Genomic DNA, 144,179 nt, shown 5'->3' on the forward strand with positions numbered 1-144,179 from the left:
TTCGATTCATATTGACATAATAGGGGTACGACAAGAATTAAAAGTCTGAAATTTTTTCTGCACCACATGGAAAAAAACTTGTTCTGGATCATTCTGGGGCGAGCTGATGGTTAACGGGCAGAGAAGCTAGAGAGAATGAATTTGAAGGGACCTCTCAACTTTGTATGGACCAAGAAGCCTCAAAGTGTATTGGTACTGCACGCGATTAATATTCCAGTAAGGGGCGAATTTTTGCTTGGAAGGAGATGCAAAGTGAATTGTTCTCTTGTATCGGACCGACGTCTGTTTTTTAAGCGATATTTCTATCGTGTTCATTCCAAAGCTGATGGTAACTTCCGGCCAAGAAAATGACATAAAATGGAATGGCAACATTTCCGTAGTATTTTTAAAATCTTCCACTAGTGTTCTCCCAATCTCCTGGAGATAAACCATATCAATGCTATCGGCTATTAAAAGGTGTCTTTTCCATTTTTTGGATAGAACGGGCTGATCCACGGTATATGGTATTGGCTAAACGATTATAATAAAACCAATCAGACCCTTAAGTTGTAAAACCCTAGAATGCCCATTATAAATGTAAGAGTACCGGATTTATAAATATTCATGCATATATAAAGCCCAATGAAGAATAAATTCAAAATACTGGAAATACAAGGAAATGACCTTCCCATCCCAATAATATCAAAGCAGTTAATTTTGTCTCTCAGAGAGGGATTATGGATGGTTACGGCTCACACTCTATATTATTTCAGTCTTTGTATTTCACTTGTGTTACCGCATGCAATAATTTGAAAACATTCATACAGCAAGCGCCAAACTTGATGGTGAGCCCGACTCCATGCGCACAAAATAATTTTCAATATAACTTCCACTACAGTTCTTGTGAGACATACAAATGCTCTGTACAGAGGCGTATCATTACTTGTCCTCCAATGCTGTTGGAGTTTGGCATTATCTGGATAATTTGTGTTGTTTCTGACAGAAAGTTATCGCCTTACAAAAAACCAGTAATACAGAGTCTATCATTATATAACATTTCAATGAACCGTACTACTACATATAATACTATATAAAACATAAAAAGAAATCACAAATATAGCATGTTCCATTTGCCACCCTATTTGAAGTTAATTACAGGTACGACACTGGCCGGCAAGGGGCTTATCGTAATCCAATGGGAATTTACTTGAGAGAGTCTATACCTGCGCGATCGCTCGCCATCACGTTTGGCGCGTACTGTATGTTATTTCCGACATTTATAGCAAATTTTCCATACCCCAACGTACGGAATAGGCAGAATGTGGCGTTCGTGGATAAAAAGTAATAGCGCTTCTTCTAGTGGTGCGTTAAGGAAAAATTACTTATCTTGTGACGCAAAAATTATTCTGAAGAATGTCTATAGTTCCTTACTTCATCAAGGATATAACGTGGGTGCTGCAGTAAGTATAACCAGTAATTTGACGAAGGTGCCCCTTACTTCAGTTAGACGAATTGTTGAAAATCCCATCGAATCAAGGAAAAAGCGTAATGAATCTGGTGTCACAAAAAGTCTAGACGACTGGGAAAAATATTCGGTAAGGCGAAAGGCTACACTATGAGCACGATGAGCACCGGCTCATCAATGATGAAACTCATATTAATTGTAGCCTCATTACTCTTTGGCAAGCTCTGCCTGCTTTAAATATCGCAAAATAGACAAGAAACGAGTAATAATGCAATCCACACATTTGTAAAACTGGCATTCTAAATATAACGCTGTGTGGGGAACGAGAAGTGCCGAATTTATTGGAACTATTCGTTCCCCACCTTCAGGCTCATACAAGCTAATAAGCCTGATGTAGTCCTTCTCGACCACCAGAGCAAAACGATATTTGTCGTGGAGTTTTCAGCTCCTGGCGAGACGAATATCGTCAGAAAAGAGGAGGAAAAACGGATGAAATATCGAAATTTTCTCTTCGAACTCCGCAGACTCTATCCAGATCACTCTGTCAAGATTCTGATTATTGGAGTCCTTGGTGGAATGATGTCCTCTCTACTCTTGAATCTTAAAATCATACCGGCTTGCCGCAATAAGGCAGAAATCTTAGCCGCACAGATGCAGAAGGCTGTCATTCTTGGCTCACTGCGCTTGCTTAGGGCACATGATTCTCGGACCCAATGATCACTTACCCTAACCGAATGTATCGGGGCTTCGGGGGATAGGGCCTAACCAGCGCACACTACGGTGAAAAAAAAAATTATAATAATAAAGAGAACCTGCTCATCGATAGATGTGTAACGCAGGACTCGATACAATATAAGCGTAACCTCTCTATGACCTGGATCGATTACCGTAAGGCATTTGATACAATTTCGCATGAGCTCATCTTGCATTTGCTCAGATGCCTTGCGGTACCCGACGAAATAGTGAGATGCATTGAACAACTGATACCACTTTGGCGAACTCGCTTTACCATAACATCTGGTCAAGCAAGAGTCCAAACACGGTGGGTCACTTTCAGAAGGGGTGTATTTCAGGGTGATTCCCTCAGGCCCCTTCTCTTTTGCATCTCACTATTGACATTATCCGTTGCGCTCAGAAACACTCGAGGGTATAACTGCGGAACCCCCGGAAACCGGAGGCACAAGGTCACCCATTTGTTTTATATGGATGATCTTAAACTTTATGCCTCTGGAGAGAAGGATCTCCATCAGTCCTTGAGGGTGGTGGAAGAGTACACGCATGCTATCGGGATGAAATACGGGATAGACAAATGTGCAATGGTCCATCTCAAAAGGGGATGATGCGGGGACTACGGAGAGGATGTGCAGCTCGTAGATGGAAGCATCTTACACCATCTGGATGCCGGAGATACGTATACTTACCTCGGGGTGAAACAACGCCACTCACAAGAGGTAACAGCAGTAAAAAAACTCTTTCCGCGGCAAATATCAGCACAAACTTCGACAGATCTGGTGCTGGTTACAGCCTGTAAAGTCGTCAGGAGTTCGAATCCTCTTATTTGCATGGTCCGTGACCATGAGAGAGCAGGACTTGGAGCATTTCTCTTCAGAGCAGCTGCTCGAGCAGCTGATGAACTCGGTATAGTTTTCGACACTGAACGAGGTGACCACAACTCTGTCACCGAGTTGGAACCTGTTCAGCAAAAAGTTCAGATAAAAGCCGCAGAGATCACCTTACTTCTGCGGAAACACAAGGATGAGCCAATGCATGGGGTCTTCTTCAATAACATTGGAGACCTTGGCTTATTAAAGCGCCTGACCTTCGCTTTTCTCAGGTCGAGTGGGCTGAAGTCGGAAACTGAGGGGTTCATCATGGCTTGCCAGGATGGTGTCTTCAACACCTCAGTCTACCGCAGTCGCGTGATGGGTATAGAGGTTCCTGACACAAGGTGCAGGGCATGCCGTGAGGCGCCCGAGACCCTAATGCACTTGCTATCAGCATGTCCAGCATATGCGGTCTCGATCTATATCCATCGACATTACGCGGCCTTGAGAGTGCTATATTACCATCTACGGCACTCTTACGGTATTGACATTGGTGTTGCCCTACGCTCCGGGGAATATTGAATCCATTGTGGGGAACGAGAAGTGCCTAATTTATTGGAACTATTCGTTCTCCACCCTCAGGCTCATACAAGCTAATAAGCCTGATGTAGTCCTTCTCGATCACCAGAGCAAAACGATATTTGTTGTGGAGTTTTCAGTTCCTGGCGAGACGAATATCGTCGGAAAAGAGAAGGAAAAACGAATAAACTATCGAGATTTTCTCTTCGAACTCCGCAGACTCTATCCAGATCACTCTGTCAAGATGGTTGTTCTGATTATTGGAGTCCTTGGTGGAATGATGTCCTCTCTACTCTCGAATCTCAATATCATACCGGCTTGCCGCACTAAGGCAGAAATCTTAGCCGCACAGATGCAGAAGGTTGTCATTCTTGGCTCACTGCGTTTGCTCAGGGCACATGATCCTCGGTTGGTTGATAATGCTGGCGCGCCCTCCCGAATGTATCGGGGCTTCGGGGGATAGGGCCTGACCAGCGGACACTACGGTGAAAAAAAATTAATAATAATGATAATAATGTTCATTCAGATTCAAATCACAAAAAAAAAGTAAAGTAATACATATAGTTGAATAAACATTGTAGAAACCACAGAACATGTTTGGATCCATCAACATAACAGCGAGTGGTCCCTAGCTGAGATCATACACAGGAAGGAACATTGGTTTTGAAGGAAATTCAAAGAAGCGGCATACATGTTGTCCAACAATGTATTCAGTCAAGCTAGCGTAAAGATACGCAATATATGGACACCCATAATCAAGCGCCAAACGGTCATTCCCCTCTAAACCGGTGAAGCAGAAAAAGGAAAGCGAAGATAAGTGGAAGTAATGAAGAAATGAGAAATGAAACAATACTATACAATAAACTATAAGTTTGAAAATGTCCGTATAGGCGGACGAAACTGCAGTAACGTAAGTTACAAATAAAAGTGGTGAAAACATAGAAAGTTTCTTTTTTTTTTTCTTCATTATGATTGCCTACCACATAGTAACGGCTACATCCATCAATTTATTATAAGTGGAAGTACTCGAATGACCCATAAATAGTCATCTCTCATAGGAATTAGTCCAGTCATTACCCAAAGACGAATGTGGATACTAACAATCGAAACGTCGTGAAATAACTTGGCTTGGAATCTCTTAACTTTTTATTTTCATTTTATTGTTCAATTGTTCTATTTTTACTTGTATTTCATTTCACGTTTTTTTGCTTGATACAATTATTATTTTCATCTATTCATTTTTATTTATTTTTTGTTAGTTCTTCTTCAGGGATTTCAAATCATTTAATATAATATCAGACAATGGAAGTCCAAACTAATGATATTCATAGAGTTTATGTGGCCCCAACTTGAATCAAGCGTGTGCGGAAAAAATAATTCTCCGACTTTGAGTGGTACTGTGGTAGAATTAATTAGGAACTGTGTGAATGACATTCCTACCAAGAGTTCGAAAAGTTCTGTTCTAAATGTTGAAAACTCGTACCTTTCTGTGAAATCAATTGCGCCAATTATAATTAATTTAGATGAGGATAGCAATATCGACACTCAACTAAATATAGAATAGAATTGCAATATTTAAATAAATTACTTGTATATCTCCTATATTATGCAAAATATAATTTAAATTTCTGTAGCACATTTGAATCTTTTACTTGATAATTTTCTTTACAATGGGGTTGAGAACCAGGCAGTTTATTGCAGTTGATAAGCCAATACCATTCAGATAAATTGATGGATGTAGCCGTTAACTACGTGGTAGGAAATGATAATGAAGAAAAGAGAATTTAAACTTTCTAAGTTTTTACCACTTTTATTCGTCACTAACGTTACTGCAGTTTCATCCTATAAGGACATTTTCAAACTTATACATTAAAACTGTATAACTGTTTTAATGTATAAGTTTGAAAATATCCTAATAGGAGATATCTGCAGTAACGTTAGTTACAAATAAAAGTGGTAAAAAACATAGAAAGTCTCAATTCTTTTTTCTTCAATGCCATTTAGAGTGGATCATACTGTAACACCAATTCATATAATTTACTGACAAGCGTTCCGCTATACAATATCTTCCTCAAGTGAGATTGATGAAGTACTTATATTCACAACAATTTTATACTTTATAATATTACAGGTAAATAATCAATGCTGGACTGAAAGACTAGACATAATTCTTCGCCGAGTTCTAATAGATCAGGTGATTAAAATGATAATGAAAATAATGTCTTCATTATTTTCAAACAAAAAAACAGAGAAGTACATTGTTTATAACTTACTCAGAAGATGACACAGTGTGTCGAAACAGCTGTTAGCATTAAATCTTGGTGTTGTGTAAATTGTGAAGTAGTATTTGAACACAATGGTTATCCAGTTCTGAACTCCAGACATTATCAGATGGCAAATGAAACTTTGTTGAAACGTTGTGAGGATCAAAAACACAGAACCCGAATCCCGAAAAAATAGCTCATCATCCTATATTCATGGTTTATCAGGGGTTCCAGTTGTACATTTCATCTACGACTTAACTTAGAAACCTAGAATACCAGATTAGGGAAATACTAAATTCCTCTGAATAAAAATTCAACAAAAGTAATGGAAGTAGAGAAAGAGCAAGAAAATATCGTATCAGTATTGAAAACATCAGTATGAACACTGATGGCGTACACACAGAACAAGTAACCATTTTTTTTTATTTGTAGTAGACATAGACAGTAAAATTTAGAAGTGAATCATGGCAAACTGGGTATTTTTCTCTTTGTATGTAATCAGCCATGGCAATTCATTTATACAAAGGAGGGAAAATCGACCAACTATCAAATTATCGCCCAATATTATTGCTAACGACTCTATTGAAAATAATCGAAAAACTTATAAAGATTCGCCTCATAACCTTTATGGAACGCCATAACCTATTTAATCAAAATTAATTTGGTTTTTGAGGCAATAAAAATACCAATGATGCAATGTTCAAACTTTTGGAACACCAATACGGTTACATAAACGATGGAAGTATAGTCGTAGCAGCATTCTATGACTTAACAAAAACCTTTGACTGCGTGAATCACAGAATATTGCTGCGAAAACTTGAAGATTTCGGATTCAGAGAATGTGTCCTCAATTGGTTCCGGTCCTACTCAGAGAACCGCACATAAAAAGTGTTCATAGGACAAGAATCATAGGAATGCAGGTATATTAATGGCGGCGTTTCACAGGGGTCAGTTTTGAGACCAGTACTCCAACAATTTGGAGTTGGCGCTTCTTAATATTCAAGGCAAATTCACCCTTTTTGCTGATGATACCACCATCTTGTGGCACGGAAAAGATTCTTAAACATTAAAGGAAAAAATCCAGAACGAATTAGTAAAGATAACGAATGGTTCGACTCTAATTCACTCGCCTTGAATATCAATAAGACCAAATTACTCACGTTCAAGTATGACATGACAGGTATAACTATTGATCATGACCCACAAGAACGTGAACACCACACAAAATTCCAGGCTTAATTATTGACAACGAGCTGAAATTTGATGATCACATCTTGGTTCTTAGTAAAAAACTGGCGTCGGGGTTATACCGTAAAATGGCTACAAGCGAGATTAGTTCAGAAACAGCTTAAACAGTGTATGGCTCTCTCACAAAGTCCCACTTCAGATACGGTATTGCTTTCTGGGGCATGTGTAGCCAACAAAGGTTCAATAGTATTTTCATTTCACAGGAGAGGGCATTACGATATATGTAAAGTATCTCCCAAACATTCATGCAGGTCAGTTTTCATCTCTCAGAGAATACTCACTCTATTTTCGTTACTAATACTAGAAAGCGTGACCAGGACAGATATATCTACCTGCCTAAGAACTTATGCGACTGTATTTCAAGCGAAAATTTACGCCATTGAATTGTGTGAGGAGAGATTGGATAAATCCAGCCTCAGACACAAGTCAATAAAAATATTCTCGGACAGTCAAGCAGCGTTGGTAGCTCTTGGCTCCCTTGCGAAGGAGGGTGCTGCAAGCAGCTTCATTGGACCAGAACCTGTTATTAGCATCGCCTTAGGCTTTGCCAAGGCGATGGATGACAAGAAGATTTATGGACTTCTGGCAGAATCTTCCAGGATTGGCTCACTCCAAGGCATTCACCCTTCGAAGCTTGATACCAAACAGTTGTTGGACTATAGTAGGGATGAACTACGATGTCTAAAAGGCCTTCTTACAGGTCACTGTCATGTGAATCATCATATGCAGAGACTTGGACTGTCGGAAGACAGTGTGTGTCGCCTCTGTTTGGAAAATGAAGAAACAGCAGAGCATATATTTTGTGCCTGCCCCGCTGGGGACCGAATCAGTTTCTTAGAGTTTGGTAGAGCCGTACTTTTACCATCTGACCATACAAACTAATCGGCTTCGTTTATTTGTCTGGGTTTATTTGGCAGTCTGGATAGGTGTGAGCCACAATAAACCCTTGCGGGTTGCGGTGGAGGGTCGAATAGATCCACTCACTTTAGACCTAACCTAGCCTAACAAGAAAGCGTGTGCCTAGTCTTTAAAAATCGCGAAAACTCTGATAATCCCCAGTAATATCAAAGAACACGTAGGACATATAGTCTCAATCTGCCTCTACCTATACCTTCCTGGAACCTGATCAGAAAATCAGTTATATACGAAGGCATAAAAATATATAACCTCCTACCCTTACGCCTGAAGACTAATAACTCTTTCAAAAAATTTAGAAAATCTATTAAAGAAGCACTACTTAATGGAGCTTACGATAGTTTGGATGAGGACTATTTCGAGACGTGGTAGAGTATATCTGTACTATTTATATTCCGTTTATTTATATGACTCGGCTTTATAGATTGAGTCAAACTTATTCATTTTACATATTTTTGCTTGACTTTTATGTTTATATACAGGGCTATTCAAATTCGTTTCTGTACATGGGGATCTCGTAATCGATAAAAGAGTGTCGGTTGAATTATGGCAAAGTTGCGTATTTTAGAGACCTATTCAATGATGTGAAAAAATCGAATATAGCTCTTTTCGTTCTGGAGATGTACAGGAAAAACCAAAAAATCCTAAATTATTTTTTTCTTATATCTTCTTTATTTGCAGACATATTGTAAATCTGTTCACATTTTGCTATTGGCACTTGATATGGGCTCTCAGAATTTATTCATGAATCTTTTATACAGGGTGTCATCTGACTTGGGCCACCCCAAACGTCGTAGACGTTTATTTCATACTGAGAAATTAATTTTAATTTTATATTCAGGGATTTTTCGGTAATATTCGATTATAATTGTGTAAATTATTCCCTTTCGAATTACGGCCCTATAAATTGGTTGACTTAGTTGAATAAAAACACAACAGCAACTTTCACGTCTCCCTATGTACCGTAGAGTTTTTCGAGAGTTTTTTTTTTCATTTTTAGGTACCTATTTATATTTTTTCCATTGCTCTGAGCATTTTCTACAACGAACTTCGGATAAGAAAACCTTTTATGATTATCTGAAACATTTCTACAAAAATATATTATATGTCTTTTGATGAGCACAAAAAAAAATTGTAGCAATAATAATATCCGAAACGAACACTATAATTATAATGAAACTTGAAATGAAGTGAGTAATTTATATACACAAAAAATTAATTGTGCAATAAATGTTCGAATAGGAGTCCTTCCATTTCGAGACAAATAATGGGACAACACGATGGTCTGCAAGATCACCAGATATTACTTTTTTGGCCTATTTTCTATGGATGACATTGAAAAATAGGATTTACGCTGGCAGAGAGAAAATGTGGAAGACTCGCGATTGAGGATTTTGAATGATTTCGCAACAATGCAGCATATAAGTGTATCAAGGGCAATAAATAATATGAAAAACTGAGTTCAAAAATGGGTACCTATATAAATTACTTCATTTCAATTTGCATTACAATTATAGTGTTCTTTTGGGATGTTATTATTGCTACCATTTTTTTTTCTGCTTATTGAAACACATAATATATTTTTGATGTAGATATGTTTCAAATAATCATAAAATGTTTTTTTATTCGAAGTTCATTGTAGAAAACGCTCAGAGAAATGGAAAAAATATGAATAGGTACCTAAGAATGAAAAAAAAAAAATCGAAAAACTCTACGATACATAGGGAGACGTGAAAGTTGCTATTATGTTTTTATTCAACTCAGTCAACCAATTTCCAGGGTCGTAATTTAAAGAGGAATAATTTACAAAATTATAATCGAATATTACGGAAGCATTGTGAAATATAAAATTTAATTTAATTTCTCAGTATGAAGTGAACGTCTATGATACAAAAACTATAACAAAAGATACAGGTCCGTATTTAAAAATTCAAATATGGGAATGGCCCAAGTCAGATGACACCCTGTATAAAAGACTCATGGATATATTCTGAGAGCCCACATCAAGTGCCCACATCAAGAAGATATAGGCAAAAAAATTATTTGGGGTTTTTTGGTTTTCCCTGAATATCTTAAGAACCAGACGAGCTATATTCGATTTTTTTACATCATTGAATAGGTTTGATGCGAAGGGAGTAACAAAAAATTAGAAAGAATTGTTTACTTTTGTGCATGAATAAAAGAGAATGAAATATTGCAATGAATTCATTGTTATTGTAAATGAGGTGATAGGGACAAATTCAATATTTTCTTAGACACTAATTCTAATACTATAATAATAATATTATAGGTCTTCATTTAACTTGACGGATATTAGCAGATTAGCACAGTTATTCTTTCACTCAACTAATATATCAATAAGAATTATCAAACCCCAAATATAAACCTCAATTTTATTTCATTGTATTTTACCTACTATCTGCTTTCCAAATCTCAGTTTGCTTAATGGTCCCCGAAAAATATGCGAAACCTAAAACATTCCGCAACATCCAATACATTTGCTGTTCTGCTCTCTTCTTCTAATATAATTTATTTTCAGTTTTAATTGCATGTTGTAAATCACTGGTGTATCTGTTGAATCTGATGTTGAAAAAAAGGAAAGGAAACAGTTCATATAATTTAAAACATGCGGTTGATGATATTTTGGGAATAGCCAAATTAACAGCAATAAAAGTTAGTAGATTCTTGTCCTGGGTTAATTAAGGGGAACATTTTTAGTCACGGGTAGTTGACAGAAGCAGAGAATTTTTTCGAGATGATGTTATCAAGATGTAAGTTCGAAAATTATAATGAGCTTCTTGATTATTGTAAATTTTCTTATTTGAGGTACAAGTTTTCATTAATTCTCATACAACCGCCCGATTAAAATGAATTTTTATTAAGGTAAAGAAACTGACAAATGTGATATGAAATAAAGTCCGGCACCATTCACTGATTCTTTATCCAGATATCTGAAGATTGTGTAGACTTAAAAGAAGTAACTATAAACGTTCTGTTTGATGAAGAGTGTTTCAGACAAACTCATACGGAAAATTTCTCTAGTAATATTATGAAGGTAGGACATGTGTGTCCGAAAATAAGTCATTTTGGATAAACACGACAGTCTCAAAATGAACACTTTTTTCGATGTAGCTTCCATTATTAATTTAATAAATAAAAGAGGCTTCACATAGCGATTCTTTTAGCGGTGTTTTTGTTCCAATGCTTCTAATTAGTGCTCCTGGTTAGATGCTCATATTTCAACATTTATTTTTAAGCAAAATACTTATCATTTGAAAAAGTCTCTGTTTAAAATTTCTTGTTCAATTTTTCATGGAAATGAAGGACTATTTATTTTGGAAAAACAGTAGTTTTCGAGAAAAATTGAGGTAAACTAAAACATGTATTTTCATTTAGGGATACTAATGATAAATATAAACCGGAATTTGAAAAGTGAAATCTTTTGAACTCTTTACATTACATAACATCCATTTGGAGCTTGAGAAATTGTTTATGAATTGTTATCTTCAGCCAAAGCTACCGACTTCAAAGAATATACCACATTTTGAAATGTCTTTAAGAAATTGAGAATATTTTGGATTTGAAAACTGCATTTTTTCCAGTAATGGATTGTGTCAGGTGAAGGTTATCATTTAGATTATACATTGCACCTTCAACATTAAAATGACCAATGGAATTGGTGTAACTTGCAGCGTCTTCAGAAGTACGTATTCAGGCAACATCAATACATCAAAGTAACTCAAAAGTACTGAAGGAATTTCCGGAGTAAGCACACCGTAAGGAGTTTTTTGGGACGTTCACCAATTGTTTATCCAAATTGTTTTGTCGAAGTCTTTGGAGAAATTGTGTAGCATGACTTTTGTGAAATACCGATGCGGCGGTTCTCAATGAGGCATTTATTTCTTAATATGTACAAGGTGGAAAACTGTTGTTATCAGCTACTCCATCAATTCATCAGGAGAAGCAACTAGAAAGTAAATACGCCTAGTGAGATCCATTCCAAAATACCGATGAAGCTGGTTTGAGAAACAACAATTTTGAGATCTGTAATCCAAACGATAAGAACCAAGAACTGCTGATATCGTATTGTTGCAATGGATGAGATAAGAGAGAAGTAAACTCAGGCTGGTTGGCCGTTTGAATGGTCGTATCAAACAGTATTTGGCTAAATGCGCCGCACGGAAGCAATAGCCAAGAGAACCTAGAGAGAGAGAGAGAGAGAGAGAGAAACATTTTGTCTGCTACACATCTTTAGCTGTGTAGGCGTTGACAGCGAGGACGAAGATAGTATTTCGAAGTCTCAGCAACGACTGACTCAGTTTGAGATACTACTTTCATCATCTCAGTCAATGCACACCACTGAAGCTGTCTACCGCAATAGCAAACGATATGTTTGTTACTAAAAGTTTCTTTTGATCACGGCCTGACATTCTGGATTTCGTTCTGTCTAATCGTGAATCCGTCCAAAGAAACCTATGTTCTTATATTATTTCTGGATAACTCTAACTCCTCTACCTTTTGCAGTTTTGGGTTTTTTTCAACCCGAAAAATAATTATCTGTATAAGTCCTTAGAATATCAATCCATAACACATACGTTAATAATATCCGTCATCAGCGCAGAACAATAAGGATACGAAAAAGGGTTGTTGAGAAAGAAATTTTCAAAATTAGGTCAACAGGTAAATGGGTCATGTGGGACTTACAGTGCCTTTGAAAACCTAGTCGATCGGAAATTGGAAAAGTTTGAGAAATTCCATCCAGATTGCGAATTCTGGCCATTCTTAAGCAGGTTTAATAGAACCTGAGAAGTAATGATCAGGACGTTTCTTACGAATATGCCATCCAATCGTTCCAACGACTGTTGATCCCATAGATAGTATAAGGGAAGTCGTCATCACAAGTATGGCTCGATAAGTAGATGAGAAGATGTTTTGATAATAAGATATTATGATTTCTATTAGGGACAGAAGATGGAAACTATTGTCCTCATGTAGTCATGAGATGTTTAAAGGACTGCTCTGAAATCCCCGTTTATCTTATCACTCAGCATTATCACTTATCACTCAGCATTGTTCCACTTGGGAGCATAAAAGTTTGAATAGATCAAAATAGCTTCTTCTTTATTGAATCATAAATGCCAGGCTTTTTTTTATTTATTCAATCCGCATTCGACCTCAAAGGGTCATTTGCGGTGGAACAATATAATATTTACAATATGTTGGTAATCTTAATATCACTGATATATTGAATCACTTTTCTAAAGTTTGTATTCGAAAGGATGGAGATGTCACTAGGTAGCAGAAGAGCATTTCTGTACTGCTGGTATTGGGGACAGCTAAATAGATGTTGTACAGTTAATGTTGTGTAGCACCAGTTACAATTTGGTGGTGGCTCCTTCTTCAAGATGTGCTGATGTGTGAGTCTGGTATGTCCAATCCTTAGGCGAGTGAGAATCGTCTGATGTTTCCTGCTTAGTCCAGAATAGTTCGGCTTTTCCATGTTCGGATTTAGTTTGTAGAGCTTGTTTGTTGTAAGTGTCTGCCATCTGACTTTCCATAGATGCGAGGTTACAGATTTAATTTGGTTGTATAAGTCTTGATATGGTATTTTCTTCATTATTCGTGATACAAGGCTTGTGGAAGAGTTGCGAGCCATTTCATCGGCTTTTTCATTTCCTGGTATCCCAGTGTGTGATGGGACCCATACTATTTCAACTTTTTTACCCCCCTGATATAATGCAGCCAGGTTTGATTTGATTTTTTGTAAAATTGGATGTCTGGGATAAAGTTGTTGGATCCCTTCCACTGAGCTGAGCGAGTCCGTGTATATTACAGTGTTTCCATCTGTTCTCCTTGCTTTCATAATGGCTTTAGATAACGCATATAGCTCTCCAGTGTATACGCTACAACTTTTTGACAGTTTATAAGAGTCACTACCATGCTCGCTGATAACTGCTGCTCCCACTCCTTCTTCACATTTTGACGCATCAGTGTATATATGATTGTATTCAGTATATTTATTGGATATTGCTCTGAAGGAATTTAGGATGAGTAAATTAGGAGTGTCGTGTTTTGGGAATTTGAGGAGTTCAGTGTTGCAAGGGGGAATATCTATTGTCCAGGGGGGAGGGGTGTTCGTATTAATTGGTTGTGTTGAAGTGAAATCTATTGTTGCCGCTATTCTGCGTATCCGAGTATGCAATGGTGCCATTATGCCAGGCTTTTGTATTGTGGTGTCCCTCAGTTAACAGAACTTGAAAGGGTGTGTGATAAGACTTGACAGAAAAATCAACATTGAATTGAAGGGGTTATATTTTTAGGAGTGATTAATTTTTGGGAAAGAAAGTTTTTGGCTTTCTACTACTCCATCTCGATACAAAAAAATGAGGGAATCTTCCAAAGAAAGGAAGGAAGTAATCAATTTTAAAATAAGTAACTCTATACATGGATGTGTAGATCATGTTCCATGTGAGTACAATTTGTTATCATTCATTTAAAGTAGAACTCATGTGAATGATATCTGATCCTATTCCACAACGAATGTTTGAAATACACTGTATAATTCAGTGTTCATATAGAAGTATTTGAATTTCACTAGTTCGGACTTCCATTGTCTATTATATAAAATGATTTGAAATCCCTGAAACAAGTAAAAAAGAATAATTAAAAAAGAATAGTTGAAAATAACAATTATATTAAGCAACAATAAACCTGAAATGAAATGATAGTAAAATAACCTACAAGTAAAAATATAATAATTGAATAAATAAAAAATTAAAGAAATGCAAAAAGAAAATAATAAAAATAAAAAAGTGTAGAGATTCCAAGTCACGTTAGTTCACGACGTTTCGATTGTTGGTATCTACAATCGTCTTCGGGTGATGACTGAAATTCATCACGAAACATTGTCAATCACCTTCAAACAAACATAGAAGTATTTGTTTCGAAATAATTTTTTCTTTCATGTAATTCAATGTTTATATGAAGGTAGCTGTTTCAAGAAGACTTTCTTTCAGTTTGTGTCTGAAAGTTACTTCTTTGCATGATCTACACATCCATGTATGCAGTTACTTATTTTCAAATTGATTACTTCCTTCCTTTCTTTGGAAGATTCCCTCATTTTTTTGTATCGAGATGGAGTAGTAGAAAGCCAAAAACTTTCTTTCTCAATCAACATTGAATTACAGAAAAATCAGTGTCTGTTTCAAAATGGAAACTGGAAAAGATGCAACTGAAGAAGCATTACTATAACATCACGTGCAGAAAAAATGATGTAGATTCTTTTTCCTTTTTGCAAGTCTCGGACATTCCACATGAATCCAGAAATATAGTTGGAATCATACCTTCATTTGAAAAAAAAGTCTGAAGCTTCAACACTCAATTTATTATCAAAAATACTTGACAGATTTTGAAGTATTGAAAAATATTACTAAGATATTCATTTTTCAGAAACCTTGAAATTCCAAATTTATTTGGAATGGTATTTATTTCAAAATACATTCTACTCACCTGCAGAAACTAGGTAGATATACGTTGTGTGTAAAATTCGAATTTACAGATACGCCACTGCGAAAACCTCATTTATTTCACATCGTATTATTTGCTTGTATGATACGAGAGTGTGCCAAGTATCAACTATCACTAGTAACAGGATAAAGGGCATTCGTAACAAAGGCCACTTTCAGCCATGAATCAATGATTTATTCTTGAACACCTTTCTATTGTGGAATGATGAAGTGAACTTCAACCCCACAATGGACTTTTTGTGGGGAGAACAACTAGATAAATTTAGAAATGGGAATTTGACTGGACTGGAGTACCCTGTGTGGGTTGAATGACTTTATGAAAGACCAGTGACAGAATGTGGAAAGACATTTTTTTTATAGTTGACATGAGACGAGCGTGGGAGTGGTGAAAGTCAGTTGAATTTTTTGTAATGTCCTTTTGATATCAAGTTCAAAGAAGTTGCAAAGAATTTTGACTTTTCATTTATGTAGTTCATTGAGTTCAGTTCGTTTCGGGTGAATCTTTGTTATATTTGTTGAAAATATAGTTTACTGATACTTATGCTAGCATTGGGTAAAAAATATAGTCACTTCAGATTAGCAGATTAGGTGGTATTCTCTTTATTGAAATCAAAACGAATTCAAAGCTTTTTGGTCGAAGGGGATCCAAACTATTTCATTATAGATGAAATAGATCGCCAGATGCTTCAGAGGAAACATTCTTTTTTATTCTTCATAAAAAGTCAGTTGTATCGTTTGTCTGTCTGGAATGTGTTTGGTTTTGTTTTCTATTATCCGTCGAAAGAATTGTATTCTACCTAAAACTTCCATATTATATTTTAGAAGAAAATAGAAATACTGTCAATTTGATTTTTCTTGTATTTTCTGTAACGTTTTTTCTGTCGATTTTGTGAACAAATAAGCAAATGGGACATGAAAAATCATGCAAAATCGCGTGCAAATTTTGTAGAAGAATCCAAAAAATTAAAATTTATTCTGTTGAAAATGGTCAAGTTCCAAGTCGTTTCTCCTGAATATGCCAAAAATACTGATGTTGTCTTGATTTTGATAAACTTATTCAAATTGAACGAAAATCCTGAATGACGAGTAAAACAACAACATCAAAAATCACAAATGAAATGGATTTCTTCAATCGTTGAATATCATCGACACAATTGAGAATTCAGAAAAACGCTTTCACTGGTTTCTATAGACAAAAGGCTCAATTGTTTTCTTCTGTAACTCTGATACATATTATTGAAAATATAGAACAGAATTGAAAATATGAAATTTTCATTCGAAACTGAACAGCTGTCGATTAAAACCTGAAGACAAATTTTGTTTACGTTCGGAAGAGTAGGATAGTGTGTAGTAGATTTATGGCAAGTCACAAATACAGAAATCCTTGTTCGAAATTACAATGATTGAGTCATCTACTTCACAAAATAATACAAGTGAAAAGTACAGGCTGATTAAAAACATAAATAAAAAATCAATAAAATGGTTTATTGAAAGGAGAATATCTGGTGATTCAATGAGGTCTTTCACAATATATTCCTCAATGTCATCAAAACATTGTTGGAGGAGACACTTTTTGAAAGATCCAAATTTTTCAAGACTTAGTGACTTTAGAAACGAGTGAAAGTTATTATACCAACGTAAGTTTAGTGAATGTCTCCTATTAGTTGTTAGTTTATGTCTGAGCGGTATCAATGAACTTGCGTATCTCGTTCCATATGTATGCTCATCACAATGTCTATCAGATTTATTTAATATTTAAATGATACAATGAATTTCCAAGTTGAATAAAAAATGGACGACCATGCTCTTTGTATCATATGAAATAACTGAGTGAAATTATCTAAAGTAGCCCCTTTTAAACATCATCTAGCTGACCACATTATTTAATCGTCTCAGAATAAACAAAACAGTAGAAAGTTTGTCATTCACAACTTTGATATAATCGAATCTGCTCAATCTATTATCAATAACGAAACCAAATAACCTAACATTTTTAGATGGATGAGTATTGAGATTGGAAGATACAATTATATTTCAAGTTATATTTTCATTTGGAGTCAGCTTATTAGTAGTAGACGAATTATATTCCGAAGTTTTGCTATCTCGCGTCATTAGTTGTAAGCTAGAAAAGTATTTGCAAGAGCATAATGAAGTCGTTTTATCCGCAAACAAGGTATATCTTGCTGGTTTCATGAAACTACATAGCTTATTGTCATAACTCAAGAACAATAGTGAACCTAAAACAGAACCCTGAGGAACACTGCTTAATTTCTTTGTATAGGTAAATAGGTACCTATTCATGAGATAACTCTTATGGGAACTTAGAATAAATTTTTTATTTGCTACTTCTTCAGTTTTTGCTGGATATTGCAATATTTCTTCAGAGTCCTGAATGCCGCCATATAGTATGGGTTTCGAGACATATCTGCTGCGTTTTTTTGCGATTTTGAGATTATGTCTCATTTCCTTGAGTATATCATCAAAACATGTTCATTTCAAGTTATTTTTTGTTTGTATACATTTCTTGAGAGTAAAAGATATTTTAATGGAGTTGACACGAATGTTCACGAGGATTCTCGAGCAATAAATCGCACCAAGCTGTTCAGTATCTAGATATCTCTAATTCACCAAAAAAATCGTATTTTTTCAGTTATTTATTTATCAAATATGGCGAATTTGGCGATCTTATATGAAAGAAAACCTATAGCTGATGCAATTGGTCGCACTGACTTACCTGACCTGAATTTTTAGTGTTACAGGATTAGATACTTATCACTTCTGCCCAGAGCCGGTGTAATCAGGTTTTTGCACTTCTTGAGTATACTTTCCACTTCATTTAATTACATCATTCAATGCATTCGTCGAGGACCAGAATCCATTTGGATATTCAATAATTTTAGATTCAATTTTGTTTTTTTTTGGTTCTGGATATATCTTGGTTACATCAGTTCAGTGTTTCTTCAGATCGATTTTGTATTTGCAAGCCGATAAGATACTTTATTTCTCTGAATTTCACTAGAGGAAAATCTGCGAAAAAGAGTCAAAGACTAAGGCAATTGGCCAAATTGTTAAACATGGCCAAATCAGCCTCTCATCCCTAAGTTCCAGGACATTGGCTTGTTGAGAATAGTTTTTGTTGGTATCCTCATCCTATATTTCTATGGGTTTTTTCACCAGTTGAACCAACTCGCTAGTGATTGCAAAATGTTTCTACTCGACATTCTGCGGCATGTATCTCGATACCATGGAAGAAGTTGAATGAACGACTGAAATCCCCCTCGAAAAATATACCGTATATGTTTCTTTGGATTAGAGCGTTCGAGACAAATAAATACCTCTTGATTTTTCAGTTGATTTATTGCTCAATCATGTTTTATTAACGTTTGAAGCCAACAAGGGAGCAGGGTGCAATATTATTGTTACAAGAGATTTTTGGTTTTGACAGTCATTGTTAGAGTTATGTTAGAGAGCTCGTGTTTCCTGGTCGAAAGAGCACTGTTTGGTATTGGATCAACAATTCAATATTTTCAGGCACTGGTATTCTCAAATTGTTGTTTGTAGTAAATTGCAGAGAGATGCATACACCTATTGCTGATTTATCATTGGAATTTATTTTGATGAATGTAGTTTTATCTTGTACCTTCCTTTATATCACTTCAACTTTGACTTGAGTCAATCTGACAAATTGAACGGAATATGTTTGTTTTGGATTCATTCCACGACAGAGAATCAATCCGTTTCTACCTTTAATTTTTGTCCTAATAATATTTGAATATTTCAAAAGAAATTATTATATTGTCTACCTGAAATCAAATAGCTTTACATATTTGTCTTCAATACTTTTGAGTATTGCTTTAAAAATTATCAATCCCAATAAATTATTCTTCGACGATTTTAACTTTTATAATTTGTTAGTAGGTATTTTTTTATTAGGAATTTATCAATCTGAGATTTTCAGAAATCCAGCTATTACATAACATGAAACAGATCCTAGTAACTGATGACCAAAAGTTCTTAAAAAATTATTTTTAAATTATACCATTTACCTATTCGATATTTCCATGGCGTACTACTGATTCTTCCGAGCAAGCAAATAATAATTGCCATTTCACCCTTGTTGAACAGCAATGACCTATTTTTATATTTTTGGACCTCTTTCCATCCTTTTTGTCACAAGGAAATCAAAGTTGCATCATTTTTTGCAATTAAAATATTTCAATTGACTGCTGAGTAAAAATTTATTATCTAGGCAATACAATGGATTTGATCCCATTCAAATTATCGACGGTTGTGGAAAACTGGAAATATTGAAAAAATAGATTGATTATTTTTTCTATTATCGAAAATCTCTGAAATAATTTTTGTTTTATAGAATTCTCACATATTTTGTCATCACTTATCTTTATCTAGAGGTTATAGGTTGATAGCCTGTGAACATATCAAAGTTATATAAAAAAATAAAAAGGGCAGTGTATTTGAATGCAATGCAAATAAATGTATTGGTGAAATTATTCAATGTAAATATCAAATGGTAGAATAATCCTCCACTGGTTGATCCTTGTTATGTATTGTGTCGATTTTTAAGATCATGTTTTTCCAACAAAGTTGAGCATTTTGAGAAATGAAGGTTTTGGTCTTCTACTTCTCCATCTTTTTTCAAAAAAATAAATGTGGATATGTTTCAAAGAAAGGAAGGAAACAATCATGTTGAGTATTTTGCTTCAGTGTCTACAGAGATTCTTTTTTCAGTTCTACTTACTTGTTATGAATGTTAATTCGTATTTGAAATTATTGTACATAGCAAAAAAGGCTTTTTTATATTTTAATTCCAATACCATACTTGGGGTAGAAAAAACAGAAATCCAATAAAAAAATAGCCAGTAGTAATTTACATTTTTTACTGTTTTCCAATAGAACATACAATAATACTTAACACTAAGAAACCTAATCACCTAATAGAGATTCACGTGTCTTTGCTAATATTTTTACAGTGATATATTTGAATAATTTACACATATACAACCATATATACACATTTTTACATAATTATTTACAAAGTTTTCGCTATCAAAAAACAGAAATGCCATCAGAATCTATTATTTTCTGAAATTAATTAACATCTACGAGTGGCCTCAGTCATGACTGTCTGATAACCCATTATTATTTATTAGATTTAGATAAGTAGGATCAATTTGTTTCGGGTTTTGACTGAAAAACAAACACATTAATTGCTAATCAAATTAATTCAATATTCGAGAATCCCAGTGACCTCATTTTCAAATTTAAATGTTATCAGTATATGTGATTACTACCTACGGAGTATTTTTCACAAATCGTCGCTTAAGATATAAATTCAAACTATTCCAATATTTCACATAAATTTTGGGTATTTCAAAGTCATAAAAAACTTCACACTTATTTTAAAAATCATTTTCGATTAAAAAAAAGAGCCAAAGAAAAAAGTTTACATATAGTAAGGGGCATACTTGAAGACTATCTGTAAATTAAATTATTTGACAAAAAACCAACCTTTCAGGTCAGTCTCAAGTCACCCACACTGTAGGTTAATGGAATAACACCTATCAGAAAACAACTAATTTCCTGGCTGATACCTCCAAAGGATTACATCCGACAGGAATCCGTGCAGGATTCTTCACAGAGGTAATAGAACGGACACACTTGCAGACCGGTTTCGGGCTGTTTGGCCACTCGTCAGTGCAAAGTAGTCTCCATCATCAACATAAAGTCGATGATTTCCCACACGTTAAAAGGTAAGACCTCATTAGTTCCTGCCTCGGTTTTAAGAGTTGTCGTCCGTAAGGGGGCGACAACTGGTTAACGGAAAAACAGATTTTAAATTAAAGATCAAATTTTTTTCAGAGTATCATTTTTCGAATCAGCCTGAAACAAACGACAAACAATACGTTTGTCATCGCCTCATCTGCCCGTGAACGAGTTAACCAAACGCTAATCCTAATCTCCCAATTCCTCGTATAAAAACAAAAACTTTCACATATAGTGAGGGGGCATACTTGAAAACTGACTGTGAATCAAATCATCTAAAAGAACAATTTAGCCAAGCTAATGAAAAAATGGTAAGAATTCGACTTTACAGCCTTTAACTATCGAAAAATGTAATACCTAAAAGAGCAATTCGATTTTCAACTAATCAAAAGAAGCAATGATGCCTTATTCTCGTTCATATAGTGGATGTTTGAATATACAAACCAAGATGAGTATGCTGCGGTAATATTCTGTAATTTCTCAAAGGATTTTATTCTCTGACAACAAGTGGTGGATTTTTTCATCATTTTTTCAATGTTTGCTAAGCTGCTTCGACATGTCATGTTAAGAGACCAATGTACTTGTGAACAACCAGATAGTATAAACAACACATTGTTTTATAAAACTAGGCTGGAAAGTCATCAAAAGAAAATATGTTAAATATGTGCTGAAGTCCAGTAAACACTGAGGAACAATAAAAATTATTCAAAAATGTCTGGCTCATATTTGTATTAGACATATCGTTATACTCATGAAAGATAATAATCTATCAATCCTTTGTTCATCCAAAAAATAACCAGGTGAAAATGAGTAGCGATCAACATTTCTTTTGAGATACATGATTGAAATAACGTTTTCCTGGAGAAACTCATTTGTTTCACAAAAAAAAAGAATATTAATTCCCGTATTTTCGTCCAACTTCATCTTTCTCATTGATCTCTGAAAAGTAACAATTCACTGGCATTGTAACTTCATTAACTAAACCCGCAAATAGAACAAAATTTATAAATAAATGAACGACTCCTATTATTTCATTTTAAGTTGGCACAGTAAATAAGCGGTTGTCACTTGTTTATGCTGAATTTACCGAAGAAACAAAAAAGTAAAGTAATTACCAGACACATGTGCCAGACATAATTTTCTCATGTCTTCTCAACCGTGCAAGATGAAATCCAAGTCATTGGATTGGATAATTTTGTTAATAATAGGCCAAAAATAAATTTAATTTTTATGGTCAAAAACTAACCCGTTGTGTGTGCAAAATATTCTTCGGAAATAGATAGAAACAGCAGTTAATCTCTTTTTCTGCTATTGTTGCAGATTTGTTGGATAGTACTACCATTACACTTGTTTCTGTATGCATTTCAATTTCGAGTTATTGGATAATGAATAGATAAATTCGTTTGATTTTGCTGTTTCTTTGAACAGGTCCATTGGAGAAATAATGGTTTTAAAATACTGTATGGTGTATTATAAAAGTACAACCGAGTCTGCACTAAAAAGGCAATTATGGAAATGCGCATGAGAATGATCAGTTTTCAGTGGTGCATGTTCCTTGACTATGAGAGAGAGAGAGCAGGAACTGGAACATTTCTCTTTAAGACAGCTGAACGAGAAACCGGCTTGGCTTGGTTTCTTCTGCAGGTAGCTAATGTATGAGGTTCTCTTCAACAACATTGAAGATTTTAGCTCATCAAAGATACGAGTCGGAAACTGAGGAATTTATCGCGACTGTGTACCATGGTGTATTCAACGTCCTGGTCAACTATAATCACGTAATAGGTATTCTGGTGCAGAACCTACCGCAGAGCGACATTTCCAGCATTATGTAGTCTCAGTATATATTTATTAACATAAAGTGACCTATGAAAGCTTTTTTTCAACACCCTCAACACTTCTACGGTATTGATGAACCATCGGATCCTCTCTATTTAAAGTTGAATCCATTTTAGAAAATGAGAAGGTACCGAATTCATTTATTCACCACTCTAAGGCTGATGAAAGCTAAATATATTGAAGCTAAGTATATTGAAGAATATTATAGCAGAAATATTGGTCGGACAAATGTAGAAGGCTATCACTCTTGGCTGATTGCATCTACTCGGGACTCATGATTTTCAATGCGTGGGAAATAGTTAATGAAGCGGATTTCGGGTCTTTAGGAAAAACGCCCAACCTGTACAATTTTCAGGATAAAAAAATAATAGAAGTATCTAGCAGTGAACACGAAAATTCCTTGAAAATGGTGTACTACCAGAATAATACTGATTATTGACCAGCATAATTTTGAATAGAATATATTGAAAATATGTTTAATGCAACATTACAAAAACTTCTGTTTCGAAATTTATTTTTTTACAGAAGCCTCTGTACATTCAATCCGTCAAGGAACAATTCTCGCATTTGATTAGCACATCTTTCAAATATACTCTGTTCTCGACTCCAAGTAAAATAAAATAATCAATCCATTTCCCAAGTATTTTTGTCGAAAATTTCATCTTCCTGTCACCAGCTGGTCCTTTAAGAACGAAATACAGAACAAAGAGGGTTAATTTCTTTCAAGATTATACTTCCAACGTCAGAATGTACGTAATAATTCTTTGTTCATTTAGTTGATTTTTTGTTTTTAGAATTCCTTATTAAAAATGCTTTTCCAACTTGTATAATATTTTGATTTTAGGTATTACGTTACTGTGCGATTTCTTCAGTGCTCTTTCAAGTGAGTTCAACTAAAACAGAATTATACAACATACTCAGTGGTTCTGATATCCATTACATCATTATGATATTATTACCCATGACTGATAACTTCACATCCTCAGAATAAACTGAATCTAGAATCATTAGTCAATAGTAACCCGATCCGGTTTCGCACAGGTAACATAACAAATATTAATAATAATATTACATTTATTACTCATCAACAAAAACAATCTACAAGATCAGTGATATTTCTGTTGTTTAATCAACGCCATAAAAAGCTAGTAACTTTTGGTGCTACAGATAGCAAACCAACGGGCGAGCTTTCGAAGATATGAGGACTGAAAGTTTCGTACTCTAGTAGAATCCTGAACAGTCCAGAATATTCAAAAGTATTCCACAACATCCCGGAACATTCCAAAATAACCGGAATATTTTGAAATGTTTAGGAATAGTTTGGAACATTCGCATTCCAGAGCATTCTACGACATTCCCGAACTTACTGGAACAAACATGTTTGGGAACACAGGACTTCCTTTCTTGATCCTTTCACAATGATCTGGGACGTTCGGAAATTTTCTTGAACGTTCCAGAATATTCCAGAACATTCTATAGTATTCCAGAATATTCTAGGATGTTCTAGAGTGTTGAAATATTTTCAAATACGTGATTACTTGATTTTCTGCATGAATCTTCCATCGTTCAGTACAAACAATTTTTTGAAATTTTCAAAACAAAATCCATCATTTCTGCAATAACTATTGATGAAATTAATTTATATCGACTATATTGGAGTATACTACGCAGTCATCGTATGCTGTTGATGTAAACATACTTTTTCATCTGAATTATCAGGAACATTAATATAATTGAAGTAACAATCATTTCATGACTGACTGATATTTATCGTTGGGTAAGTGTTAGATATTGATTAGAATGGGTGTAAAGATCACATCGTGTGTAATTTAGATGATGATGTTATGAGGTCATTTTGTTAGGCGATTCAATTTGATTCAAAATATATTTTGTATTTCAAATCAGTAGCGTATGATTAACAGGTTGTCGTAAACAAAAAAGAAGCCACAAGAAATTTGAGATAGATATACGTTTAGCTGAGTTCTTCTTAGATATTTAATTAACATTTCATTGTGCGATTTTCACTAAACACATCTTCAGTTAAAATATCACATTGAAGTTTTATTGAACACATCAAGTATCCAGGACTAAGAAACCCGGAAAATAGGTTTGTCAAAGTTATCTCCGGCAGTGAAAGCTCACAATGTACTCGAAAGGAATATAGAAATTTCACAGTAAAATTACCGTCTAGTGCTGGAGGCCAAAATTGACGAATCGAAAACAACTGAGAAATGAATACAAAATGATAAGTGACGTGATAAATTGAACACAGTCAAGTTCTTTAAGGTCAGTTGTGCCCAGCAATTCATCCGTGGTTCAGCCAAGCACCACTGATTAGACCTAGAGAAGGTCGAAACTGCATTGCATGGTGCTTTGTTTTCTCGCTTTTGTTTCAACTACATAGTTGCCTCGCAGTGAACACTATAGAGAAAGGCAGATAACGGAATCTTGTTCTGCGATGTAAGTTGAAGCTAATTTTGTAACGACAGCCTTTGGTAGCCTCCTTTATTGTTATTTTTCGTATATTTAGCCTTCGGTGGATCCCATAGATGTCGTCTTTGCAAGAGGAGATATGGCATTTTTTTAAATAACGTAATAGTAATTTTTATAGCCATGGCACAATCATGAATTTTCAATTTCGAATCAATACAGTAAAATTTTCAACATATTTTATTGCATACTTAATAAGAAGTTTTTTGAAAACTTTGAATAGAAATAATTTAGTTGGTATGGAAATTACTAAGTTGAGATGTTTGACATAACAATAAACATTTTGAGAACGAATATCGTGATTTAAAAAAAACAGAAATCCAATCTTTGAAATAGAAAGCGATATTAAAATCGGTAAAATAAAATACACCAGCTTCGAAGTCTACCTCAGAATCAAAATCACTGAGAACTGTTTATTTTTGTTTTGAGATGTTGGGAACCTAAAAATCAATACTGATAATAGTTTCATATAATTTACCAAACCTTTTGTCACTTTCGTTATATTTTTCCGATGGAAATGACATTTAGTATCTCAGAGTATTTTTATCGTGAATATTTTGGCTTTATATTTTGAATAATTCAAATGTGTAACGAGGGTAACGGTAGATGTAGTGTGCAACGGTAGCATACTTATTTAACGATCATATATTGAGTATATTAAAAGTAAGTACCTACTTACTCAGCTCATAGCGAAATCCGAATATTCTATGGTAAAATCAAGAAGAAACTCTCGGAATGAAAAACTGGAAAACAAAAATATAGAAGTAGTGTTCGGTGTTCTCCTACCTATCAAGAAATTATCTACAGTTTCTGGTATGAGCCATACTAGCTTTTGACAAATTCCAAATTCTCATTTTATCCGTTCAATGACTTTCACTGGATAGTAAGTAACCCTGATTTATGTTCAACTTTTCAGAACGGGGCTGTAATTCGTCATAAATAACTGTTCTAGTCCTCGAACACCTCCACTGATTTTACGTACAACATCCTGAAAATTTGAACGAGTTGGCAAGAATTTATGACTACAACATTATAAGTCCTCTCTTTCTACCGGAAAACCTTACAAGAAAAATATAATTGCTATGAGAAAGATGAAATCGTTCCTTAGTTCGGACTTCCATTGATCAGTAACGACGTGAAAAGCCTCTACACCAACGTTCCTGTCGAACAAGCACTTCAAATCATACAAAAGAAGCTATCCGAAGATGGGGACCTGAAAGATAGAACAAACTAACCGATACAAGTAATCATGAAATTACTAGGATGCTTTGAACGAAATTGTTACTTCCAACTGAAGGACGAATTCTTTACGCAAGATGAGGAACTGCCAATGGGATTACCATTTTCACCGGTTATAGTCAACATATATATGGAGTGGTTTGAAACTCTTGCCATTGAAGAAGCCCACAAGAAGCCTCGAGTCTAATTGAGATAGGTGGATGACACTTTAATAATATGCACGACTAGACACCTTCCTCAAGCACATCAACAAGGTAAGTCCTTTCATCATTTTCACAATGGAGAAGGAAGTCCACAACGAATTGCCATTCTTAGACGTATTGGTGAAGAGGACCGATACTAAATGGGAAACATCTGTATACCGAAAACCCAATCATACGGGACAGTATCTGAACCAGGAATCCAACCACCATCGATCGACTAAGAGAGGAATTATCAAGACTCTATAAGATCGTGCTTTCGGCGTCTGTAATACAAAAGAAGGTCTCGAAAAGGAACTAGGCATCATCAAAAATGACCTTCAACGAATGGCGGAACAGACTCTGGCAAGACCTTACAAAGAAGATAAGCCGCCACAACCAGTACTTGTACTTTCCTATATCAGAGGATTGTCGGAAAGGATGAGAAGAGTTGGGTACAAGTATTACATCATAACCTGCTTCAGATCTGAGAACACTATTCGTAGCAGCCTCACGAAAACCAGGTCACCAAACGCGGACTGTGAACTGCACTCGAATTACCTATAAATAGTCCAGTTATCACCCGGAAACGATTGTGGATACTAACAATCGAATGTCGTGAAGTAACTTGGCTTGGAATCTTTTAATTTTTATTTTCATTTCTTGTTAATAATTTTCAATTTTCATCCCGTGTTAATGGTTCAATTTTTTGGACTTTTTGATTGTTGCTTTAATTTTATTCCATTGTAATTTCAGTTTTTTTGTTGATATAATTGTAATTTTTCAGCTAACCTCTTTTTAGTTTTTTATAGATTCTTTCAGGGATTTGAAATCAATTCATATCATATTGGACAATGGAAATCCGAACTAATGAAATGCACCACGAAACAAAAAAACCTTTTCTGTTGAATGTACCCATTAAAATAAACCACAAGAGTGACCCATCAGGTCAACCGATTTGAGCCCATTGGCTTTTTGAGAAGGTAATTTGAGACTATCATTCATGAATGATTGAATTCAATATTGATGGCTGAATATTATCATTCAACTGATTCAGATAGTCCAAAACAACTTTGAAAAAAGAATGTTTCACTGTAGTAGAAGCAAGTATTATTATTTTCAACACTTGTTTTGAAGGGCAAAGTTATCGATAGAGAAATTTCGAATGTTCATTTCTTTAATCTCTTCTCAATTTGTGATTTCAAAACTTTGAACCTGAAATTTGGTTTTGGGTTTCTCTGATAGAGTAGTTCGTCAAGCATTAATAAACGATCACCTATTAGCACGACGTTGGAGTTATATTCTGTCTGTTTAAAAAAATCTGTTTGACATATGTTTTTCCATCAACCAGCTGTCGTACCCCTACGAACGACAACCCTCACAAGTCGAAACTTGTGCGAGCTAAGGATTAACGAGGTCTCACCCTTTAACGTGTGATTCCTAACAATAATTGAGTGTTGGGTGAGAAGTAAAGCTATTTCCTGTCTATCTAGGTCTACGTTAACGAACTGTTCGTTTTTTATGTAAGATTAGTCATGAGAGGTATACACTTCCGTTTTTTTTTTCTTTCGGTCATACCGAAATGTATGTAAAACATGTAAAGAACTGGCTACTTCTCTTAGTCAGAATAATTAAAAAACGATACGAATTCATTCATTACTTAAAATGTATTATCCCGGTACACGGCAGGCACATCCGCCACTGATTATACTGCCAGATCACTCACATAGTTTTATGCAATTGAACATGATGCTACTGACTTTGGTTATGTCGTTCATATTAATAAATTAATTTGGAAAATATCTAGAGTGGACTGATTGGAATTGACTTTCGTTAAAAAATGAAAATTTCTTTGGATTTTTGTGTGTTAAAATAATCCTACTTGTCTAAGATATAATGGATTAACTGGGCGATTCTACATCAACAAATTATTTTTACAAATGGGATCACTGTCAAGTGGAACAAGAGTTATTTATTCTCCAAAACGGTAAATAAATGCTTTAGTGTAGACCAAATTTCACAATTCAAAAACAAGCAATTTTTCCAATCACCAGAAATGCAATACTTTTGTCGACTGGGAAAAGTGTTTGTTTTTGGATTTATTCTACGCCAGAGGTTCCAGCATATTCTATTTTTTTCTATAGCACAGATTTTGTAGAGAAACTTGAGAAAAATATTTCACAAATACTTTGCCAATCCTCAATCGTGTCAAAAATATGGATTAATATGAGTCCCTTGGGGGTTGCTATCGTATTTGTTTATTTCAAAAACTGTTATTTCTGTGTCAAAAAAACTGAATGGAATGCAAGAAATGATATGCTATAAAGAATTGGAGGACGAAGAGCAAAAAATTGAACTGTCCACCGAGTTAGACAAGGAGGTAGCTAAGGTGGTTCATAATTACTGCCATAGAAGTTGAGACTAATTTACTATAAAGAATAAATAGCCTTTGGTAGAAGGATAAAGATAGAGAAAATAAAAATTGGCATAAATTGTCGAAAAGTCAAAACATCATCTTTTTGGTCGTACTATTTGATGTACTATTTGTTGATTGACCACACTATTGGAATGTTAAATATGAACCAACTGAACATTTACAGGTACTTCATTTTTTCTTCATGAATGAATTAATCGATAGCTGCAAAACCAAGTCTGAAATTCTTGAGCCCAAAGAGGTTGATAGATTTTTAAAAGAAATTGCAGATGAGGGGTACCTGCACTCAAAAGTAAATTTTCGAATTACAGATTATTACTCAAAATTTTTGTTTATGATTTTAGGTTATGACAATAATGGTTCTATACAGAGCATGCCAATCAAATGATCTCTACAAGTTGGAAATGGTAGACGTAGGTAATGTTAGACTTATCGAGAAATTTTCATATTCTACATCACTGATCAAGAATCTGATGCGAGTGTTTTGGAAACCATCAAGAAGTAAGTACATTACGTGCAACCAATAATAGTACTGCCAATTCTGGGATTTCATGGTTTTGTAGCTATGATGTTAGCAAATGTTGGTACTAATTTAGTGACAGTTGAAAGAGCAGGAGTCGTCTACGTTTGCTGTACCATATATTGGATCCTCAAGTACTATGAAATTTGCGGTGTTGAAGGATATACCGACAAAACAGGGTGATACAATTACCAGTAGAGCATCAAGCTTCACATACTGTGAAAGTATTCCAAGAAGGAACCATATCACCAAGAGCAGGAGGATGAAAAGTCTTCTCTAGTCGCTATACCCTATATTGAAGCCACAGTTGCCACAAATATCGTAGTTTCTGGAGATGTACAAAACAATTTTCTGATAGAACTTCTAGTACTATCGACCTCGGTATCAACTATGAAATTATTGCGAAAATTATCTAGCTCACTGATTAGGTACCAGTTAGAAGAGCAAGAAGGTGAAAGCTTCTTAGGCTGCTGAGCTCTACATTGTAGCCTCAGTTACTACGAAATTTACGGTGTCGAAGCATATCAAAATGAACGTTTCTGGCTGAATTGAAAACTTCATAAACACTAAAGAGGAAGAATAATAATGCGACAAAGCTTAAGAAAATAATTGTTTCACTGTAGTTCGAAAACATTTTAAAAAGTATAGTCATTTATCAAAAAAGCGCAATTTAGTCAATTCTTTTAAGTCAATTGATTCATGTGCTATAGAAAAAAATATACAAAACAGAAGTCGTTATTTCCAGTCGGTCCTAATCATTTCCAACCACCCTCGTAACAATTTCAAACTGTCTTCCTTACGCTTTAGTCGGTACATTTGGGGATTCTGAAAGTATCAAAGCAACGTTTCATCTAATTAAACACACCTAACATCGACTTTATCGCCCTCCCTTTTCGTATTCAGGACATGTGGGGGCTCGGAGATCGAATGCTTCCCTGTGGTGAGGACAGATGGGGTGGAGGCGGCTGTGGAATGAGTCCGATGTGGCCCATAGGAGGTCGTGCCCCCAATAGGGATGCTAAGGGGTGCGCTCCTGGCGAAAAATATCCCTGCAGGGCTGGATGAGGGTAAAGACCGTGCGGGTGGTGGCGGGACAAAGAAGCCATTTTCAGTTTCTCCAATTCAGCTTCTTGAAGACGCTTGGCTTTGGCACGGCGGTTCTGAAACCATATTTTCACCTGCAAAGAAAGACGACAAGTCAGTTTTGATCATGTTAACTTTATTTCGATTCATTTATTAGAAAGTGGAAGAAATAAAGAATAACGATTATACAGAGTGTCCCAGAATTGAGTTTACAATCCATATCTCCGTAATTTGTGAAGCTGAAAAATGAAAAAAGGCGGTTTCGAAAGATGTCATGATGACATTTTGGGATCATTTTTGAAATCGATGTAAACATTTCAGTTTCTAAAGAAGCCCCACAACTTGTTTTTTTCAAATGGCACCCCTAACAATTGTATAATTCACTTGAGTCTTCCTGTCATTGTAAATACAGAGAGGTTATATTTTTCATTATCGAAATGCTCTGAACAGTAATTTTCAACCAAAAACTCAAAACTTTGTTTGAAGGTGATTGACAATGTTTCATGATGAATTTGACTAGTTCGAACTTCCATTGTAAAATATATAAAATGATTTGAAATCCCTGAAACAACTAAAAAAGAAGAATCAAAAATAAATAGCTGTAAATAACAATTATATTAAGCAAAAAAAAACCTGAAATGGAATAATAGTGAAATAAAATACAAGTAAAAATAAACCAATTGAACAAAAAATTAAAAAAAAGAAATACAAAATGAAAATAAAGATAAAAATAAAAAGTTAAGAGATTTCAAGCCAAGTTAGTTCACGACGTTTCGATTGTTAGTATCCACAATCGTCTTCGGGTGATGACTGGACTGATTCCTCCGAGAGATGACTATTTATGGGTCGTTCGAGTACTTTCACTTATCCCCGCTTTCCATTTTTTTCCGCTTCACTGGTTCAGTGGGAGATGCCCGTTTGGCGGCAGTTGGCCATTTTTTGCTTAATGATGGGTTTCCATATGTTGCGCGTTTCTACGCTGGCTTGGCTGAATACGTTGTTCGACAACATGTATGCGGCTTCCTTGAATTTTCTCCTAAACCAATGTTCCTCTCTGTGTAAGATCTCAGCTTGGGACCATTCGATGTTGTGTTGATGGATCCAAACATGCTCTGCCATTCCTGATTTGCTTGTTTCCCCTCGCTGTGTGTTTCTTATATTCATCAATGCGAACATTCAATTACCCCTTAGTATATAATAATAATATAATAATAATAATATAATATAGGATTTTCCGCACTCACAGGGTATCCGGTAAATGCAATTCTTGGAATCGCAGTCCGCGTTTGGTGGCCTGGTTTTCGTGAGGCTGCTACGGATAGTGTTACCGGATCTGAAACAGGTTCTAATGTTGTACTTGTACTTGTAACCAATTCTGCTTATCCTCTCCGATAATCCTCTGATGTAGAGAAGTGCAAGCACATGTTGTGACGGTTTCTCTTCCTTGCTACGCTCCCGCTGTCTTTTGGTCAAAATCTCTTCTACCATCGCTTTGGAGTAGCCATTCCGTTGAAGATCATTTTTGATGATGTCTAGTTTCTTTTCGAGACCTTCCTTCTTATTACAGAACCCGAAAGCACGGTCTAATAGTGTGTTGATGATTCCTATTTTAGTTGATTGATGGTGGTGTGATTCGTGGTTCAGATAATGTCCCGTATGAGTGGGTTTTCGATATACAGATGTTTCCCACTCAGTGTCGGTCCTCTTCACCATAACGTCTAGAATGGCAGTTCGTTGTGGATTTCCTTCTCCATTGTGGAAGTGATGGAAGGTCTCACGCTGTTGATGTGTTTCAGGAAGGCGTCTAGTTCAGTATTCCCATGGTTCCATATTATGAAGATGTCGTCAACATATCTCAACCAGACTCGAGGTTTCTTGTGGACTTCTTCAATGACCAGAGTTTCAAACCACTCCATATATATGTTGGCTATGACTGATGAAAGTGGCGATCCCATTGGCAGTCCCTCATTTTGTATAAAGAATTCGTCCTTCAATTGGAAATACCAGTTTCCATAATTACTTCTATAGGTAGATTCGTTTGATTTTCCAGGTTCCCGTTTTCTGATAGCGTTCTCTGTATGATTTGGAGTGCTTCTTCGACCGGAACGTTGGTGTAAAGGCTTTCCACGTCGAAACTAATTAGTTGATCTTCCTGTGTGACTTCAATTGACCCTAATAGTTCGACAAAATGCCCTGAATTCTTCACAAAAGACGATGTTTTTTCTTGTAATGGTTGTATTATAGGATGTGAAAATCTAGATAAGTTTTGAGTAGCCGAATCTCTGGAGCTGGTGATCGGTCTAAGCGGAACGTCCTTCTTGTGAATTTTGGGTAGTCCATACAAGGAGGCTTACTGTGGTGCGGTGTTGGTGATGATCTTTCCTTGTCCAGAAAATAGACTTGGTGTTTTTTCAAAATCTAGTACGACTTCCTTTCCATTGATGCCGTAGGGTCCCGTACGATTTTTGTGTATCGTCCCTTCTGAAGAACCTCTTCGATCTTCTGTTCGTAGAGAACAGTATCCATCACCACAGTAGCGTTTCCTTTATCTGCAAGTAGGATCTTGATGGTGTTGTCTCTACGTAGGCCGTTCAGAGCTCTACGTTCTTCATTGCTGATGTTAGATGTTGGAACTGGTTATCGATCCAGCTGTTCTCTGATTTTCCATCTGAATTCTTCTGGTCAATAAGGGAACTGGTGGATTCCACTGCAGTAATAATCTCCGAAGTGGGCACAGATGTTGGCGCAATGGCGAAATTTAGGCCTTTCCTCAACAAGGATTTCTCTATTCCCGTGAGCGGGCGGAAACTCATGTCGATGACGTTGGCGGCTCCATAGTTGTCCTGTTTTTGGTCTGTATTTGGGCATTGTTTCCGCAGTAACTTCCCCCACTTTCTGTTGTGGGTATTCTCCATGTCTAACTTGGCTTGAAATCTCTTAACATTTTCATTTTTGTTCAATTGTTTTATTTTCACTTGTATTTTATTTCACTATAATTTCATTTCAGTTTTTTTTTTGCTTAATATAATTGTTATTTACAGCTATTTATTTTTAATTCTTCTTTTTTAGTTGTTTCAGGAATTTCATATCATTTTATATATTAGACAATGGAAGTCCAAACTAGTGAAATTTAACTCAAAACTTGCATTGATCTACATGAAACAAAGAAAATTAACGAATCCTACAGAATATGTGCTCCATATGTGCTTCCACACAAGATTCTTATGGTTTCATGAGTTTCCTAGTGCAAATGTAATCCTACTTATTGTGATGGTATCACATGCGCGACAAATTATATTCTTGAGATCCTTGTGATCTACTGAAGTCATTTGGTGTACAATTTCTTCCAGAAAATCTTTCAGACAATCTAATGGAATCATATCAGAAAAACTAGCTGGCCAACGCATTGCACCACTGTCTTTTATCCATCTCTGAGCATATGTGTATCATCAAGATGTTGGGTAACCATGATATATCATCAATGCTCATCAGGACAGAGGGATATATGTTCCGCATATATAAATATCGTTATTCTGTTTAACTTCCAGTGTAAGAATATGGCCCAATGACTATCCCAATGGGGATAGTCATTGTGAAGTCCACACCACATTGTCATACTTCATTTTGTTTGAGTTTCTGCTATCCAATGTGATTGGACCAGTGATGAGCATTAGGTATGTGTGACTACACCATTACTATGAAACTAGCTTTTATTGCTCCATCATCTTAAGGACATCTGGATTATCGTGAAGGTACGAGATAAATTCTAACCTACGTTCAAAATCTTTGAGTCACAAATCCTGCACCAAATGTACTTTCGATTGGTGGTACTTTTTGTTAACTCTCTGAATAGTGCTATTACTAACCCCAAATTTTGCTGCTAATACTTATACAGGAGCCTGTGAATTCATTTCAGTATAAACCAGAACATTTGCTTTATCTTCTTCTTCTTGTCATCTTCCAGAGCGGAATTATTCTTCAATAAGGCAAATGCAGTGTTATGAGTACATTTTATAGCAGGGGATCCCACGATGCAAAATGGGGATTTACTCGAGCGTCATCGAGACATATTAGGTTGCAAAGCTTAGATGATAAGAAAAAAAAACATGTTATATAATATATACCGTTTCATCGGTGAGGGAAGCGGCTATAGATTTTTGAATATGTAAAAAAATACTGTTGCATGGACATACTCGAGCGCGTCAGATATTGATAGCATCAATATCCTACGTATTTTTAATAATGATGGTATGTTGATTTGATCGTTTGCATGATGTGGGTGGTTGTACGTGAGGGTTGAAAGTGAAAAGAAAAAAAATTTAATCGAGCGCGTCAGATTTTCTAAGGGGGTGTTGAGTGCAACAAAAAAAGGTCTCATTCAATAATCTGACGATTTCGATCTGACGCAAACTCCCGGCCATTATTAAAATGTGCGAAAAAAATTCGCCATTTTAAAATACTCAAGCGCGTCAGATTAAGATATATATGGCTCATCTTCATGTTTTAGACGTGCTGTCTCATAATCTGACGATTTTCTGTAGGGATTCGCTTAATCTGACAAAAACAATATTAAAAAAAATTAATTCTTTGAACTTAATTATTTGAAAAGCTCAGGAAATAGCATGCAAATAAATAAGTGTATGTTTTTTAAATAGAATACTTGTATTTATAAGAAAATAATTAAAGAAAAAGCTCAAAAAATTTAATTTCTTATAATCAATTGATTAATTGATGAAGAAAAGAGAAATGAAACTTTCTATGTTTTTTACCACTTTTATATATTGTATAAGTTTGAAAATGTTCTTACATATTGTAAAAGTTTGAAAATGTCCTTAAAGGACGAAACTGCAGTAACGTAAGTTACAAATGGAAGTGGTAAAAAACATAGAAAGTTTAATTTCTCTTTTCTTCATTATGATTTCCTACCACGTAGTAACGGTTACATCCATCAATTAATTGATTAATTATTCATCATCTTCATCTTCATTACGAACGAGTCTCTGTGATGAGCTGTGATGGCGTCATGGCAACAGAATTCACAGTGGGGACGGAGTGGGAGAGTAATAGATAGAGAAAAAGTGAATAGAGAATAGAGAAATAGAAACTCGGAGAGGAAAATATATATAGGTATCACACAGCTGCACGCATTGAACTTTTTCGACGAATTTTTGTTATTTCGGCTTGCGGAAATCGTCAAATTATATATTTTTCGTTATCCTTGGATTATTTCCTTCAAAATGAAAAGAAAATTAGCTTCGCTCGAGAATGTCGAAATGACATGATTTTTTTACAACTTTGCTGCCCTCCCCTTTCTTTAAGTCACTCTCAAATTGTCAGATTACTGGAATATACACTTTTTAGCAGGTAATTAACTCACCCTACCTCAATCTGATGCGCTCGAGAATTTCTGACGATCAATTTTTTTTTACTAATCTGATCCTTTATCCCTCACTGGCGGTGGAGGTACCGGGTACCCTTGTACCGGGTACAAGGTATCCCCCTGTATATTAATCTGCCGCGCTTAAGTGAATCCCGAAATCCCCGCTTGGGCGGGGATTTCTGGAACTGTGTGAACTGTAATGGAATAGATGAACTGACACTCAATTCACTGTGGAGAACTGGTACTTTTTTGTACTTACGAATGGTTTGTGTTGCTGATGAGGAAATTATTATTCAAAGCGGAAATTTAGGATCAAAATATCGGAATTAGTTTACAACAATATCATTAGTCACATGAAGATCCCAATAATTGGTTGAACATTTTTGGGGAAGCCATCTCAAAAACCAGAGACTAGTTTTTCGCTTTTGTTAAATTTTACCGGCTTCACAAGTGACGGGGATATCGCTCGTAAACTGAATTCTGGGACACCCTGTATAGTGTGAACAAAAAATAAAATAGAGGTAATGTCACATGACGACGGGAGATCGCTATCAACTTTTTTAATCAGAAAGGGGGTTTATGATAACTCTCTTGATGGATCTTTCAATTTTTTATTCAACATTGTTTTATATTTGAAAATTGTACCAGATCTACAATCTGATGAATATCATGAATCGAATTGAAAATTCATTCAAAACTGTATACCACTCATTTCCTGAGAATTCCATTTCACTGAAAATTTTAGTTTTTTAAAAATCAGTGAATAGGGAAAATGTACCTATCTGGATATGCCGCAAAATCGTATCAGAACTATGATTGATGAAATGGAAATCTGATGTTACGTTTGTTCATGACAGGCTGGTTATTTAAACCGGTGAATAAACAGAGGTGATTCCTCAGAATGGCCCTCTGGATCACCTTATGTAACAATATTGGATTTTTCATGAAATCTAATGAATGAGATGTGTTTGCAACGAAATTCCTCAGAAAAAAATCAATAATGTGAGAAATCATTTTAAAAAGAGACTTCATTTCATTTATTGGGATAAACTTGTGTGGGTTTTGATTCGATCATTCACTAATTGTTCGGAGATTCTTAAAAAGGATATAAATTCGCTAGTATCAATCATTTCGAACAGGTATCACAGTTTTTTAATGAAAAAGTACTGAAATATATGCCTTTCTAAGTAAACTTGGTCCGATCTTAATATCTTGATCTGCCGCAGTTGAAAGGGGGGAAGAATTTTATATCCTTACGGTAGGTATATATTAGGGTCAAAATCTAAGAAACTTCACTCCATTCCGCTAATTGAAATTTGGATTACGTCAAATTCTTGTCGAACCATCATTAATCCGAAATGTATCCCTTCCGCTTGCGTTAACAAAATACAAATAAGTAGTTTTAAAAGACACCTATTCCATGGGTCTAGATTTCGATATAATGACAATTCGACGTAACTGAAATCGATATAATAACACATTCATTGCTTGTTGAAAATCCTGCATCAAATTCTTGCGAATTATGAATAGACTGACCCGTTACTTGATAAAAATCACTATTCATGATAAGAATTACAAATTTCACAAAAAAAGAAAAAAAGAAGCAAAAACTTAATAATGAAAAAAATTCTCGCAACGTCTTATTGTTCAATTGATTAGCCTCTCTAAAATACAAATAACACCAGCAGCAAATCATCAACAAACCAATTAAGAGCTTTTTAAGAAAAAAGCTTTCAAGCTTTCTACTTCTTCACCTTTGTACAAATAATGTAGGAAACTTCCAGAAGCATTAACAAATTATTGTGAAATTGGCCGCGGTGGTAGTGCGCCCGACTCACGATCGGAAGACCGTGGGTTAGATTCCTGCCTCGACCAGATATTTTTCTCGAGAGAATTTATCTGGTTGAAGCTGGGATGATTCTGCAACCGTATTAGGAATCACACGTTAAAAGGTAAGACCTCGTTAGTCCTTAGCTCACACAAGTTTCTCAACTTCTAAGAGTTGTCGTTCGTATGGGGGCGACAGCTGATTAACGGAAAAACAGATTTTTAACAGATTCATATGAAAAAATTGTTGTTTCGAAAGTACTATTCTGTTTCGATACTTCTGTATCGGGAGTTCGTATCTAAAAGTAACTACTATTCATGATCTACACATTTTTTCAAGAGTTTATTTTGAACTCATTGCTTTGCTCTTTCCTCTGGAAGTTTTTCACATTTTTCATATGAAGATGGTGAAATAGAAAGCCAAGAGCCATTTTTCCAAAAAACTAAACTCTTCTAAAGAATATAATCATTTCAATTCGATAAAGCATATTTCAAATATGTAGACTGCAAACTTCAAACATCATTTCTGTCTATGTCACTTCCGTATTCGGTTTGTTGCTATATTTATATTTCAGAGTGAGAACAGAGATATCAAAAAGAAGTATTGAGGGTGAGGGGGTTTTCAAATTTTGGCAGATAATTGATAGACACCAAAAAAAATGCAATCAAGTAAAAGTTCTTCAATGTTGGAGCTCTGTAGAAGCAAATGAAGTTATGTAGAATTTTTGGTTCACCATTTCAGAATAATTTCTATGTTACAATTGAATGATGAATAATTTTTTGAATTATTGCATTTATATTATAAGCCATAAATCGAAGAAGTCATATAAAATGCCTATGAGGGTTGAGAACTTGATTAATGTAAAAAATAATAATACTTTAAAATACATTCATCTCATATCACTGTCGTTTAGAAAAATGGACAGGTTAACACTTTTTTCAACAATATGTTGATAATATTAATTATTAGCAAAGAAAGATACGATTTTGTGACAAATTTTAAGAACACAAATGCGGAAAAAATATTTTCAATCTATCAATTTCATATGATGGAACACTGAATGGTGCTCGCTCGGCGATACATATCCTAAAATTGAAATGATAAAAACTGAATGTTTCCGTGAATTCACCACTTTTCCAAAAAAACTCGAAGTTTATAGTTAATCCATATGAAACAAGATATACTGATAAGTTGATCGAATATCTTGAAAACTGAATATAAAATATGTTTCAAAACTGTTGATCCACCTCCAAAACAACAATGAAGACTGAGTTGCGAAAAAATTATGACAGTAGTCTGGAAAACTGAGATAGAGATGTCTAGGTGTTACTCAATACAACACGTATCAGAAGAAGGCTACGGAACAAAAACGAATGTTGCTGGAGAAATTATTGGAACCAAAATGTGATACTAAACTTCTGTTCTGGAAATATCAGAGAATGGATTAACCATTGCAATAGTGAGAAACGTTTAATTGGAAACAGACCATTGGGTACTTCTATAATCAGCTCAAAATGTCCCGCTAATTTACACTTAATAAATTATTCGTGTATATGACTAAAAGTGTAAGTGACACTACAACCTCTTTGACATATGAACTTAGGCTGAGTATGTGTTTAGTTCAAGGAAATATCAAACTCCGCATAATTCAGAGTAATTCAAAAAAACCTTCGTAAAGTTTATACTTCGAACTCAAAGAACACGTGTGAGTTAGATGAAAAAGTATTCATCAAGAGGAATGTATAGAATATGTAAAATAATTCACCTGCGTCTCCGTTAATCTAAGTGAACTAGAAAACTCGGCTCTTTCCGCTATACTTAGATATTGTTTATCCCTGAACTTCTTTTCCAACGCTAGGAGTTGCTGTGTTGTGAATGGTGTCCTGGGTTTTCTATTTGGTTTGTGCTTTCTTAAATTGCATTTCAGCTTGGGTGGCTCCCCATTGGAATCAACTGAAACAAGGAAATATCCATTGTAATAGTTTTGCAAAATTTTCCACATACATCAAGAATTTAAACTGAAATTCTGTCCCAAAAACTGAACCCGAGATAATTTTACCTAGAATATTAACTCAGACGAAATTCGACCTCTGCCTTTCTCTGTAGCTTTCACTGTGAGTGTACTAGTAAGCCAGAGCTTAAAAACAAAGTTTTCATAATCCTATCACCAGGCAGCGTTAATACAATTCATCTTAGGTCTCATCAGTGATTCAAAGTTGAACCAGAAATGCATTTCTGTCTTTTCATAAAGAAGCCTGAGTAAGAGCTGACTCGAACCTTGAACAACATGTGAGGATACATTTGATACTGTCTATCGCAGTTGTTGAAAAAACTTGGTTAATAAAGTATACTAGATGAAAAAAAAAAACAAAAATATCTTTGACTTAATCATGTTTATCCATAAGATTGCCCAGATCTACCAACCCCATATTTTTTGGTTTCTTTTTGAGAAACCGTAATTCACTCACTAGAAAAATCTCCGAAATTTCAGAAAAAAAATAATTAGGAAATCAGGAGTTTAATGTATAAGTTTGAAATTGTTCTTATAGGACGAAACTGCAGTAACGTTAGATACAAATAAAAGAAGTAACAACAGTTACTTCTACTAAAAGAAGTAACAACAGTTCTCTTTTCTTCATAATTAGGAAAAGACTGAAATATATTCAGATTTCGAAGGCACTTTTTTAACGAATCCACTATAATCCATATAACTTTCCATGTGTGACATATCATAAAAGCGACTTATGCTCTAATCTGGTAAATGCCCTAATTATAAAAAAACATAAACATCTCATACTTCTCGACTGTCACTCCAAATATCAAAAAGTTCATGTAGGACATGAAACAAATAAAAAGTGGATGAAACAAAAAGAGAAACCTTAATATTTTTTCAATGACATACGTTCACTACTCGAATTTAATGAAGGTATTAAAAATTTATGTTTGGAAATAATTATTTCATCAACAACGATAATAACGAGTTCAACCAGACAATGAAGAAATTAATCGCTCTAAATGATAAGCCTTCACCAAGAAAATAGTTTGTTTGTGTTCTATATGACAAATTATTAATCTATTCTTATAATAATCTTAGTGAGTGCGGTTCTGTTGCCGTAATTGCAGCGACTAATTGTATGTTATTAACATTTTAATTAACGTAATATTAATCTACTTCCTATGGTAGCGATGAACAAACCAGACCCTGCGTTAAGTCACGAGTGAAGTCGGGGTTATAACTTGTGACAGTTCATATAATGAGCTTTTTATAACGTTTCCTTGGCAGGATATTGCAATATGAGGGCAATTAGCTGTCTATGAGGCGTATATTCCAAACATTTGTATCTTTGACTCCACAAATATCACTTAGAGCGTTGCCGGTTGACCGTGACATTTATACCAAAAATCAATGAATTAAACAGTATACGAGCAGTTTTTCAGAATCATATATAAGTATATACAGTGTGCTCTAACGAAAACATATAAATTTCAATTTTCCATACATGTTTTTTTTTTAATTCGGCTCATTATTCACCAAGAAAATGAAAATTATAAAATTTACAAACCTAATATGTGAAACAAATTTGCTGCAAGACATACATAATCTCATGTATTTTGTCAAATCCATATAAATTTTGACAGATCGAACATTTCATATCCATACTTTTCAAGTTTTATTGTATTGTAGTGAAAAACTGGAATGGACGATTTTCAAATGTTAATTTTTTTAGTAACGAAAAATGTATTGTGAAAATTAACATCACAAGGTGAAGTGAGCCTTAATTATTATAGTTGAGTTAGAAGCCAATAAAGCTACAGTGGAACATTTGTAGATTCACTCAGGAGGCCCTATCTTTGAAAGTATTGAACCAATTAGACCAACTATTTGTAATGCACTTTTTGGAACCTTTGGTGTAGTAGTGAATATTTATTGGAGTTCTATCCCAACAAACCGTTATTTTCAACACCACACGTTTTTTGATCACAATATTCTACAAAGTCAGCAGTTACTGGAGTTTTTCCCAACACCAAATCGTTACTTTTAACACCTTGACACGTGTTTCGATCACCAAGTGATCATCTTCAAAGAGGAAGATTAAACTCTTCTTCCTCTTTGAAGATGATCACTTGGTGATCGAAACACGAGGATGATTAAACTCTTCTTTCTCTTTGAAGATGATCACTTGGTGATCGAAAGACATGTCGATCACCAAGTGATCATCTTCAAAGGGGAAGATTAAACTCTTCTGTCGAGGTGTTAAAAATAACGATTTGGTGTTGGGAAAAAACTCCAGTAATATTCATTACTATTCCAAAGGTTCCAAACAGTGCATCATAAGGAAATAAGCACTTACAAGTATATTCCTGACAGGTCACATCAATGTGGACAGCACCAACGTGCTGGGTTGAATTTAAGAAATGAAAAGTGACAATACATGAAACAGCAGTCAGTAACGGTTTCTCGAGAGGTATTCTAGATGATATTATTATAAGAAAGAAAAAGTTTAGGTTGAGAATGAACGGAATCTCTACTTTTAGAAACGACGAAAACCAAGATCAATATATATCAGTTCCATACCACCAATACACTGAGAACTTTGGAAATATTTTCAAGGAACTACGCTACAGAACTTCTCATAAAATCCAAAGGGCAGAGATGAGAATTCGGAATTTACGAAATTAAATGTAAGGACTGCGATGCAAAATATCACGAACGGACTGAAAGATCTATAAAAATAAGATATAAGGAATCCTTACCACACCTTTAATATGGAAGACCAGAAAATTCATCATTCGTCCATTATATTTTGCAGCAAAACCATTCCATAGATTTCAGTTCATTAGGATTAATTAGATAAATTAACAACAACAGGCATCTATATACCTATGAGAGTGTAGAAATAAGTCAACATAATAATATTATGAATAACGATGGTAGACCAATACCTAATAGTTTACTATATAGCTTGTTGAAACAATATTTTTTGTTATCAGATTCACCTGACTAGTAGATGAGGCAACATTGCGAAATAAATGTTAAGACATTAAAAACGTAAGTACCTAACACAGGTATCTTTGTTATAAATAAGGCCAGTATTGTAGGTAGTTTAATCTTTCTCTTGAAGATGATCACTTGGTGACTGAAACACGTGTCGAGTTGTTAAAAATAACGGTTTGGTGTTGAATTAAAACTCCAGTATTATTCATCGCTAACTAGACAACTATAGCCATTTGCATAACATGCGAGTCGAAGGATAAATACAGACAAAATTAATATAAATTCAAAGATTGAATCACAAAACGATTGAATCCTTTTTGGAATGAATTCTGACAATTGTATTAGGAAATGTACACCTATGACTTCCATGCATGATGGAATGCGAGCCAAGAAATTCCAAAGATCATGGAAAAAGTTGATTTAACGTACACCATTGTATTCGTATTGCTAGCATATTGTATATAGTATCAACAACATTATATTCTATCACCTTTGATCAAGGTATGAAATATTCATTTGCAGCAGTTTTTAAAATAGATACCTACCAATTCATCACCTTCTGAAATAACAATACTTGAGAAATATCTTATTTCGTAGTTTACCAAAGAGTTTTTCACACGACACCAAACCGTTATTTTAACACCTCGACACCTGTTTCGACCACCAAGTGATCATCCACAAGGGGAAGATCAAAACAGTTTTGATCATCCTCCTGTTTTATGATGTATATTTATGTTATGGATATTCATTACCCTACTTGTGAATTATTTTCAAACTTTCGGAGGACTTGTTTAAAGATGACTGACAATGTTTCATGATTAATTTCATTAGTTAGGACTTCCATTGTCTGATATTATATAAAATGATTTGAAATTCCTGAAATGACTAAAAAAGAAGAATTGAAAATGAATAGCTGAAAAAAATAATTATATTAAGCAAAAAAATATGATGCTCAAAAATAATGCTCAATATAATTATTATTATCGGCTATTTATTTTAAATTTTTTTTTACTCCTTTCAGGGATTTCAAATCATTTTATATAATATCAGACAATGGGAGTCCGAACTAATGAAATTTTTTGGAGGACTGTTTCTTTTTGAATCATGGTATAAAAACCATCATCAGATTTTTTCAAATCAATAGTGAATAAGGTATTTCATTAGAAATAAATGATTTGGTGATGAAGGACAGACTGTCAAAATAAAAGAAAAAGGTCCTGGACAGTTTGTATAACTATCAGTTCTTCGAATTCAATTCAGTGACGATCATCAAGTTATACCTCGTATACAGTCATCATCAATAGAAAAGAACATACAAGCCTAAAAATTGTCATAGTGATTAAAGAATACCATCGTATGAAAAATACCTTCGTTGAAAAACATAATTTCACAAAATAGATAAGTGTATTTCGAACCTATTCCTTCTTCGTATTCATCATTTCTTCTCATAAATGAAAAACAATATTTTCAATATCACTTCTATATCTTAGTGGAATTTTTTTTCACACACAATTTTCAAAGCATTTTTGGTTAATTGTCAGTATTTATAATAAATTTATACACAGGAAGGCATTACTAAAATCTCGTTCAAGATACCATACCGAATTGAAGTTGTCCCTGTCCAATTAGAATAATATATTTCACAAGTTTTACAGGTGGAATTTGATTCATAAATCGAATAAACTTTTCAGTTTTTTATATGGTGATTGACACCGTTCAACTTTCTTCGTGACCTCCAATTTCTAACATTAAATCTCATCATACTTTAAAAAATGACTATTATATGAACCATTGAATCCATCGAAAGCGTCAGTTATAAAAATTCATTGTATTAGAACGATTCAATTCATTTACCTGACGATTCGGGTTCGAAAAAGAATATTAGCATTCTCGTTAGTACAGTTCCGACCGTTCCGAAAGTAGCCCATCAATTTTACTTCCAATTAACAGCAAATTAAAGACTAATTAGTTGAAGAACAGAATCTTCTGCAGCTTTTGGTTCGAAGCAAGGTCATTTCCATAATATCATATAAATTTATTAGCATTTTGTTATAATTAATTACTTTTGTTTGACTTGTTAAGTCGAAAAACAGTTATAAAAATGTTGAATTACTAATTTATTCCTATTCTTACTGCTCAATAAAATTTTATTTTTATTTTGTTACTGATTTGAATACAGAGTGATCCACTTTTCAAACCGTTGAGTAAGGGTATTAGCATTATTTTGTAATTAATTAGCGGTGTTCGAGAGCTTCATTCGAAGTCATTGGCAAATCATTAACTCACGCGATTTCTAACACCGAATATATTATTAATTTTATTACATTCAATTATACGCTAGAAGAATGAAATCCACTTTTTTCGTATAGTTTCTAGAGTGTTTCGAAAGATTTACCGAATTAACAAAAATGTTTGTCAGATTTTTTGCAAATGCACAGGTATAGTTCAAGTAATCCATATAGTGCAACCTACCTTCCAACAGTTCCCCTTTAGTAATATAGTCAGGAAGCTAACTAATTTTGTTATTCAATAATCATTTCTGATTATATAAAAATCGCAATATCTGTATTATATATATATATATATATATATATATATATATATATATATATATATATATATATATATATATATATATATATATATAATACATATATAGTCAGGAAGCTAACTAATTTTGTTATTCAATAATCATTTCTGATTATATAAAAATCGCAATATCTGTATTATATATATATATATATATATATATATATATATATATATATATATATTATATATATATATATATATATATATATATAATACTATTTAAATATTTGGGAAAGGAAGTTTTTGGTTTTCTACTACTCCATCTTGATACAAAAAAAAAGGATGAGGGAATCTTCTAAAGAAAGGAAGGAAGTAACTCTATACATGGATGTGTAGATCATGCAAAGAAGTAACTTTCAGACACAAACTGAAAGAAAGTCCTCCAGAAACAGCTACTTTCATATAAACATTGAATTATACGAAAGAAAAATTTTTTCGAAACAAATACTTCTATATGAACACTGAATTATACAGAAGATACTTTTCTCTACTCAGTTTGTATTTCAAACATTCGTTGTGTAATAAAAATCAGATATCATTCACATGAGTTCTACTTTAAATGAATGGTAACAAATTGCACTTACATGGAATACTGTCATCCTCACTGGTATACATCGATGTTTCGCCGTAAGACACTTGCCCTAAGGCTCTTCAGTACCAAATTGGATAACATTATAGAGAATACACACAATTCATTATTGAATTACGATTTTTAATGTCACGGAATATGCTTGATTTGCTTATGTCATCGATGACGTCGTAATGACATTCATTCACCTATTTGATTTAATCCCAGCCTAGAGGAATCTTATTTTAATTGAAGGGGTTATATTTTTTAGGAGTGATTAATTTTTGGGAAAGAAAGTTTCTGGCTTTCTACTACTCTATCTTGATACAAAAAAAAAGAAGGATGAGGGAGTCTTCCAAAGAAAGGAAGGAAGTACTCTATACATGGATGTGTAGATCATGCAAAGAAGTAACTTTCAGACACAAACTGAAAGAAAGTCCTCCTGAAACAGCTACTTCCATATAAACATTGAATTATACGAAAGAAAAAATTCTTTCGAAAAAATACTTCTATATGAACACTGAATTATACAGAAGATACTTTTCTCTACTCAGTTTGTATTACAAACATTCCTTGTGGAATAAAAATCAGATATCATTCACATGAGTTCTACTTTAAATGAATGGTAACAAATTGCACTTACATAGAACACTGCCATCCTCACTGGTATACACCGATGTTTCGCCTTAAGACACTTGCCCTAAGGCTCTTCAGTACCAAATTGGATAACATTATAGAAAATACACACACTTCATTCATGAATTACGATTTTTTATTTTAGTAGAAAGCCAAAAACTTTCTTTCCCAAAAATTAATCACTCCTAAAAAATATAACCCCGTCAATTCAAATTTAAATGTTGTTGTTGATTTTTTTAAAATCGCGATCAGTGCCTGAACTGAACATTGACGACGATACTCATCCCCCACATTCTATTCGTCACCGTAACATGACTTCATCTTTAATTTTATGACTCTTCAGCCAATCATAAAACTCGGTTAGTAAAAATTATACAATACGAATCGCCAATTCTTCAGTCCACGTGGACTAGCTGGCAGCGGCATTGTTTCTCTGTATTGGTTTTTTGGCCTTTGAGATGCTGATAGTTTCAACTATTCACAGTACAGGTTACTTCGACTACATATATTGTTGCAAATGCACATAAGAACATAGGCTTTCACAGCCGCAGTTACGATTTTAAAAAATGGTGCTGACAACCCATGGTCGTTTCGTCTGCTACTACGGCTACATCTTCAGTAGTATACGCTTTGAATGCAAGGTAATATCTCGAAATTTCAGCAACGGCTGACCAGGGAGCTCCGTGTTCAATCGTATTTATATTTTCAATGGGTTGTGGGGGTGGTAATGTGGTATCCATGCGAATTCTCATTCCTGATTGGTCCTAATATGAACATATATATCACCTAATTGGAACGATAACAAAACCTATACAAAACTTTCAGATTTGATCCTAATGAAAATCAAGTTTAACCATTTGTAGACGAGCTGTAGGATGATGGAAAGAAGGTTCTCATAAAGTTTTACTGTATTATTTCATTCCTTTCCTTTATTTTTTAGGGAGATTCACGGGACGTCGAATTCAATATATCTATATCATAAGCAAGCCAAGAATTCATTGAAAATAATGATTTTATAACTGATTACTTCAAACCAATCATCTGCGTGTACTTTTTTATTTTTGGTAATAATCCTAAACTATATCTAGAAGGTGGATTTCATTTATTTTATATCACATCCATTTGAAGCTTTTTTTCAATTTCAGGTGATTTTTTATCAATGCAATAGTTGTGAATTTTGTCATCTTTCCAAGTTCCATTCTGTTCTAGAACAAATAAAATATGCGGTTTAGCGTTTATTATAAATAAAATTTTCGAACCAAAAATTTGCAAGAAAAAAATTTAATTAGTCAGACAAACACATTCATTGCTCAATTTCAAAAACTGAAATAATTTCAATGAACTATATAATATAACACCAGATCTAGCGACTTATTGAAAATACTCAAACTAAGTTTGACAACTTCCAATTTATATAATAAAATTCTGTCAAACTTAAGAAGTCTTAATTTCAATCACTTCAAAATCAGAATGAGACGATATTTCAAATCTAGATGTTTTTAGAATGTAGAAGAATATTTACAAAAATAATTTTTGATATTATTATAGTCGTATATAATATTAACATATAAGAAGGGACTGTTAGTTGTTAATCTTGGCATTGAAGTTGTTGTAGATTTACGATATTTGTTAGCCTTTTGTGAAATGGTATGTTTGTGCTATTTTTGTTATTGTTTTACATTTTGTTTTTTGCTATGCAAGTGTTTGTTTACCCTTTACTATGTGTAAACGATCACAACCTAGTGTTAAAATCAGACTATTATTTATGTGACCTGCTATAAACATTATGTAACGTAGTTAAATAAATGTATCTACCTATATATCCATCTATAGTTATCACCGTGAAAAAAAGTCTTTTTTTCACTGCCAAAATAATTCACAAAATAGACATGAAATATTACTTTTTGAAGGATTTATTCCTAACAGAGCTAAGTATTCATTGATTAATCATCATAAAAAAATTTCATTTATGGAATAATAAATGCTAGTGAAGTTCAAACAATTACTTCCAACATAAATTCCCAAAGATGTTCCATGTTGCTGCTGATGAAAAACGTTACATATCTTTTGAAGAGTTGATTCCACAATTTCATTAGATATTTCAATTTGTTTGGAAGAAGATGGACAATTCAATATTCGGTTAGAAATCTCAGTTTTGTTATTCAAAGTATCTTTTATTTATGGTTCTGCTACGGAGGCTGATTTCCAGCCACCGTGACGTTTCATAGATGTAATGTTGCAAACTGCATTGGGCAGAAGAGTAACAGAGTTTCTACTTTGACCTGAAACCTTTGTAGCTCTTATACATGTTATTTTATAGCCGTTTTGCAATCCAGCTGAAAAATTTCCGTATTTTATTCATCACCACATGTTGGTTAATACATTTTCCTCACTATGTTACTTTTTGTATGAGGCGACCGTAGTGCTCTATACTTGCGGTATATCTATATATAATAAGAATTTGAAACAGTAAAAGTTTTTGTGGAATAGGTCTTCGTATCAGGTATTTGATCAATCAATATAGATCCAGCATATTCAGTGGCATCAATAGTTATGAGTAATAATTCTTCACGGCGACAAGCACGCCAATACCCAAAATTAGGACAACATACAAATAAAAAATATTGAAATTACTACTAGTCTTAAAAAATTATGATTAATCTGTAACTTATGAAGTACATTTGTTTCGTTATCAGCATTTTGAATAAATTCATTGATATCATCCCTTGATGAAACTTTAGATTTCTTTCGTCGGTATCCGAGTGATAATGAGCCGGAACAATTTCAAAAACTTCCTTATATCAATATTTTCCTTAACATTCAATGTACTTTCCAACATTGAATAGACACTCCATAACGTAGGAGGTTTTATAATTTTTTATTTTTCCTCAAAATAGCTTATACGCATGTTTTCAGCAACCTTTTTTAAATGTTTCTTGTCGCACCATTCCCGAAATATACTAACTTGGATTTGTCCGATAACATATTAGATACTATTGCAGTTGCTTCCTCAGATGTATCTAATGAGGTATCAATACCTACCACTATTATAATCAGCATCTATCTTCTTGAAAACCTTCAAAATCTTTACAAAAAATTACCAATAATAAATTCGAAGATATCACTTTGAATCAAGTTACTCTACCAGTTAACTCTGGTGGTTGAAGGTATTTGATTAGCCTCGTCCCTCTCACTGCCAGAATTTCTTTACTCTCATAACAGTTCTCGTCATTTGATCAACTCCATTCTTTCCAAATCTTTGTCTGAAATTTCTGATGCGTATTACTTGAATGGTGAAAAAAAATGGTTATCTCAAACGAAAAATATCCTTCCCGAAAATGGGATTATCCAATGATCAATTTGGTTTATAATCAACTTCTTGAGTCAGCTGAACGTTCCAATATTCAAATGGCTAGACTCAAAGCTGTTATTTCCAAAGAATCTGGTGCCTGGCTGAATGCTCTTCCCGTGGCTTCTTTGGGTACCCTCTTTAGAATATCGATAGGTCTTCGGTTAGGTTCTTCAATTTGTGTTCGGGACTTTACCTGCGTGGATACAGTTGCAGCTTCACACTTTGCCACTACGTCTAATTCCACTACTGGTGCAGCTGCTATGATTGCAGAAAAATCAAAATTTCGGAAATACTCCATTTTACTAAGTTCCTACTGTTTCTTTCCTGTGGCAATTGAAACATTCTGCTCTTGAATTGTTGAAAGAAATTGGTGGAAGAATGATAAATTCTACTAATGACAACCGATCCTATTCATTTTTAATTCAAAGAATCAGTGTGCCACATCGATATTGGTTGGGTACTCTTCCGTCTACTCAAAAATTAGATGAAATATTCCTGAACTCACAAATCTAATCAAAATTGTCTATGAACAACGCAAAATGGAGTAAGGAGATTGATCATTTTCCAATTGTCTCAGAGGATGCAGAGGAAAATAAGCAAGTTCTGAAATTATCTTTCTCTCACAAATTCGAAGAAACCACCATGAATATATCTAATTCATTTTCAAGCAATTCAGCTTCAAATTTCTTATTCCGTTTGTCCAATGATGGGACAATCATCGCATCCGTGATTACTGGAAAGAAAATAGCGGTAGCGAACGTATCACCAACAGCTACAATAACAAATCAGTGATACATTCCTCAGTCAAAACCCTTATTGCTTAATGGGTTGAAAAATATTGGCAACACCAGTTTCATGAACAGTGTAATCCAATTTTTATCAAATACGAGATGGTTACTGGAATATTTGAAAAAGGATGAGTACATGAAAGATAACAATACTAATATTTCTAGTACGGAGGGTGTTTCAATCAAAGCTTTCGCAGAAGTTATCAAGGAATTGTGGTCAGACGATTCATCTAACAAAGTAGTGAACACAGTCTCCTTAAAAAGTCAGATTCACAGTTTTGCCCCTCGGGATTCATGGGTCATGCGCATCAAGATGCCCATGAGTTCCTTCGTTATCTTTTGAAAGGTTTACATGATGACGTTAATGAAATTATTGAGAAACCTCAACCTACCGTAACGGAGATTAACGAAAAATTGAACAACAGCGGAAAAGCCCAGTCATGGCTGATTCATTTGAGTACATATGACTCTAAGATTGTAGATAATGTCGTTGGTCAATTAAAATCTACGATGAAGTGCACACATTGTGGACACTCATTTATAAACTTCGATCCTTTCTGGGATTTATCACTCCCCATACCACAAAGAACTGACCAATTGAGTTTATCACAATGCTTGGATTTCTTCGCAAGAGAGGAAACTTTGGATGGACATGAAAAACCGACGTGTTCGAGTTGCAAAGAAAGAAGAAAATGCACAAAGTCTCTATCGATCCATAAGTTTCCCCGTATTTCAGTCATTCATTCTAAAATATTCCCTCTAATAGAAAGATTTAGAGGCAAGTTGAATGTTGCCATCGAATTTCCTCTAGATGGATCAGATATGAACAATTATGCAGCAGACAATGTGACTCCTTGTCGTTATAATCTATATGCACTTTCGAATCACATTGGGTCAACCCACAACAGACATTATACAGCATTCTACAAAAATCCCTATACTGGCACGTGGCACGAATACAATGATTCACATGTGTTAACAATTTTACCAAAATCGCTTGTGAGTGGAAATACATACATCCTTTTTTATGAAAAGGAGGAAACAAGTTCACACCTTTGAGCGTTTTGAAAAGTTATTTTTGAACAGTTGAATTTTAAAGTTATAATGATTTATATGTTTTTAGTATTTGAATAGTCACATAAAATTGAATTAGGGCTAGCGGCATACAGGCCAAGTGAAAAACTACACAGTCAGTCAAACAAGTGGGATGCCAAGAAACCGTTTCTATAGTAACGACACAAATAGACCACTGGATGCTGTATTGGGAGTATTGATAACATTAAGGATAAAATGTATTGAAAAAAAAAAGTATTATTTAATTATTTTGGACTTATTTTTTCCAGAGAGGAAAAATGTTTGAATACGATTTTATTAAAAACATTGAATAATATTTTCAAGACAGTCGTTGAAAAGCGATAACTTTTCGGGACAAAAATCACGTCAGGATGTATTGCAAGTATTTATTAATAATATATGTCATACGAAGTAAATTCACATTCACAGTTATACAAAAAATGTTGTTTGTATTTCGTGTATAAAAGTCGTGTTTTAATGGCACATGTGCCATTAAAAACACTCATTTTACGAACTAATACAAAAATAACTATGTTGATACAAACAAATCAAATAGAAAAAAGAATATTTTTCAAAATCATGTAATTTCACGTTCAAGAGAATACTTTTCAGATAAACGCTAATACTGAATTCAAACAATCTTTTTCCTGGGTAATTACCAATTTTCTCCTACATCTGTTGAAGCAAAAGAGTCAAAGTAGATTCTTTGCTATCATTCAATAGTACCTGAAAATAAACAACTGTCTCACAATTTTTCAAATATCAAAAACTCCACTCGATTTATGAAAGATCTACAATATGGCGATTCTGAAACTTTAAATTATCCCCAAATGGAAATCTAGTCAGATGTTAGAATCAGCGATAGATTTACATTATCTGTTAACAGTTTCCTTCAAAAACTCTCGATTTTTTCTATTCAGACGTGAAATAACTCCTCTTATTCGGATTTAAGAGTGACGCGAAACGTTTTTCAGGCTCGGAATGTTAAATAGCAGGGACAATCTTTGTGTCGGCCTGGTGATAGATGGATATTAATCCTACAAAACGCCCAGGGCAATAAATATTTAGTAATGATCATTTAGTTGGCTCTTTAACTTCCGACACAGATATGTGTGCCCGTTCTGGATGTCGAGATATTTGTGGAATATTTTTTATTTGGTTTTGTGTCATGTTCTCTTTTAAATTGTCATGGAAATATCGCTGACAATTTTTTACCAGAACAGATGTTCAGGATGTCTTGAATGATAGCCCATTACTTTGTAGTCAGTAGCACTTGTCATCCAACCGTGTTCTTTATCTCGATAAATGATTGTCGTAAATATTTCTGAAATTCAGAAATACGATGTTTTCAGCAAAAAAAAGAGAAAACTATGAACCCGTGGAAACTAATGGTAATTATATCCATTGAAAGTTAACGGCAATATTTTATAATTTGAGATGGAAATCATATCAGATTTTTTATATTAGTTTAATATACCCTACCCACATGAGATTTTTATCTATGACTAAAAATATTGCTTCGATATCAGCTTAGGCATGACTATTCCATATCGATTTTTTATTTCAAGGACAAAACACAAGCACTAGAGGAAAACCATTAAGGTGCTCTAACAGCGGTGACTGTGCGAAAAGACCGATTCACATCGGATTTAAATCGCTGGAGATTAAATCTATTTAGGAAAATGCAGTTCTCCAAATGAAAAAGTTCGAAGTATACGGAGTTGAACCTCAAATTCATGAGCAGAGACAGTCCGTCGCGTATTTCGGATGTGTACCGCACTTGGTGGAAGCAAATGTGCCAAGTCACTTGAACACTTCCCATGAAAGTATCTATGAAAGAGAGACTAATCTCCAACCTCTTTTCGATCTTCCATACTATCAAGGTTGCAAGTGATGTTCGCGTGATTGTGTCAAGTGATTGTGTCAAAACATATTGGTGTCCACTTTTAACATCACACTAGCAAAAGCAGAAAGCAGAATTGTCTGTTCTGAGATTATTATATCCGGTTCGGAGACAGTTATGTTTTTGGAGAAAACCGATGCCTGGGTCTGGTTGGTTTCACCCCAATTCGAAATCACTTCTAGATCCTCACTGAAATATACTGTCGGTGAAGATGTGCATCCGCAGCCGATGTCCTGGAATCCAAATGGAATGACGAGACAAGTGTGCTGTCGTCAGCAAAGCAATATATTGGATTCTTGTTTTTTCAATAAGTCGTTGATATACGATAAAAATAGGGTTGGAAGCAATATGGATTCCTGGGGAACAACAGAGTTGATAGTGAAAGTATTCGAGAGAAGCTGGAGAGCCAGTCACAAAAATGATCCGACAAGCCATAGCATCGAAGTTTGACCAACAAATTCTCATGCCACACACAGTCAAAGGACTTAAAAATATCAAGCTCTTGACTCTCCATGTTTCTCAATTGCGTTATTCCAAATATGCGTGACATACGATAGAAGGTCGCCTATTGACCTTTGTTTCCGAAAGCCATATTGACGATCGCACAAGATGTTAATTAAAACCTTCCGAATATTCAAGGATAAAGTGGTTTACGGTTTCATCATGATGTTTGATTTCACTGATAGCAAAGCAGCTGGTCTATAGTTATTTAGAACTTTTCTTAACCTTCTTAGGAATAGGCTGAACGCATCTTTTCAGCGTATTACTAAGTATATGATATCGTTGAGCGATTTTCAGTCAATTTCCTCTACAAATTGAAATTGAAGCAAGTAGCTGCCATAGCTCGAAATAGTAACCAGGAATTTCGAAATGATAGTGTTAATAAACGTATTGTTTGACGTTGGTTTGCTAAATTTCGTTCCGGAGATTTACGCTCCAAAGTGGTCAACCTACAGTATTTCAGGACGAGGATATGAGAACCCTGGTGCGTTGAATGGCGAAAGAACTGGGGTTCAGCTCCCATGCGGATTTTGATTGTTTAAAATGTATTGGAAAAGTCAAAAAGCTCGAAAAGTGGGTGCTCCACGATTTGAATGATCGAGGTATTTTCTTCTTTGCTTTTGCGTAACCAAAATGATTATTTTTTTGATCCGATCCTAACGTGTGACGAAAAGTTGATTTCTTCGACAACAGCCGGTCATTCAGAACAGTGTTTGGACACCGATGAGCCATTCGGCACTTTCCAAAAGTGAAAACCCCCCAAAACAAGATCACGGTTACTGTATAGTGGTCAGCGGCTGGTGTGATTCACTGTAACTTTCTGCAACCGGGGCAAACCACCACAGCAGAGTCCTATCGTGAAGAAATCGACGAAATGTACCAGAAATTGCGTTAGCGGCAGCCGGCACTGGCCAACCTAAAAGGTTCGATTCTGCTCCACGTCAACGCAAGTTTCAGAAATCACCGTCCGAAAATTAACCGAATTGAGCGTCAAAGTTCTGTCCCACCCACTTCTCCGGCCTTTCGCTAAGCGACTAATATCTTTTTAAGCATTCCGAAAACTTTCTCACCGGTGGAAACTTTGCCAATCAGGACCAGGCCAAAACAGCCTTTGTCGACTTCATCGAATCTCGGGAACCCCATTTTTATTATTATTATTATTATTATTAATCGACTTGTGTCACGTTGGTAAAAAGGCACTGATTAATAAGACTTTTATTTCGATTGAAATAAATAAGTATTCCCTGATATAAAAAACGGACAAAACTTTTGAAACAGCCTAACGCATGAAACCATTCTGCTGTTAGAAAATCTGAAAAATGCCTGAAGTCCACTCTTGCGAATTCACGAGCAACAGTTACGATAATTAAAATAAATATATCGTACTTGGATTGATTCTGGAAACATAGAACCATTTTTCATTCTTGAAATGAAAAAAAAATCAATTGAAATGTCAGTTAATTCACCAATAATTTCTGCTGAGTAAAATCATATTTTTTATGCCTACCGGCGATATGGATGACCCGTAAATAGGTTCAGAAGAGAAATTTCTAGAAAAACACCGAAGTGAACACCATCTTTAGGATCGACACGGAAAACTCGAACAAAGAGTACCTATCAATGATAAACAAGGGGCGACACGGCGGTTGCAAAGTCACTGAACTCCGAATGTGAAATCGCAATCTGTCACTCTCTGCAATTGTCACTGTAAGCAAGCAACTGAATATCAAAACCCAAAAGCATTCCAATATCAGACCTCCCTGGTTTTATCTGTTATAGGTCTCATCAGGGATATATATACTTGGATACTGAATACATGGTACTTATTCTAATTAATTAGGCCAAGGTTTGTAGCGTTCTACCTCATTATCCTTCTGAATATTTTGTGGATTCATCATTTCTTGAACTGCCTCAATCGAATCTCCAATTTATGTAAATTTATTGATTTTAAATTGCACATACCAAGGAACCATTGATGATACATCAAATTATCTAAATTTATTCAGTCGATAGTGGAGAAATTCTTAACATAAATCTACTAGCCTTGTCGTGGATCAATGGAACAAAAGCGTATTCTGTCAAAGCTTCCTTCACTCAAATCTTGAATCGAATTTAGATCCGTCAAGCTTTGCATGTTGTTGTTCCATTGTTTCAGCTTTTGATGGATCTCCTCGACATGGAAATATTTATTTTCTATACAGGATATAATTGTTTGAATGTATCAATTTGTATGATTTGAATATAAATGGACCTACTGAAGGAAACTGTGAATAGGGAATTTCTCTTATTTGATTGTGCCAATTCTCAAATGTGATAGTTTGAATAGAAACAAATGAACGATTATGCAAAAAGTTGAAACAAACGCAGATAATATGTAATAATATGTAATAATAATAAACGAAATATGTGACAGATATTTGTAAAATTAAATATTGTTCATTCTGAAAAAACCGAGAGTGAAAGAATTTCAAGAATGCAAATATGCCGGAACATCAAAGAAAGCAACATAGCCATCTTAAGCATGTGGCTCTTCAATTCATCCACAAAGTTACTGAGATATTCCTACCCGCTATGCCTCTTGAGGACGCCGCTAAGGAGCCATTAAAATCGTGACTTGCGACAAAGAATTTCAAAAGAGGCGGCCGACGCTGTTCATCATGTTTCGTTAATAGGGATTGGACTAAGGGTATTGGTATAAATTTTCCAATGATATATTCTGTATAATGGACAATTGATATTTGAAATAGTTTTTTATTTACGATTGTCATCTTTTACAGATATATGAAGTAATGAGAATATTAAATTTAAAAATAAATACAGATATAGAAACGGCAAAGAATTACTGCATTTGATGAATTGGCTTTTTTTAAAAAAATCTAATTTGTCAGTAACTTGAAGTTATGAAATCATGCATATGAAAATGAAAATGTATCATCTGGTAACGTTTCAAAGACTATCCATTTTCTTTATCCAACCTATTCGAATCAAAACATTACAATTTGTAGTTATAATTCCTTATAACTTGATATTATTATTATTATTATTATTATTGACACTAATAATATCAAATTGATCGTAGGTTTGATAAAGTAAATAGATAAAGTCTTCGAAACGTCACCAGATATGTATACGAATAGAATATATAGGTTTCCGCGGTTAGAAATTTAAACATCCTGAATTTCGGGTTGAACCGCGTTCATAGTTTTGCATTGGTCGATGTTTCGACTTCGACTTTAGAACCATTTTCAAGAAGTAGGAAAGTATGGCTGTACTGAAAGAACCCCTCATTCGCCCCTGTATCATCCAAATGAAAAATAGATTTATCCAGTGTTCTGACTTTCTATATTCCTCCTAAATATTTGATTTTTCTATTAACATGTTCTTTCTATCTTGTTTTCCAAACGTGAAGTTCAGCTTTTGTAATATCTTCCATAATATATTTCTTCTTATATCAGAAAAAACTGTATTCACGAATAACTAACAAAACTTCATTCGAAGTAGGTATTTCTTTTTTTGTGTAAAAAGAGTGTAATGTTCTCCTAATAGAATTCTTGAATTCTTAGTCGATAATGAAACACTTTCTGTTGGTGGATACTTTCGGCTCCAAAAAACTGCTGTTTTCCTCGAGTTCCTTAAGAATTCTAAAAATTGTCATTTATTAACACCGGTCATACTCGCGCATTTTTGCACTACTTCCTCCTTAAGTTATATTTCGGATAACATTCCTGAAAATTTATAAACATTTATAACAATTGTTTTTTATATTTAATGCAGATTTAATGCTGACAGTTTCAGACGCTTCCCGGTTCTTGATCAACTAGCTTCCATGTTCAAAAGCTTTGTATTCAACGCGCTATCGAAATAAACTGAAGAATATTACCATGGCCTTTAAAGTCCCAACAGAAAATAATGAAATATTTTCTTCCTATAGAAAAATCCAAGTCGTTCATATTGCAGTGTGTCTGTTGACGGTATAAATGAAAGGAATATTTATTCATACCGCCTTCAGGGGATTGAGAAAACATTGTTTTCTTCCACTAAATTCTTATTTGTTGGTGAATGTCTTGGTTGTTTCAACAGTTTTGTCCGTTTCAGGAGTTCACTTCAAACTGTAACATCTGAATCGGTGCTCTTTTGTCAACGTAAAACAAAATGGCTCACCAAGGAATTTGATTGCCTATTGCGGAACCAGGTTTTAGTATAAAGAACTCATTATCGTTTATACAACATACCAAAAACATCGTTCTGCAAGAAGGTGAGATTTTGGTTTCCTTTGATGTTAGTTTCTTATTTCCTAGCGTCCCAATTCCACAGACCTTACAATAACTCAAGCAATTGCTAGAGAAAAATGATTTGAATAATAAAGAAATTGATGAATTCGTTTCTCTCACTAATTTGTGTATAAAATAAAACCGTTTCCAGATGGAAGGTTGCTTTTATGAACAACAGGAGGGAACGGTTATGGGTAACTCTTCGTCGCTCTACCTGGTAAACCTGTTCATGAGCAGGACAACTTCCATTTCTTGACGTTTTGGTAATGAGGAGCCAATATGGAGGTATGTTTCTGACATTTCCCTTCACTATGGACAGCACAAACGCGCTGGGTTGAATTTTCTAGTGCCTCGTCTTTTGACTTTTCTCCTCACACATGAGAGGTTCACAAAGGAAAAACGTACAATAAAGGAAAAAGCAGCCAGTAATGGTTTCTGAAGGGGTATTGTTGAATATATAATAAGAAAGAAAAAGTTGTTCAAGAATGAACCAAATCTCGACTTTAAAAAAAAACAAAAACCAAGGTAAATTTTGGTATCTCAGTTCCATACCAATGATACACGAAGAATTTTGGAAGAGTTTCAAGGAACTAAATTTTTTAAAAAGTCATACACTACAAAGCCTTTTGGAAAACCCAAAAGAGAAAGTCGAGAAAAATGTTATGGACAGACAAAATGTTATGGACAGACAATAAGATCCAATAAAATAAGACATAAGGAACACTTAGCACACATAAAATATGGAAGACCAGAAAAATCAGCAGTCGCCCATCATATTTTGCAACAAAACCATTCCATAAACTTTACTTCATTATGAGAGTATAGAAATAAGTAAACATAATAAAACGATGGTGAACCAATACTTCAACAATACTGTTTAAAATATCATTTTAATTATTAACGGTTTGGTTCACTGTGATGCATTGTTTGGTACCTTTGGTGTAGTAATGAATATTACTGGAGTTTTTTCCCAACACCAAATCGTTATTTTTAACACCTCGACACGTGTTCCGATCACCAAGTGATCATCTTCAAAGAGGAAGATTAAACTAGTAACTAAGGCGAAGCTAACGCTATTTATGCTACATAGATATCCCATCCAGGTAAATCATCCAAGTGTACCACCCATACAGGTATACCAACCTAATTTCACAATTTTGCCTTATCTATTATTTCACAATATATGTTTAACTGTTATAGCTGTATATAAAACAATTTTCAGCTATATAAAAATTAATTTCACAATATTGCCTATCTAAATTCATTTTTGCAAAGTGTCCCTATGTAGTAATCAGTAAACCCAACAAGATTATTTTAACAAGCTATATAGTATGCTCTTTGGTATAGGTCCGTCATCATTATTCATAATATTATTGTGTTTACTTATTTCTACACTCTCATAGGCATCTAGTTTCCTGTTGTTGTTAACTTGTCTAACTAATCTTAATGAACTGAAGTCTATGGAATGGTTTTGTTGCAAAATATGATGGGCGACTGCTGATTTTTCAGGTCTTCCATATTTTAAGTGTGCTATGTGGTTCCCTATATCTTACTTTAATAGATATTTTTGTCTGTCCATAATATTTTGCATCGCAGTCCTTACCATTCAATTTCGTAAATTCCAGACTTTTCCGAATTCTCGACTTTGTCTTTTGGACTTCACAAAAGGCTATGTAGTGTTTTACTTGTTTTAAAAACCACCTTCATACCTAGTTTCTTGAAAATCTTTCCAAAATTTTTCGTATATTGGTGGTATGGAACTGAGATGTATTTATCCTGGTTTTTGTCCTTTTTGAAAGTCGAGATTTCGTTCATTCTTAACCTAAACTTCTTCTTCCTTATTATGTCATCTACAATATCCCTCTAGAAACCGTTAGTGGCTGCTATTCCTGTATTGTACGTCTTTCTTTTGTGAAACTATCATGTGTTAGAGGAAAAGTCAAAAAAAAATGCAATAAAAAATTCAACCCTGCACGTTTGTGCTGTCTACAGTGATGTGAATTGTCAGGAATATACATGTACGTGCTTGTTACTTTTCTAAATATATCGTATTCTAACCCTCCATATTGGCTCCTCATTACCAAAACGTCAAGAAATGGTAGTTGTCCCTTATTTTCTAACTCATACGTGGATTTTATTGATGGACATCTATTATTTGAAATGGAAACAAAGTCCTCAATATTCGATTTTTTGGTATCGAAAATCGCGAAAATATCATCCACATACCTTAGCAAATCTTTGGTTTCCATTTCGAATCTGCTCACAAACAGGTTTACCAGGTAGAGCGACAAGGGGTTTCCCATGGCCGTTCTTCCTGTTGTTCATAAAAGTAACCTTCTACCTGGAACCGATTTTGTTTCATACACAAATTAGTAAGAGAAACGAATTCATCGATTTCGTTATTATTGAGATTAGTTTTCTTTAGTAATTCCCTGAGGTATTGCAAGGTCTGTGGAATTGGGACGCTAGGAAATAAGGAACTAACATAAAAAGAAACCAAAATCTCACCTTCTTGCAGAGCCATGTTTTTTAAATGTTGTATGAACTCTAAAGAAAAACATCTTCAGTAATATTCATTACTACACCAAAGGTTCCAAATAGTACATCACAAGAACGTAAAACAAGTCGAATATGAATTTCTTGCTCGGGATTCGATAAAGTCGACGAAGATCGTTTTTCTCTGTTCCTGATTGGCGAGGGTTCTATCGGAGAGAAAGTCTGGGGACAATGTTGGGTCAGGCAGAACTTCAACGCTCAATTTGTTTAATTTTCGGACGGTGATTTGTGAAACGTGCGGACGGGCGTTGATGTGCTGAGGGATCAGGCCTCTTATGTAAACATGGTCATTTTTGGTGAGTTTTCTTCTCTGTGAAGTAAAACTCATTATTACTGTTCATTGTATGATTTTCACTTTGAAGAATTTTACAAAAACCGCGACACATGTTTTGGTTTACAATAGCTTTCTCAAGCGATAATAATTGTACAACTCTTTTGAACTCTAACAAATTGTCTACTTATTTGCCTAGCTCCTAATGAATGAATCTACCTGAAAAGGACAGGTATAAATTCATTAGCTATATGAATAAACAGGTTAAGTTTCAAACCTTTCTTCTGTAAATGGAGGGGCTTGAATTCATGATTGAACTCATGTATCTCTGTGATTCATTGAGTGGTATATGTAGAGTTCATTTTTACATTCTAGAAACTATCGCTGTGTTCCTTTATGCGGGCTTTGAACGTTCTTCCAGTTTGACCTATATAAAATATCGGACATAAGTCACACGATAATTTATACACTTCCGATTTCTCTGAAACTGAACTTTCATCTTTGTTATTCTCAATGTGCATGCCGAAGTTCTTGCTGGTTTTGAAAGCAATATTTACACCTTTGTTCTGCAGAAAATTTGAAATATTTGTAGTGGGTTGGCCTGAGTAGGTTGAGGTTCTATAACTTTTATTCTCATCTCTTCGAATTGGATAAACTTCCTTCAAAGCTTGGCTGTATAACTTTTTTGATTATTGACGGCTATTTGTTTTATTATGTTCAGTTCTTTATTGAAATTCGCCTCTAACAAGGTCACATTCATCAGTCTGTGGATCATACTGTTGAATGTACAAAGTAGCAGCATTCAAAATCGAAAATTGCTCAACGACATCATATAGTAATAAGTTGAGAAGCAAAAAAAAAATTTGAAAAAAAAGGACAGCATCAATTGATAGAATACAAAATTCTCTATCGATCCATGGAATAAATATTCATTGAGATATGGAGCTACAAATTCACATGACATTAAAACGGGCAAAACTTTTGAAACATCATAATCAAAGTGAAAATCCCACAATAAAGTATGTGATAGAATTGGCCCATACTTGATGAAAATCCATAACGTATTCAAGAAACACTTTATTGCGAGATTTCAACTAAACAGTTTTAAAAACACGCAACATATGTTTTGCAATACATTATTATAGGCTCAGAATGAAAAAAAGGGTGTAATAGTTGTGCGAAGGTCCAGACACTCGTTCAGTCTCCGTTATTGGAATGAATTCATTGTAATTTCAGTTTCCCCTGTCACCTTTACTTGCGACGATGAAAGGGACAGACACTGTACGAACGTTTCTTGTGACCATAAAATGAGAGAAATGAAAACTGTTTTGTATTCACCCGGTATCCCGACAGCCAATCATGGCGCTTTAACTGCCTGCAACCGGATGACTTCTGTAACAAATTAACGTTTATTACTGAACACACAGAGAGTATGTATGGCAATAAAAGACTCCATCTTGCGTAAAGGCGCAATATTTGGACAGAAATCATTATAGACTCAATTATTGGTTAAGTAGCTATCCAGGTGCTTGTTTTTGGAGTCGATTCGATAATATATTCGCACCAATTTGGTATAATTGGTGTCTTTGAGGTTGATACGGCAACTGGAATGTCTAAAACCGGGAGCTCGTTCGATTTAATTGAACTAATCTCCGGGATCATTCCGAATACATTAATTAACACATTGAAATTTGAATAAAATGCCCATTACCCGATTGGAAAGTGGTGTTTTTAAATTTTCTTGAATTGCTCCTTTTTTATAACTCCATTGATAAAATCCTCAAGATATATTTGTATCATTTTATTATAGTCGTTAGGAGATATCACCTCCTCGGTTTGTTGATTTTATATGCTTACTAATTTTCTTATTTGTGAATTAACGTTCCTGGAGAAGATTTTCGTTATGTGAATAGATTATGAGAATGCTTTTTGATTATCACTAAACCAGAAAAAACATTTCACAAGAAGGTACAGTTAGATTTTATAACCCACTTATCATACCCTCGTAAAAATTTCAACGGGTATATTACCACTAATAGGCTATAAAACAAAAAAGTCGGAATTATGTAAAATTTCATTTTCATACGAATAGTTTATCATTCCGAAAAAGGAAGTTTGATGACATAAAAATCATTTTGGTAGTAACATTCTTCAAAATATTGATTCTGGGTAAATTTGTTAAGGTGAAACCTCAAATTTTAGGGAATTCTGGTGACATTTTTTGAGAATTTCTAAATCTACCTCTTTGTTGGTGATTTTTTTAAAGAATCAGTTCGTGTGAAGTATCATGAATGAAATATTATACCAAATGCCAATAAAACCCTTGCATTTACCATTCACATGTTCACTTAGCCTTTAAAATAATAGATAGATTTATTGAAGCTTTCAATTAAAACAATTGATAAAACTAAAGTCAGAAAAATCAACACCAAATGTCTTTTGATATTAATATAAATAAAATCACTTGGTATAGGTAAATGCAGCGAATATAAAAAAATGAGAGGAAAAAATAAGATATATCACAGATATAGATTAATGAGTAAAAAATAGATAATGTTGAAGTGACTAGGAAGCTTAAATTATAGAATCTAATTGATGCGTAATGCGGTCCATGCTCTGTATTTTTAATCTATGTTTAGGAACAATATAATTGGATTTCCGTCTGATGGGATACTGATGTCTATATGTGTCATCTTCAAAAAAGTTCACGAACATATTGAACAATGTTTTCAAGATACGTTTTTGCATTCTGAAAAAACATTCCAGTTGTGTACCCCCTCCCCATAGTATTATTCCATATTCCAGCAAAGGATAAAGAGTCCCATAATATGCCGCTTTCAGTGCATCGATTTTCAAGTGACTTCTCAACACTATAAATACATAACATTTATTGGCCAGTTCATCATCTGAATAAATTCCGTACAATTTTGTACTTGTTGAAATATCTAGTCTTTCGTTACTGAGCTGAAAATACTCCATAATTAGTAAATAATATTTTTGTGAACAGTTTTAAACAAGGTGCAGTTTGTTTTAGATGTGGTTAACTATAAATTGTTGGTATTGAAATATCTATTAGAAATAGATTTTTCCAAATCAAAGTACAATAAGATAAGAATCCTGAGAATCTTAGCGACTGGATAAATGTACAGTGAAGTGGATTAACGGGATCTCTCAGTCAAAAAATCAAAAATCAAAACTCTGCTTCACTTTGTCAAGCTTTCGCTTCTAATAGGAAGCTTCTTCAGTGCCTATATGTTATATATTATATATTATGTATTATAAACTAGTTATAAACTAACTATTTACACTAATAACGTTCAGTTCATCTTCACAACACCATTGTTCAGTGAGGCATAAGACATTTATATCATAATCCATTAAGAATATTTCTAGTTCATCTGTACTGGTTCTCAGACACTGAATGTTTTGATTTAGAAGACTTTCATTGTTTGATTGAGGAATCAAGGAATTTTCAGCTAGCACCTCTTTGAATATCAGTTATGAACGATTCACTCACTCCTTACAGAAAACTTCACGTCTGGAAGAGTCAAATTTGTTCTATCACAATGACAGTTCTCAATAATTACACTAGTTTACAACCAATTAACGACAGTAATTCCAAAGGCAGTTCTTTGTTAATTTTTGGTCCCTAAATGTGAAAATGATAGTAAAAATTTTCGAACACGTGAGATTATTGAGTTATGATTTTTTTTACAAAAATGTAATGAACACGACATTCCAAATTCACTTTTCCCCTAAATTTGAGGAAATTGTTTAAAATCTGGCAACACAGCGTCTAAAACAAGTTTAAAAGCTGTTCTGCTTCACAAAGAGCCTCTACAATAGTCAGGGAAGCTTTGGATTATACTGTAGACGACCCCTCCCGATATAGAAGGCCCCGACACTCTGTCGAATGAGGCCCCTATGTCCTCCGTTACACCGTGAAGGGCAGTACTGTAGTCTGAGGACATTCATGTCGCCATACCATCAACACTCACCATCAGTTATGACCCGTTTATTCTTCTGGCAAACATCAGTCCAAAGGGTAAGGGAGCCAGGCTCCAACCTGTTTGAAATCAAGACGACGTGAAGGCAGACCCTTTATTCCTCTTGCACATGCAGTTGCCATGAAGGAAACACACGAAAGTATGTCACTTATTCTAAATGCAATAAGTTATAATACGTATAAGTAGCAAATATGTGGTGACCCAAAAGTCATGTTACTAGGTCTTCAGGGCAGATTTACGAAGTTTGATTTGCAGATTTACAAAATTTGTGGAGATCAAATAGTGAGGTGTAGTTTTTGAAATTACTATGGATCTTTATCAAGTAACGGCCGAATCAATCAGAAAAAGAAAGTAGAAAGTTACGAAACACTTGTAGAAGAACTACTTGAAAACTACTGCAGAATGGGATCTCGCATGTCTCTCAAAATCCATTTCTTGCACTCCTATTTGAATTTTTTTCCCAGAAAATTTGGGTGCTGTCAGTGACGAACTAGGGAAAAGGTTCCACCAAGACATACTGACAATGGAGCAACCTTACCAAGGCAGATGGGTTGTAGCAATGATGGGGGATTATTATTGGTTCCTTTTGAGGGAAAATGATGAAACATATAAACGAAAGTTAACATTTGCAAAAAGGATATGCACAAAAGACTTCATTTGAATGTTTTTTATGTGTATTGTAAATAAAGTCTCTTGTCCTCAAAATATATTGTTTTTTTCTTGTTTTGATCTTATATTTCCCTATAATATGTGAAAATTTTTGTATAAAATAAAAATTACTTTAACTCCAAATCTTTACGTGATGGAAAATTTGTGATGTCGAAGTCGCAGTCAGGATGCTTTGAAATCTCATGTATAGCCATTATAATATTAGTGCATTTTTTTTCTTATTTGTTGGCTAGTGATTATTTCAACTACTGTTTTGATCCCAGGCATATTAATTTCATTTATTGATAAGGGACTAGGAGAGTTTGGGAAAACAACTTTTTTTCAAAAACTAATTTCTCAGAAAAAACTCTTTTTTCAATCAATTGTAGATATCTATTATCATTAGATCAAAAAATATATATTTTTCAGTAAATATAAGAATATTTTATGGTTCTTCGGTTACACCTGTTCAATTTACATTTCCCGAATTTACATGATTCGTGTTAGTTTCGCTGGATGATTGGAAATTTCAACTAAATGTTCTGTCACCTTGACTTCCAGGTAATTAAACTGTCCTTCATTTCATTAAAATTCCAACACAGAAATGTATATTGTTATCCCTTTCGAACAGAACTAATTATATAAAAACTTTAACGGAACCGGAAATGGCGATAGATGTTTCCAACTTCTACCCAAAATAATTAGATGGAATTTACATTTTTCTGATAGTGACTAAATCAACAAAAAGGCGGCATCGCCAGAAAAAAATGTATAATATCAGGAGTGTAACTTTACAGTTGCAATTAATAGTTAATATTTCCATTGATTACGAAGTAATTGTTGAATAACATCCAGAACTACTGAACGTATTCTACTGATTGCATTGCAACCAGTTGAATTGTTCCTAACCCATTTCTCTAGTGAAAGTGGAACAAAATCCGAATGGAGCCTTTTTATTGGACGTGACAATTGAAATATTGTTTTATCAATAATTTTCAAACTATTAACAGTACAATGAAATGATTTGATACTATTTTTTTTACTTTGAAATTTTCTACAAAAATAGGTGTCTTAAAAATTCGGTTCCGATACCTTATTATATAAAAATTGATGTATTTCAGAAAGTGACGACAATAATTGATAACTTTATTATTTTTCATAAAATTTTCTGCAAAAAAGTCTGGGACCTTTTCAGCGTTTTAAAAAAGTTCAGCATTCTGTTGAAAATTCGAGTGAAAACATGGATATTTCGTATAATATTTGGAATATCTACAATACTATAGAAGTTATCATAAAATCATATAAACTATTTCAATATTCATGACATTTTGTACAAAAAAACTCTGATTTTTTTCAAAGAACCGGTTTTCAGAAAAGTCGGTTCTCAGTTTCAGTGGATCGTGAATTATAATTAACACTTCCGAAATACAAATCACGAAATTATAAAACAACAACAAAAATTAATTGGCGCTCCGGGGCAACTTCATTGATTCTGGTGGCGCATATGCTTTTTCAGCTGTAAAAAAAACCAGAAAAACCTGCAGCACCGCATCATCTGAAGATCTTGATCTGCCTATGTCCTCTCTTTCATAAAACAAAATGTGGGTTGTCTCCAGAGGCTCCAATAAATTCAATACATCGTCAGAACACTTAGTGACACGACTATCGTCAAACTTAAACCAGTCCGTTTCGTCTTTGAGCAAGGCGTAATAATGACCAGATTCAATGCCAGAAGCACAGTGAACAATGACTACATTGTTGAAGTCATGAAGATTATAATAGTGGTCTGCTAGATTGCAGACCTTCGTGAGAGTTTGGTGCTCCGTCAGATGTTGTGTCATGTTTGAAGATCATCAGTGTTATTATTAGTTTGACTGGTGCATCAGCTATACTTGTTTTCTCATAACAATCAGTTAGTTTGGCGCATGTTTGGCAAAACATTCGATCATCACCATGTAGCATGTAAATTTTCGCTACTTTATTTTGTAAAAAAATAAAAAAGTTTTAGAGCAACATAGATTTCACTCCGTGGTGACCTACCCTCAGCGAACGTGAAAATAACAACATAGATATGTTAAGTTGATTGTCTAACCTCATCCATTGCTAATCTCGAATGTTTTGGTTATGGATAAGTTTCACAAGGAGTGTCTTCGAGTTGAAATTTTCTGTTGGTATTTTCTGTTTAATTTTAATTGTCAGCTGTTTGATGATATTTCGACTGTCAACTGTTTCATTTTCGTCAGTGTAGCCAATTTAGCTTTATGGGGTGTCTGACCAGATACAACCAAACATACCATTACTTTATTCTGTTCAGATTGGTCCTTATATGCACGGAATATGCAAATATTGATAGGTCAAAACGCTAGTACCCTATCTTCCGAAAAGAAGAAGATGACGAAAAGGAATTCTTTTCTAATCAGTCAGGATGGTAGATTTCTCGAAAACGACAAGTGTCTGCCTTACAGGTGTTTCTGGTTTTGTTCGGCTGACCTATCTTGAATTTGTTAAATGATCCTTAGTGGATATTTCGTTTTACCCAATTTATTATTAACCACTACGTCCTGGATTTTGATAGGGGCCTATATTGAACATTTACGACAATTTGGTGTTTGAATACTTTGTACCACGCCAACGCCTTTTTTGCTACAAGATAAAACCCTTCACGGAAGGTGAGTTTTCCTACTTTTCTTTTCATTGTTGTCTTGTTAGCGACAATATAGGACAGTTTCTATTAAAAAAACATTTATAGGGTTGTTGTACACGGAGGATTTTCACCCAGGGAATTGTCACGGTTTCTGTTCTGGTTGGTTATCTCCCAAGCTTTGGTTTAACCTCTCGTCTACATTTCAAGGATATTTTTGGAATTATGCTTCCAATAGGGCTCACTTGCCCGAAGTGTACACTCCATGGTTCAGCCCGATGAACATTTGATTGCACTCAGAGAGAATAAAGCTATCGTAGTATTGCTCCACTCATCACTCCAGTCCTGGTTGGCCTGGGATTCCGTACTCAGTTTTCAAAGTGCTGTCGCCAGAGGAACACGTTTTACTTTTATATTTTTTACACAGAAAAAAATCCTATCATTTAAATTTTTAATTATTAATGTACATTCAATCTAGATACACTCAGGTTAAAGTATATGTTTTTTGCAACGAATATATCTAAACCACCACATAGTACTATGCGCTGGGAAATTAACTTCCTAAAACATCTTCTACCTAATCAATTAACCTCTCGAAGTATCTCATTTTGAATATTATTATTAGAATTACAAGTCTTATTTCTGGGAACTTTTGCTCTGAACCATTGAAGAGTTATTAATATTAAATGTTTGTATGTTTTACTATGTTTTATTTATTTATTGATTAACACTCGTCAATTTGATAACATCATATGGTAAAGTCTCTTATAGTTTGGAGTATAACAACTATTTAGTCATTACTCGGTTGCTCAACTTTCCAAGTAAGTACTCTTTGACATAGATATTTTGTAAGTTACAGTGGCGCCCCTCCTATTTTTTTGACCAGTCAATTACTGTACAATGATATACTTTTGTTTGTAAACGAACCCATAGTGCCAACCGACGAAGAGCTGCCATCTGCATTTGCTCCTTTTCATTAAATAGAAAAATTACTGCAACCTGTTAAACGTTCCATTTTCATATGATTTAACAATAAGCTTTGCACTGACTGGTTATTTGTCATTGTGGAAACGCTAGTTGAAGTTTCAGAAATTCATATACGTTTACAAAGTAAACAAGTGAGAATTTTTCCAGCAAAAGATTTACAAACATGAGACGAGATAGACTGTACGGAATCATTCAATCCATATCGGTCAGGAATATGGATTCTGCTATTGTTTTGCTCACGAAGAGTATTCAACAAGAACCTCAAGAATTCAGAACAATCCTCTTGTTGTCCTAACGAGTATCTAGTGGACTTCAAAGACTCCAGGAAATCGGTTGGAGCGAAAGATGATACATTCAAATATAGATTGAATCTATGATAATGTACATTTTCAATGTCACCACACATGAAGCGTTTATTTATGCAGTTTGTATGATATGCCTCATCATTTCTACTACACTAGAAAACTTTCTTTTTCAGAATTAGTTTTATAAATATGGGTCACTATAATGGCCCCTTTTCCATTAACATCTCCAACATTACTTTATAAACATATTTCATTGTAGAGAATGGCAATGACAATAAGTCATTGACCCTTCCATCCAAAGAAAAATATTATAACCCACCTAAAATCAATGTTTTCTAGTGCAAAATTATGCACTACCTGTTTCCCGCGATTTCATTCACCTGCAGAACTTCAGTTTTTATGGCCCAGATTTTCTGATAGCAAAATGTTCTCATATTTTTGTCTATATTTGATGTATCAGAAAATTGTTTTACAAACTATTCAGGTATATAGCTAAGCAAAGTTTCAATCAAATCGAACAGTATTTTTATAGCGTTTTTTCAACGAATGTTTGGAGTAAATTTTTAAATTAACATAACTTCAACATTTATGATCCAATTAAAATGATTCAAACACTTGCTTGAGTGAAGTGAAGTTTACCGCACGTAGATCGTTTGAGTCGTTTTTGAGATTAGCCCACACAAAGCACAGACAAATATACGGCGATCCCTTATACATTTATCACTATTGATGTTGATAATTTGGTTTATGATGGAAAAAACCACATGAAAAAGCGTCGTTAATGAGATTCAACTTAAGTTTGTGGTAAAGTTAGGAATTTATCTATTTTATAAATAGAGGGCCTAATTTTTTGGCAACAGTAACTGTGGCAAAAAACAGATGATTTTTTTTGAAAGTATTCCATCATGAACAAAAGAGTTGTCATTTCGACACAACTATTATGTTTTATATACACTGACTTGGTGAAAATCAAAAACTCTACTCATGTTAATAATTACAAATCTTCACTTCATTTCCAATATGTGTTTCACTACATAGTAGTTTCCTCAGTTATAGTGACCTTCGCGAGGTAAAACGCATATTGGAAATAAATTCGATATCGTGAATATTCGTAATCATTATCATGGATGCAGCAATGGTTCCATATAGATTTCACTTGTTATATCATACAGGGTGTTTGGGAAGTCGACGAATAAACTCGTACGGTGAATTTCTTTAACAAAATAAAGAAGACATCTGTGTCAGGAAATTCTTTGTTCTGGGTGAACAGTGTTGAAGTTGCAACTTCCGCAGTAAATTGAATAAATGGAAGAAACGATCTGACATGACCTTTTCTCTGTGATTTGTTTGGTTATAGTTTTTTTATATGATTCAGTTGATTGACTCATCATTCAGAACCATCTTATTTTATTTCTTTTTGTATAATTTTAATTTGTGAATAATCAATGACCATTGATTATGAAGAAACAAAACATTTTCAGATCTGTGAAGTGAAAATTACATTTTCAGAAAGAAATAATACTGAAAATAAAACGAAATAATCTACAAATTGATGGATGTAGTGGTAGGAAATCATAATGGAGAAAAGAGAAAAGAAACTTTCTATGTTTTTTACCACTTTTATTTGTAACTAACGTTACTGCAGTTTCGTCCTATACGGACATTTAGTTTATTGTATAAGTTTGAAAATGTCCGTATAAGACGAAACTGCAGTAACGTTAGTTACAAATAAAAGTGGTAAAAAACATAGAAAATAATCTAAATTCCAAAAGTGCGTGGATGTGCCTCCTCATTATTTCATTATCCATTTGATGCTCGAAAAATCGTTCTATATAAATTTTATAATAGTACTAATATTTTTGCAGATCCGTTCATTTGTAGAAATTTAAAATTCTAAATCAACAACTTTTCAATCATGAAAATATATATAAATATTCCGCACTGCATTTTTATAGTTTCCCTCAATTGTGAACGAATAGTTATACTGTTAAACTTTTTTTCGTTCATCATTGCAGATTTTTCATGCGAGTTGAAGAACGGAATGAGTTACAACAAAATTAATTTGATTTATCGAAGATACGATTCAACTATCATTTCAGTTATTTCATTATCACATCGTTTTCTGTTTCAGATAAATTGTTTCCCTCATTCGTGAAACCACTTTCATTCGCCAGGAGAAGAATATACAATTTTATAAAAACTTCGAAAAAACAATTACCAGCCAGCCTAATTATAAACCTGAAAAAAGAAATTTAAGTTTGCAAAAAGCCAATTCATTCAAATCATTATACTACCAAATCTCTGCAAAATCCTGTCAGTGGATTTTAAATTAGTTAATGAAATGAAACAGATAATTTTCTGTTTTGAGGTAAAGTAGCCGTGGTCTGTAGATTTTTAATTATTGTTAATCCATGTTCTACGTTATGTGTTCAACTAGATTTTCCATCATATGAAACCTTGTCACCTAATTTTGAAAAACGGTTCCACTGGGATTTCATCCAACTTTTTTGGAAGTTGTTTTTCGCAAAAAATTGAAGCCTAGTGAATGAGTTACTGTCTGCAATATATCAGCAGATATTCCTGCAAAATAATCTTGACTTATTTTCAACTTCAACGAAGTCAATAAAAATTCCAAGGACATCCTCTCCTTAATTGAATAGAAAACGAATCAAAAGGCAATTAAAGAGATATTTGTTAAGACAGAATATCGCAAATTCCTGATTATCCTATCATTTAAATAAACTGACGCATACTAATTTGTTTTAATTAAATCGATGTTTTTTAAATCAACATTTGAATAATTGCTTATTGTAATTCATTATCTAGCTAAACGATAACATGAAAGGATACAGTGTTGAAAGAATCGTATTTTATATTTTTGACCTCCGCCGAGGACTGAAATATTACATGTGCTCGAAAGAACAAGCCCATAATAAAGACCTGGCAAGAATATTGATATTGAAATGTTTCCTTGTACGTGCGGCCACAGTCATAGATTCCCACTGAGAGATGATCTCCATTTTGAGACCGGTTACATATTTTAGCAACTATTCGAATCGGTTACATTGTACACTCAATGTTATTACTTCATCTTGAAGCTGTGTTATGTAAATTTAATCGTATGTTGAATCACATGCTCTTGATATCAATGTCCATGTAAGTTTGTAAATTTTCGTCCAACCTAAACAAAACCGTTCATGTTTTTGATAATTGAAACATACAAATTTCATTTCGGACGTTAAATAACTACACTAGTCAAGTAAGTATGTATTCTGGTAGATTCAGATAAATGACCAATTTTTATCGCATACCGGTAGTGCCAGAGAATTCAATTGTTTTCACTGATCAAAGTTATTAATTTTCTTCAAACCGAAAGTAGTAGTATTTAGGTATGAATTAATGTTCGTTTTTCAATACTAGATCATTTGTTTCCCTTCTTAAGTAAACAAAATTTTCAATTGATATTTCGTTCGGATGAAATCTTGCATATTGTTCACCTGTCATCCTAATCCTCTAACTTGAGTTTTGAGTTTTTATGATGATTCACCACAGCTCATTCGTTAACATTAAACTCCAGACAAGGTTCAACGAACAGTTATTTCAGGTGATGTGGTGTTGCAGGTTTTTCTGGGTTTTCCAGGAAATCAGTTTGTTAGTATCTCAAGTAACTGATACATTTACTATTTATAAAAAGGTCATCAATTGAACAAGTTAGATCCACTATCTTCTTCAAGATAACTGTATGAAAAATGATAAATCGTTCATTCCATTCAGATGAATTACATAATATTGGAAAAGTCACATAAAAGAGAGCTGAAAAATTATTTATGCAGAAAATTTTCGAATTTTTATGTGCAGAATCATAAACGATACAAGTGAAGAATTATAAGGTAGTAGATGCAGAATAGAAATTTATTCCTGATCTAAATATTCGTTTATACTATAGAAACAGTTTCCTTCAAGGTACTTGCTAGGACAGACTTGAATACCAATTGACTTTTTTCATTTTTTATTTCGATGGAAAGAGAATTGAAAAGTTCGATGCCCATTCAGAATAGATACAAGTGAAGAACTATTATAAGGTGGTAGATGCAGAATGAAAATCTATTCTTGATCTAAATATTTGTTCATAATATAGAAAAGGTTGTCTTTAAGGTACTTGCTTTCCGGGTACACTGTCCCGGGTCATAAATTACAAATCTAACACCGGAGTCCTGGGCGAATTCAGAACTGGAGACCCCGAAAAGGGCATCCAGGGAGGACTGGCAAATGACAAAGAAGGTGATAGATATGGAGAAAATTAAATGGGCTGTAAACTCATTCAAACCCCATAAGTCGCCGGGACCTGATGGCATATACCCAATAATGCTTCAAAAGGGACCGGAAGTACTTTTCAAAAAATTGTGTATACTTCTCAGGGCAAACTTAGCACTGGGACACATACCAAAAACTTGGATACTGATCAGGGCCACCTCGACGAAGGTTTTGAGACCAATTAGTCTCATGTCATTTGCGTTGAAAATACTAGAAAAACTACTTGACAGGCATATCAGAGACGTATCACTGGCTATCAGACCATTACATCGAGACCAATATGCATACAGGTCAAGTATGCTAACAAAAACTGCTCCATGTCGGATAACAGAAAAAGTAGAATATACTTACAAAAACAAAGAAGTACTTTTAGCTGCTTTCTTGGACATTGAGGGCGCATTTGATAATACGTCGTTAGAATCAATCATCCAGGCGTCGAGAAGAAGAGAGATTGACAAGTTGTAGGTAGATAGACTGCATTCTTAGGGGAAGATTGGTATATACAACCATTATGGGGGAAACAGTCGTGGCACGGGTAGCAAGGGGCTGTCCTCAGGGGGGATTCTATCCCCTCTGTTATGGAACCTTGTAATGGACGAGCCCCTATGTTTCTTGGACCATAATGGGTATGAATCACTGGGCTATGCAGACGACTTAGTCCTCTTAGTCCAGGGTGGATACAATAATGTAGTGGAGGGCTGCATGCAGCAGGCCCTGAACATTATAAAAAGATGGACCGAAGAAGAAGGGCTTAACATAAGCCCATTCAAATCAACCACAGTAGCATTCACCAAGAGGACTAAAACGGAGGGTCTCGGACCTCTAAAACTTCGAGGTGAAGGAATACAAGTGTCGGGGAAGGTTAAATATCTGGGAGTAATCCTAGATTCCAAACTGACCTGGAACCAACATTTGGACAGGATAAAGAGGAAAGCGGAGGTAGTATACTGATGCTCGCCAGACGCACCTATGGAAAAACATGGGGGCTAAAACCAGACATGGTATATTTGCTACACACGATGGTGGTTAAACCCATGATAACAAAAGTATATCTGGTCTGGTGGCCAAAGATGAAGCAGGCGACCGCCATCAACAAATTAGACAAGGTGCAAAGACTTACATGTTTACGGGAGCAATGAGAACTACCCCAACAGCTGCATTGGTGACACTCCTGAATCTACTTCCTTTACACTTCGTGATAATGGGGGAGGCCAGGATGGGCCAATTCAGACTGGAAAACTCACCGAACTAGAAAAGATCGGACCGAACATATCGAATATGATATTGAATATGTGCACGGACCACATGACACCGAAGTACACCTTTAACACAAACTTCACGGCCAAAATCACAAGCCGTGAAGAGTGGAAGACCGTTAGTCATCCCAAAAACATGTTTGGAAAAAACACCTGGTATACAGATGGATCAAAGACCAAACATAGAACGGGAGATGGAATATACCGAGCGGATAGAAATCTAAACCACAGCTAACCGCTAGGACTATACACATCTGTCTTTCAGGCGGAATACCAATTGCCTTTTTTCAATTTTTATTTCGATGGGAAGAGAATTGGAAAGTTCGATGCCCATTCAGAATTGACTATGTTCATAGAGTGTCGATGAATGTTTAGGTAGCTGTGAGTATTTTTTAGATGTAGTTTTGCAAAATGTCCACATTCACGTTCACTCTTTTCGAAATGAAATTTTCCAGCTCACATTTGATATTATATCATATGTCATTTCTGGAAAAATCGTGAGTTGGAAAAAATCTTCTGTTACATCAGATAGTGTCTCTTTGTGAGCATAATCAACATTTTCGATTTCGTAGTAGCTTGAGAAAAAAAAGGGATACCATGAGTCTGTGTCACCCGGTATGAATGTGTGTGTGTGAGTGATTTTAATATCACAAGTTGAATAGACGTTATTGAAAAATAACCTTATTTATCTCATCCAGATATATTCAAGATTCATGATCAAGCCATGTTTTGCTGCCTCTCATTTCGTTTTTACTTGCAGCTGAAGCAAAAATGAAACAGGAAATGCATCATTACCTGTGCTAGACTCTTGTTTGATCAAACTGGAGCCTATTACAACTCAACTTTATGTCCCTATAGTGTGCTACACTCTCATAACATACCAGATTCTTGAATTTAAATTAATAGTTATCATTCGTATGCATCCATTTGAAATTGCTAGCTGCACAAAAACTAACATTGCTCTATTATACAACACAAGCTATTTGCTACAATCTATTATTCGCATTTCACGATGGCGGAAAGTCAGTTTGAAGACGGAAAATCAATTTTTTGCTGCTTCTCTAGATGGTAGCGCACTCGGGTCTGTTCAAAACAATTAAGTTTAATCGTTTTCAAGAAAACCACTGATAATTATGCTGCTGGGAGTAACAGCATCAATTAATAACTGTAAACATTCGCCAGCAACATTACTTACCATTCACCAGAACGCAATTGAATCAGTCTGAACTATTTGCATTAATGCTATGTGAGAATCTGTTTCATCTGTACTGCAGGAAATACTAAAATAAATAGATTTGGGAAACTGATAACACTTATTGAATGAATGAATCAAAGAGTTTTTGTATAAAAGTGTATAATTATAAATTCTTATTGCAAAGCATCATCAGGGCTCACCTGGAGTGATCTAATTGAAAGAAAGTGTTTTGTGAAAATTAAATTTTTTATATTTTGAGGATATGAATTTAGGAAAGATTATTGATGATTACTCACTTGTCGAGCAACAGGAAGTATCGAAAACGAGGACATAGTACATTTGTATGATTTGATTTATATAAAACTAATTAGCCTAATAACCAACGAAATACATGTTAGAGATTGAGGCCATGTGGTTCGGTCTCAGAGAATGTGTCAAGTCAAGTGTCACGTTTAAAATACTGGTACCAACTTGAGGAGTGATCCACTATGGATTTTGAAAATGTTTGTTGTTGGGAAGGAACCAATATAGAATTATATATTTTAATACCGAATTTCATTTAATTTTTAATTACAATTCATAATCCTTTTATGAAGGGGAAGGAAATCTCTGTATAAGTTTGCTCGAATATTCAAGCAGTGATCATTGTTGGAAAGTTCTTTGAAAATTTCCAGCTCTTTAAACAAGTCCAGTCTGAGGAAATTTTTATTGTCAATTTTATGTAAAATTTTGAAATTTCTATTGAAGCTGATAGCAGGGGAGCCCACGATGCAAAATGGGGATTTACTCGAGCGTCATTGAGACATATAAGGTTGCAAAGCTTAGATGATAAGAAGAAGAAAATGTTATATAATATATAGCTTTTCATCGGTGGGGGAAGCGGCTATAGATTTTTAAATATGTGAAAGATACTGTTGCATGGATATATTCGAGCGCGTCAGATATTGATAGCATGCTTGTCCTACGTATTTTTAATAATGTCGGTACGTTAATCTGATCGTTTGCATGATGTGGGTGGTTGTACGTAGGGGTTAAAAGTGAAAAGAAAAAAAAATTCAATCGAGAGCGTCAGATTTTCTATGGGGGTGTTGAGTACAACAAAAAAAGTTCTCATTCAATAATCTGACGATTTCGATTTGACGCAAACTCGCAGCCATTATTATAATGTGCAAAAAAAATTCGCCATTTTGAAATATTCAAGCGCATCAGATCAAGATATATATGCTTCATCTTTAGGTTTTAGACGTGCTGTCTCATAACCTGACGATTATCTAAAGGGATTCGCTTAATCTGACAAAAACAATATTTTTTAATTTTTTTTTTAATTCATTGCACTTGATTAATTGAAAAGCTCAGGAAATGGCAAGAAAATAAATAAGTGTATGTTTTTTAGTAGAATACTTGTATTTATAAGAAAGTAATTTTTTAAAAATGCTGAAAAAAATTGAATTTTTATAATCAATTGATTAATCAATGAAGAAAAGATGAATGAAACTTTCTATGTTTTTTACCACTTTTATTTGTAACTAACGTTACTGCAGTTTCGTCCTATAAGGACATTTTCAAACTTATACATTGTATAAGTTATACATTGTATAAGTTTGAAAATATCCTTATATATTGTATCAGTTTGAAAATGTCCTTATAGGACGAAACTGCAGAAACGTTAGTTACAAATAAAAGTGGTAAAAAACATAGAAAGTTCAATTTCTCTTTTCTTCATTATGATTTCCTACCACGTACTGACGGCTAAATCCATCAATTAATTGATTAATTAATCATCATCTTCATCTCGAACAAGTCTCTGTGATCAGCTGTGATGGCGTCATGGCAACAGAATTCAGAGTGGAGACGGAGTGAGAGAGTAATAGATAGAGAAAAAGTGAATAGAGAATAGAGAAATAGAAACTCGGAGAGTTTCTGCACGCATTAAAGTTTATCGACAAATTTTTGTTATTTCGGCTTAGGGAAATCGTCAGATTATATATTTTTCATTATCCTTGAATTATTTCCTTCGAAATAAAAAAAAATTAGCTACGCTCGAGAATGTCGAAATGACGTTATTTTTTCACAACTTTGCTGCCCTCCCCTTTCTTTACGTCACTCTCAAATTATCAGATTTCTGGAATAAACACTTTTTAGCAGGTAATTAACTCACCCTACCTTAATCTGACGCGCTTGAGAATTTCTGATGATCAATTTTTTTTCACTAATCTGATCTTTTATCACTCACAGGCGGCCTTATATATGAGGCTCATATTTGGTGGAGGTACTTAACCGGGTACAAGGTATCCCCCTGTATATTAATCTGCCGCACTTAAGTAAATCCCGAAATACCCGCTTGGGCTCCCCTATTATAAAGTTAGGATTGTAAAATTCAATATGGTTGCCAAACGCAAATTTTTCAGTTTTTTTTAGATGTTCATTACTGTGAGTGATGAGAGGTCTACAAGTTCTACCAATGTAAGATGCAGAACAATCAGAACAGCCAAGCTTATAGACTCCACTTCTAGGTAACTTGCTAATTTTGTCTTTGAAATTCACTAGAAAGTTGCTTAAGTTATTGTGAGATTTAAATGAGATTTTTGTACCAGGCATGGTATTTTCTATGAATTTGAAAATAACAGTGCACATATTTTGATTTAAGTAAGGTAAAGAAAAATATTTCACAGAAGGTGAAGTAACCAAAGTGATTGAGTTGAAGGCCAATCTTCTGTCTGACCTGTGTTTGAATTTTCTAATCAATTTGTGAATAATAGATGGTTGATAGCGATAGTTTTATGTGATTTTGTGGTTTGTTTTTTGATGAAGAACGGAGTACATATATCAAAACCTTTTTTTTTCTGGTTGACTCGACCGTTACTCGATGAAGACCCAAAGTAATTACACAAACTACACCTAACGATTTGATCTTCACAAACTTTATTTTCGAAAATGTCATGATATCTTTTGCTACCACAGTATTTTTTTCGTAGCCAATAACATATGCTAAAAGTTAATTTTTTACATATACACCACGTAATCACCAGTGAGAGCTACCTACATAGGTACTTACTCGATCATAATTACCTAAGCATCTTCTCGATTTTTATATACCTATAATATAATTTTAATTACCTAAAGCATATTATATCGATTCTGATATACAGGGTGTAACATGAGACTTTAAAATATATTGAAATGACATATTCCTGAGACAATTGTAAGAGAAATTGTATAAATTTATGTTCGGTAACGCTTCGCTTCGGAGATAGAGAGTGTTGAAATTGATTTTTTTCTGTTCGTTTTTTAAATATAACTTTTGCGAAAAATAAGTTATTTGCACGAAATTTGGTACCCGGATTTTTCTTTGACGTAGAAAATCAAAATCTTGCATTAATTTTCGTGTAACATCTAGAAGGGGCTGAGTACGGTGTCATTATTTATTTAAAATTGCGCTAAATTTTCAGGCAGTAAACGTTTGGCACTTTTTATGAAAAAATCTAATTTCCACACCTTTACCAAGTAAAAAAGGTATATTTCCTCAACAACGCTGGAGGCGATCGTTTTCGAGATATTTACAATTTTCTATACCGATGCATATTACTTAGCTCCTAGTACGAAAACTAAGTATGTGGTGGATCTCGTCAAAACTTTTTTCTTTAAAATATTTCTCGAAAAATCATTCGTTTTCGAGATACAACTTGTTGAAATTGTTCAAAAATGATTGGTTTTTGTCATAAGTTTTTTGCAATTTTATAGAGCTGTAATACCCATCAACCAAATCAATATGAACATGAAACGTCTATCCTAACCTTCACCTCGAGAAAACTTCACAAACGTGAAATTTGTGAATGTTATTGTCATTTTACCAAGTTTTATTTCTATTTCTCAGCTAGCAGAACGCTTAACAGTACATAGTTCAACCATTTCAAGGTATGCTAAAAACAATGGAATAGTTCATGAAAATAACAAACACAAATTCTGAATACGACGCTGATTGCACTTCTGAAAAAAAAATAAAACTATATCAACCCTTCGGTGGATGACATATTAAACGTTTCTGGTGAACCAGACAACCGATCACTTTTGACATTAATGGGGAGCATATTCGGACATTCTCTACCCAACTAAATTTTTTTCGACAATACGGTTTTGTCACTTCCATTAGAAAATAGTAGCAACTTTGTGTTCCATACAACAATTACTCGACAACTTTTCTTGATATTTTTCTTTATATATCAAAAGACTGTTGAAATTTACTTTCTTTCTATGTATATCATGCGTATACCTAATTAGTCAAATTTCGGGCTTATGAGCACTTATTTGTGAAAATGTTTACATCACTTCATTAGTGGAAATATTGATATGAAAATTTCTGAAAAGGTAAAACAATTGTATGGAATGTTTCAGAATATGTTCGAATCACTGACTGTTCACTTCCAAGCATTTCGATATGCAGGTGTTGACTGATTTCGTCGTTGCAGATCTGATTTCATTAGGATCTGAATTTTCGAATATTTGGGTAATTCATTCTAACAATTCATCTCTCGAACGCACGCGTGTTTCGTAAACTTATTCGTTGAACATTTCATACAGATGAAAATCTAATGGATTAAGATCGGGTAATCTCGCTGGCCAATTCCATGGCCCCAAGCGCCTTATCCACCGATCGTCAAAAAGTATGTCCAGTTCTGCGCTTACTTCTCTTGTACAATGTGCAGAAGCTCCAGCTTTTCCAGTTGGTACCAATATGGAGATCACGCTGAAGTGTGGAAATCCTATAAGTATCACCTAACTACAAACCAAATTTGGGTACTATAGTATTCCTTGGCTCAAAAATATCAGCAGTTTTAGAGGTCATCATTTCCGGAGGAAAAAATTAAATTAATTCATATTTCGAAAACAGTAACAGATAGGTATAGAGAAATATCAAAAAAAGTTGTCGAGTCATTGTTGTATATTCCAAAGATAATATTATATACAGGGTGTTCCATTAGGAAAATCGAAGTTGCTACTATTTTCTAATGGAAGTGGCAAAACCGCATTGCCGAAAATATTTCAGTTGGGTAAAAATGGCATTACCACTTTTTCTCTGCTACATAATGTTGTTTTCAGATTTGCTATCCGACGTTTCGTCTTCCGGCCACCACTATCAACTTTATTTTTCCTTATGAGTGCTACATTGGATTCTTTCTGTTTTTAATAAAACCAGATTTTACCTGATGTATCATAAGTTATCACTCGTTTTCGAAAAATTGGAGATATTGAAAAAATTATTTCTTATCATAATATGCTTTGACTTTGATGTTTCTGAATTTGACTTTCAATTCGTTACAGTAAATGACATTTTGTTATTGTACAAGTCATTGAACTTTTGGCAAAAAATGGCTGTCACTTATAGTGAAAATCATTGAATAAACTCTATTTATTAGTTTTTTGAATATTGATTTTCATCAAGTATCGGCCAGTTCTATTCAATTAAATCAGAATTTGATAAATGAGGTGTGTATGAGGTAAATTAGACATTGTGTAGTTTTTGATGAAAATAGAACTTTGAACAAATAACAATAATTAACTAAAATGTAAAGACAAAAGTAAATCACAGCAAATGCAAATGCTGGCCTTGTTCATGATAACAAAACTGTGCGCTTATTCGAGTATTATTCACGCCACGATTAATTTTCCTTCTCCTCAAACTTCCGAACTCTCTAATGATGCTGTGTTGAAGGTCCTCAACATTTTGATATTCCCTCTGACCATAAACTCTATTTTTCAGTGTACCCCATAAAAATGTATCCATAATGTATCCAAGGTCTGGAGACCTTGTTGGCCACCTCACCGGCCCATTATTCACTATCTATTCATCACCTAATCTTTTAGTCAGGTAATTAGATAGATAGGTATTAGTGTGCGGTGGAGCATCATCATATTGAAACCAGATGTTGTTATAGTTAGCCAAAGGTAGATCATCCAAATAGTCTTCGAAAATCGACATTAGACTGGTGTTAAGTTTCTCCATTCAGAATTTCGTCAAATGAATGAGGATCCAAAATTCTAACTTTGTAAATTCCTTTCCACACGTTAATACTAAATCTAACTTGAGATCGGATTTCTCGAAACTGCTCGGGGTTGTTTATGCTGCAAATGTGTTCGTTATTTCGATTGAATATCCCACAATTCGTAAAAGTGATTTCATCTGTCCAAGTTACAGTTTACAGGAAAACAGGAAAATCAGGTCTTCTTATTAGCCAATTACAAAATTCTAATCGCCTTTCGGGTTCACCTGGATGCAATTTTTGGGATATGTGTATTTTGTAATATTTTTAACTGATTTTTTTGAGATGTCTTCAAGCACTTCTATAACAAATATTCATTTCAGAGAAAATTTGACGTGTAGATTTCCCCGAGTTCATGTTTATCTGCAAATTATTAATTTTACTGAAAAGGACACAATGTCTAACTTACCTCATACATACCTCATTTATCAAATTTTCTTTAATTTTCTGGTCCATTCTGTCTCCGTATTTTTTTGTCGGCTTTTCAAATGAATCAACATAGTTCGATGTCGTTGTCGTCTTTCGGTATACATTTCCGATGTCCTAACACTGTTTCCATCGTATTTGTAATAAATTTGTATCATATCTCTTTTCTCTTCATTCGTGAAAGCCATTTTTCGCCATAAATTTAATGACTTATACAATAACAAAATGTCATAACAAATTGAAATTAAAATTTAGAAACATCAAAGTCGAAGCATATTATGATAAGAATTAATTTTTTTCAATATCTCCAATTTTTCGAAAAGGAATGATAACTTATAATACATTATTGCAAAGGTTCAATCTGGTTCTATTCAAAACAAAAAGAATCCAATGTAGCGTCCATGAGAAAAATAAAGTTGATAATGGTGGCCGGAACCGAAATATCAGATAGCAAATCTGAAAACACCATACGTAGCAGGGAAAAAGTGGCAATGTGGAAGTGCAATTCATTTTCGAATCCTTCGAAAAATGAAGCCAGAAAAAAGAAAAACTATTTTCCGAAATTTCTGTTTTTTCCGGATATCTCCGGATATACATGAAATTCAAGAACTTTCTCAACGGCATATTGTTAGTCAGGTAAATGTGCAATGTTGCTCCGATATAACCATCTTCGTATCTCTCATAGTTTCCGAGATCCCAATGGTGAGGATCGAATTTGAAACACCTTGTATGTATTAAAGAAAATATGCGATGCATCTATAACAATGAATAAACTAATTGACGTGGACGCAACATTTAACGAATATTCCAAATAACCAAAAAAAAATTTGGAAATTCAGTTCGAATGAACAAAAATTGATTTTCAACATTTTCAGAGGGCAAAACAACACAAAAATGCATGTCTAAGTTGGTAAACACCATTAACGTTATGAAATAATTATCTCACAATCTTTTCCCACAAGTTTCATCAATTTCTCTGAAAATTACTATGAAAATATCAAACTTCATGTCAGTCGGTATCCACGCTATAACATGTAGACGTATACAATGGGTTTTCCAATTGTCGGACCTCACTTTTTGACGAAACGCTGGATATTAAAAAGTACCGGAACTTCCTCTGGATATGAATAAATTTCTACTGCATCAACATTATTGCTAATGATACATCTAATTACAGAATTGGGCCTCTTTCCTCAACAGTCCGACCAAATATTTAACAATTGCTGAGTTTACATGAAGGCATCTAACTACTGCCTGCAATATCACTAGATTCAACTAATAATCGGTGAACTGATGGAAAAGCACATATAATCATAGCCACCAACATACCCAAATTCAGGAGTATTTTATCATTCGAATGTTTGAAGGTTATTTAAAAATGAAAAAACAAGGCATTCTAGAATTTTCTCGAACTTCGTTACTCAATAATTATCAAAAAATTATCCATATCTTTAGGAAGTACTGTATACATTCAAGATTGTCCTAGAAGTGAAATTCAATCAAGTGACAACTGTATGTTTCAATACAATCTAATGTTTGAAGTTTATATGGGCTTTCGCAATGAAATAAATTGTTGTGAATGGAATGTGACTGGGAATTAATTTCTAGTGGCATCTAGGAATAATTAAGAGGAAAAGAAAAATATTATGGTAGCAAATCATAGCTATTATCGCACATCAAAGTCGGAGAAATACCATATATGTTTGTCTTAAAGTGATACCGAGTAAGATTCAGTATTTTTATCTTGTCTTACCTTGTTTGAAAATATCTCAGTGTTTCGAATGGTCTGGAATTAGTTTCGAGCTGTTATTTATGAACACAATTTAGTAGTTACATTATTAGGAAACGAAAAAGGCATGATTGCTGGAAATAACTGTAAATTTGGAAAAAATAACAAATTAGGCCTCTCATTTAGATCAATGGGATTCGTTTGGTAATATGTTTCGCCACCATATATACATTCAGCTAAATACATCGTTGATAGGAGAAATCGAAATGTTTTTTCTGAAGCTAAGATAGTTTCTTAAACTAGTCATAATAAAATCTAACTATCAAAGTCAACAGGAAATGAGTTCTGAGAGAATTTGTTTTTGAAAATTGGACAAACTTTACAGAAAATGATAATGTTCCATGTTAGTTGCGTGTGATTCATAGGTCCATAGTCTGCGTAGGAGTGCAATTCAAATAATTTGAGTACTTTTCCACAATCAAAAGTATATATAATGAAGATCAAACATTGGACCGTTTAGTTTAACACATTCGTTCTATTACTCAGAAATTATTCGATATATTTTTGTGACAACTCATCGAAAGCTATTTAGTGAAGTTAAGCACATAAACGTTCATGATTCATAATGTCAAATTCCTCACTATAATCAACTGATGAAAAGAAAGGTAATTCATTGTTGGCAGAAGACCGAAATATGTCATCCGTCATTTTCAGTTGGGCATATAGAGACATTTTTAACAAAAAAAAAGACATTTCAAACAATAAGATAGAGAGTATTCAACTCTACAAATATGATTGACCATCTCCCAAGAACACGGTTATAATTTTCGTCATTTTTAATAGCGACTTAAACGCATTTCAGAATACTTCGCAATATGATGAATGCTCAACGCCGGGGTGATGATGAACGCACCTTTTAAATATTGTGACAGTTAATGACTTGTATTTTGACAGCTACATACAATAAATAAAAGGCGAATCACCGGAAATGTTCATTTCACCGAGAAAAGTCGACCAGTGTTCGCATGGGAGACTGAGATTTCTAAATATATAACAGGTGAACTGTTCATGAATTTCCAGCTGTATTGAGTACGACATGAGCTAGCGTATTTTATTCCTGGTTGAGAAACATCATTTAACCATAAAAAAAATGTATCGTACCAAGCGCAAACAATGTAGGTTTTATTTGACAATGAATAAAAAACTCATTTCCTTGCATAAATATTCCTGAGTAACAATATTTTTACCAAGCTTCTCAAAGCCTATTGATGAAAGCCATTGAAAAAAAAATTAAATAATTTTGAATTGAAACACACACAGAAAAAACCATACAAGCTCATACAAAGCTTTTTCATACAAGGCCACAGAAAAAAAAATTCTGTTTCAAGTATAGTCCTATTCTTTAAATCATTCAAATTGAATGGCTCATTGATACTATTGAACTTATGTGGATCATTGAGGTGATTATATTCCTCAAATTGTTTTCATTGAAAACTAATCATTGATTTTCAAACAAAAAGAGTTTTACCTATTAGCAGTATTATTAGCAGTTATTATATATAATACAATTACTTTAATTCTGAAGAAGAAGGTTTTGAAAGGAAAAGATTCAACGAAAGAAAATTGCGGGTGTTTCCTAACTACGAAATGAAACTTCAGAGGATGATTCGTTAGGTCTTTTTAAAAAAAATGTTCTTATGAACATTTGTACGTTGCTTCGTTTCTGAGATAGAGGGCGTTGAAGTTAAAAAAAACGGTATTCATAAAATATCATATATATCCGTACACAGATTTGGTCGAAATTTGGTAGAGTTATTTAAAGTAATAAGGCGCTTATAAAGCCCTAACTAGATTGAAATTATCATGTCCAGTGGAGTCTCAGGCACTACAGCTAACACTATTGATATAAAAAGTACGCTACTGACTTGTACTTTTTAATTTTTTCAGAATAATCAACTGAAAATACAATTTTTTCGTCGCTTGTGTTTTCTTCATATCTAGCTCCGTTCTCGAAAAAAAATTTGAAGCCATTTTGCATATCATGAACACCTGCTATGGACACCAGCTGACAGTGATAGTGTTGTCATATTAGTGAAAGTCAGAGTTGTCAATTAGCTGTGATTCTATCATAAATAATTGTACTAACGCTGACATTGCTGACGTGCACTTTCTTTATGGATTAGCAAATGGAAATGCGTAAGAAGCATAGATAATTTACCAGGACAGATATCTTAACGGAATGATTCCATGTGCTAAAACTTTTAGAACGCTACATGTGAGATTGTGTGAAACTTGGAGATTTATGAAAATGCAGGTGGTGGAAGAACAGAAACGGTAACAACGCGTGAACTAGAAGAAGCTATACTTGATGCGATAGATGGACAGTTTTAAAAAGAAATTCCATATCACATACAAGCGAGTCCAAGCTGTAGTGCCTCGGGATTTTCACCCACGATTAATGTTTTGCAGGTAGTTGATTCACAAAATGGCACACAATAATAATATTTCACCAAATATTTTACTTACGGTCAAACCAAATTTTACACGAGATGCCATTATGAACCTTCACAATGACCATTTTTGGGCCGACGGAAATCCACACATTATTGGAGAAAGTCATTTTCAGCAACAATTTTCGCTACCTAATTACCCATTTCTTCTACCAGCAAGATTAACAAGATTTTACGACGATCATTTACCCATTTTGTTAGAAAAAGTGCCGGTGTGAGGATATTTATGATTTTCTTAAGTTTCAACGCCCTGTATATCAGAAATAGAGCAACTCAAGATGTATGTTCATAGGAACATTTTTCCTTAAAACGACTTAACGAATCACCCGCAGAAGTTTCGTAAAGTATTCGGGAAACACCCTGTATATTCAATTTTCTCCAGTTTTGAAAACAGTGTCAGATTTCTAACTGATAAGTTTTAATAAAATTTTCAGCTTTTTCTATAGGCCACTGATATCTATAGGTTGCTGATAAACAGAAAATTTTTTCTTCTAGAAATTTACGCAGTAACTTTAAAGTAATAATTGGAATAATTCAATATTTCATTCAACCAAAAGTGTAGGTGTGTGTTTTTCGAACCTAGCACAAATTAAAATCGATGACTAAAAATTGATGAATGTAGCCGTTACTACGTGGTAGGAAATCATGATGGAGAAAAGAGGATTAAAATTTTCTATGTTTTTTACCACTTTTATATGTAACTAACGTTGGTGCAGTTTCGTCCTATAAAGACATTTTCAAAGAGTTTAAAGTATAAGTTTGAAAATGTCCTTATAGGACGAAACTGCAGTAACGTTTATCACAAATAAAACTGGAAAAAAACATAGAAAGTTTCAATTCCCTTTTCTTCATTATGATTTCCTACCACGTAATAACGGCTACATCCATTAATTTCTTGAAAGAAGCAAGTACAGGTGAACGAGCCACATACTACTTTAAACTAAAAATGAAGTACCATCAAGCATCGCAGAACGTATGGTTCAACCAAGAGTGCCTAAGAAGAAAAATTACCCCGAAATACATTAACATAGGAACTAGAACAAAAACACAAGCAGCAGAAAAGGCGATAATGAAGGCACGAGTGATCTGGCTAAAAAGAAGAAGAGTGTAAAACACTGTTCTCAAAAAGGAGTATCCTGCAACATTATTTGAAAGTATTGAGTTTAATGTATATGTTTGAAAATATCCTTATAGGACGAAACTGCAGTAACGTTAGTTACAAATAAAAGCCGTAAAAACATAGATAATTTCAATTCTATTTTCTACGATGCCAAAACGTATTAGTGACTTCAAATCACATTTTATACCTCAACCCATTGAAATCCAAAGAGTTCTTATATTCTCCCAAAGGTAAGGTTATGATTGCCAGAAGTACAAGTAGGTATCCGGTTGACTAGATGATTTCTCTTTGCCATAACTTTGCAGATTTGAATTAAATATAATAGTTTTCACGTATATCTGATCACCTTTCACCTGATACGGTGTAAGATTTTCGTAAATATCTGCAAAAACCTATCATCACACATTGAAATTTCAGAATTTCTAATTGAATATCATATCGCACCTCAGAGAAAGAGAAGGTGTTCACAATTCTACACTTATAAATGGGTATACAAATATGCATACCTATATTATTTGAAAACAAGGTAGAAATTTTATCGTTTGTAATAATGGAAGGAATGCGAATAGAAAAAAATCACCGCAAGCAAAATTGACAATATAATGGTTCAAAATTTATAAATGAATTGTTTTACATTCGTCATTTTGTCAATTGAATATATTGATTCTTACTCCAATCAGCCATTGTCTTGATTTATTGTTATAAATTGAATGTTCAAAAAGATTGTGGTTTTTGAGTAGTCCAGCTCCTCGCTTATTAAGATCTCGTCAATTAGTCACCAGAGTGACGGTTTGTTAGATCCCATTCCTTAATGAGATATATAATTAATTTTCAGAAACAGTCGGCCCACTCTCCAGTGCTCTATTGCGGTCCGTTTAGCAAGAAATTTTCCGTGATAACCTTCCACTGACCATGCCTCTGATTGTATCAGGCAATTTGTTGGCTCCTTATATGCTAAATATGTTCAGCGTTGTGTGTGACTACCTTAATGATCTACCAGTTTCGCCAGCCCACAACTAACATTTAACTGTTTTTTGTCACGTAACCCTAAATCCTATCACGAGTAAAGCCCTGTAATTAAGTAGTCCAGCGTTCAAACATCAAAGTGGATAATATTGTCTTTTTCTAACTTGCAAAGAAGCAGTCAGCTCTTTTACTTTCCGGACTAATCTGGGTTCATTTGTAATAACTGGACATTCCATAATAGCCAACAGGGTGGTATCAAGGAAAATTGAGGTGTGAAATTAGGATAAAAATAAAAAATTAATTTATACTTATAGCTTTTATCTGATCTTCTAATTCAAACTCGTTGAATTTAGCATAACGACATTCTCCGGTTTTAAATTTCAAGACGGTAATATACATTCTTCACTTTTTTGCAATCATTGGGAAACAGTGTTGAAAAAATTGCCTATTTTCTAAGAGATAAACCGAATTGCGGTTTTATATGCGCTACAGAGCACTGGAAATCACAAATTGAACTTGAACAGATAGGAATAAAAACTTTTAAGATAGCTTCATTCTTTTGTAGAGAGGAAAATGAACATGGAGGGTCAACCATTTATTGTAAAAAAAAGATAAAGTGCAAATTACTAAAAAATATAGTAAATATGTCAACAAAGGGTGAATTCGAGTGCTCAGCAGTCGAAGTTTCCTTACCTGAAATCATTGTTTCTTTGTATAGACCACCTGGTGGTTCATTAAACAACAAACAAATTTGAACGATTGCTACATAAACTTAATGATAGTAAGAAGGTTATATTTATCGCTGGAGACTTTATTATAGAATTGGAAGAGGAGAATAAGATAAAATCAGATTTGCTGACACTGAATCAGTATTTTGAAACAATAAATGACTACACACGTATAACTCTAACCACAAAGAGTTGTATAGACAACATACTAACAAATTATTCCTCATAAGGAACTTATGAGGCAAACGTTATAGACATTCACATTTCTGATCACAAAGCTCAAATATTAACGTGGGAAATGGCAAATAGAAAGATACATTATCATACTTTCAAAAGAATTTTCTACTGATAAGATAATCGAATTCAGTAACAAACTGAATACATTAACTTGGTATGAAGTATATTACTTAGATAGATCAGAGGTTGATCAACAGTAGAATATTTTTATGAAAAATTTCATGATATTATTTAATGAAAGCTTTCCGATGTTACTACTAGGAATAAAAATATTTAATATTTCAACAATAATGAAATTGCTGAATGGAAACGCACTTTGGATACCATGTTAATTTTATATGTAAATAATAAAGTAAGTCGGCACCAATATAATGAGGTGAAAAAAGAATATGATAATCGCTTGAGACAATTAAAAGAAGATGAATATTTGAACAGAATAAAGAGAAAAAAATCCGAATGTCAACTACAAGGGAACCCAGAAAAAATTGTGAATGACTATAACAAATACTTGATTAATATCAGTATATTAAATATTCCTTTAAGAATCTTCAATAAAATATAATTTTAATTCAATGTTAGCAAAGTCAATATCTCCTCAAGAGGTGATAGAACTATCACATTTAGCTAAAAATAAACACTCTAGTGGGTATGATGGAATTCCCACTTCTTTGATGAAGTGAAGTTATATCATATATCATAAATAACTTCATGAAATTTGGCATCTTCCCTTCAAGACTGAAACTATCCCTAGTGAAACCTTTTATAAAAAGGGGGATTCTGAACTTATGGAAAACCATCGACCTATAAATGTTCTACCAAGTTTTGCAAAATAATTTGAGCTAGCTATGTGTAATAACATTGCAAATTTTCTTTATAAATAATGTAATATAATTAGCAATAACCAACACGGATACTTACGAGAGAGATCAACAAACAGTGCAATATTTCAATTTACTCAAAATATAACAAACTTAATGGATAGAAAATATTTAGCACTTGGTATGTTCTTAAATCTGTCAAAGGCATATGACTGCTTGAATCACGAGATACTTATAATTATATTTATGAATGCTTAATGTTTGTATTAAACAATAGGCATCTGTTCTTTAACAATATTAATCAACATTCCCTATACATAGGTTAACCATAATAGAAAAAACTCCTCATTATATGTCAATGAAGCTGTACAATAAATTGCCTAATCGAATCAAAGATTTGAGGAGCATAAATCTAAGAAAGAAATAAAAAAATATTTAATAGATTCAGAACCATAAAGTGTAAGTGACTATTTAGACCAAACCGAAATATAGAAATGTATATATTTAAGAGTATATGTAGTCTTTTTCTTTTTCTTTTTTGACATTATTTCATTCTATGTTGTCTCTGTACAAGCTTCAATAGTCGGCATATTTTTGAAATAAAGATTATTATCATTATTATTATTGATCTTTTCCGAGCAACAATGATCTATTTTATGTCCGAGATGGTTTTGTTCCATGTCCAAGTTTGATATATTATATTAACTGCACAATTCCGCCACAGAGCATCGAGATTTTTTTGTACCTATCACAATTCGAACTCGAGCTAGTTATTTATTTATGTGTGAGTGGACGATAGCGACTTCCCTGTTCAGAAACAGAAATGTCTCAAATTAAATCTGTAGAGCGTAATACAAGCTAGGTTACAAAAAATAACTACCAATATCCAGAGTGTTCAATGAACATGTGACACATCAAAGGTGTGTTTTATAAATAGAACGGTCTATAGATTTGTTCAATTGTTTGTTTAATTTGTTTTTCAGATTATTAGGGTTCACATCAAGTGGTTCAGAAGTTATGGTGGGATACTCGATCAAATGAAAGAAAGTAGAATTTCAGCCAAACATTCTTGACAAGAGTGTCTTTTGATTTCCTATTAATAATTTTAGAAAGTGGCAGGTGTAGGTAACCGAAATTGAGATTATTTCCTCCATATTTTTTTTCAAATGTAACGCACTCTTAATGAGGTCATTCTATGGTCTTTCAGAAAATATTGGGTTTGATAACTTTATATTTATGGGATTGAATAAAAAATCGTTTTTGCTTTCATGTAACTACTTTTTCAAACTTTTCTCAAGGTGGATATGAAGTAAACTCTGTTATGGCATTATGTTATGAATTTTCAAGTTGAACAATACTATTGAAAATGTACTAAAAGCTAAAGAATAATTTGGAAGGTCCTAGATAGCAGTCATCATACCACTCTCATCAGCAATCTACGGTATTGATAAAAAAAATAATAAAATCGTTGAGCGTAGCGTAACCTGAGTAAATATGTGAATACTACGCCCAACGATTTTATTATGTACTTTATCCAATCAATACCGTAGAATGCTGAGGAGAGTTGTGTGATGACTGCTATCTAGGACTTTCCAAATTATTTTTTAGTTTCTAGTACAGTTTTGAATAAAACCATTCAACATAGTCAGTTTTTTCACCTATTTTATTTTCAAGTTTTCAGTTTCTAGTTTTTATTCACTCTAATGCCACACAGTTCTCGGCACGTTTCAACTTCTTACCTCAACTTGGGTGCTACGTACAGTTGAGAAAGAAATTTCTATCAAATCTGATGTTGCTTGTGATAGTTTGTTTCCTTCGAAACCAAACTTAATGAGATATATATTCTCATATACATTGAAACATACTCTCTGTGTTTCAATATTCGAATTCATCCGAATCTTATTCACTGGTATCTCTTTTTCGCATTGTTCACCATCGCTATTGGAATCACTACAGACTGCAATGGAAAAAATCTGTGATATTATCACACTCGTTATTACTATTAGTATTTGTACAAGGACGCCACATTTTAGACAGATAACAAAAATTTTAGGTAATTATAACTGTACTAATATCGAATTTTAACACTCAAATCGCGATCAGTTCCTGAACTGAACACGACGGCGATAACTTTTCCCGATTTCCACGATTTATATTCGTCAACGTAACATGACTTCAAATTCAATTATGTGACTCTTTATCCAATCATAAAATTCGGTTAGTAAAAATTATCCAATACGAACCGCCAAGCCTACAGTCAACGTGGACTAGTTCGGCTTTCTATGTATTGGTTTTTTTGGCCTTTGAGAGTGCCGATAACTTTAAATATGCACAATATCGTTTACTTCCACAACATCCCCATTCTGAGTTAACAAAGTTCTTGGTATAGGTTATATTGGATTCGCATTTTTTCATAGTGTACTACTAAAGTACTAGTCAAGCCCTGTCATTTGATACCCATATTGGGATAGTTGTGAAGAAATATGTAATCCGCCATTTTTTAGCTGCGGCCATCTTAAATTTGCATATTTTTCAAAGTGTATTACTATTCTACTACTCAAGCCCTGTCATTTGATACCCATACTAAGGTAGTTGTGAAAACATATATGTATTCCGCCATTTTGTAGCTGCGGCTATCTTGGATTTACAATGATTTACAATGGATGTGTGTACCAAATAGCAGATCAATCTGTCAACAGGAAGGGAATCAAACTTCAATTACTAAATTTGACCCGAACAAATGAATAAATAAACAAACAAACCGGAGTTTCCGAGTTTTTGTTTTTTGTTACCTACTAGTTTATGAATAAGGCGCTACTCTGTGAAATTATGAATATGAATTGAAAATATACTATTCTCAAAAATATTTCGCTAAATAGAAGATATTTGGTTTTGAATGAAGAGTTTTTATCCCTTATGGAAAAGGTGTTTTCAATAGATAGGGAAGCATGCTAAACATTGATTACATACTGGTTAGTAAAATTGCATTACGGAACCAAAAAGGCAAAAACATGTTTTATTGAGAACACACAATTTGTTGGTAGAAATGCATTTTGAAATCTGAATTTTCGTTTTTATCGTTAGCAGTTTAACGTAAAGTCAACAATACAACAGATAGAGATGAATGAGTGAAATAATTCAAAATAAGTCAATCTAATAATAACACTGATGATCTCCAAACAAGACTCAACCTCTGACAGAAGCAAGAAACTCTTTGGAAGATTCGAAATAGATGAACATTTCAATCTAGTAGACCACTATTATAATATTCATGCAGTCATTGTTCACTGTGGATCTGGCGTTTAATTTGGTCATTATTACGCCTTGGTCAAAGACGAAACGGACTGGTTTAAGTTTGAGATAGTCGTATCACGATGTGTTTTGGCGACGCATTGAATCTATTGGAGCCTCTGGAGACACCCTACATTTTGTTTTATATGAGAGAGGACATTGGTAGATCAAGATCTTCAGATGGTATGGTGCTGCAGGTTTTTGCGGGTTTTTCTGCAGCTGAAAAAGCAAATGCGCCACTGGAATCAATGAAGTCGCCCCGGAGAGCCAATTAATTTTTATTTTTGTTTTTATTTTTATCGTTGTTTCAATAAGAATACATTCAAAATACTTTCATCATCATTTGGTGCTATAAATATGTTTTTTCGATTAAGAGGAATATCAAAATGTTGTCTTAATGAAAATTTCAAATATATTTCGATATGAAACTGCTATACTTTGGAAAACTCATATTATTCAACCATTTGATCTAAAAAAGAAGATACTTTCTATACATATAGAACATTGCCAATGTTCGAAAGGTTTGCAACTCGCTGGAAATGGGTTATCATTTTGAAACAATGAATAGTATAGTCATTGAATATATATGTTTCATTTCGAAAACTCATGTGGGTTGACTCATTTTTCAATAAAATAGAGTTTGAGTGATAATGACAGAAAAAAATTCCAGATCTTTTTGTTTTTATTATTAACTTTTGGTGAATTTTGGATATTAGAAAATCATCAGAAATGAGAATAGAAATATTTTCTAATCTACTCAATCACTATTTTTTCAATACGGCCCTGTTATTCTTTATAAATAGTTTCAAGTGGCGAACTTGCTTTAATTGGTTTTTATTCAGCTACCATACCCCTACAATTATCTGGCTGTTGAGTTTATTAAGTTTTCTTGTGATAAGCCGACATATTATTTTTCCTTGATTTCATTTCATGGTTTGTTAGCATTCAAAGTTCTTCAACTACTGTGACAGGAAAAATGCTGTCTTATCTTGTAGCCAGTACACTATATCTATTTTTCAATTGCAACCATTATTAATATATGTTGGAAAGTGTTACACACGTGAGCAAACAATTTATATGTGATAATGTTCATAATATATCTGTTCTTGATGTGAAATACCCAACCCTTGTCGTTAAATTTACACATTAATCGATAATTCATAATATACTCAAATGATTGGCTGACAATTTCTCGTACTCAAATCGTTAAAAAAATTAAAAATTGTTGAAGTCAACCTCTTACGAGAAATCGTAAGAGATATTGAAGTGTAATGTACAGTACGAAGAAAAACTGGCATTCAATAGCTGGACGGAAAGTTTCATAAAATCGAAGGTTTCCATATGGTTTTCTGCTTTTGGATATACTGAGTTGAGAAAAGAATTACTCTTGGAAGGAACAATAATTATAGTGAAAAATAAAATCATGAAATTTCAATTACAGTCAAAGAAGATATACATAAAATTAATCGAAATTAAATTTCCATTGTTCGAATAATGTCTTCAATATTTCTTATTGGAAGGTTGAAGAGGAATTCCTTTATCTAACAATAATGTGAAAATGAACCTATTTTCGGGAAAACAAAATTATGTCAACACCAAAATTTTATAGAACTTCAACTAAAACAATTGAGAAAAATATCTGGCTAACCGATACTGGTCCAATTCATTTATAGAAAATGAATAATGCCCACAAAAAGGGCTTTCCTTTCCTTAATTTAAAGGAATATCTTCATAGATCAGACAATTAGGTATAATTACAAAGTACCTAATTTCCAGTACCTAATCACATGAAGACCAGAAATCCAAAATACGACCCAAAAAACCGTGTTCGTCAAAAACCTTATGAAGATACGCAAAATCTTCAAAAAAACATATTTTTTATTATTATTTGATAGTCCTGAATAACTGAAGTGGGTCCGTTATTATCTGATTGTGTTGATGAATAACTCGATTTGAAACAGTTTTTATCATTTCCCTGTTTTATGAATTTTTGATATTTCCTGATATGCCTGATAAATCAAACACTTATATATTTACTCACTGTTTCTGATAATCTGACATGGCATTGTTATCCTTCATCAACTTAATCAGTTGAAATTATTTTCATTCATTTGACTCATTCATCCTTTCTCCAACTTGTTATGAAACAATTTCATCAAATCCAAAAAGATACCAATCAGCACCAGAACGAATTCCCCAGAAGTATAATCAAAATGTTCAACCACAATTTTGGTAATTGTTTAATAACGCTGTGCATTCAGCTGAACATGAGGATGTTCAGCAATAATTAAATATGATATATTCCCGTCCGTGTCCTCTTTAAACGTTCCACCACAGTGGTTAGCTTACCATATTACCTACAGTTACGCTTATTACCTGCAGTTTGGCCAGGAAATTATTCAATTGAAGTCTTTGAGAATGTGTATTATATAATTAAGATTTATGAATATATATGAGGTGGGTTTCGTTTATTTCGAATGATTCTAAAAATACCGACCGTCCGAAGTGAATACATGTACGTCGAGGCTTCTTTGGTTGGTCGATATGTATACTCAGATATACATCACCCAAACACGTCCAAAAAACTGATGATTTTTTATTTTTCAAGCAAAGTTCATTGAGGCAAATTACTCCGATGGTAATCTTCGATATGAATTTTCTCATTTCGGTAACTAATTGACAAATGCAAAATATTCATGAACACCAGTTTTTCCAGAAAAAGTCGTCACTAATACAATTTCACCGGTTCTGAAATAATTGAAGTTTTTGAAATGGCAAAAATCGATGGACTTAATCGTTACTTAAACATTGTTCTAAAACTATAACATATTTTCGCGCACCTTCTAGAAGCTTGGTACACGTTGTAATAGTGACAATGTGACTTCACGATACGTTGAAAGAACACTGATCTAACTAGGAGTATATTAACGGCCAGTGTTTCAACATTGCTTTCTTACAAAGTAACCCCATCCCAAGTTACTATAGTCCGTTCATAATTTGTTGATAGCTCACTGCAAGTTTGACCCTCATTAGAGAACTGAAATACAGAGAGGACAGCTAATATTATATAATAACAAAAACCAAACTAAAACTGGCAGTTTAATATGTTTTCGACTAACCCACCTTGTATCTGAAGAAATACAATACAGCTATAAAACTTTTAATCCGATTATGTAGGTATTTTGAGTGGAAATGAGTGACCAGTGTCGTAGAGTATATGATTAAAACATTAGTTACTTTAAATAAATAAATATATTTATATTCTTAAACTGTAGGTACTGTAAACTGTATTTTTATTAAAAAAAAATTTCTTTATTTTATTCAAAAATAATAAGTTACTTGCAATTTGTAAAAGATACATTTATTTAATTAATACCTATTTTTAAATGATATAAACTACGATTACTTACAAAACTATTCAAATTCAAAATAAACAGGATCATCTTCGGAATCCGAGTCGTCTTGCAGGTTAATAATTAGCGGTTGTGTCTCTACAGTCGCATCAATTATATTGTCAAGATCCCACATTTTTTGTTCTTCTTCTATTGAATGTCTTACTGCATGTCGCCAATTTTTTTCTGTAATATGTTATAAAGACTCATATAACAATTCACGTACAGGTTGTATTTTATATGACGTATTTTTTCTAGCCACATAGCTTTTCATTTGTGCCCAAATGAGTTCAATTGGATTTAATTCGCAGTGGTAGGGTGGAAGTCTAAGGACTGTGATGTTTCGTCTTTCCGCCATTTTGTCAACTACGTATTTCTTGAACTTAGATTTGTGTTGCGGGGCAATTTTTAAAAGTTCTGCTTTAACCATTCCATCTTCGTAAGGCAGGGACTTATTCCGCAGCCAGTCAATGATATCCTGTTTCTTCCACGCAGTCGTTGGAAGTCTTTCAACTAGTCGTGAATGATAAGGTGCATTATCTAATACTATAATTGAGTTTGGTGGTATATGTTCAATCATCTGCTCAAAATACTCTTCGAAAACATCAGCTGTCATCTCCTCCTGATAGTCTTTTGTGCTTTTGGATTCAAATTCCAACAAACCATGCTTAGCAAATCCTTTTTCACTGCCAATGTGAGAAACTATTAATCTACTGCCTTTACCAGAGGGTGGGGAAATACCAGTAGACCAACCTTCCATAAAGGCTTGCCTGGAGCTTGATATATTTTTATCTGTCCAAATTTTTGTGAGAGTATGACCTGCGTTTACCCACGTTTCGTCCTGATAGTAAATTGGCCTTCCTTCAGCCCGAAATTTTCGTATAGATCTTAGATACTTTCTTCTCCAACATATTATCTCTTCCCGGTCAATCAAAAGTGATTTTCGGTCTGATTTCTCCCACCGGAAATTTAATTCTTTTAAAACTTGTCACAATTTGGTTCGTCCGACATGAGGCAAATCCGGGTCGTCTCTAACTTCTTGTAAAATTTTGTTTAAGTTGGGTATTTCTTTTTTGTAAAAAAATTCGTGAATTTTCCTTCGAATACCATTTTTGGCAAATTCATCACTTTCAATAGGTTTTCTCCCCCTCTTTAAGTATTCGTTTGTATTTGGGTTAGCTATACCTTTTTTTTTCTTTCTGATAGGAACCTATATATTGTTGACTCCCCTACGCCCGTCATGTTGGCACAACTCTTGATTATGTTCTGAACAGTGTTTGTGGGATTCTGAGAAACCAGAGCATCGTGAACGTTCAAAACAATAGTCTTCTCTCTTGGTGAATAGACAGACTTACTGACTGTACGCAACAGTACCGGTGTAAAACTTGATGATGTTGATGATGATGACGAAGCCATCGCAAGCAATCAAACAAAACAAGCAGGAACGAAAGGTACGTATATGTTTGTAGGAATATGAAAAAAAGTTACTCACGCACTGCACAAAATTCGCAAAATAAATATTAGAGACGTTAATTACTGCCGTAGACGCCGAAACACCAACGAGCCGTAAATTAAATGCGATTAAAAAATGTACTAAACCAAAAATTATTTTCGTTCGTAACAACTTCACCCTTTCAAGGCAAGTTTCGAGTATAAACTGAAACTTTATATTCAATGAATAAATACCTCAGGAACCTCCGCCTATGATTTTACGAGTTTTACGACCGTTTTATGACTTGGGCCCTCATTTTGTGCTATCGACAAATTATGAACGGACTATAGTGTGTTTGATTCTGTCGCTTCTGGGACAATCGTTGTCAAAATAGGTGGGGAGTAGTCCTTTAACAAGGACGATCAATATTTTGCTCCTTTGAGTTAATTGGATCTGATAAACCAAGTCATCTATCGTCTTGGTTTTTATTTGTAACTTGAGACATATTTCCTGTTCATTCTCGAACCACAAGGTATCTTCCTGTTCGAGCTTCGTATCCATGGCTTCTTTATCTTACTGAAAATCTTTAGGCGTTTGTTCCTGAGTTCATTGATACAAATTGTCAGGAATATGTCGGACACGTTTTACTATTGAACATTCTATTCAGATTGACACATCAACAAAAAAACATGAACATAGACACATAGGCCATCTAGACTGAACTTTCCCCAGTATCTGAGAAACAATTTATCCAACATACTATTCGTACATGTTCATATAGGTTATTTTTCATTATCAGTAACTTTTCATGCTGCTTAATACATTGAATTGACGAAATTGTAAAACATCCAGTAAATAATTTCTGAAATTTTGAAATTCAACTTTTTTTAAAGTTTTGGTAAACATATCTTTATAATTAATATCAGAACTCACGTTTTCGAAAAACATGTGTTCCTTCTAATTAGGATTAATGATAAAAATGATTTCAGTATGTTGATTCCTTTTTGAGTTTTCATAACTTTTGATCATTGATATTGTATCCAAATTGTTTATTTCAAACAATTCGAACATTTTCAAAATTTGACACAACATCTTTCAGGTTCATGATTTCTTGAGCTTCTGCTCTTGCTCTTGCCGGGATGTATTCTGCATCCATTGAAGACAGAGCTACATGTCCTTGTAACCGTGAATGGTTAGAAATATAATTTACAGTGTGGAAAGCCACAAATACATTCAGACTATTTCCGGTGTGACGATATCCTCATCGGTGCATCAAAATCGTTTCCTTTTAGTCTTTCTTTTTTCATACCCCAAGAACAAGTCTCTCAGGATATTTCAATATTTGTTTGCAGTTCTCCACGTGTGTATAGTGGACTTATCCAAATATCAACTCAAATATGAAACGTTACATTTAAAATCTGGTCTTGTGACAAGCGAAAAATATATATACATCAAGAGGAGAGAGAGAAGAGGGGATAGGTGAAAGCACTCTAATGACCTATAAATAGTCGGATCTTGGAGAAATAAGTCCATTTATCACCCGAAGACGATTTTGGGTACTAACAGTCGAAACGTCGTGACGTAACTTGGTTTGGAATCTTTTAATTTTCATTTTTTGTTAATAATATTTTTTAATTTTCAGCTTTCATTAATACTTCAATTTTTTTATTTTTTGGTTGTTGCTTGTATGTTATTTCTTTGTAATTTCAGTTTTTTTGTATAATAAAATTGTTATTTTCAGTTAATCTTTTTAATTTTTTTCAAGGATTTCAAATCAATTTATATTATATTGAACAATGGAAGTCCGAACTGATGAAATACACCACGAAACATTGTCAATCACCTTCAAACAATTGATAGTGTACTTGAAATTGATTCCCCATTCCATCGCAAAGTCTTTGAAATTTAATATATTTAATAAAATCGCAAAATCGTGTTAGTCACACAATTTTTGATTTGTTGGATTTGTCTTCCCCCGAAATAGCGGAATAATCATCAACATATTTATTTGAAAACTCAAGACAAAAAATGAATGAATAATCAAATTTACAACAATAAAGGTTATGACCTTTGTGACATAATAGAAGCAAATCATTAATATTTATCACAGTAAAACCGAAATTTCACAACAAAACGGCAATTAGACTGCAGAATATCACGAATCAATCCACTGCAGATGAAGAAGAAATAGCTCGAAAAGAGCGCCGTGGACAATGTTGTCAGGTCTAATGTTTTTGCAATGAATCTCCTTACTTTCTATCATAATCAATAAATCTTTCAAAATTTGTTTTTTCGTGTTCCAGCTGTCGCCCCCTACGAACGACTACTCTAAAAAGTCGGAACTTATGCGAGCTAAGAATTATTGAGGTATGATCTTTCAACGTAACTCTCGGCTCGAACCATTGTTTCACCTGACGATTGAATGAGGAAAAGAACCCCCTTACGCCAACCCAACCGACAACCGTCTCGCCATGAATATATGAACTGAAAAGTATAGCTCAAGTTGTATGGGGGCGAGTTGTCGTTCGTATGGGGGCGACAGCTGAATAACGGAAAAACAGATTTTAAACAGATTTTCAAACAGTAAACGATATTGTTAGGGAGCTAACTAATTTCGTTATTCAATAATCATTTTTGATTGAATAAGAACCACAATAACTATATAATATATATAATAAATATTTCGTTCATGAATGTGAGTGGGGAAGTAGGGATTCAAATAACAGGGTGATATTTGAAAATACTTCTGAATACTACTCATTCACATATATATATATATATATATATATATATATATATATATATATATATATATATATATATATATATATATATATATATATATCAGCAGTCAAGCTGCTGGAAAATAATTCCATGAAAATCAAAAAATAAATAGATAAGTACTTTTTTTCATTTAAGAGCCACCGGTAGACAGCTGTTTCAGCCTATTGAGCATCGTCAGTACCGGACAGGCGGTCCTCGATTGAAGACAAAATGAGAAAAACCAAAAAAAGTACTTGATAAAAATAGCTGCGTAAACGCAAGCGAAACATAAGTGGAACCACCAACACTGACATAAAAACTTGACAAGTTGACTTGGGTGTCACACCAATAGGTGGTTCCACATAAACCACTGCGTACTAATTCACCCGTTGAAGTGGTAAGTTTTTGCCCCAACTTGATATTTATTTTGTCTACTTTCCTGACTATAATGCATTATTACCTGTTCCCGAATTCGCATTGAATTGAAAGTTGGAGACTTCAGGGTTTTATATTCCAATCACCTTGTCGCTTTTAATAGAACTGCCCTTTTTGGAATAGGTGTTGGTACTCTTTCAAATGGAGTTTATTGGATAAAAACGTGGATGTGTTTGAACTGGTTCTTCAATTCATTAATCTGTGTCTTAAATTTTGTATCCATTACTTCCATGTCAAATTTCGTATTCGTCGTTTTCATGGTCTATTCTGAACCATTCAATGCCTTCATTTTATACAAAATTTCTTCGACTTTGCCTCAAATTTCTTTGACTTCAACTCACACCCCAAATATTTTCCTTTACACTGGTTGAACATTTTTTGTCATTTCTCTCTACAAACCTTGGCTAATTTTATTTAGTTGCCTGAGTATTCCTCTTACTACTCTTACAAATAAATACCTTCTTAATGTTTTTTCTTGCGTTGTTTTTTCCTTTCATTTCTTGTTAATGGTCTGAGAGATTCAGGCAACAAACATTAGATTGGCTTCAGAACTGACTTTGCAGCACTGTACAAAAAAATACATGGACTTTGTTTATATGTTATTAAAAATGCGTAGTTGTGATGCACTGTTTGGAACTTTTGGTGCAGTAGTGAATATTACTGGAGTTTAATACCAACACCAAACCGTTATTTTTAACACTTCGACACGTGTTCCAATCACCAAGTGATCATCTTCAAGAGGAAGATTAAAGGTGCGTTTATTAAAATTATTTTTACTTTCTAGAAAGTTATGGTTGAATCATGATTGAATCATGGTTAAAATTGAAGCCAATGAAACTTCCATGTTTGTTATTCATCTAGGTCCCATGAAATAAATAAAGATTAAAAATAACTCATTAACAAGTGATAAATCAGCTATTATCTTATTACGGCGGAAAGCCTCTGGTAAAAAGATTACACTTGAGTGTTATAAATTACTTTACTCATTATAACGACAGCCATATAATACGATGCGGCTGCTCAGAAATTCCTCACCGATTTTTCAATAAATAAATAGCACTTAATAATCTGAGTGATGCTATCTCATCATTCTGTTATACACGAATGCAGAAAATTTATTTGTGAACCGGCTAATTGCAAATAGTGTTGAATTTATCTAAACACCTATCTATTTTACGCCACGTTACTCGCTAGAAGTTCTCAGAAACTCAGTGTTGGTTTGGTAATTTGAAATTTCATTTGTTTGATGACGCCTTTTTTTATGCAATTTATACCGCCTGCAATTATTACCAACTGTACATTGTCACAAATACGCTTGTTTTTGTTCTGGAAGTGATGTTTATCTTTGACCCTAGACAAATTTCCATATGAAAGTATCAGATTGCAGAAACACTACTGCATTAATTAAAATAAATTGAAATATATGTCATACTTCAGAAATAACAGAACATTCACATTCAGTTTTTTGAAAAAGTGTAATGTTTGAAAAAACATCTTTCGACGTATGATATAGAGGAGAACAGGTATGGTTGTCTCACGAGTTAGTTCTTACAGTGCCAATAACAGAAAAAATAACAAACTAATGAATTTTTCGAACTAATTCGAAAGATCGCGTAAGCAACCCCTCCCTCCTCACATGATGAGTTAGAGATACCCACAAACGTGTTTGCATGTCGGAAATATTTTTTGTACATTTCTGCCTAGTCTCGTAAGTACTTATACTATCTGGTTGTTTTAAAAGTTTTGTCGGTTTTTATGAGACTACTTTCAACTGTGATATCTCTGTGAGTACTTATTCAATTCAATTGTCATTTGAATCAGTGCACTTTTACCAACGTTACACAAGTCAAATAATTCCGGCAGCACAAAAATTGGGACCTCGGGATTCGATGAAGTCGACGAAAGCCGTATTCGCCTGGTCTCAATTGGCGAAGGTTCTATCGGTGAGAAAGTTATCGAAGTGTTCGAAAAGATGGTAGTCAGTTGGCGAGGGGTCTGGAGAGTATGGTGGGTGCACAATTCGTTTAATTTTCGGAAGGTGATATGAGAAACTTCTGTTTCACTATCACTGTTGTCATTCAAATTGATAATGGATTTTTTTTCACCATTAATGTGGAAGTATCCATACTCCACATAGTCTTTTTCAACTAAAATTAGTTTTTTAATCCTTTTCTGCCATTAGTCTTCTTCGGTAATATATACTATACTTCGATATATACTTCGATAATAGATACTTCTTCTTCAATTACCTCTATTACCTCCTTATCGAATTTTGGAAAATTATTTTCACGCCTGATGCCTTGTTTCAATTTTCTCCAAATCAACTCGAAGGGATTGAAAACATAAAACTAAGGAGGAAGTCTCAGTATGGTGTATCCATACTTTTCAGCAAAACTCTCAAGGGCATAGGTACACTTTTTTAAATGTTTTTGTGTGTAAAACTTCAAGTAGTTGGTTTTTGGTATAGTACTCTTCAAAATACAAATTGTTATCCATTAATAACTTTGTATTTCATCTTTCCTCGAATTTCTTTCGCTACTTTGATGAGCTGTCGCGAATAATAGGAAGCTTTGTCAAGAACTATTACAACTATTCGCATCCAAATTTGGGATCAATGTGTATTCAAACCATTCCTCGAAAATATTAGCTTCCATGTTCTTATACTAGTCAACATTGCAGTCCTCAAGTTTTTTCCACATAATTTCAAAGAATTCGAAACCCATCCTTTACATCCTCCGCAATGCACAATGATTAGTCGCGATCCTTTGTTTGCAGGCATGTTAGGCGTACATATTCTCGAACTATCAGTCCACCCTTTCGTAACTGTGTCGTGAGTGTAATACCAAGTTTCGGCCAAATAGAAAATTTGCCGTTGTTCTTGTCTATATTTAGATATTTGTTCTAAGTATTTGTTACGCAATTCCACTATTCTTCTGCTTTCTATAACAGCTTGACGTTTGTTTATTTTTTAAAATATAACTCCTAATTTCTTTATCGAGTTCTGAAGAGTTTTGTCACAGCAGCTCACGTTATGGCCGAAAGTATTCAATTTCTTCCTTATGATTTCAGTTGTAGGAATCTCATTGCTTTCGTAACAGTCGTATATTGTTTTATTCATGATTTTATCAGATGCACATCTAAATGTTTTGGTAATTCTGCATCACATCGCGTCTTGCGTTCATAAGGTTTGGTTTTCACTATTTTATGTACAATTGAGAAAGGAATTTCGGTCAAATCTGATGTTGTTTTTTTTTAACAGATAACAAACATTTTGAGTAATCATAACTGCACCAATATCGAATTTCAACACTCAAATCGCCCCGATTTCTATTCGTCTATTTCTATAGTCCTCGTGGACTAGTTTGCTGCCGATTCATTTCTATGTATTGGTTTTTTTGGCCTTTGGGAGTGCCTTTAAATGTGCACAATATCGTTTACTTCGACTATACCAAGGTATGCCTTTGAAGCTATGTAACTTGAAATAATTATGAAGATATCTTTTGAAACACAGCGTCAACCTAGCAAAATGAACATAGGTTTACTCACTGGACACTTTCTATTCAGAGGATACCTGATCGGGACACTTGCTTTATAACAGAAACCCTATTGCCAAAGGGAATGAAAGAATTACAGACATAGCTCGTCATGTCTCATATATATAAACTTGAGGAACTGTTTTACGGAAGGCAAGTGATTTTTGAACCATTAAAACTATAGCCAGAAAAGTATGCCAAACATCCTACAAAGAACATGTACAAACTAGTAATGGAATTAGATTGTTGGAATGGATGAATTGAAAATGAGAAGGAAATGGCGAAGAGATCATAAATTATTCAATGATATAATTTGACTACGTTCTGATCAATGCAATTTTGATATGAATTAAGTACCCCATAACTTTGTATAAATATATAGTAAGTGCCTGTTCAGAAGTGAAGATTGAGTACCGGCTTTTCTCTTATGACTTCTACGCTTAACAATTAACAGTTGCAAGAGAAATACAAATGAATTTCACAGCAATTCTTTGAAGTTAGTAATATCGTCAAGAAGTAAAAAGTTTTTCAACGTAATGAGAATTTGCTGGTAATAAATCCGATTTAGTTTAACGACTGTACCTCAATTATTGTTCAAGAGCCAGCGACGATCATCACCTTTTCCGAAAGCCATTATTCGTCAGTCACAGAGCGATCATGATGACTTCCACTTTGATGGCTCAATTTTTCATTTACTACTAATTAAAATGTTCGTCGGTTTCTATTGCCGTGTGTCGTAAATACGAATTGCACCGTCCCCTGACTAATCGCTTCTCGGGCAAAAAGTTGATTGTTTTGAAATTAACCCTAGGTTGTTTTTTGAAAACGGGATGAAAACACACAGGTTCAACAAGATAATATGAAATTGCGATATTATTTTGACGGTAATGCTTTCAATGTTAGAATGAAGAATATTATTTAATTCTCGACATTATTGGTTTTTTATAAAAAGATACATCCCACCTATCTGTAGGTAACACTTTTTTCATAAATTTTGCCTATAACTTATTTGAAAACCGAAAATATAAATTCGAAATGATATTCACTCCATTCGGACAACGTTTCGAAAATCATCTCTGCTCTCTTTCTGTTTGTTCTTTGTGTTCAGCAAATTTGTATTGTTCTATATCCCATTTCATTGGATTTCGTTATTTTTTACTGACTAGAATTTCATTTTTCACACACTTAACATAATTTTTTATCTTTCTCCCTATTTCCTCCTCACCGTGTTAGGAATCACACGTTAAAAGGTAAGACCTCGTTAGTCCTTAGCTCGCACAAGTTTCTCAACTTCTGAGAGTTGTCGTTCGTATGGGGGCGGCAGCTGATTAACGGAAAAACAGATTTTAAACAAATTCCAATCAGAACCGACTGGTCTCATCCTTTCAGAAAGACCAGAGGAATGAGGTATTACATACAAAGAAATTGTTATGCATTGCATTGGATTTCATGACTATAATGATGGTTACGATTTTTGTTATGGTAATGGTTGTGGTTGTTGGTATCGGATTTGTGTGATTATTGTTATTGTCAATGCTATATAGATGAAATAAGCTTTGCTTCATCATAGTGTTGACGGTATCTTCTTTCACTTCCTTTCGAAATACCTATTAGAATATGTACCGGAAGTCAGAGTAGCGGTAAATCAGTTGAGCGCTATAGTGTGCCTGAAATACAATCCAAAATCTTGAGTTCGAATGTCCCTTTGATGAGACTGGAAATAGCAATGACACTTCAACTGGGTGGCTCGGGGAGTTATTGACATATACTACCCAGAACACGGGTCTAATGATTATAGTATTCGATGATGTCGATGACGAAAAAAAGCAAGGACATATTCAAATCATTGGGGTAGTTTTCTATTGCTTGTGGTTCATCTTTGGTGGAGTAGAAATGATCTACGCTGCGCATGGAAAGTCTTTTCGCAAAACAATAAAAAAATATTTGAGCCATCCGGCAGAAAATTCTCATAGACACACTAAAAACCTCATAGCTGAAAAACTGAACACCTACATAAATTCGTATAACATAGATACATGGTCGGTCGGTAGCCAGTCGGTTCGAAGTGGGTGCTTTGTTCACTCACTTGAATTGACTGCCGTGTTGGTCAGTGGTAAGAGGTAAGACCTCGTTAATCCTTAGCTCGCACAAGTCTTGACTTCTGAGGGTTGTCGTACGTAGAGGTGCGATAGCTGTTTAACGGGAAACAGATTTCTAATGTCTCCAATCTGAAAACATTTTTTGGAAGACTTCGTTTGGGCCACTCTGATATACGAGGAGTGTTCAAAAAATAAGGTGATTGTTAAAATTTCGCGAGCTACGTACATTCGATTAGCGTTTTTCATAAATTTATCATACAATCATTTTGGAAATGTTTCCACAGTTTCAGATATTTACCATATTTAGTTTGTTGGTGAGCGCATAAAAGTTAGAAGTGTGTCCAGCGATTTTCTGCTATCGAAAAAAATGGATCAAAGAACGTCCATCAAATTTTGTGTGAAAATAGAATTAAGTGCTCGAAAATAGTTGAAATGTCAACAGTGGCATACGGTGATTGTACTCTGAGTCAGAAAAATGTTTTCACAGGAAGTCGAGAAGATGTGAATGATGACACTCGCCCTGGACGATTCAGCATATCAACAACCGATGAAAATGTCAAGAAAATTGTTATGTGGAATCGTCGAATCATTATTAGAGAAGTTGCTGAGAATGTCGGCATACGGGTTGGCACATGACGTGTGGAAGCGAAGTTCAACATTGCTGAATTTTGACCAAGAAACCTGTCGCATAAGCATCGCTCGGAAATTGTTGAATGACGTCGACGGTGATCTAGATTTACATAAAAGGGTCATCACTAGTGACAAATCATGACATCGAAAACAATGTCCAATCGTCCCAATGGAAGAGCGCAGAAGATCCAAGGCCAAAAAAAGCACGCTGAGTTTGATCAAACGCCAAAGTTTTGCCAAATCGCCAAATCGTCGTGGCGTAGTTCATCAGAAGTTCTTGCCACATGGTCGTACGGGTAATAAGGAGTAATAGGTATCCTTAAAGTTAGCACTGCTTGCGAGAAGTAATACGAAGGAAACGTCCGGTATTGTGGAAAAACAATTCATGACTATTGCGTCATGATAATGCACCTGCCTACGCGTTATTGCTTGTTCGTATTTTTTATCAAAAACAACACCGTAATCATGTATCAGCCACGGTATTTACCAGATTTGGCCCCCTGCGACTTTTTTGTTCCCAAAATTGAAAAGACCCATGAAAGGAAGTCATTTTGGGATGATTGAGGAGATAAAAACCGACTTGCTAAGAGAGCTCAAAGATCTACCTACCAAAAAGTGCATATCATAACTGCTTCAAGGGTTGAAATAAACGCTGGTACAAGTGTATTATATCTGAGAAGGACTACGTTGAAGAGGACGAAACAGAAATGAATAAATAAATACATATTTTTTGAGAAAAATTATAATTCACATTTTTTTTGACATGCCTCTTATGTGTAAATATCTATTTTGCATGCCGCTTGTATACTCCTATGTTTTCATTTTTCATATATTGTATTAGCATAGATTACTACGATAATAATATATGTTCTCTCGCATACAGTGACGTGAATGTATTGCCGACGTTGGGCTGACTTCATTGTCGAAAGAACATTATCATTATAACATTACATATATTACCTAAACATATTCTGACAAATCATTATTTGTGTTAAGGAAGAGCGTTATAGCAAGAGATAATAAAAAATACCATTTGAATATTTCTTTCGTGTAAACTTTTTATTTAAGTATCTGTTTAAAATGACATTTTTCTGCTTCTATGCAGTGACAGGGGTTTTATTCAGAGCGATTCCGGACGTTTTGAAGCAATTTAGGGATAATGTTCCGATATTCAGCAATAACTCGTTGATGTAAATCATCTACACCAGTTGGGTTTCATGAACTGTAATCCCACAACTACCCCACAAAGAACAACGAAATTGAACAAGGTGACCTCACCGGCCAATCCTCTGTTCCTCTTCGACCAATCCAACTACCAGGCAAAGTTTCATTCAAATATTGATGAACAGTAAAGGTTTGTCGAAATGTCAACTCATTCTCGTTTCAACGGTAACTTGGGTCAATGCGGAATTGACGGTCTCCACTTATATAATTGCAAGTACTTTTTTTTCTGTAAGATTTCCTAGTTAAAAAAAGACCAACCACGTTCAGCTACTTACGGCTTACGTACTTTATGAAACAAGTCTGGGTTTTGGTTAAATTAATATCTATAGTTAGAGCGATTAAAATTCCCGTCCAATACCATTCTGAAAAACAGGGGAAAACAGGAGTTATCAATTATATCCCTTATAACTCGCAAAATTGCAAAGGTTTGCAAACATCAAAACGAATTTTATATGAGTGGAGTTTATGGAATTTCAAAATCTTACTCGTGGCGAAAAATGTTAATAGTTGCCTAATTTATACGTAGGATCAATATTGACGTAGCCCATAACATCATGCGTTTTCATTTGGAGGTAACTTTTTTCATTTGTCACCAATTTTGTCTGTCTTAATTTGGCCACAAGTTCAGTAGAGCATTTTCGATTAACATGCTCATTCGAATTCTGGCCATTAAACAATAATTATTTATCTATGCTGTAACATCAGCGCACCTACCGTTTTCATAATAAAGTTCAATCATCAATACCCACTCATTCTGCATTATGAATACATTTTCTGTAGTAATAGCAATTATTTAAATATCAAAAAAATTACTTTCGCAAATTGGTGATTAGTAAGTAAACTTCCTTCAGTAGGTAATTCGTTTGTTGATTTACCGATTAAACAAACGAAAATAAAATGAAATAAAATGAAATTGGAATAATAATATTAAGCATGTTTTTCAAGTACGTTTAACTTGGGAATCATCCCATAGATTCTGAAAATTCATATATGATTTTTAATTATGTTCTAATTTTTCATTTTCTTTTTTAGTCTCCATTTTATTAACGGTCGCACTTCCAGTAATACACGCCTCCCAAATTTAATTAATACCCATCCTCAAAGTGAGACTATTACATTATTAGAAGGCGTAACCCAATAAAAAAAGTATAGATCTGAATTGCCAAATTTAAAAAGCGGTAAATCAATTTATGAGCGCTCTCAAATTATCCTTTCACAACCCAAACCGACATAATTCATCACCAAGAGATAAAAACCAATTTTCAGGTTATGGCAGAAAAATGTTTGAACTGTCAATGTTGGCATCCAACCCCATAATTACCTACCTGAATTCAAGCTGGGTACTCCAAAAGGCGTGGTACTCTGAAACATGGGACCCGGACCTCCAAACGGGTTCACTAATCCTTGATGTGGCCAATTTGGATGTGCCGCTTGATATACAGCGGCGGCAATTGCAGAAAAAGGTGTCGGCCTGATGGGGCCTTGATTAAGGTAGGATTCTTTGGATAGTTCTTTGTCTCTGTGCGAAAAAAAATTATTGTCTTTTACCGAGACCTCCTCAGATTTCTGGTCCGAGTTCAAGTCTTCCACGTCGACTATGGAATCCTCCTGATTGGAGTCGTACTCCTCGTCTGAGGACTGGTGAACTGGACTGGTGGATGGTACCGTCGATGAGTTGTGGGAGGCGGGAGAAGACGGCCTCACAGGCCGCGTGTCAGCGAGCAAGGAAGCTACACTAAAACTAATATGTCCGTTTTTTCCAGCCGTTATCTGCTGGTGTGCGTCATCTGTTTCTTTATCACTAATATTTTGCATGGTTTCGCCGTGCTTAGTGTCTGAATTTTCCAAAGTTTGGATAGTCATTATTTGAGCACTTTCGAACGAGTGTCTTAGCATATGTGTTCAAGTATTTGAAATGGCTCACGCGGTAGCTGTTCACACTTTCACGAATTCATTGTGATAAACGCGCTATGATACACTCAATTAGTAAATATTTTTTTAGCCGTCTACAACTTCAAGGTGCTCAAACTAAACTGAACAAACGACTGAACATGGTTAAGTTTCCGTAAGTTTTCGAGGGGCGTGATTTAGGTGGGCGTTACTTCAAACTCCGCCCTCAGTTAAATTCCTTATTACTCGAATCAACCAATGATCTTCGGTTGTCCGTAACTACTCCACAGTACCCCAGTTTATTTGTGGAGTTGTTGTTTTCTTTTAATGTGAAACATTAGCACCACTTTGCTGGATTGCTGTTGCTACCTTTATTTTGTTTTCTGGATTTTTATTATTATAACTGCAGCTTTAAGAGTTTACACTTGTTTATGGTCATTTAAAACTGCCTTTCAAATTGTTATAACTTAATCACGAGAAGTAATTTCGAATTATGTGTTCTTAATTGACATGGTGGTATTTAATTTTGAAAGGCTTACCTTCATTATTTTCATTCTTTAGTAAAAACTGTTTGGTTGTTTTAATTAATGAATGAATTAGTTCCCTTGTTCAGGCGATCTTGTGAAGAAATAACAGCATTAATGATGATTCATTATTATTTTTGAAGAAATGTGTAATAGCTACAGATATACAGGGTGTTCCTTAAACACATGCTAATATTTAAAGAGGTAATTCTTAGACCCATTTTAAGAAAAAAACTTCCTATTAAGGTATGTCCTAAACGCCTTAACTTTTGAGATACAGGGTGGCAAAGTTTTCAAAAATAATTTTTTAGACATCTTTGGCATAGGTATTTGGTACATATTATGTTCCATGCCTCAAAGTTGTATTTTTTCAAACAATGGCATCCCTACGGGTTTCGCATTTAATATTTTTGGGGAAAAAGTACTACGCCAATGCTTTCTTTTCAAAATAAAATCATTTTTAAAATCCTCATTTATTTTTGAGAAAATTTGATCTCCTGGTATTTCTTTGTCCGACGCATGATTTTCACTCAAAAAAATAAAAATCGACAGAAAGCAAATTAAGAAAGTAGATCAATTCTAAAATGAATGAGAATTTGAAAATTGCTTCATAACGCATTACCAATTCCCTAATAATATTTGAAAACATAATCTGCAAAAAAATAAATTTTTCACAAAAACGAGTTTTATTTTATTTTGTGACAGTAAGTCTAAACGAATAGCACAAATTTGTTAATTAGTAATAATACCAAAACTGATTATAAAAATTGTTGGAAGTGGCCACCTGCACTTAGTATGCATGCTTCCGCCCTTCTACGCATGGAATTACGCACCCGTTCAAATATTCCCGCGTATTTCGTATAGTTTCACGCGAGGCAACTATTCGCTCTCTCAAATCTTCTAAAGTATCAACGGGAGTTTTATACACAAGAGTTTTAAGGTGACCCCATAAAAAAATATAAACTGTTGAGATCGGGAGATCTTGCTGGCCATTGCTGAGGTCCTCCGCGACCTATCCAACGATTAGGATAAACTGTATTTAAATGGTTTCGGACAATTACACTGAAATGAGCAGGGGCGCCATCGTGCATGTACCATATTCGATTCCTTAACGCAAGTGGCACATCTTCCAATAACCCAGGTAAGTCTTCTTCGAGAAAGTGTAAATAAGAACGACCATCAAGGCGTCCTGGTAGAAAAAATGGACCTATTAGATGATCACCTATAATTCCTGTCCATACATTAACTGAAAATTGGTGTTGAAAATGGGTTTCGGTTATTGCATGGGGATTTTCTTTAGCCCACACATGATTGTTATGGAAATTTTGAATGGCATTCCGAGAAAAATTTGCTTCGTCAGTGAACAAAATTTGTGTCTCAAACTGCGTATTTAGTGCAATACTTTGTAGATACCACTGACTGAAGTTCCCACGCTGTGGAAAATCTCTGGGGAGTAATGCCTGCACTCCTGAAATATGGTATGGGTATAACAAAAAACCAACCAAAATACGCCAAACAATTTGATGACAAATATCCAGAGTTCTAGCGATCTTCCTCGTACTCGTCTCAGGATGTTCCTCAATTTCTTGCAGCACCGCTTCCTCAATTTCAGGAGTTCTTACTACACGAGGTCTACCTTCCGGAGTCCCTTTCTTGAAACTACCAGTTTCCCCAAGTCGACGATGAATATCTGAAAAGGTTCGGCTATCTGGTAAGGCACGATTAGGATATCTTTCCTGATAAATGCGTCTGGCTTCTGTTGCATTACCTTCGGCAAGGCCATGTACGTAATGCATTTGCGCCATTTTCGCATTCGTATAATTTACCATATTTACTGATATTCAGGAAGACAGCGGACTACCAAAATAACTTCAATAACACTTCAAAATCAATCAAAACGTGCTGTGACAGTTTTTAACACCAACACCTTACTTTAAACCAACATCAATATTAGCTACTGACGTTTGTACATACAAAGAATTTATTTTTTATTGCTATGGTGGGTACGCTGTTTTTTCTGCTTTTAATCTTTAAAAGAAATCACATATCGACAAACTCCATATTTTCAAGAGGTGCAGTAAATAAATTCTGCTACACGTCATTTATTCCAGGATAACTAAATTTATGTTTTCAAAAATTAAGCGGTGCTGCGTTATGACGTAATTTTAATTGAGAACAGTGCATCTGACAACAAACAAATACCTTTTAGATCCTCAATTGTTTTGCAACAAATCTGATCTCTTAGTTTGCTTTCAGTCGATGCACGATACCGCATCAGATTTTTAAGGAATGTATCCTTAAGTATAGCGATTTTAAAGAAACCCAGCAAATCAAATGTGCTCAAAAATGTATGGAGATTTTAAAAATAATTTTTAATTCAAGATAAAGCAGTGGCGTAGTATTTTTTTCGCCAAAAAATATACACGCCACTGGAAGAGAAAATTAAGAAAATTGTACATCAGAAAATGCGCCTTGAGGCATGGAACATATGTACCAAATATGCCAAAGATGTCTACAAAATTATCTCAGTTATTATTAAAAAACTGATTATTTTTGAAAACTTTGCCACCCTGTATCTCAAAAGTTAAGGCGTTTAGGACATACGTCCATAGGACGTTTTTTCCTTAAAATGGGTCTAAGAATTACCTCCTTAAATATTAGCATGTGTTTAAAGAACACCCTGTATAATGAACAACTGAATTTTGTCCATATTTTTCATCAAAAGTTTTGGAGATACATCAGGATGGTATATATTTAGGGATATAACTGTAACATGTTCAATGAGATAGTTAAATGGGAAGTTTTTTTCTAGTGCGTGTTTCTGAGGCGTATGTGAATTTTGGTAAAATCTGAAATATTCCGGTGGAAGATTTCAGATTCTGATTCAGATATACTCACGTATAGGTATAATATGCCGATGAAAGGTGTTGTGTTACTGCCAAATTGCCTGATAGGTGACAAACCAGGGTAGATGAATAATAGTAGTTAGACATAGCATTAATTGTCCAACAATAATCTTTTATATGGTATTGATAAAACTATATTGTTTTACCAACGATATGTAATCCTAACCACTGTACAAGAAAAAAGTTGTCTGTCTAATGAACTCTGCAGTGAGGAAGTATTACCTACTTATAATGTTTTGTGTCCTGAGTAGGCAATGTTAATGACTCTCCGAGCCACCTACGGAGCATCATGGCTATTTCATGTATATAACGTTGACTTATTGCGAAAATCGTATATTTTTCCAGCTCTAAAGTAGTGACCGTGAGAAACGTTTGGAGAAGACAATGGTATTTACAAGACATTTTTGCTACGTGGATAATATAATAATAATAATAATAACAATAATATATTTATCCATCAATACGATTAAACTAAATACATGGTATTGGGAAAGTCATATAAAAGTTATAAAAAATGAAATGTAGGTACATGAAAATCTTTGAGTTTACGTATGTTGAAACATCCATTCATAATCAATACAAATAAAACTATTAAAAAAATAGTTCTAGTAGGTACATGCAGAATGAAACTTGTTCTGATAAAAATACTCCTTCACACTATAGAAAATTTTCTTCAAGGTATGCATAATATATTAGAGAAACACTGATAATTTCAGAGGTTTCTAATGTAATGTCGTAATTTTTTCGCGCTTAAATTGCAAACGCTGGCTGAAGCCTACGCGATAGATCAAAATAATATACCTAGTACAGTATTGTAAACCTTGAAAATGTCAACAGAAAAGTCCGCGATGGTATATGTCTATTACTTAGGGATAACCCACAATAACCAGTTTTCATCATTTCAAGAAATTATGGCTTAGGTATTTACAAAGCGATTTTAAACAATACATCATCAGTCCTTACCCAATTAAGTACTTCAAATACATTGTGCATTCTGAATAGATCAATGAGGCTCATTACAGCATGTGATTTGATTGAATATTTCTGTAGATACTACAGATTTAGAATGCAGGAACATAGCGGTTGCGGCGGTACCGGCCGGAGACCGGCAACTCGTGCCTATAAATAGCACATCAAAGGTCACACCTCGCCCTATACAACTTTTTGATTAGCAGCGATCACACGTGTTTATATGTATACTTAGAATCAGCATTGCACCCGTGCGGAGCCAGGGCTGGTCACTGGTATATATCTATGAACTTTTAAATCATAATTACAATTTTTTTCCAGTCTATGGAAGGTAAAATCACACAAAAACCTCAGAAAACCATCTCTCTCTATAACTTATTTCAATTTTTCTAATAATGAAAAATATTCGCACAATTTCACTTATACATTATTGAATTTCGAAACTGAGTTACAAGTCTGCTACTTGAGTAGCATGATTGATAAATTAATATTTTGTGTTTATACTCGTATATTAGGTACCTACATCAATCTGAACCATATTTTGCATATTTATGGACCCATGTACATTTTTTACAATCCAATTGAGACTTCACGGAAGCCATACACCGAAAATGAAACGTATCGAATTTTTGTGACAAAACATGCAAAAACGGGCCCATTTCCATTTCGAGAGGAAACCTTTCATAATAGCTGTTTTTATGATAATTTACGTAAACAGTCACATGGGTGAATTCCTTATAAAAAGTTACCTACATTATTGAGGATGTAGGTATTACCAATAATAGGTACTTTCTCTACTCAAAGTCTAAGGGTGATGTTTGTGATGTGACAATTGAGGCTGTGATAGAAAGATGCCCCTTGGATTAAAAATCGATCTGTTTTTGGATTTTTTTCATGAAATGTGTTTTGAACATATTCGATCTGTTCAGTTTTTGGTGCCGCACACTGTATATTTTGTTTACTATATGAGACTGCCTTTCTCCATCTTGGATGATACCTAATCATGAAGATATAGATAATTATAATTCTATTACAATTTTCAAAAATATGATAAATATACCAAAACAGTTATGCCAATATTTGTTATTTTGAAAATCTCTTCGAAATCTGAAAATTAATTTGGTTAAAAAAAATGTACCACGTCAAGTAGGTAGGTACAGTTTGTCTCGTGATTTATTAATAACTACAGCAGATGTGTAGCGAACAAAAAAAATGTTATTGAAGAACTGTTCTCACTGAAAGTTAGAGATAACTTGCATTTCATTACTTCATATCAAATCAACGTTATTTACTCATTTGTAGATATGACGTCGATAACCAACATTATGGAAAATTACGGATTGTAGAAATCTTTTTACGCAATTTATATATCTCGATTTACTCACTTGACAACCTTACGTTGCTGGTGTTGAAATCATGTATGAGGGTTACATTGTTGGTTCATAAACATATATTTATACAATAGTTCTGCTTCGATTAGTTTGTAGGGGGTTAAAATGACACCAATATGTCTTGGCACAATCATGTCTCTGGAAATACACAAGCCGCTTCTCAAAAGCTTTAAACACTGTTCTGAACCAAAAAATGTACATACCTCAGCAACTTTTGATGACTTATAAAGCTCAGATCAGACCTTCTTTGAAGTAGGTATTGCTCTCTTGTATGGAGCTCCGCCTCTAAGCATGTCCTGAAGCCGCTAAATTCCATCCAGAAAAGAGAAATCCAAGGATTTGGAAAAGCTGAATACACTTATTTGAATTAATAAATCGAAGAGGTTTTGTATACACTTTAATACAAAACCTCTTCGATTCATTAAAGAGACATCCGTCTGATTGCAGACACGAACATCACTTGAAGCCTTGACAGTTTGGAGCATCGAAGAAAAGTTAGAGATTTGTCTGTCTTCTATACATACTTTCATTGGAAGTGTTCAAATGAATTGACACATTTGATTCCACCAAGAGCGGTACTTATCAGATATACGCGACGGACTGTGGCTGTTCATCGTTTTGAGGTTCAAATCAGTGCACCTCGAACTTCACTGTCCAAGAACTCTTTCTGAGGACGTTTTTCCAAATGGATTTGATCTCCAGCGATTCAAATCCGGTGTGAATCACTACTTTCGCAGAGGCACCGCTCTTACAGCGCCTCAACGATTTTCCTGTAGTGCTTGTGTTTTTTCCTTAAAAAACAACATCGCTGCTGTCTGTGTGCAGAAGAATCCGAGACAGTCGATTTCGAGTCGCTCACAAGAAGTTGGCTTTTCGCAGACCACAATTTAGCAAATATTGCGTCGTGACTTGGGGCTTGCTGCCGTACAAAATTTAACTGACCCTGGTACTGCAGGTAAACGACCATAGACAACGACGTCTATTCGCTGAATGGGTTCTGGAGCAGTTAGCATCTGACTCTAATTTTCATCTTCAGCGATTAAGTCCATTTCTGAATGTATGAGTACGTGAACAAACAAAATTGTAGCACTTGAAACGATATCAATTCACATGCGTTCCAAGAGCGTCCAATGAAAAAGTCACTGTTTGGTGTGGATTTTGGGCTAGCTGGTCCATATTTCTTTGAGAACGACGTTGGCCAGGCCATCACTGTCAACGGCGAGCACTATAGGTCGATGATCGCCAACTTCTTCTGGCCTAAATTGGATGATCCGAACACCAACGACATGTGGTTTCAAGAAGGCGGCGCTACAAGCCACACAGCTCATCCCACATAAGCGATTTGAGGCCATAGTCATCTCACGTGGAGGTTATGAGAACTGGTCACATAGATGGTGTGATTTGACTCCTTCACACTTTTTCTTATGGGGTTTTCTTGAGTCGCAGGAGTATGCGAATTAGCCACAGCGGTCCTCAAAAAGACAAGAAGCGCTCAATATGTCAATATGTTAATATGTCTTTAAAAAATGGAGCGTTTCCACAAAGCGTCAAAACAGGAAATGTTGTACCCCTCCTCAAGAAAAAAGATCGTATTCTGTTAGAGAATTATCGCCCAGTAACTGTGCCATATAGTCTCGCAAAAGTTTTGAATATACATTCTTAGATAGACTCCATTTTTGGGAAAATACGAAGTCATTAGTAATAATCAACACGGTTTTCGACGTAACATGTCTACATCTACGGCAGTGTAGGTATTCGTTCCATAAACGAATTGCACAGTTTATCGATGCGGATGCCCTGTTGCAATATTATGCGACTTGAGTAAGGCCTTCGATTGTGTGAACCATCAGAAATTGATCAAGATATTGAAGAGTTATGGCATAAAAGGTATACCATTAAACTGGATTTCATTTTTTTCAACAAAGAAAAAACGAATAGTAACGCGCTCCAGTTTCAACATAATAACCAAAGTAAAACCATACGCTCGGATAGTAGGAAAATCGAAATGGGCGTTCCACAGAGATCGATCTTGGGTCCAATTCTATTAATTTTGTATGTGAATCATCTTGATGCGATAATTGGTACTGCTGATTATACTGCGTATGCAGACGACTTTTCAGTATGTAAGTAGTAAGAACCTATTTTTCAACATTCAAAAAACGCAGCTGTTGTGATTTCACTGTCGCCAAAAAAATATTGTTGATTTTGTCAGGTCAAAATAGGCGAAATTACTGTGCAGAGGTTAGGTTTTTGAAAGTATCTCTGGATGAACATCTCTCTTAGAAATTCCAATCTCTTTATTAATTTACGATCTGTTCTAGAAAGTGAAACAGATGGAGAATATTTATTATGTCCAAGTCGAATCGAGACTCAAATATGTCATTTGCCTATGGGGCAGTGCACCAGGTGCGGAAGATATTTTCATTGCACAAAAACGAATTTTGAGATGTATGGCGAGAGTTTCTAACAGAGAATCGTGTAGAGCTTTTTGAAAATATTTCGTGTTTTGTCGCTTTCATGTCTCTTCATTTTCGAAACGTGTGACCATGGTTTCAAAAATAGGAACACTTTTATTCGCAATTCAGATATTCATGGTTATGGAACGAGAAAAATGCAACATTTTCATGTATAGATTTAGCAAAAAGAAAAATAAATTCATATGCTCCTGATCATTTTGGCCTCAAAATATTCAACAATCTCCCCGAAGAATTGAAGAATATAAATAAATTGTCTTAATTTAAACATGAGTTGAAAAACTTTTTAATGGAAAAATGTTTTTATAGTATATGTGATTTTATTAAAATTCATAATATGTGATTAAATATGTGTGATGTGAATTTCAGTGTAAGTGTATTTTAACCTTTTTATTTTTATTTTTTGATGTAATTTTTTCATTTAATTTCAATTTACTAATTTACCTGACAATTGACAATTCCAAAACATGTAAGCCTTGTCGAAAAATGGAAATAAATATTGATTGATTGAATAACAGGCCCTATAGAAACGATAAAATTGTTTTCAATGAGTTTTACTGTTAGGAAAAAATGTAGCTAATGATCAACGGTGCGACCTTGAATGAGTGGATTATTTCACATTGGAATAGCTTTTCCTACTGGAAGATCATTGATTTTTTTTAATTATTTTCAGTTATTGAAATAACCTTCAATATTAGACCATTCACTAAGTTAGTTTTCAGAAATAATGAAGGGCCAATTTCTGATGATTGCTGATGATGAAAGAGTAAAATATTTCATCACTTACTTATGAGAATAGTAAATTCGTTAATGTACTACCTGGCCTGAAAAGTCTCGGCGTTAACCTTCAAAAAAAGCTGATGAAATTTCATGATATTCTAGTGATTAGTTTGTGAGTTATTGTGCTGGGAGTGACACTACTTTTTTTATTTTCAAAACTAGAGATCAAAAACAATTTCGTCTTTTAATTTTACACTACTTCTTGATGAGAAAAAACACCTTTCAAGCGAAGCAATGGCTTGAAAAGTTCCGCTCCATCAGAAACAACAATTAAACGTTGGTTTGCTGATTTCAAACGAGGTCGTAGAAACACCGATGATGCAGAGCGCAGTGGACGTCTAAATAATAATAATAATAATAATATAACTTTATTCACAAGAGATGAATACAAATAGAATGAGTGAATAAAGCGATTCAAGGATAAGTGCAAAGCTTTTGTTTCCCATAGAAATTGACATATATATGTATGAATGGTATTATGTACAAAACACATATGCATGTAACATTTAGAAAAAATGACAAAATTAAAAATGTTATAAAAAATTATGAAATGTGGAAATTGTAACAATTTAAGAATGCATGTGTATAATAATAAAATAATTCGAACATCATAAAAAATACACAATGCAATAATAATAATAACTTTGTTCACTCAACAGTGTCAGTATCCTGTGCAGGATACAAAATATAAATACAGTTTAAAATAATTATTAAATGAATAAGACAGTAAAAAACGATAAGTACCCAAGTACTTGTTTCCTTATAGCAAAAAAACATATTTGAATGAAAAGTAAATGCTTGTTGGCATCATTATATAATAATAACTTTTTTCAATCACAGTAAAAAACAGTAAAAAACAATATATATATATACATATATATATATATATATATATATATATATATATATATATATATATATATATAATATATATATATATATATATATATATATATATATATATATATAATACAATTGCATGGAGTGAACAAGTGATTAAGGATAAGTGCAAAGTACTTGTTTCCTTGAAATTAACAGATAAATAGACAATAAAAAAGGAAAAATATGTGTATAAAAATGATCAAATGGCAAAATTTTGAAAGTATATAACTCTAAAACTAATATATGAAGTCAGCTAAAATTCTATGAAAAATACATAATTCAAATAATACAAAAAAGTTCGATGCCATACATTGGTTGTATTCCATTAGGGTTGAAACAGTTGGGAGAACATTTTCCTTTCATTTTCATTTATATATTTCTTTAACTTTTTCTTGAAGTTTTGTTTATTTTTACATTTTTCTATTCCTTCTGGCAGGGTATTATAAATTTTTATTGAAATATAAGAGTATGCTCTTTGAGTTTTGGATTTTGTAGCATGCGGTAGAATGTATTTCGGTTTCGAGTATTGTATTCATGGTTAGGTTAGGTTAGGTTAGGTTAGGTTAGGTTAGGTTAGGCTTTATGTTTTTGAAAGTGGTATTTCATATTCACACAAAGGTGAAATAATTGCCTTATATCCATGATTTTTATTTCTCTGTAGAGGCTATCAGAGTTGTATCTAGAGCTTTTCTGTAGCATTAATTTCAAGAACCGTCTCTCTATCACTTCTAATCGATTGAGATGGGTTTTAAGCGCACCACCCCAGGCTTCAATACCATATCGGATATGACATTCTATGAGAGAGGAGTATATTACTTTCATTTCTTCTATGGGTAAGTGAGTGTTCAAATATTTGAATTTATATAAAATGGTTTGGAGTTTTTTGGTCACATATTTTATATGATAATCCCATTTGAAATGTGTGTCCAGATATATTTCTAAGTATTTTGTTACAGTTGTAGTATTCAATTTCAATATTTTTCCATATATATTTATTTCTAGGTGGCGAAAAGGAGGGATGCCAGATTTGTTGCAACTGAAAGGAAGAACGTGGTTTTTTTCGAAGTTGACTGTCAATAGTTTGTTATCGAACCATCCTTTAATAAATGGAATAAATGAGGAAGTAACACAAGAAAACATAAAAAAATCCACAAAATCGTTTTGAATGATTAAAAAGTGAAGTTGCGTGAGTTAGCTGACATTGTGAAGATATCAAATGAACGTGTTGGTTTTATATTGCATGAACATTTGACTATAAGAAATATCTGTTCAAAGTGGATGCCGCGCGAGCAAACTGTTGAACCAAAACAAGAACGTCTTGATGATTCTGAGCAGTGTTTGGCCTTGAACATACGAAATCGGAATTTTTGCGTCGATATGTGGCAATGGATGAAACATGGACTCATTACTTCACTCCGGAATCAAAACAATCGTCATCTGAGTGTAGAGCAGCTGGAGAAGCCCGTCCAAAGCACCCGAAAGCATAACAATCGGCTGGAAAGGCTATGGCTCAGTATTTTGGGATGTGCGCGGTGTGATATCCATCGACCATCTTGAGAAAGGAAATAATATCAACAGTGAATATTATATAGCGTCATTAGAGCGTTTGAAGGCCGAAATTGCAAAGAAACGACCGCATATGGCAAAGAACAAAATAGTTTCCATCAAGACAACTCACCGTGTCACAAGTCAATTGAAACAATGGCAAAACTACATGAATTGAACTTCAAATTGCTCCCACATCCACTGTATTCGCCAGATTTGGCTCCCATTGACTATTGCTGTACGCAGACAAAAACAATGCTCACCGATAAGAAATTCTGTTTGAATGTAGGTATTATTGCTGAAACTGAGGCAAAAGATAAATCGTTCTACAAAAGTGATATTGAAATGTTAGAGCGGCGCTGGAATGATTGTGTGGCTCTTGATGGAGAATACGTTGATGAATAAAGCCGATTTTGAACAAAAAAACGCGTTTTCTTTCTTAGGCCCGGGACTTTCCAGCTCAATTGTTATACTATGCCAGAGGCTCAAATTTTACCAATCAATAATAGAATATTTTATGACTCAGATAAAAATGACCAAGAACTCTGAGAATGTGTTCAAAAACAATTTTCCAGTTTTGGGGTTTTTTTGCTGGAAAGGTTAGAATGATAAAGAAAAATCAATTACCAAGTTGTTGATAACACTCCAGTGAATAGATAGTTTTTGTGTGAGCCAAATTTAAATTAGAAATCTTCTGTTTTCGATTTGCAGACCTTAGATGGAAATGTAAATGTTCAGAAAGTGAATCGGATTGAACAAACATGAAAATTTGTATTTTCGCTTCAAATTCAATAACAAACCAGAAAAATGACAGGGACTAACAGGGTGTGTCTCATTTCAAATTGGACAGTGAATGTCTGACAATTGAGATTACTTATAAGATGTCAGTGCTGTTAATAATGATGATAACAGAAAGTCAATACCAATATAAATTCTCCTAAAGTTATTGTAAACGCATTCATGTCATATAAATATGTAATAAAACGAATATATCAACTCAAAAAGGCATAGAAATGAACTATTATGGTATTATATAAAATCCATTGCTGTCACAACACGCTGTGAGTAGAACCATTATTTACTCTTTCATGCCCCTTCATTATTTGTTATGGCTTCGATTTTCGAATTCTGCGAATTCCGATTTATTGGCTGAATTTTTTGTGCATCGGCCAGTTGAGAAGGACGTACATCTGGACGTTGGTCGAAGAGAGACGGGCAGTCCCTAATGAGGCTTGCAAATTGCTTGTTACTGGTTCGAAAATAGGGACAGACGGGCTCGATATAAAAAGAGGATACTTGACTGTTTTTGAATTGATACTGCCTCTACAATTAGATATAATGATCACTTAATTGTGAGTTATTGTCCTTGTTAACGGATATCTTGTTGAAATTATGGATGCTGCTACTGAAAGAAGTTAAAGCGGTGTTTTTTGACAACGATGCCGTTCGACGTTATTCTACCTGGTCCACTTTTTGTCCAATTCACTAAATATTTATTAACTCATTATAAACATTGTTTTTTGGTTGTTAGTCCACATCAGTTTTGACACTAATTAGGCCTTGTAAAATATTGTATGTGAAAAATTAATGGCGTTTTTCAGTAGGATCAACCAAGTGATTAATTAGAAAAATTGAATTTGCTATAAGGGTGGCAACACAGGATTTTGGTTGGATGAATGTCAGTTCATGATTTGAATGATAGTTATCGGCCTTTCGTGATGAAATATTATTAATAATGTGTTCAATTGGGTCTAGATATTTCAACTTTTCAGATCTAGACTCATCACCCAGTAGCAGTAGGCTACCCAATTTTATAAAATATATTTTTTTAACAAAAACTCAAAGTGCCATTACAGTCCACTAAAAACAGTTCGCTGATGAAATTGCAGTGAGTTGAATTTTCAACTGAGCATTGATACACTACTGATTGCGAATAAATTCCAATACAGCTTTTTGTTGGTTGTCAGAAAAAAATTCCAATATCGACAACACATTATTTGTACTTCTGTAATTAACGACTTGTTTATTTTGTGGAAATTTATGTTCACTGAGGATACACTATAAAATTCATAAGAACACACTTTTGTCTATTTTCCACGATAGTTCTATAGTTGTTGACTAGTTTCGGTCATTACACCATTTTCAAAACTAAGTTTAGTCAAAACTACCTAGTCAACAAATATAGAACTATCGTGGAAAATAGACAAAAGTGTTTTTTTATAGTTGTTTATAGTCTATCCTCAGTGACATCTTTTGAAATCTTAAAAGCAGAAGTGAATGCCCATCAAGATCAAAACAATTTTGATCTTCCTCTTGAAGATGATCGAAACACGTATCGAGGTGTTGGTGTTGAGAAAAAACTCCAGTAATATTTTTATACACCAAAGGTTACAAAGAATGCATCACAAGCATTGAGAGGAGTTTACGGAATCATGGGTCATTTGAAAAAACCTTGGGTGAGAGTTGTACAGTAACTAAAAGAGGTGACGATGCTGAAGTTGGCGTTTAGAAAAAGTTCAGAAGGCATTCTCAGTAACAATAAAGTGATATTTATTCGATTCAGGATTACAGGAATAACGAAAAATTGAAAACAAAGATTTATCATTGAGAGAGATTTCACATCATTGTGCTATATCTACCACGTCAATTCAAAACATCGTCAGGATAATGAAATTTACAATACATTTTTATGGTGTGATGAGAGTAGATTCACAAATATTGGATGGATTTACAGAAATATACAATATCACTGAAGACAAGAAAATGCCTTCCTACATAGAGCTACAAATTTTCAAGAGAGATTTGAAGTTAATGTTTGCCTTGGTGTGCTAGATACCAAGATTATAGGTCCCTACTTTTTTTAGATATCTTTGACTGGGGAATTATATTTGGAATTATTGTCGGAGACAGTGTTTGAGTTGTTGGAATATTTGCCGTATCACAGACTATTTGCAGAGATTTTCTCGATACGACTATGACAGAACGATGGATTCGAACCAATGGTCCTATTTAATGGCCACCTGACCCTTCTGGACTAGGTGGGGCTTCATTGAAGACAAGATATTCGGCTGAACTTTCGGCAATATTGACGGATTGAAAGAAACAATAAGGAGGGCTTGCATGCCTATAGCTTCACAAATGCTGGAAAATTGACATAAAATACCATTGCGAAATCGAATATGTGTTAATGGAATGATTAACGGCAACATTAAATGAGATATCATGAATGACATGGATGGTTAGGAGTATTTTGACATACACTTTTTTTTGTCTGTTAATTGGTGTATTACATATGTGGAGTTTTGTGAAGCTGTGAGTTCTAGACCCAAAAATATCGGTTCTTACACTTTTGAGATAGCTATATCTGGGAATTGTATAACCATGCTGCAATAATGAGAAAAACGTCGGAAAACACATGTATTTTAATACTCAGCTAAGTTTTTTTATTTCAGTGGCTCCCAAAAATAGATAAAAAAAACTAGTTGAAGTTGATGAAACCTAATGAATGAGAGGTCGAATTGCAAATTGGTTTATATCAGATTATAACAAATATGAAACAATACTGGAAGTTCCTCTGACTTTTTATAGCATTCAAAATTGAGGTGCCGAGAAAAAAATTCAACCAGTCTAGTTTTGTCGAATATTTCAAAAACAGCCACTGATATTCTCGATCTGAGAAGGGATTATTTCAGTTCCCCGAAATGGGAAACTTTTGTCCAATTCAACGGACCTTGTAGATCTTACCGTTTCCGAAATAGCAATAATGGTATCAGCTAAAAAACGGCCTCTATAAACATGAGATTTTGGTGGACTTCTCGATTGTTTGTTATTTTTCATCATTCCGAGTCCGGGTCTGTTATGTCACTTCTATATTTACTCTCTCCAGTAATTTTTTACATAGAGGTATACCTATATTGTTTGAACAATACTTATAAGTATTACTTTGAATGAAGTGAATAACGGAAACAATTTTGTTGTCATATTATGAAGAAGGAAAGTAACAGATGATACTCATCAGCTATTATTATAAAGGAGTTGGCCATAATGATCAATGAAAAAACGGCCAATTTTGTGCTCAAAATCACGTAACAATTCCCCCAATTATTATTTTACGCTCAGATGCTCACGGTTAGTCTCATATCGTTTGTCAAGTTTATTTTTTATGTCGCATCTAATTTGTATCCTTTTATTTTTCTTATTCAAAACACGTGTTAGTCGTAGCAGATTGTGACTGCCTAAGTTTCACAAAAAGCGCACGCCAGCTAGCTGATGCTAATTACGTATTAAATTACGTTCCTAATTACTAACATAAGATCTGTAGGTTCACATTCTGACTAAGCGAGAGGTCATCTGAAATATTTATTAACATTAAATAACGTATGGGTGTTTTCATTTAGTGTCTACAACATGATTTGCTTTATCTTTCGCACAAAGATATTTCTACTTGTATGTAACTCAACGTTTTGCCAACACAAGTGGCTTTCATTTTCGATTCACTGCTAATAATGCAGGTATACAGTGTATATAGTAAGGAAACTGCATATAGAGAATAAATAATAGTTTGAAAAACTAAAAAAAAAACAAGCTCTAATAGCAACACAAACTAAAAATAAACTAAGTCCTATGACATGATGTAACTAATATCATTGAATAAGTCTGAACTCAGAATGAATCAGTTCACAAAAAAAAAATTTTGTTGTAAAAAAGCGTGGGATGTTTTAAACTATATTTTTATGATGACTCCAATCTAGCAAACAGCTCCTAACCAAGTATTTATAACGATGGGTATTCAGCATCCCATCCCTTTTTTCAACAATTTGTTTTTAATAGATTTATTCTGATTTCAGACTTATTAAAAGTCATCGGTTACATCATCGATGTTGAACACAATCTTAAATTAGTTTCGAATTATTTTTAATTTTTTAGTTTTGTTGATGTTAAAGCGTGTTTTTTTCAGTTTTTTTAAACTACCATATATTTTCCACTTTTTAGTTGGGTGTGTTATTTCAAGCCTATTTGTTTTAATATTAAATATATATTAAATATAGACAGTGTGGTTGTCTCACTTGCTCTCACACAGAGACCGTGTGAGGAAATTAATCAGTCCTGGAGATCTTGATCAGGATAATTACATAAACTTATGAAAACATTGTATTGTCACCAATTCTTGATGAGTGTACAAAGGAGTCGGCTACAAACAAACATACGAGTGAAGCTAATAAAAGCGTGTTAAAAAAATATATATTCCTGTCTGCCTGTAAAATAATGAATATGAAAATTATAATGATTTGGCAGAATGACAGTGATATTGGGACAATTTAACGCAAATAGTTTTGAGTCTGGAGCACTTCCGGTTTCAATGGTTATTTTGAATTTTTGTTCTATAACAGATTTATATTCATATATATTATATTTTAGATTCACTTCATCAAACCTTCATATAACCCATCTAAAACAGTGTAGAAAATATTTGACATTTATTGTAGGAAATGATGAAACTTTCAGAATTTTTTAATAAATTGATGGACGGATGGAATTGAAACTTTCTGTGTTTTTTACCACTTTTATTTTCAACTAACGTTACTGCAGTTTCGTCCTACAGAGACATTTTCAAACTTATACATTAAACTTTCAACTGCAATAACTAAGCAAATAAAAGTGATAAAAACCATAGATAGTTTCAATTCTCTTTTCTTCAGTTTTTTTTGTTTCCAGTTATTGATGTAAAACAGTTGGAGCTATATCTAAATTGAAAAAATATTAGCCAAAATTTATCGATTTGTCCGCGAAATATTATTGAAAATTGATATTTAAAAACTGGCAGAGAGTTTTTGAAAAAACCCCTATTTCTAATTCCTCCGTCGCAGTCAATATTGAAAATAGTGATAACTTCAATTCACAATTCCAATATCTACAGTGCATATTGTATATACATATATACACTTCAATTCTTCAAAAAGTTTTTTTGAAACATGATTTTTTAATATTTTCTTCCTTGGTCACAGGGTTACCTCATCCTAGATAATGTTTTTTTAACGGGTAGTTGTCTATAATCATTCTTTCATTCAGGTGTTCCATGTTCGAATTTCTATAATTTTCTTTCTACTCAAGTTCGAAATTCTATGACTGACAGTCTGTCAAACTTCAATTTTCATGAAAAATAACATCCTTCCACAAGCTTGTTGATTATTCGAAAGATTTCAAAATTATCAAATAATTAAATGTCGTGGTTTGCAATTTCAAATAATTATTTTGTCATTTGTTTTGTTATTCCAATGAACGATATTTAATTCAATTCTATGATGAATGTTTGGAGTACAAACTGAATGGGAAAAAGTTATCTTCGTATACTACATGGGCTGAAAAGTCTCGGACCTAACACATAGATGGAGCTAGACTTGTTGCATTCACCGCTTGTTCAGTTTGTACTAACGTTCAAAAGAAAGCTGTTGAAAGTGGTGACACTTTTTTTAAAAGACACTTTTTTTAAAAACAAAACACAAGCACTACAAGTAAATCCTTAAGGCGCTCTCAGAGCGGTGCCTGTGCGAAAGTAGCGATTCACATTGGATTTGAATCACTGGAGATTGAATCCATTAGGAAAAACTTTCTCAGGGAGTTTATTCCACATAAACGTAGTTCTCCAGATGAAAGAGTTCTTTAACAGTGTTGTTCGAGGTCTTCTGCGTTGAACCTCAAAACGATGAGTAGCCACAGTCCGTCGCGTATTTCTGATATGTACCACTCTTGGTGAAATCAAATCTGCTAATTTACTTGAACACTTACCGTGAAAATATCTATAGAAGAGAGACAAATATCCAACCTTTCTTCGATGATCCAGGCTATCAAAGTTGCACGTGATGTTCGCGTCTCCAAACAGACGAATGAGTTTTTTCTGGATGGAATCCAGCAACTTCAGGGTATGTTTGGGGGCAGAGCTCCATACATTAGAGCAATACTCCAAAGAAGGTCTGATCTGAGCTCTATAAAGCATCAAAAGTTGCTGAGGTGTGTACAGTTTTCTGATTCGAAACAGTGTTCCAAGCTTTTGAAAAGCAGCCTTTGCAATTCCAGCGACATGATTGTGCCAAGACATATTAGTATCCATTTTAACCCCCCACTGATTTATCGAAGCAGAAAGCGGAATTGTCTGACCCGACATTATTATATCCGGTTCTGAGACATTTATCTTCCTGGAGAAAACCAATGCCTGGGTTTTTGTGGCTTTGAATTAAACCTGGTTACTTTCAGCCCAATTCGAAATCACTTCTAGATCCTCAGTAAGATATGAAACTTCCTGCTGCCGGTGAAAATTCGACTTCGTAGCCGATGTCCTGGAATCCAAATGTAATGACGAGACAAATGTGCGGTCGTCAGCAAAGCAATATATTGGATTCTCGGTTTTTTCCAATAAGTCGTTGATATACAATGAAAAGAGGGTTGGAGACAATATGGATCCCTGGAGAACACCAGCGTTGATGGTGAAAGTATTCCAGAGATATCCATCGACAGCCCCTTGCAGGAAACGTTCTTACAGGAAACTGAAGAGCCATACACAAAAATGATCCGACAAGCCATAGCATCGAAGTTTGGTCAGCAAACCCTCATGCCATACACGGTCAAAGTTCTTAGAAATATCATGCGCAACAGCTCTTGATTCTTCATGTTTCTCGATTGCGTTATTTCGAATAATAATAATAATAATAGTTTATTAATTCTTTAGATTATGTCTAGCATAACATAGAACAAGTCAGTATAGTACAGTAACAGTGTAATATAAATTAATATTGACAACATTTTACACAAATTGTAGTCAATATAAATAATATAGTTATTGATGTAACTAAGTGCATGAAAGCATGTAAAAGGACTCAATTCTATAGTATTGGTGATTAATTATTTGTGATTGGTTCTCATTACTATTTCATACATGATACAGAACAAGTCAGATGTCAGGAACAGTTTGTCCACGCGAGTTTTCGATTATACAAATAAGAGACTTAATCTGATACAAAAAAAAGGGATGAGAGAATCTTCCAAAGAAAGGAAGGAAGTGATCAATTTGAAACTCTATACAGCGCTCTGAATAAGGCCAACTCTGTTTTGGCATATATCAGTATATGCATGACATTCAAAGAATGGAAAGTCAGGATTTTCAGCTGTACATATATATTCTTACAGCTTACTCTCCTGGCCACTCCAACGATAGTTCTAACTGTCCTTTTCTGGAGTTTGAGAACCCTATAGGCCTCCTGTAACACTCCTCATACTATGATTCCATATGTTATTACTGACTGAAAGTGTGCAAAATATATTATCATCAATACATATTTTTTACGGCCTTCCTAAGTTGGTACAGGAGATAACACTTTGGAGCTAGTTTTTTGCACACTTCATTTATAAGGGTAGTCCATGTCAGCGTTCATTCACATGCAACCCAAGGAACTTCGTAGAAGGTGCTTGAGTGATAGATCTGCCGTTAGATTTTAGCAACAAGCAGTGGTTGAATTTATTATTTGAGTGACTAAATTTTATGAACGTTGTCTTCTCCATGTTCAAAACTAATCCATTTGAAAAGAACCATTCCTCAGATATTTTGATCTCTTTATTGGCCTTCAAGACTGTTTGCTCTACATTACTCCTTGTAGCTACGAGGGAGGTGTAGTCTGTACATTATACAACTTCCATTAGAAATGTCATTCTCGTAAATCAGATTTAACAGAGGACCTAAAACAGAATCATGGGAAACCCCTACATCATTTAATGTTTTCAACGAAGTGTGATTGTTTGCTTGAACAAAACTACATGAATTGAACTTCGACTTACTCCCACACGCACCGTATTCGCCAAATTTAGCTCCAGCGAGTACTGACTGTTCGAAGATCTCAAAAAATGCTCACCGGTGAAAAATTTCGCTCAAATGAAGAGGTTATTGCTGAAACTGAGGCCTATTTTGAGGCTAAAGATAAATCGTTCTACAAAAGTAGTAATGAAATGTTAGAGCGGCGTTGGATGGAGATTACGTTGATGAACAAAGCCAATTATGAAAAAAAACGCGTTTTCTTTCTTAGGCCCGGGACTTTTCAGGCCATGTGTTAATTCAATGTTCGTATGGAAGTAGTTGTTTCGACAGTATTTTTTCTTTCGTGTAATCTAATGTTTAGGTGAAAGCAATGGTTTTTGGAGAGTTCTTTCTTCCAGTTTGTATCTGAAAGTAATTTCTATGTATGATCAAACATCTTTGTGAAGAGTTTATTATTATTTATATACGGAAGTTTCCCACACTCTTTTAAATAAAGTTGAGAAAGTATGAAGCTAAAAGACGCTCTTTCCCAAAAACTAATCTATCCTGAAACTATACTCTTTTTCAATTCAAAATTATATATTTTTCATAACAATATAATTTGATTATAACAATGAGTGATACATGTAGATATATGATATTTTGAAAACTTTTCTGCCCTCAATGAAACAAATAGTAATAGAAAAAATTATTGATTTCTATATTTGAAAATCATCAGATTATTATTGAAAGCAAAAGTATGAGAACATTTCAACTTTTTCAAAACTGAACAGAAATAACCGTACGTTCTGTGAGAAGTCATTTTCAATTTTCACAGAATTGTTAACAATCCTTCATTTCAGAACATTCGAAAACTCTTTCCTTTGGTCCTTTTTTGCTTCTGTTGAAAGACCATTGACTACAAGTCTTTAAATGCGGCCATCTATATGCGTAGATACCATCAGCTGGCTACATAATTATTAAATGTACAAGTTAAGCAGCTTAAAAACTACAGTAATTGGATCCGTAATTAAAAGGTCTCTCGCAATTTGGATGTTTTAATTAGGGAGTTTGAGATGTAGGAGAGAGATAATAATACTGGGATAGAATGAAACGCTGGATCTTTTAGGTATAAAATTTTATTGTCAACGGTTTCACTTCGTTTTATAGAAGGTAATTTTTTGGTGGTTTCGAGCAAATGTACATATAATGTGGATTTTGAATAATTCCCAGAGAAAGTCTTCAGTAACACTAAATCATATACAGGAGTATTCAGATTCTGGTTTCTACATGGGCTAACTCATATTCAAATTCAAATTATTTATTTCCTGAAAATGACGGGAAATGTATAGGAAATAGTCATTATACATAAAAAGACAAAAAATATATTTAAAAAAATGCACAAGAAAAATATACACAGTAGCAAATCACATTGTTGTATTTAAAAACTCGTCAAGAGTACATAAACATCTTTTCTAACAGAAACGCTTTCAACTTTTTTCAAACAACGAAAGGCTTCATATTGACTTCAATTCATTTGGTAAACAGTTGTAAATTCTAGGTGTGATACGTTTTGGTGCACTTTGAGTTATCTCATACTCAGCCGCTCTAACGTGTGTCATTTGCTTTTTTCATGTGTAATGAAAATGTTTCTGCATGAATACTGTCGAGGAACGTTGAACAAACAGCGTAGGATATCTTATTGTTGGATAAATGGAAACACCATAGCGCAACCTGGATTCGACCTGGGCATGATACACAGCCATTGAGATGTGACAAATTCGCTTATTCAGGGTAATAATAATAATGAAGTTCAAAGACTGTAAACTTTTCGGCCGGAGTACAACCGAGTATACCGGGGTACCTATAGCGGATCCCTTGTAGCTGCGGGTCGGTCGACATTGTAACCACGGAAAGAAGTATATGTACCAGTTTATCTGAACACAAGCGAAATTGTCGCCTCTGTCAAATCGGCTGTAGCCGAACATCTCTCAAAAAAGGCACTCACATTATTTCATTCGAAAATACACAAATACTCCGTAAAACGAAAATAACTATCCAGGATTATATAACGAGGCAATAGAAATTCAATAGAAAGGAAGAGGCAATAAACATTAGTGAGATCTGGCTACCTGTTCTTAACTGTAGAAAAACAAAACCATTCAATCAAATTAAGAGAAAGGAAGCCTCGTCCACCAATGATAATATAAAACCGGAGACAAATTCCAACATTATCGTTTCTCCGATAAGAACAACTCAACCGATACCTCACCACTAGTAGACGAAACGTCAGACATCAAAACCTACCCAAAACTATCTCTCAGGAATGTCATTAACTTCTATTCTGAATTTAAGCATTACAATGCGATGTACAATCAAACTGAATGTGACACATTTTTTGGTTCTCAAAATTAAACGCACATAACGTGTTTTGCAGTGAAATGTGACAATGAATGGAACTCACAATTATCAAAATGTAGGTAGATAGGTAAAACAAGAAAGAGTGGCTCTATTCAACCCTCCACTGCAACCCACCAGGACTTTATTGTGACTCACATCTATTGGAACTCGACCAAATAAATCTAGCTTCTTAACGAAACTGATAACGTTATTTAATGAATGATCTTTCAGTTCCGCTGGCAAGAACGCCAGGGAGAAGCTCTCTCAGGGCTGCAGATTTCTACCCTTGTTTCAAGTGTTGGAGAACCGACAAGCTTTTGCTCTTGATCTGATATTACAAGGATAGTTGGAGTCGTTTGACCAACCTCCATTTCCCCTATAAACGAAGCTCAAAAGCTGGAGAACCAGGAAGCTCTTCCTCTTAATCCTTTGTGACGAAGAGGAAAGTTGGGGTCATTTAGTAGACCCTGTGATTCCATTACATTGAAAGACAAGAAACTGATATTGCTTTGACTGGGGTACTTGTTGGAGAATAAAATCTCTTGCTTTTACCTATTAGTTCTCAAGCTAGTAATAATAATACATGGTCTTTATTTTACGTGGCGGAGTTTAGTAAATCGCTATTCTTCCACTCAACCACGTTTGAAAAAAGAAATATTACAAAAAATAAATGGCAATTTCAGGACAATAGTAAAATAAAATACAAATGTTTATGTTTGGATCACTGTTGACTGAGCAATTCAGTTTAAGTTCACTTTGGAATAGCGATAGTGATGAATTTTTTAAAGATTCACTGAATGAATTATACATTTGGACAGCATGATACGTGAAGGATCGTTCATGATTCGGTATGTCGAAATTATTATTGAATCTTCTGATTCAATTGAATTGAATGGATCTGATGTATGGGGAGGAGTTTCTTTACCAAATAAGTGGGTGGTTGTTTTTTATCTATTTGTGAATGAAACAGGTGAAATGCCATTCTCTTCTGTTTTGCATTCTTAACCAATTCAATTGATTGATTGAAGGGGTCACATGATCTATGTAATTCAAGCTGAATATTAGTTCAATGCAAGCGTTCTGTACTTTCTGAATTCTTGTAGGAGTTATAGAATCGATACAAGCGCCATAGACGATATCGCAGTAATTGAATATAGATAGAATCAGAACGTTTGAAAGGGTAATTTTGAGAGACCTACTAAGATAGTGTCTGTTTGAATATAGATGTTTCAGAGTACCGTACGACCTTTGAATGAGAGTATTGAATAAGGTTGTAAGTAAGCTATATGATATCCTAAGCATTTTATTTTGTCAGTCAGTTTCACAGAATGTCCATCAATATGCAAATTGATATTATATATGGCCCTTCCATGATCTTTGGCTTTTTCAAAAATTATTGAAGATGATTTACTGGGATTAAGGTTAGACAGTGTTCCTGCGAAATCTGAAGATTTTTTTATATCATTATTGAACGATGTTTCGTGACCAATAAGCTGATTTACTTGATAACTTAAGAGCCGTGGAAAAGTCAGATGTGTACATAATAAAGAATAGCGGGCGAGAATTGAACCTTGCGAGGCTCCATAACTTACATGCCAAGGCATTTCCATGAGATCATTACAAAGTTATCACAGTTGGAATATTAATAATTTCTGAAAGTACGATAAATATGTTTCATTTTCACTGAAAAATTAGCTCACAGAATACTAAACTATGATCGGAAATTATATCTGCATTTATTGTTTGTACGCTTAAAATATTTTCCGTATTGGATTCTGCAATAATATCAACCAGGGACGCACTTGAATTTGTTTTTCTAGTGGGTTCATCATTTACTATTGTGAAACCGTAAGCTTCCAAAAAATCTATAAATTTGCGGGTAAGTATTAGAGTTATTTAAAATATTCAAATTAATACTCATCTACAAGAATGAGTTCGTCTACAGTAGGTAGTATTGCCTTTTCGTATAGCAACACAGGACTCCTCCTTTGGAAAGAAACAAGTAACATGTAGGGTTGTATAAAAGGGACAACTTCTCAAATGCAAGAGTGTGTTCGAAAAAATGATCCTAATGAAGGATGGTGAAAACGAGGCCTAGAAACTACAGAGTAATCAGTGGATTTCAATGTTATTAATTTTTTATATTATTGTAGTTTAACACTCATGTTCTATTTAAATTTTACAAACAATTGAAGTCTTAACATTCATCATTCAGTATGACATTCAAACACACTGTATAAACATACCAGTGTTCTAATGGCTCGAGCCATTTTGGACGGAGATGCCAAAGCCAAATTAATTTTCGGTCCATCTCCGTGATATCTTTTTGTTCTCCGAAAAAAAAAATCAACAAGAGACGTGGGATTTTAATTAGAACAAATTCCGAAGATTTTATCTTCGTATAGTGCAAACGACGTATCCCTTTTTGTGTGACAAAAACAATAAATGGCCACCCAGTTTGGAAAAAGTTGAAGGAGGCAAATGCGCAAATGGTGTCTGGCCGCTACTGAGGACAGTTGTAAAACATTGTTAAATAAATTTAAGTGGTTCAACGACTAATGGCCCAATCAACATTTTTCAGTTTCTCCACACACTGCCGTAGTATTGGGAAGTACAATTATGAGTATGGATGCTTGAATTGAATAGAACAATAGGTTTATTATACGAGAGAGAATAACAAAACAAAAACTACAGGTTTGTCAGTTATTTCTTTTTCGAAATTTTCCTGCGAATCAATGATGATGGTAGAATATTCCAATTGAAAATGATTGCACCCGTTTGTATTATTGATGAAAAGTATTTTATATGGAATTTAGTCTGTTAATAAATGAATCGCGACTGGGTTGGTTGAAAAAATTCTGGCTAGACTATGATCAATTAAAATAATCATACAAAGCATTTCTTAAACATTGTCTATACACAAACAAATCTTCACCTATCGAAAGGGCTTAGCCTAAAGAATATGTAAACAATGGGTCGGCTATTTTTTTCGGCATAGGTATTGGGTTGGCAGGTAACAGGTGAATCGATACAAGTAATTCACACCAACATGTTCATAAATAGATCTTATATTAAGTTACAATGCGAATACGATGATATAGGGTTGTCTACAAAAAATATGGTTTGAATAACGCTTGTCAAGCTTCAAAAAGCGAAATTAAGATGCGGGTGAATAAGTGTGGCAAAGAGGTTCAAGCGAACTCTTCTGCTTTGCAGCTGGGCAAGATGTTAGAGAATGGTGGAGCATATTCAAAACAATTGAGAAAAATATCGAATGAACCGGGGATTAGATTTTCTATAAAAAAGAACACTGCTTTAGCATTCAACTGGGCCATTGTGGAAACCTTCAAAGTCCCGATGTTGATTTTTGCATATGTTTAATGTTTGGAAGTCCAAACTTCCAAACATGGAACAAGAAACACTATCAGCCACATTGGAACAAAAGTATTTTGATTGAAAAATTGCCTGTTGCTATCGTAACAACAGCAAGAGTCCTAATAGATATTTTGTCTGTAGACGGTTCATGTACGTAGCTCATTATGTAGAGTAGAGCGTTTATATTACAATCACAAATACAATCAGGAACCCAAGACTTCTCATGTTTATTCAAGAACATCCCAAAATACTCAAAATAGGTATTTTTCTCTGATATAACTTTCTGCATTTGTTCAACACATATTCTCCGCATGTATAGCAAAAATAATTTAGATTGTTAAAACAACGTCTTTTGGAACTACTTATGTCGGAAAAACTTTAGATACTAATTTAAGTGGGCGGGTTGGCTGTCCTTGTTCATCTTTCACTGCCTGAAAAACTGTGCATGCTGTTTTTGGCGAGTGCATTGGCTTGGGATGTGGGGGTTGAGCAAACCGGCCATCGGATGCCTGCTTCCACGTAGCCCCGCTGGACACGGGAGTGACAGAATCACTTGTGGTTCTGTTATTCCCTAACTGAATGGCATCCCAACGATGGCTCAATCCTCAGGTGTCTGTATCCGTGGCGAGAGGATGAATGACACTGAGCCTATCAGCTGTCTCTTCGGAACCTTCGAGATACCGGGCCCCCTCTCGTCATAGCATCGCCTTGTCACGGTAATGTGGGACTCTGCCGTGATTGACCTTCTTTCCCTAGCTCCTCGTGGAACTTTTATGGACAGAGTAAACCTAATGAGTCTTTCTGAGGGTGAGTCTATAGAGGAGGTGGATGTCGAGTTTACGACTCCAACTGACCTTCTTGTAAATTTAGTTCAGGAGCGAGTCTACAGAGGAGATGGATGTCGAGTTTACGACTCCAACTGACATTCTCTGAAAATTCAGTTCAGGAGCGAGAGCTTCTCAACTCCCCAACTCCTGATCCACTAACTGAACCTAAAAAAATGATTTGGTGGTGCAGCCAGGAAATGACTGAGTCGTCTCCTCAAGAGCGGGGTACCTTATAAAACCGCCTTGCACCAAATTCTTGTCTCAGGTAGGAAAACAAACCACCCATGAGCAGGTTAGCAAACGTTTGCGCTCAAGTGATGATTCACCAAAACCAGAAGCAAAAAAGCCCTGCAAGGGTGAATCTAAGGCATCGTCAGGTGTAGCTGACGTGCAAAAACCCACATATGGATAGGTTGTAGCGGGTATCAAGGTGGGAATCTTGCACCTTGACTATCCGACTACCTCTTTAACGATGAAACAGCAGAGCATATACTTTGTGCCTGCCCCGCTGGGGACCGAATCACGTTTTTCGAGTTCGGCAGAGCCGTATTCTTACCATCTGACCTGAAAGACCACTCACCATACAAACTAATCAGCTTCTTAACGAAGCTGGGTTCATTTGGTCGAGTGTGAATAGGTGTGAGCCACAATAAACCCTTGCGTGTTGCGGTATAGGGTCAAATAGACCCACTCACTTCGAACCTAACCTAACAGACCTAAACACAGTAAAATACGCACGTAATCGATAAAGAAATACGCTTAAAAAAACCTGTTTTTCCGTTAACCAGCTGTCGCATTCCTACGAACGACAACCCTCAGAAGTCGAAACTTGTGCGAGCTAAGGATTAACGAGGTCTTACCTTTTAACGTGTGATTCCTAACACGGGTTGGACGATAGCAAGTGAAAATCGATCGTTCAGACTGGGGCTTCAATGGTAAAAATCGAAAACAAAGTAATACGAGCTGCACAAACACTTTTGAGGGTCGATTTGACGAAAATAGGTCATAAGTAAACACTATAGATCATGAAGGTAATTTTTGTAACCCAGTGTAATCATCGTAGTGAATGTAATAATAATTTCTTAATTTTTCAGGAGTGACTATCTGTTTTATTTTTGTCCCACTACATCTGTAAAAATATAAAGGAGAAGAACAAGACCCTCCACATTCTTCAAAATTCCGTTGGACGAAAAGTAATAGATGAACAGGTTTGAAATTCGGTAGCTACGATTTCAAATTTGAAGCAAAGTACAAATTGGACCGCCACTGAAGTCTTTAAACTTGTAATCATTTTGCTTTCGTTGAACGTTACTCGCATGAACATGCCTAATTTTACAAGTGGATGAACATTATCGTAAAAATTTCAGACCAATTTTAAAAGTACAGAATCACCTATACGTGAGTACGTAAATTGGGAAGCTCATTCCAACGCGGTCGAAGATGTGAAGAGTTGGGCGAGAATGCGAATATAAAATTGCAAAAACAGTTATAAACGATTTTTGGGAAAAAACTTTTCAGTTTCCTACTTCTTCATATTTGTACAAAAAATGTGGGAAAGTTACTAAGAAACAAAAGGAAGCGATTAAATTATAAATAAATCTTCACAAAAATGTGTAGGTTCAAACATATGAACACTAAATTACACGAAAATCCTTTTTTTTTATTCAGTTCATCCTTCAAACATCTGTTATAGAATTCAAATAGAAGTTACATGAACGCCGCACATCGTGATGAATGTTTCTATTTAAAACTGAATACGAAAAAGAGAATAAATACGTTTTCCATAATTTTTGGAGAAGTTGAAAAAAAATCTTTTTAGAAGAATATTCCTGAAACATATTTCTCCTGCAATTCAGTTGAACGGAAAAGGTCTAGAAATCATGTGATACACTCATCATATGGAAAGTATTTCACTTGTAAGGGTTTTTGAATATTGTATTTTTCAATATCACGGAAAAAAAGATTCGTTATTTCAAAGAAATTTATTTAGTCTAATTTAATTCATCATTTTGACCAAATATCATTCATTCCAAGAGACGTGTGTATTGTATCGATTAGATGATAATTTTGCGGAGACAAAATGAAGTTCTTAAAGAATTATATACATTCATAACAATTGTTTTTTTATTTATATTCAATGGTGACAATTTCGGACGCTTCACGATTCCCGAACAACTAGCTTCCATGTTGTATAGCTGTTTATTCAACGCGCTCTCGAAGTGAACTGAAGAATATCACGAATAACCCCGCTTGAGAGCCAAATTGGTCAGATTCATACAATAAAGATGTTGCCCAGTTTGCTCTATTCGTTTTTCTCACTCAGCACAATCTATTTTGTTATGTTACTATTAATCTATACCTTCAAATCATATTTCTTTGTACAAAACGAATGAAATGGCACTAATCGTTTGTCCACATTGAATGTTGTGTACTGCCCTTTGAATAAATTCATTATTATTATTAAAAACAAATTATCTGGTAAACTTCAACAATTTTGGAAGGTTTTCAAGTCATTGAACAAAAAGTGATAACCAATTCAAAAATTGTTCTAGTAACCATGAAGTAACACCAAAGTATTGTTTATTTTTGTACCGAACTCTGTCAAGCAAGATAATCATTCGGGTAATTAAAGCAAAAAATAAAGAAATCTCACAGAAACTCCATTATACACTTCATACAGAAGTAATTAACAGAAAGTGTAATGGTTCGAACATAATTGGTTCTGCAAATAGCTAATAATTGTCTGGAGTTAATGATGCGCACATTGATAAATTCTATCAGCATATTTGGAGTATCGCTATAGGGTTGTCAGGCTAACAAACTGTAAAACTGAATACTGAATGCAGTTTTCCCCATTCTGTTCCGGCTGGTAACTCCCTAATAGACAGGCCGTTTAAATGTGACTTATGTTCCCACACCCCGGGAATAATCAGTTTATTTTATCTCGCCATGGCTTTTTATAGACTTTCTCCTCTGTAATATAGTAATTAAAGTGACAAAGGGAACATTCTTTCTAATTCAATATCTGTAAGAGCTGTAGATAAAAAGAGTAATATTTGTTATCTGTTGATGAAAGCATAGAATCGTGAGGTTTACAACCAAAAAATGGATTTTTCATTTCACTGTTCCATTCCTACTACAAGGCAATGAACCATTTCGATGTTAATGGTGTATCTTGAAGTTAGAAAAGAATTGAAATTCCAATTTATATTTGGAAATAAATACAGAAAATTTTAAAATTTACCGTTATAATGGATTTTTATACGTAATACGTAACACGTATTTCACTTTACAATAGCCTCTTCAGGCGTGTCTATACTAACTAAAATCTACATATTCAATGATACTTATAAATTTTTATAATTACCGGAATATCAAGTTCCTGAGTTTTACCTACCCAATTAATATTAAACATGTGTACTTACTTGAGTTTGCGAATGCATCTTTTAACATTAAAATAAGAAAAGAAGAGAAAGTGTACACACTGATTCAAATAAACATGCGATGAATGAAATTACCTGAGTTATTCAATTATACTTGTAATTCAGTGAATGACCGGAACTCTTAAATCTAACTATTCTTTTAGATAATTTGGTTCAACAATATTGATTAGAATTATACTTAACCGAATTGGTGTCATATCAATATATCTGATATTGAAGTAAATACTTTTCTTCAGATATATTTGTAAATTTGATGAAAATGATCGATACAGACCTAGTAAAGTTTTATTCGGTGTTGCTCGTATAGGCAATTTCTTTTCATTATAGCAATAATTGAAGACGACCCAACCCTAATACTTGAATGAATCTCACTTCGAAAGTTCCAGTTACTGAAAGTCAAAGTTTTTAAGTTGATAACTATGAAGTCAGTCTCAAATCTACGGAAAATATTTCCAGTCCACAAAAATCATGAGTGAAAAAAAATCTGAACTGTGTGGATGAAAATTGACGATTTCAAACAGGTAGGTGATATCATCTGTTTTGGAGCTGAAGCAGAATATAGTAGAACACTCACTAGAGCCTTGTTACGATTAATTCGAAGATATTTGATTACAAAAATGCTGAATGCTTTTCGCAGTGAGCTATCGTCCCCATATAAAAGAGTTGTAAATCAACGAGGTCTTGTCTTGTAACGTGCGATTTCTAGTACACAATGTCGGTCACTTCAAAGTATTTTCTTCAAATTGATTCTCGGAGCAAATATCGACTAGACAGCCATACCTCTGTTAATAATATTATTAATCTCGAAAATATTTAATGACCATGTGAAATAACTGATACATTTTTGAAAAATAATGTCATCACATCACATCATAGTCATTACGATTCATAACCATTCAATTACAAGATATCAAATGGGTGGATACAGTAAGTTGGTAAAGACCAAGGGCATTAAGAAAAAACACATCGACTCCATTTTTCATTAAGAGGGCATTTGTACTAATGGATATGTTTTACTAGTATTGTGGATCGATAAGATTTCGTGATGAAGCATTTGAAATCCTAGCGGCAATGATCGTCCAATTTTGAAATTCCGACTAAGTGAAAAAAATAATATGTTGAAATTCAAAGTTGTTCAGCTGCTTTTATATCACTCAGTTGTTGAATGTTCAAACTGATACCACTCACTTTGTCGCAGTAATACACAGTAAACGTTCTAGAACTGAATGGAACTCGTCGATACTTGATGAAAACTCATATCAAAACTTAGACACCGTTTACTGTGAGTTTCACTAAATTACTCCTAAATTATAGCATTTTCTTTCTGGAAACATTAGCAATAACTTACGGTTCACCTGAAAACCACGAATATAATCCTAAACTAACTGGTAAAAACTGGAAACTGTTTCTATGTTCTTTTATGCGTGCTTCAAATCAAATCAGGTGCCATATGATGAGGATCATTT

At 34.2% G+C, this 144,179-nt stretch overlaps 2 protein-coding genes across 2 annotated transcripts; both read right to left on the reverse strand.

Annotated features, from left to right (window-relative positions):
• Positions 1-13,203: 13,203 nt before the first annotated feature.
• On the reverse strand, positions 13,204-14,205 carry LOC141481593 (uncharacterized). Its single transcript, XM_074173345.1, has one exon. It carries the CDS (start codon positions 14,203-14,205, stop codon positions 13,204-13,206), a length of 1,002 nt encoding a protein of 333 aa, XP_074029446.1.
• Positions 14,206-20,404: 6,199 nt separating this feature from the next.
• LOC111502676 (muscle segmentation homeobox) lies at positions 20,405-112,553 on the reverse strand. Its single transcript, XM_023156809.2, has 3 exons — positions 111,851-112,553; positions 40,059-40,246; positions 20,405-31,180 (listed from the first exon to the last, which is right to left on the reverse strand). The coding sequence occupies exons 1-3, from the start codon at positions 112,419-112,421 to the stop codon at positions 30,902-30,904; spliced, it is 1,038 nt and encodes a 345-aa protein (XP_023012577.1). The 5' UTR covers positions 112,422-112,553; the 3' UTR covers positions 20,405-30,901.
• Between the last annotated feature and the right edge of the window lie 31,626 nt (positions 112,554-144,179).

This window comes from Leptinotarsa decemlineata, unplaced genomic scaffold (assembly GCF_025532065.1).
Source record: "Leptinotarsa decemlineata unplaced genomic scaffold, Ldec_3_MD MMD2_tig00000218_RagTag_RagTag, whole genome shotgun sequence".
In the NCBI taxonomy this organism is placed as follows: Eukaryota; Metazoa; Arthropoda; class Insecta; order Coleoptera; family Chrysomelidae; genus Leptinotarsa; species Leptinotarsa decemlineata.

Excerpts from the sequence above, each read along its gene's own strand:
- LOC111502676 (XM_023156809.2), bottom strand. The coding sequence starts at position 112,421 with ATGCTAAGACACTCGTTCGAAAGTGCTCAAATAATGACTATCCAAACT. Across the intron at positions 40,247-111,850 it reads AGTACCCAGCTTGAATTCAG|TTGATTCCAATGGGGAGCCA; the intron begins GTAGGTAATTAT and ends TCCTTGTTTCAG. Across the intron at positions 31,181-40,058 it reads TTAGATTAACGGAGACGCAG|GTGAAAATATGGTTTCAGAA; the intron begins GTGAATTATTTT and ends CTTTCTTTGCAG.
- LOC141481593 (XM_074173345.1), bottom strand. The coding sequence starts at position 14,205 with ATGGCACCATTGCATACTCGGATACGCAGAATAGCGGCAACAATAGAT.